Source organism: Pempheris klunzingeri, chromosome 22 (genome assembly GCF_042242105.1).
Source record: "Pempheris klunzingeri isolate RE-2024b chromosome 22, fPemKlu1.hap1, whole genome shotgun sequence".
In the NCBI taxonomy this organism is placed as follows: domain Eukaryota; kingdom Metazoa; phylum Chordata; class Actinopteri; order Acropomatiformes; family Pempheridae; genus Pempheris; species Pempheris klunzingeri.
This window is the reverse complement of record NC_092033.1, coordinates 17,799,449-17,940,681: the sequence shown is the minus strand read 5'-3', so window position 1 is coordinate 17,940,681 and position 141,233 is coordinate 17,799,449. Positions and strand designations below refer to the sequence as shown.

The 141,233-nt window shown below is 44.4% G+C and overlaps 10 protein-coding genes and 2 non-coding genes across 14 annotated transcripts in view; 4 read left to right on the top strand and 8 right to left on the bottom strand.

Moving 5' to 3' along the window:
• recql (RecQ helicase-like) overlaps window positions 1–9,889 on the bottom strand; it is an 11,183-nt gene extending 1,294 nt beyond the window's left edge. The window contains exons 1-13 of the mRNA XM_070853762.1: window positions 9,820–9,889; window positions 8,329–8,565; window positions 8,061–8,240; window positions 7,826–7,932; window positions 6,283–6,481; window positions 5,955–6,121; window positions 5,592–5,670; window positions 5,310–5,458; window positions 4,796–4,913; window positions 4,553–4,691; window positions 4,305–4,396; window positions 3,966–4,182; window positions 2,503–2,632 (exon numbers count right to left, since the gene is read on the bottom strand). Coding sequence (XP_070709863.1) covers window positions 2,503–2,632; window positions 3,966–4,182; window positions 4,305–4,396; window positions 4,553–4,691; window positions 4,796–4,913; window positions 5,310–5,458; window positions 5,592–5,670; window positions 5,955–6,121; window positions 6,283–6,481; window positions 7,826–7,932; window positions 8,061–8,240; window positions 8,329–8,565; window positions 9,820–9,844 — 1,839 coding nt within the window. The 5' untranslated portion in view covers window positions 9,845–9,889. The remainder of the gene's footprint in view (window positions 1–2,502; window positions 2,633–3,965; window positions 4,183–4,304; window positions 4,397–4,552; window positions 4,692–4,795; window positions 4,914–5,309; window positions 5,459–5,591; window positions 5,671–5,954; window positions 6,122–6,282; window positions 6,482–7,825; window positions 7,933–8,060; window positions 8,241–8,328; window positions 8,566–9,819) is intronic.
• Window positions 9,890–11,085: 1,196 nt separating this feature from the next.
• golt1ba (golgi transport 1Ba) lies at window positions 11,086–15,524 on the top strand. Its single transcript, XM_070853821.1, has 5 exons — window positions 11,086–11,242; window positions 11,943–12,034; window positions 12,298–12,476; window positions 12,897–12,978; window positions 14,728–15,524. The coding sequence occupies exons 1-5, from the start codon at window positions 11,218–11,220 to the stop codon at window positions 14,764–14,766; spliced, it is 417 nt and encodes a 138-aa protein (XP_070709922.1). The 5' UTR covers window positions 11,086–11,217; the 3' UTR covers window positions 14,767–15,524.
• Window positions 15,525–19,954: 4,430 nt separating this feature from the next.
• On the top strand, window positions 19,955–22,311 carry spx (spexin hormone). Its single transcript, XM_070854239.1, has 6 exons — window positions 19,955–19,960; window positions 20,364–20,447; window positions 20,571–20,628; window positions 21,116–21,178; window positions 21,342–21,428; window positions 22,247–22,311. Exons 1-6 carry the CDS (start codon window positions 19,955–19,957, stop codon window positions 22,309–22,311), a joined length of 363 nt encoding a protein of 120 aa, XP_070710340.1.
• An 880-nt stretch (window positions 22,312–23,191) lies between these two features.
• Window positions 23,192–41,137, bottom strand: gys2 (glycogen synthase 2). The gene is made up of 16 exons (XM_070853961.1): window positions 41,014–41,137; window positions 38,167–38,348; window positions 36,299–36,490; window positions 35,984–36,169; window positions 33,543–33,687; window positions 33,232–33,349; window positions 32,962–33,082; window positions 32,773–32,879; window positions 32,073–32,132; window positions 31,877–31,955; window positions 28,460–28,573; window positions 27,876–28,002; window positions 27,435–27,530; window positions 27,121–27,284; window positions 25,638–25,718; window positions 23,192–23,407 (listed from the first exon to the last, which is right to left on the bottom strand). The coding sequence occupies exons 1-16, from the start codon at window positions 41,135–41,137 to the stop codon at window positions 23,192–23,194; spliced, it is 2,112 nt and encodes a 703-aa protein (XP_070710062.1).
• A 1,683-nt stretch (window positions 41,138–42,820) lies between these two features.
• On the top strand, window positions 42,821–44,200 carry kiss2 (kisspeptin 2). The gene is made up of 2 exons (XM_070854050.1): window positions 42,821–42,917; window positions 43,947–44,200. The coding sequence occupies exons 1-2, from the start codon at window positions 42,821–42,823 to the stop codon at window positions 44,198–44,200; spliced, it is 351 nt and encodes a 116-aa protein (XP_070710151.1).
• Window positions 44,201–45,168: 968 nt separating this feature from the next.
• Window positions 45,169–58,178, bottom strand: ldhba (lactate dehydrogenase Ba). Its single transcript, XM_070853552.1, has 8 exons — window positions 58,160–58,178; window positions 53,314–53,450; window positions 52,166–52,283; window positions 51,889–52,062; window positions 51,626–51,799; window positions 49,814–49,931; window positions 46,178–46,301; window positions 45,169–46,032 (listed from the first exon to the last, which is right to left on the bottom strand). The coding sequence occupies exons 2-8, from the start codon at window positions 53,440–53,442 to the stop codon at window positions 45,865–45,867; spliced, it is 1,005 nt and encodes a 334-aa protein (XP_070709653.1). The 5' UTR covers window positions 53,443–53,450; window positions 58,160–58,178; the 3' UTR covers window positions 45,169–45,864.
• Window positions 58,179–69,528: 11,350 nt separating this feature from the next.
• slc25a3a (solute carrier family 25 member 3a) lies at window positions 69,529–76,776 on the bottom strand. 3 transcript variants are annotated; one of them, XM_070853647.1, is made up of 8 exons: window positions 76,706–76,776; window positions 75,999–76,170; window positions 74,806–74,930; window positions 72,664–72,843; window positions 71,709–71,890; window positions 71,063–71,235; window positions 70,532–70,642; window positions 69,529–70,026 (listed from the first exon to the last, which is right to left on the bottom strand). In XM_070853647.1, exons 2-8 carry the CDS (start codon window positions 76,138–76,140, stop codon window positions 69,866–69,868), a joined length of 1,074 nt encoding a protein of 357 aa, XP_070709748.1. In that variant the 5' UTR covers window positions 76,141–76,170; window positions 76,706–76,776; the 3' UTR covers window positions 69,529–69,865. The 3 variants fall into 3 exon arrangements, with proteins under 3 accessions (XP_070709748.1, XP_070709750.1, XP_070709749.1); XM_070853649.1 differs by lacking the exon at window positions 74,806–74,930 and adding an exon at window positions 73,431–73,555; XM_070853648.1 differs by having other exon boundaries at window positions 75,999–76,165; window positions 76,706–76,762.
• LOC139222289 (small nucleolar RNA SNORA53) lies at window positions 70,276–70,475 on the bottom strand. The gene has a single exon (XR_011585919.1). It is a non-coding gene; the product is annotated as a small nucleolar RNA SNORA53 (small nucleolar RNA).
• On the bottom strand, window positions 71,373–71,572 carry LOC139222287 (small nucleolar RNA SNORA53). The gene has a single exon (XR_011585918.1). It is a non-coding gene; the product is annotated as a small nucleolar RNA SNORA53 (small nucleolar RNA).
• Window positions 76,777–78,540: 1,764 nt separating the features above from the next.
• Window positions 78,541–96,130, bottom strand: tmpoa (thymopoietin a). Its single transcript, XM_070854171.1, has 6 exons — window positions 95,587–96,130; window positions 89,252–89,369; window positions 87,787–87,936; window positions 87,252–87,403; window positions 81,271–81,371; window positions 78,541–79,741 (listed from the first exon to the last, which is right to left on the bottom strand). Exons 1-6 carry the CDS (start codon window positions 95,827–95,829, stop codon window positions 79,339–79,341), a joined length of 1,167 nt encoding a protein of 388 aa, XP_070710272.1. The 5' UTR covers window positions 95,830–96,130; the 3' UTR covers window positions 78,541–79,338.
• A 578-nt stretch (window positions 96,131–96,708) lies between these two features.
• Window positions 96,709–105,313, bottom strand: strap (serine/threonine kinase receptor associated protein). Its single transcript, XM_070853631.1, has 9 exons — window positions 104,917–105,313; window positions 104,408–104,543; window positions 103,200–103,281; window positions 103,006–103,078; window positions 99,891–99,990; window positions 99,602–99,739; window positions 99,178–99,314; window positions 98,769–98,918; window positions 96,709–97,544 (listed from the first exon to the last, which is right to left on the bottom strand). The coding sequence occupies exons 1-9, from the start codon at window positions 105,026–105,028 to the stop codon at window positions 97,483–97,485; spliced, it is 990 nt and encodes a 329-aa protein (XP_070709732.1). The 5' UTR covers window positions 105,029–105,313; the 3' UTR covers window positions 96,709–97,482.
• A 3,371-nt stretch (window positions 105,314–108,684) lies between these two features.
• LOC139221699 (protein bicaudal D homolog 1-like) lies at window positions 108,685–139,815 on the top strand. The gene is made up of 11 exons (XM_070853620.1): window positions 108,685–108,918; window positions 127,660–127,872; window positions 128,211–128,366; window positions 128,554–128,858; window positions 129,973–130,147; window positions 132,600–133,115; window positions 133,208–133,386; window positions 136,066–136,447; window positions 136,867–137,061; window positions 137,930–138,081; window positions 138,774–139,815. Exons 1-11 carry the CDS (start codon window positions 108,685–108,687, stop codon window positions 139,813–139,815), a joined length of 3,549 nt encoding a protein of 1,182 aa, XP_070709721.1.
• The last annotated feature ends 1,418 nt before the right edge of the window (window positions 139,816–141,233 follow it).

Here is a 141,233-nt window from a genome sequence, read left to right as displayed (position 1 = left end):
TTTCCATAATGTTGCCAGATGTGTAAAAAACAACAACCTGAGCCTGTCTATGGCAAAAAAACAAAAAGCACTTTTAGTGGATGTAGTTTGATTGGGAGCAGTTGCCCCAAAGGATTATGTTGTAGCCACCCCAGCCCATTTTGCAGCTCCCAGTTGGACCTTTTGCAAAACTTTTTGTATCAATTCATCATTTCGACACCAAAATATGTGCAAGTCCCTCTGTCAGTATTATTTCAGCGAATTCAATGATGATCTATTCCATAAAAGTTCAAAAGTGCTTAACTGGTCTGACAACAGCCTAAACACACCAAATCCTTCTATTTACAAAGATATCAAAAGCAGCTGATCGTCCTTTATGACCTGCTGGAACCAGTTAATATCTAATATTTTAACCTGAGAAAAGACTATGGTTCAAAGATTTGCTTCAAACATTTTCAACTTGGGGCCCTGTTATTAGTATTTTCCATGTCCAAAGCTTTCAGTCACATCTCATGGTCTTCGTCATCATTCCCTACTTTGATCATGTGATGACAACTGAGCCAACTTCAATTTGCTGATGAAGACCATGAGAGGAAGTCCGGAAACAGAAAAAGGTAGTGAGTGGACATTGAGTTAGTTTGATTGTTTTGAGTGAATTTTCATTCATTTAAAAATGTACTGTCCAAAATTGAGCATTTTGAATACGATTCCTAAATAGCCAATTTAACAGACTGAGCATTTCAGTAGTAATTTATGCATCTCTGTTTGTACATGATGATACAACTACGGGTTCCCAAAAGAGCTCCTGTCACACTGTTTTCTTCATATTTGTGAGGCGTTCTGTGCCAGTGATGGCTGCTGACCCTTTAACCAGCAGTGCTAATCACAGTGACAACTAAGCAGAAAAGCTGAAAACACTAGAAACTAAAATTAGAGCAGCAGGGGAATGAACATCAACTACAACTATCTAATCTATGATTTATAATGTTAGGGTACTAGTGATCATTATCATTTGCTGAGTGGTAGTGGTGTGAAGATTATTTGTCGTTTAAGAGATTGTAAAATCTTGAATATATAAAGACCATCCTGTCATCACATTATCATAGGACATTCAGCTTCACTTCAGTTAGGACTTACCTCCATGAACTTTTACAAACAGTTAGACAATGTGTGAGAACATCTTAAAATGAGACGACGACAGACACATCAGCAACACAGTGGAAGAAGAAGACACTGGTTAGAGAGACTTCACAGAGAGAGAACAGAGACAACTGGAAGAAAAATCATCAACACAGGAGAGACAGAAAACAATGTTTAGAGGAGCACTAAGGAGCCCAACATCTACTGGAGTGACTTTATTTTTGCCCATTCTTTGTCACAGGCATAATGCTTTTACAGTATATGGCAACCAGTATGCCTAGCTGAACTGTTGTTGGTGTCAGCTGGCCTTCAGTTAACAGAGTCACACTGCATACTACTAGGAAAAGCAGTATGCTGTATGAGTTTGTCGCAGGGATGAACTAGGCCTTTATGAATACACCCATAGTGTTTGCTTTACAACTCCAGTATCAGTTGGACTCTATTTAAGTCACAAAGCTTTGCTAAAGAACTAACACTGAGAAAATTCAAATGTTGCTTATTAAAGAATAGCTTGCAGGCTATTAGCCCCCAGGGTACAAGCGGTCGAGTTACAGTCAGTTGGTGTTTTTTCAGTAGGTTTTAATTACATTTTACTGTATGTCATCGTTTTGTGCAGGTGAAGAGAGTTAGAGTTCATCAGTTACGAATAATGCGGCCGTTCGTGGCGCTGATTTTAGAACGGAGGATTATCTTTATCTTAATATGATGGAGTTCCATTCTCGCGGTGCACACAGCAGCTTCTGGTTCTGCCGCCGCACCAGGAGGTGACCACGGAACCGTCAGAGACTCAGTTCAGCACAATGATTCAGTAATGAGAAGCAACATGTGACACGTAGGAACTGTGGTCAGGCAGCGATCTCTCCCTTCTCTCCCTTCTCTCCCTTCTCTCCCTCCCCTCTGGAGTTATAGCACGCATAGACACGATACAAGCTGATACTCGTGCTTTATTTCCTGTTACGTTATGTAGGTATGAACACTCCTGGCAGCTTTTAGACAACCGATGCTAACTCTGTTCTAGCATGACAGAAGATAGCAAACTTTACATACAGACATATCCAGGCTGCGTTATTGATCTATAATCTAATTCTGATCATCATCCAGACGCCTGTCCAGTCCCCCACTGGATCTCCTCATACCACAACTCAGTGTCTCCTCTCTGAGCGTCATTCCTTCTAACCCTCATCTCATGGACGCTCCACAGGCTCAGAATTATACAGCTCACTGTAGTGAATATACGAGTATATTTTAATGAATTTTGGGGTCTTTAACCTGCAAGTTGCTCTTTAAAACTTTAACAGATGCTTTAACAGATACTACAGAAAAACATATTGCTACTTTGAAGGCAGTTTTTGTGATGCATCGCTGTGAGCAGCATTTACTCACTGAAGCAGATCCTGTCCCCATCGTCCTCATCTTCATGCTGAGCGTGTGAGTCTGGTTCTTCAGCAGAGGAGCTTTGCGGCCAGGCTTCATATAGTAGTAGGTGGTGTACGGAGTGAAGCTGAAATCCTCTCTGAAGTCGACAGACATTGAGGAATTACATATCTGTGTCAGACAGTTCGGTCCCAGAGCTCGGTTCTAAGGTCATCTGTGTGACCACCAACAAAAAAACCAATAAAGAGGAGAACATTTAAACGTGCCTCCTTGTTTCTTGTTTCAGACACAGGGTTTTAATCCTGAGCAGCCATGTCAACATCTTCCTGTTTAGTTAGATGCTGCCTTTCAACGCAAATGGCTGGAATGCCGAGGCTCAGGAACTATATCTTATGAAACGTAGCTGAAGAGCAAGATCAAACTGAGATGCATTTGTAAATGAACTAATGTTAGCTAATTTGAATAAAAAAATGTTCACACATGGCACATTGTAAGTGGCCGTGGTTAAAGTAGTATATCAAAGCTGAACCTTAGGCCCTCTCCCCCAAGCGTCCCCCATTACAACTATGAAAAACAAAACAAAGTATTATACCCCCGTGACGGCTGCATAGTGTATGATAATGATGACAAATTGTTGATTTTGGCCAAGCGTGTTATATTTATGTTGTGTTATGACAGAATAAAACGGAACATAATATTTAATATCTGACTGACAATCCCTAATGATTCTGTTGACAGCTCTGCACTGTAATGGTACTAATGGTAGCTTCGCAGACAGACACAACAGACTGCTGTGCAGCTCTGCAAAAGCTTTTAAGGTGAAAAGCTTAAAAACAGTGATCTGTATTTCAAGGTTTAACTGCAGAATTCCACCAACCTGCAAGCTGTCCAGCTAACTGTCTGTAACTGACATGAGGCATATCTTTATCTAGAGCAAAACCAACCACTCTTGGTGTTTTTGAAAAGCAACCGATAACTGTGGTTCTCTGGCTTCATGAATCACTGCTGCAGCTTGTCGGCCACTCGTCATGTTTTTCAATAATATCATACTGCTAATCTTTTAGTCACACTCCAATTGTTAGTGCTATAGTCACTGCTAGTACGCTGGTTGCTGTTTGTGTTGTCTCTCTCTCTGTCTCTCTCTCTCTCTCTGTCCAACCTCCACCCAACACAGACCCCTACAGAAGCCGCCCACATTGAGCCTGGGTCTGTTCCAGGTTTCTTCCCGTTAAAGGGGAGTTCTTCCTCCACTGTTTCCTAATATAATATCTGATGCTGCTCATGTGGGGATTCTTGAATCCTTAATGTTGAATTCCTGAATCGTTGGGTCTCTCTCTAATTAAAGAGTTTGGTCTAGACCTGCTCTTTATGGAAAGAGTCTGGAGATAACGCTGTTGTGAAAATAAATAAAGATTGTTTGAACGTAAAGATCCTAACAAAATGAATACAAACAACTGAACATGTTGAGTCACCTGATGTATCCCTGCAGCAGCAGTCTCACAACCACAGCTTCAGCCTGCAGCCGAGGCAGCGTGGTGGTCTCGATCATCTTCCTGCGCTTAGCTGGGCCTTTCCCCATCCACGCCTCCACCACCTTCAGGGGAGTAAGCTTCTCATCCAAGGACGCTGCCAACTCCAGGATCTGCAACACCTGCCTGGCATGCTGGGTAATGTCCACGGTGGTGAAGTCTGGAGAGGTACAGGTCAGATGATTGCCAACTCAAATTCAGAAAAGATGGCTCATCACATCCCTAAAGAATATTAGTTACACATTCAACCATGAATTTTATTAAAACATATCAAACACACACCTTTTGCATTGCGGCAAGTATCGCACATCTGGTTGCATCCTTCATCGTCCCACACCTCATCAAAATGAACAGCCATGAGAGAGCGCCGACACCTTCACACAGCAAACATAAGACTCAGCAGAGACTCAAGTCACAGTATGGAAATCATTATAGGCCACGGTCTCTGTGTGTGTGTGTGTGTGTGTGTGTGTGTGTGTGTGTGTGTGTGTGTGTGTGTGTGTGTGTGTGTGTGTGTGTGTGCGCACAACCTGTCAACATTCTGGCAGTAGTCGACCATCTGCTGCAGCTTCTGTTGACCAACATTCTCCATCACCACCATGGTGCTGATCCGGAAGATGTCGGAGAAGCCAAAGTAGACAATGCAGTCGGCTGGACGGTCGTCTCGACCTGGAGACGCAGACATTTTAACGACGTATCCGTATTATATCTGCATAAATACTAGAGCAGTACAAGCTGGTTTTGTGTCCTAATAGAGAAGAGACAGTGTGTACCTGCGCGGCCACTCTCTTGGTAGTAGTTCTCGATGGACTTGCTCATGGTGCGATGGATGACAAACCTGACGTCAGGCTTGTCAATGCCCATGCCAAACGCCACTGTGGCTACCACCACCTGGAGGGCGAAGCAATCGTGTACTGTAACGTGTTCAAATATGACACCAGAATGTGTGTTGTTGGTTTTTTTTCAGGTTGTTTCTTAAATACGATGCAGACACACATGTAGCCCTCATCATCCTTCTGGTTTTAGCTCCACTTTGTAGTTACTGCATGCCAGTCATACAGAAATCACACATTTCTGTGTCCAACTGAAATAGGTTTATTCATCTAATTACTAAATCATGAGAAAATTAATCAGTTCATTCATTAAGTAAAGCATAAATGCCAAACATTTGCCTGTTGCTTGTTCTGCTATTCATCATTGTGAACTGAATTTCTTTGGGTTTTGGACTGTTGCCCCCCCCCCCTGCAAATAAAAGAAAATACCAGCATGTGTGTCACACCTAAATACCTGGATTTTGTTGGAGGTCCATTTGCGGTGAACGCGCGACTTATCGTCAGGGTCCATGTTAGCGTGGTAGGGATAGGCCAGGATGTCACACTTCTGGAGCTCAGATGACACCGACTCTGCGTCCTTCTGAGAGAACACATACACGATCCCTGTGGCACATAAATCAGTACATATGGAATGTAACCGAGTACAGTTCAGATCATCTTCGGTTACATCTACAACTCACTTCTGAGCATGTTAGCCTTAATGTGATGCATTATGTTTCGTTTGTTTGTGTTGTACCTGACTGGTCCTTGTATCTGCTCTTGATCAGAGAGACGATATCACTTACTGATGCATCGTCAGAGTGTTTAATACGAACCTGAGAAACAAGCAGACCGTTAGTGTCACTGTAACATTTTCTGCTGAGGTGTATCGAGGTATTTACAGATTACAGCATTATTTATTCATAGTTTAAACATGTAGTATTTCATGTTTAGCAAACAGGTGTAAAGCAGTGCAGAAAGGTCAGACAGGTGTGTGAGCAGGAGTGTGGGAGCACGTGCTTTACAGAGAGACAATGTGTGTGTGTGTGTGTTTGTGTACATAGCAGGTGGCTGAAAGGTGTATGTATGTGAGAGAGAGTGCAGTCGCCATGGTTACCACCTCGTAATAGAGATTGGTTCTGTTGAAGGACGAGGTGAGTGTGACTGGCTGTGGCACACACAGAATCTTCTCGCAGTCCTTTAGGACGCTGCTGGTTGCTGTGGCGGTCAGCCCAAGCAGTGGGACTTTGGGGAACTGCCTCTTCAGGATTCCCAGCAGTTTATAATCTGCACAGGAATGGACGGACAGACACACAGACAGACAGACAGACAGACACACACACCTTTAGCAATTTTGAAGGCAAACCTAGAATTTGATCTGAACGGGTTAGTTCCACTATGTTGAACTACACTTCCGCCCCTCCATCCAAGCGAAGAGGAGCTCTCACCTGGTCTGAAGTCATGTCCCCACTGGCTGCAGCAGTGAACCTCATCCACAGCGATAAGACTCAGCAAGTTTGCGTTGTGGGCTTTCTCCAGACGAGACATGAGCAGCTTGCTCTTGGCAATCTTCTCTGGAGTCACATACACCAGCTTGAAAGGAGCCTTAGGATCCGTCATTCCAGCCATGACTGTCTTGGCATGCCCCTGAAAACCATTACACACCACAACGTGATTATAATGCACACAGATGTTTGATGGAAATATGTTTTAAAAAGCTGATGTTTGACATTTATTTTATTTTTTTAAATCAGCAGGAAAACGCTCAGTTCTGTTTCCCTTTATTTGCACCTGTTTCTCTCTAGTCGATACAACACAGATTTGTCAAATGACTCCGCTGTGATGGATTTAAGTAATCACGAACCCATCTGCTACATGTTTTTTTTTTTTTTTTGGGGGGGGGGGGGGGGGGGGGGGGGGGCATACTAGAGACAACCACTCACATTTCAATCTGTAAATAAGACAAAGCACATACAGTAGTCAAAAGCTTGGACACACCTTCTAATTCAACAGTTTTATTTTTGTTATTTTCTAGATTCTCTCAATCGGCTTCATGGGGTCGGCACCTGGAATGTAATTTTCACTTAACACACGTGTCTTGTTAAGAGTCAATTAGTGGGATTTCTTGCCTTCTTAATGTGTAATCTGCTGGTGACACTGTTGATGATTTATTCAAAACTCAAGGCAAACTTAACCAGCATGGCTACCGCAGTGTTCTGCAGCGGCATGCCATCCCACCTGGTCTGAGCTCAATGGGGACATCATTTGTTCTTCAACAGAACAATGAGCCCAAACACTCCTCCAGGCCGTGTGAGGACTATATCACCTATATCATCTGACCTAAACCCAATTAAGATGGTTGGGGATCAGTTGGACCGCAGAGTGAAGGAAAAGCAGTCAACAAGTGCTCAGCACCTCAGGGAACTCCTTCAAAAACCATCCAGGTGACCTCATGAAGCTGACTGAGAGAACACCAGAGTGTGAAATATTAGTCTAAAATGTAGGGAACAATAAAAATAAAGAAAAACCACTTAATGAGAAGGTGTGTCCAAACTTTGACTGGTACTGTACATGTGTGCAGGAAGCACAGACATAAACACACATGCAGAAACAGACAATAGACGCGCATTAACAAGCACAGTGGCCTGTTATATAAATGTAGTAATGCCTTATAATTACAGGCTTAGACTCACCTAGCAATCAACATTGAACAGGGAGCATTTCCTTAATGTATATATAAATGTAGGAAAATGTGTTTTAAATCCCTTCATGTTTTACACACACTATGCATCATTGTTTCCAACTGACAGTCAAGTGCAAAGACAAATCAGCATCATTCAGCTATCAAGATTTTGACAGGAACCCTGCACACCAGCAGCGAGACATCTCACCTATTCCTGCAGGTCTCATGGTGAGCACTTAGGGCACTCTTTGCGCAGCATACTATAGTTAGCAGCTTTGTCACTGAGGAATATGGCTGCTAGTTGTTACCTTGCTGCTGGATGCGTTCAGCATGGCTGCTGACACATCAATGGACGTCAGGTACATGATCTGGTCCTCCATCAGGGACACCAGGGGAGTGACCACCAATGTAAAACCTGATACACACACACACGTACATTGATGTGATTACAGTAGGACAGCTGAGTCAATACACATGCATGTACACACACAGAACTAACAGACTTAAATAACAAAGTGGACAGAGCTTTAGATGCAGCACTACCTTTGGAGCACACTGCAGGCAGCTGGTAGCAGAGGCTTTTTCCTCTTCCTGTAGGCATTACCAGGAACAGATCTTTGCCCGACATGGTCAGGTTGATGGCCCTCAGCTGCAGCGGTCTAAACTTGGAGAGATGGAACGAGTTCTTCAGGTGCTGCTCCACTTCTTTGGACCATGGAAAATCTATCAAACACCAAGAGATCGACACAGGTCAATACACAAACCTACCGACTCTAACCGTAGACCTGTGTTGTGTGTGTGTGTGCAGTACCTGTGCCGTCATAGTGCTGCATCTCCTGCTTGCTCATTACTGGATCAGGTCTAGATGACTTTGACAAAGACAAGGATGAGGAAGATGATGGCCGTGCAGCGTCGCAGGCCTCCTCCAGCTGCTGCAACAGAGCATTCTTGCGGGTAGTCAGCTCGGCTTGCTTCTGCAGGAGCTCTGTGATCTGCAGCTCCACCAGCTCCAGCTCTGCCTCCACCGAATCCAGCTCTGCCTGCACATCTGAACAAGGACACACCAGGAATTAAATTTAGCCATTTTTTTCAAGGGAAGTTGAGATCTAGAATTTGGGGAATTTGTTAACTGTGCATAATTCAATATAACTGTCATACCTTTTAATAGTGAACTTATAGGGGGGGGGGGTGCACATAAAAAAACTAGAGTGAAGATGAAGTATCAGATTCTGACACTGAGGAAGTCCATGGAGAAGATATGGATGCCTGAGCGGAAAGCTATGTTTGGCAGAATGAATATTCAATAAAATATTCATGTCAACTTATTTAATTAAGTTCAACTGAACTAAAGTGTTGATTTCTATTAGAAGGGTTTACAATTATGTCTGCAAATAATATGATAAAGGTTTTGTTTCCATCTGCATATGACATGGGAAATAAATACAGCCTGAGAAAACCCCAATATTTCTATTTTATCCCTGTTATTTCTTGTGAATTCCCAGAAGTTCCTATAAATTCCAGTGGAAAAATGTCCACAAGCCCTGCTTAAGACAGCATTAAACACTGTTACGTTTAGTCATGTACTTATAGTTTAAAAGTATCATTTAGTGTTAATTAAACTCAGGTATCTTACTGCTATTGACATTTTTAATACACTCAGCCCTTGCATGAAGTGTAAAATTAGGACGCAGGAACGGACAAGATGTGGTGTATATAGTGCAACATGTGCAGCAGACTGTCCACAGGGAGAAGGCTGGCAGGTCTCACACCTGAACAGGTGCTAATCCTCACACCTGCTCAGCTAATGATCTCACTCCTCCTCTTCGAACCTCCCAAATGTCCCTTTAGAGTGGCGTTACCCGCCATCGGTCCCTGTGAGACCAACCTCCTCTCATACAAAAACAACTGCAGGGTTACTACAGGGAGCCTAGTGACTGTTAATATCTCTGCTAGAAGGCCTTTAATAAGACCGGGTCTCATTTTTCATCTCATTTGCACTTTATTATCATTTCTCAACTCATTGACATCTGTGCAATAACCCATAACACACAATCCATAGTGTTTCCATCCCATTACTGTATTCTGTGTATATAAGGTTTCTTTTGTGTATATTGTGTTTATTTAATTTTCCATTTCCTTAACCGTGTGCTTTATGTCTGTCCTTTGACCTGCAGTAACAGTGAACCTTCCCCACTGAGGGATCAATAAAAAAAGTGTTATCTTATATCTTTATCTTTAATAAAACTGATGCAAAGTAAACGCCGCTTGCTTTTTGACCTGGAACAGGAAAGAACAGACCCACCACTAGTTCCATCACCACCATCCATATCTCTTTTGGTGAGAAAGGAACCTCAGGAGCCCTCAAAGCTGTGATTCCCTGTAAGACACAAAACACACTTAGTTTAGAAGCACTGTTGCCTTTTTATCCTTTAATTCACATTGAAGAAAGAACCCTGTAACCTGCTTCTGACTGGATCCCAGGGTGATAACAGATTAGAAGTTTTCTGAATGCACTTCTAATATTGGTGCTCATTCCGTGTACTTATTGCTTCTTTATGTGAGTAAGTTCTTGACTCGTGCATTGCTTTAAATTCGGCCATTTTATTTATTATAAATGAGTCTACAAAACTACTTGCCCAATATTAATTGCGGTTACAAACCCACCTCAAATGCCTCGTTTGTTCCATTAACACCAAGGCCACAGTGAACGCATCTTAAAGTAAGCTAACTTAGCTAAGTATGTATCATGGACCATGATGCACCAGCCGCCTCACACAGGGGCAGCGGGTGCACTTGTTAGCTTGCTAACGATTCCGAAAGTGATTTCTGGAGCATCTTGTTTTAAGTGGCATCCCACTCTCGTGTCAGTAACTTACCGTCTTCTGTACCGGAAACTTGTGAACTAACGTTGGAAAAGATTCTCTACGTGAAAAACGTCCCCTCTCTGCTGAGGGGCAAATAACCTGATACGTCTGGGACGAGAAAAAGCCTAAAATACGAATGTAACTCCGTCCAGGCGGCTTTCTCGTTCCTGAATCAACTTCACGGTTGCTATAGTAGACAGAGCGAAAAACAGTGTAGCGGGCGAGAGGTACTGATGCTACGTCCGCCCTGGGTACATCCTGTCAGGCTGCCTACTCACCCCGCCTCCTGCTGCGGAGTTGTGAAACCTCACCAACTATGGCTTTTTAATTAATTTCATGAATTAGACTTGTGTAGTTGATAAACCCCGGAAGCTTGGTTTAAAGCAAAAACGTGCTGTTGTCTCAGAACAACCTCAGCACTGCCTGGCAGAGAAAACCCCGGGCAAAATCAATTCCTCGACTACATGTGATGCATTCAAGACATATGTTCCACTAAACAGTAGGTGTGTGATACTATATATATATTATATATAAATATATTATATTACATTACATTACATTATATCATATCATATCATATTGCTGCCAGAAAAAGGCGAAATAGGTGTTCGCCCTTCGCAACTCTCAAGAACGATGCTGCCAAAGATGCTACGTTGAATGCCACACGGCGCTGTACCGGAACCTGACACGGCGAGAAGGTGTGTTTCCGGAAGACGTGGCTGTTGCTGTAGTGGCAGCTGTCATCTAAATTATTCTTAGAGGAGTATTTGACTAGCTACTGGGATATTTTCTCTATATTTCTTTTTTTTATCCTCGCCCTTTGTTTCGGCGACAAGATGATTTCGCTAACGGACTCCCAAAGTAAGGCCCCGTGTGTCTGTGACGTTTGGTCTCTCTGCCAAACCGGCTTCATCTGAGCTACAGCAGCTGGCTAACTAGCAGTTAGCATTCAGTGCTAGAAAAGTTAGCTTTATCCTTTCTCTCATGATGTGCCACAATCTGTGGCCCAAACAGCTAACAGCTAACCTTTACTGCTACTCGTGTGGCTCCTGGCAAGCCCTTGGCTTGAAAGTAACATGCATTCATGTTGTAATTCTGTTTCTGGGAAGCTTTTAATTGCTTCAAACAGAGTGAACGACGTGGGAACCACTACTTTCAGTTAAAGCTGACTTTTGTTTACTTCCTTCTTGCTTTATTCATTCATTGGATTAAAGACACTGTATGTACACCGCAGCCACTCAGTGGAGTTTGGATGTATTGAACGGTTGTGACTTGCTTCTGTCACCTGGATTTATCACACATTTGAAACATTTGGCCTTGAAACACCTGGTGAAACATCACATCACCACCTGTGTTCCTCTCTTTCACACAAAACCATGAAAATCTCACTAGATTGAAGTGATTTCAATGAGTTACACAGTCAGTAGCCAGTCAGTTAAAGGTACTGCTCCACTTTTGATCATAAGAGCCACGTGACAATCTCTCTCTCTCTCTCTCTCTCTCTCTCTCTCTCTCTCTCTCTCTCTCTCTCTGTGTGTGTGTGTGTGTGTGTGTCCTGCAGAGATTGGAATGGGATTGACAGGCTTTGGCGTGTTCTTCCTCTTCTTCGGGATGATCCTGTTCTTTGACAAAGCACTGTTGGCTATTGGAAACGTGAGTGTTTCTGCTACATTACACTGATGGTAGCTGTGATGCTGAGAACATACAGGCCAGAATGGCAAAAGTTTACAGGAGCAGTGTATGTGAAAATTTAATCTTTAGTCCTAATATTGTTGCCAGCGCCAACCATGTGATTGCACGCTGTAGCAGAAAAAGGGACTAAAACCAGTAGTTCAATCAAGAGAAAGGAAAAAGGTGTCTTTGGTCCTGCGGTTTCAAAGGACCAATCGTTACACAACGCTCTTGTTTCACCGTAGATCCTGTTTGTTGCCGGACTCGCCTTTGTAATCGGGTTGGAGAGGACCTTCCGCTTCTTCTTCCAGAAGCACAAGATAAAGGCGACCAGCTTCTTCCTGGGAGGTGTGTTTGTGGTGCTGATTGGCTGGCCCATCATCGGAGTTGTGCTGGAGATCTACGGCTTTTTCCTCTTGTTCAGGTAAAGTGAGCTGCAAAATGGACACGGCAGACAGAAGGCATTACGAAATGTTTAAGTCCATATGAAAAATGGGATGTTAGGGTGGGACAGTTTAACGGACCGTTTAAGGGCCTAAATCCTCAATGGATAACTCAGATATTTTTAAGCCAGGGCCTGATTTTTATATATTTGGGGTTGGATATGACTGATAGGTGCATTACGTTTTCGAATTAATCCAGTAGATCACCTCAGCTGGCAGCCACAAACAAGCTGCAATGGCTGCACACAGTCCATCATGGTACATTAATGAGAGCTTTTAAATGCTGATAACAATTTGTTTATGATTGTACGTGTTTAGATGTTATTATTTGACTAATTCCTCTCTCTCTCTTTGTCTCCTCCCCCCCCCCCAACGCCCTCTTCCACTCTCATCACATGCAGGGGTTTCTTCCCAGTTGTAGTAGGCTTTATCAGAAGAATACCTGTCCTCGGCTCCATCCTAAACCTGCCCTTCATCAGTGCAGTGAGTGTTACCCAAAGCTGCAGCAACCCTGCAGCTTTGCTTTGTTGACATGCAAGCATGGCTCTTTTTCTTGTTTACCAATCCCCCCCCCCCTCTTCAACCGTCACAACCACAGCAGAACCAAACTCCCCCCGATCGAGCGACAGCTCAGCTCCTGCACACTACAGATGCCTTAATATACGATGCTCTCAGTTTGCCTGGGTTAGACTCGGTGACTGCATGTAAAACTAGTCACAGATGATCAAAAGGTTCAAAATCTGAATGTAGACAGCAGGAATGTTGTGGAATTTCAACAACGAAAAAAAAAAAAAAGAGCTTCAGCAATACAATGATGCCACGGTCGTCCGGTCTTAAGACTTCTACGGAATGCCACTGTTAAATCCGGGAGTACAGGTCGGCAGATGCGCCGTTAGCTTTGTGGCTAATGTCTAATGCTCCTACCATGCTGTTGTGTGGGAAGCTTTGTTTTGAGGTGAATGTTTTCTCTGTCTGTTTTTTATTAAAGCCTTCGTAAGGCTCTGAGGACAATCAGCAGTCGTGGTCAGTCATTGACGATATTCCCTTGCATGCTAACATATTTAATATGCTTTACAATATCCAGATAACACATGTGTCATGATAGAAGGGAACGCATTTATTTCTGTTTAAGGAGCCGGTAGTCCCCTTTTTACAAATTTCTTTTTAACCTTCGATTATTTGACTTTAAAGGCACGCACTACAGGTAAATATGCTGATTTGTGAATTGGTCAATCTTGAGGCATTCTAATATTTTCATTCTATAACCTAACATAGAAAGTCAGAGTCAGTCCAAGTTATTCATTTAATAATACTTCCAACATCTTTGCATCCTTTAATGAGCTTTTGAGAATTTTCTGTATGGAAAGTTGTGCAGCAAAATGTATCTAAGCGTCCTCACACAACAGGGGGATGCTGGGAGGTCAGTGACATGGTGACCGCAAGCAGGAGTAGTTGGTGATTTTCTGTGGCTGGCAAAATAATTGGTAACGTGCTCGCTCGCTGGTGATAAGCTGTCACAATAGCTCACCAACAGTTTTAACAGGTAAACAGCGAATTCAGAGTCGAACTCTGCTCCTGTATATCCCCTCTGCCAGCAGATCCACTGATCACTGCTTTTCCATTCACACAAATTAGCTTCAGTCTGAAATTTCTATTGTTACTCTATTATTTACAGCGGCTGTTAATAGCCATTGACAAAGAGTGTAAACTAACCCTTTAAAACACAGATAAAACACACAATAAAGTAAAAAAAAACAACCTAAGTTATCCTTTTAAAGGCTTTGTTCGTTGTTTTATGTGATTTTTTTTTTTTTAAATTGAGACATCGCATGTTAAAATGGGACAATCTACTCTGCTCTGTGAGTCACGAACTCCACAATTAAAACTGATATCTGCACTCACTTTTATGTCATTAGAATTAGAGACAAACAGTCTTCGACTTGTGCACAACGTCGCAGTGGAAGACTGTCCAAATCATTTCCAAACGGTAACAGTAGTTCAACCAAAAGTAAGAAGCAATTGTGTTGGTCCTGTGGTGTGTTCCCTTAAGTCACGCATGCTCCCCATTCCAAACTGCTTCAGGATAGTGGGTAAACTTGTGCCGTTTGATCCACACTAACACTTTGCATCTCACTGGCAGCACACGGGTCTGCGTGCCGGATCGTGTTTTGCACACGAGAAGCTTAAAACCACCTGGATAACACTTAACACGGTTTCCTTCTTTCCTTTCAGTATGTGGATAAAGTGGGCGAGAGCAACACCATGGTATAACAGAGACTTTTTCTATCCAGAGAGGGCTGTTTGAGTACAGCAGGTTTTATAAAGCAACACGATGTCCCATCTGGCTGATTTAAGGCTGCTGAAGTTATATGTTGAACCCCCCCACCACCATCACCACCACCACCACCATCCAGCAGGCAAAGACTGCTTTCTGTCTGTCGGATCAACGCCACCAATCGAAGGCTCATCAGACCGTTGCACCACCAGTCTTTTTGTAAAGGGTGGAGTAACTAAGGTCACTACAATAAATATTTCAAATGCTATTGATCCCTTCGTCGCTGAGCGCATCTGGCATGAAAATGGAGGATGGAAGACTCCCTCGCAGCGCCGCCGACTCTGTCTACGTGGCTCTCTTACTCCATCGAACTGACAGACAGAACTGCCGACCCTCCACGCGGCTGAGAGGTGGACCGACAGCTTGCCATATTGTCACGTTTCTGTGCCTGTGCTTTAACTTTATTTGGACGAAAGCTTTTAAACGCGGCATTTTGTCTCTTTGCAGTTATTCTGTGACACTTCTTTTTGTCTTGCAGGTATTTGAAGACCAAGTGTTGCTGTTGTAATACTTTCCCTTTGTTATATGTCATTTCTGTTTACGGTTGGCTAATGAGTACTGCAGTATAAATTATTTTTAAAACGATCAGTGCTTCACTTCATGTATAATTAGGGGCTATGGGATTCTACTTGTTTTGTTACTATTATTTTTACTACTATTAAAACGCGGTCACTGCAGGAAGTGGCAGAATGGATGGTGACCAGCCCAGGTTGTGCTGAAAACTTGGTATTGACTTCTCACAAGTCTGGCTCCTCTGCTAACTAATTGGTACCAAGCTAGGTAACATGCACCATGTACCATCGCCCTCCCCGTCTCGTAGCTGTCTCCACACCATGTCTGGGTTGTAGAGCACGTTACCCTCCAGCACAACAGGCTGAGTATGAAAGTGGATGGTGCGATGTAGCTACGAGGCTATGATCGCTTCCCCTGGACTGTCCAGCTGTCCTTTTCCCCCAGAGGTCGGCACTGTCCGGACAGTGTGCTCCCGTGTTCAAGTTGACTAAATGTGCGAGGTTCACGCAGCTTTATTTTCACAGCAATTCAATCAAAATGATTTAATTTCTCTCGAACTTCAGCTGTATGGAATGCTGGTGTGACCAGGCCCACCGTGTTGTTTTCCAAAGCATATGATTTGTTTTTGGACTTCTATTTTCCAAGCTGCCACCGACCGGTCTTCACTTAATTTTAGTGGACAGCTAATTGGACTGATTAGCTGCTTGTAGCTCGTCTGTGACAGGAAACATTTAGGCATTCCTAGCTTATTTAATGGTCATTTTTTTTTGGTGAAAAAAAAGATGCATTTTAACATAATGAAACCATTTTCAAAACGTTCACTGTAACTGATGACTTTGTTCTCTGCAAGTTGATTTTCATAGTGTGCTGAAATGAACTGAAACCAGTGGCTGCCTGGAAGGCGGGAAGCTAATCTAAAAATGCATGGTATGATTTGGAAAATGGTTGGTGATATAAAGTGGACACAATTACTTTATAAATCATATTTCTGGTTTATTCAACTTGGGTCTTATTAAAGCCAAAACAATGAAAATTAGGCTCAAGTTGTTATAAAGGTATCCTATAATATACCAAAAGGTTAAAAAAAAAACTGGTGTAGTCCTTTTGAGAGCAGAAAAGTCTCACTTGAAGAACTCATAAGTTCTTTCAGTGGTTCAGAGCAGTCAGTTAAGTTAACAAAAAACTCAAGCTGACCTTTTCTATCTAATTGAGCTTGTGTTTTATCACAAGAGAATCCTTCTAGGGGCTAAAGTCCTCTCCTCATTCATTTGTTCATCCACCACAAGCCATCAAATCAATAAATGAATTCTTCAACTGGGGCTCTTTGTGTTCAGAGAATGCGCAAAACTGAAGTCAACCAATGAAATGACAATGTTTCCTTATGTGGCACTTTTGTAAATATACTATAGAAGTAGCTTTGTATCTGCCATCCATGCCCTGCTCATTTATTCCTGTCTTCTTATTGACTCTACCTGCACTGTAAATCAGAGTGGTCAACATCCGTACACCCAGTATATATTAATAATATTATTTTACAGCAACTGCAACTTAAACTGAAAAAGTAAAGAACAGATGTTAGCCTATGGATGACCGTGTTGATCATCCAAGACGGCCCATTCATCACTTTGGTGCAAGGCATCAATGGCCTGACAAAGAGAACCTCAATAAGAAAGTGTGAACGTATGCTGAATATAGCGTGCAAAGGGCTTCCTGAACGACACCATCATCAAAAGAGAGAATGATGGATAATGTTCAAACTATGTCGAGGCTTTCACATGTCACTCATCTGTTAGTTTAGCCCATTACCCTCCAGGTTACTGCTGTTTGGGAGAAAGTCAAGCACCATTACTTAAAAATATTTTTACTAGCGTGAAAGTATTGGTGTCAAAATGTACTTGGACAAAAGTAAAGAGAAAGTCAAGATCTACTCTGATTAAAAGTGACCACGTTTCATTTATAGATGGGGCGGGGGGTTTGATGATAAACTGATGATGCTACTGTTAAAAGAATACTTCTAGGCTACAAAATAAAGTGCATTTAACATCAACTCAACGACACACGTCGAGCAGTACGGAGCCCTCGTGTCCAAACAACAACAAATGATTTTTCTATAGGCAGCCTGTGTGTACCACTGATTATCAGTTGAAAACACACAGCCACCTTTCCCACAGCTGCTTTACTAGAACTGATCAGAAAAGAGATGACGCTCAAATAAACAAAAATGACCAACAATAAATTAAGAGAGCGACGGACATCATAGCAGGTGCATCAAGCATTACAGGCTACGGGACATTAAATACCTGATGCTTTAACAGCTGCATGAATCATCGCCAAGGTAACCAACAAAGAGAACAAGATGAACTCCACAGACTGCAGCCACAAACACACGTTAAAGCACAGAGAGCTGTAGAGTTTTAACACACTGGGTAGTACACACACACGAAAAGCTATGTTGCTCAGCAACACGGTGGTTGCTGATGTACAATGAGTTAGCTCCATCACAGTGCCTATAACCAGTCCACTGAGCCTCCCTGTCCACTCTGCCCTGCAGTGACCAGTCCACCCATCCTCTCCATCCCACTATAACCAGTCCACCCATCCTCTCCGTCCCACTATAACCAGTCCACCCATCCTCTCCGTCCCACTATAACCAGTCCACCCATCCTCTCTGTTCCACTATAACCAGTCCACCCATCCTCTCTGATCCTCTCCGTCCCACCGTAACCAGTCCACCCATCCTCTCTGATCCTCTCTGTCCCACTATTACCAATCCAGTGGACATCACAAATGAGCTGAATTTGAACACAGGGTGCTGCCAGAGAGTCACTGGCATAGAAATTAATGCTCTAATTAATAGCGAATAGGTTGAGGGTGGGTGAAATACCTGTAGTGATCCCACCACACCAGAGACAAGTGTGTCTCCCTGCTGACACATTTTACGCACGAGGCACAGCAGCATAACTTCCTTGATTATCTAATAGTCCAGACATGTAGACATCAGAGATTGGCAGGCATCAATATTGATTAGTGTAGATCAGTAGAGTAAAGCTGCAGATTAATCCTGCGCTCCATCACAGCTGTCTAAACATTTTGCTAGCAAGCTAAAAGTTAAATTCTTTTTCTGTCCTGTTATGTTCATAACTACAGTTTTTAGTTTTGCTGCTTAAATGTTCCATAATGTTTGCTACAGTGACATTACTTACACGCATACACATTCACAATTTCCAACAATATTGAAATTTGTGCTATTGACTTACAGATGCCTTGGCAAGAGGGTCAAAGTTCAAGGTGCAACGTTATGATAACGTAGTATGTGCCAATTAAAAATATGCCACTTTCAATGACTACTGCAGCCTCAAAATTATTCAACCCCTTCTTGACAAGTATCTTGAGTACTTAGTAGACCTGCTGCAAACATGATGCTTAGCCAGAGACCAGGTTCTGACAGCGTTCCTGAGGAATCTTAGCCCATTCCTCATGGACAATAACCTCCTGCTCTCTAATATTCTTGGGTTTGCTAGAATGGCTGCAACCACTTTCTTCAAATCCCACAAGAGATTTTCTATGGGATTCAAGTCAGATGTCTGTGACGGCCACTCTAGTATCTTCCAGGACTTTTTCTGAAGCCAAGCCTTGGTGGACTGGTGGAGGTATGCCAACCCAGTCTTATGGCAGTTCATGATATAGTCACGAAATTTTGATCGATGAATTCATGTCCGTGGATACGAATTTTCCTTTTTTTTTTCGTGCCCCAGAGCAAACCAATGTGTTTGAATGGGATTATCTTCTCGTGTCTATATCACAGTATATAGGTAGGACCTCTGTAGGACCTCTGTCTCAAGCACACCTGATGCAATTAGCTGCATCAGGTGAGCTTGAGACAACACCTGATTTGCTAATGAGTGCTCTTATGAGGGATTCTATTCAGGAGGTTGGTTATTAGTTGCGTTGAGCTATTTAAATTGCTCCTGTTTGAGTTCATTGAACACAACTGAAAGTTTGAAAATGTCATTTACGCAGGGGCGTTTCCAAATCGCATACTTTTCCCCGAGGACTCCTGTTGAAGCTGCCCTGGCCCTTGGTGATAGTGGTTCCATTCATTATTGGAAGTGTGGCCCTTTGATTCATAAAATTCTGCTCTCATCTATCCATGTTCTGCTCCAGCGAGCAAAGTGCAAACATATCAATATTCCCACAGAGGGGGAAATATTACTGCTCATATCGACAGTTGGAACATCACCCAGAGCCAAGCCACATTTAATAATAACGGCCTACAGCTCCAACATTTTGAAAAAGTACAAAAAGTGAAAGTGCTTGCTGTAGCTGTTTTAATTCAGAAATATTTCCAGTACTACGGCTCTCCGTGAAAAGGAGCAGAATTGATCTGTGACTTCGTTTATTCTCCCTCCTAACCGCCCCCGTTTCATCAAATTGGCGTTGACCTATAGCTGCTGGCGTCATGAAGAAGTGTGGAGAGGGGCCCTCCACCCCGCCCCCCATAGGATATAAATACAGGGAGGGGAGGGGGGGGGTCACCGCCAGAAATTACCTTGAAGCTTTTACTCTCTCACCCTCACTGCAGGATACCAGGCTCACGGGATCTCTGGCACCATGAAAGTAAGTACAATGCGCCGGTGGTTTTGCTGGACTGATTGTTTTTCCTTTTTCCAGAGTTGGTTCATCTGTTTCAAGAAGTGGTATCTAGACAATTCCCAACGTAAAGCTCGCCAGTTTTTAGGTACAGGGCCAATATTCTCGCATTTTACGCATCATCCAAGTGCTGATGGAAAGCGTTTTTTTTCCCAAACACAGTGCGCATCTACAGTTATATCCATAATATACTAATTATCACTCAACTTTAAAAGTTTCTCACGAATGTAGGGTTCGGTTAAATGATTCTTAATGCGCGCAGCCTGCGCGTAATGCGTTAATTACGCACCGCCAGTCTCAGAGCAGGATGCCGCTGTGTTAGAATTGTGATTTAAGACATTTGTTCCTTTTTTACCTTTATCTCCCGCAGGGTTTGAGGACCATCACATTAACTTATGTACTCACCCTTTTATTACTGGCGTCGTTCATCTCACAGTCGTGGAGCGCGCCGAAGGTAAAGCGGGTTTCTTTCATCGAAGAAAGGGAGCTGAATATTTGAAAATGCATATTTCTTATTCATAAAACTTATGCAGCTTTACGATGAAACACTATTCTGTTATTTGTTCCTTCATGACAGGGCTCTTTCCAACGGAGAAACTGGACCCCGCAGGCTATGCTTTACTTAAAGGGCACTCGTATGTATTTACCATGTCCCATGGCTGTATTGAGACCCAGAGCGTTCAGTGTTTGATAATTAAATACATTAAGATGTAAGTCATCATATGAATAAACAGAGACACAATATTTGATATAATCATCAGGATTTATCATGAAATTTGTGTAAAGTTTCATTTCTCATGTCTCAGGCTAAATCAGGAAGAGTTTATGTTGAGGTGACTTCTTGATGAAAAGTGACTGAAAAAACAATAAGAACTGTTGTAACTGAATAGGCACGTCTTTTATTGTGAAAAGAATCAAGTAAATTTGAATTATTTCACAGTGACATGGGAAAATTACATATTGTGATTATTCATTCCAATTATTATTTTCTTCCTGATGTCATATCTTTTGAAGAACTGAACTTCTTGGGTCTCCATATTGTTATATATATATATATGCAAAGATAAGTCCTTTTTTTATTACATTCCAAACAACTGAGCTCTCTTTGTGCTTTTTTCCCAGAGGGACGCAGGTTTATCTCAGAGGACCGAAAAGAAGGGGACGTCTATGACACATTGCACTTAGGTCAGAGCGTGCATGTGGTTTGAAGTACACTTGATTAATCTCCTTTATTTTAGGAGAATAAAATAATAAGAAAGTTTCCCCCGCAAACAGCATTGGAGCTGGAATCACCATTTGTCCATGAGGCAAGACAGATAATTTGTGTTTGGTGTTTCCTCCCTGTCAGAGACCCGCAGTCAGAACACGGAGAAGCTAAGCGTGGACCAGGCAGCTACCGTCCTGCTCAACTTCCTCCAGCAGGCCAGAGAGGGAGGTGAGCTGACGCACAGCAGCACAACCAGATATGCAGGTCAGGCTTCAAAGTAGGGGGAAGAAGTCTAGAAAGTGGCACATTATGATCCAAATGGCTATTGTTCTATTCATAATAACTGTAATTCAGTGTAATAGATATAAGAATATACTACTTGCAGTGACTTTAGTGGAGCTGGAGCTGTAAAAGTTGGGGGACAAAATTAGGATTTTATAAAGTGAGTGTAATGTGTCCTTCCATCATGGAAAGGACTCGCTTGGTCATATAACTATCACTATTTCTGCTGGACAGCTGCTACATAACTATTCTAAATGTTCATTGCAATGTTAATACAATACCAGTAGCTGCAGGTAATTTTTTGTGGCGTAATGATTTTAAACACAAAAACATCTTACTGTCTCTGAACACCTGCCTGAGAAAGCTTTTAGACATACACACTTTAAAGGATAGGAGGTATTTTTAAACCCGAGACCTATTTTTTTTTTTTATATTTTGGGTTCAAAATGACTACCAGTCAATATTTTTTGATGAAATTCAACTGGTATGATCTGGGGTGAAGGGTTAGAGTTAAGCAGCAAGTCTAATTTCAAGTAAAAGAGAGACAAATTATTCAGCCAAAACTACACAATAACAAGTGCTTATTTCTACAGGACAAAGAGCTCCAGAGAGAGATTTAAAGGTTACCCTCACTAACTTTTCCTCACAAACCTTTAAGGACTTAAAAGGAACTCCGATCATGTGCCCCTTCGCTCTGTCTTTGACTCAAGACTTTGCATCGTAATTCCATATTTTTTAATCTTCTTTTTCTCTCTCTAATCTAGCTGACGAAAACCCAGAGGAGGTCTATTTCCAGGAGCTGCCAGTGTGGAAGAGAGAATATTTCTGACGGTCTTTCATACATTTCTAAAGCTGCCAGATGACACCGTCTTTGTTTTAGAATGCGAGGTGTTCGCTTCACTGTGAAGGGGAAGAACAGCTGTTTTGTAAATATGAATTCTCTGACTTTGTTTGAAATGTGACGTTTTAATAAAAAGAGTTTGAATTCATAGCACTATTGGTCTGGGATTGTCTGAGTTTTCTAAATGTCTTTGGCGTGTTGTCAAGAGTATTTTATTTGTACTATTATGATGGCCAAAAGTAAGAGGACACCCCCTGTCCACATATAGTCACTATTGTTCTTGTGTTGATAAGTCATCAATAATGTAGTTTAACATAATAACATAACAATTGACACAGGCACATAAGATTAGAGCTTGTAAAACATTTTTTTTATTTCACTGTCAGATTATTTAGGCTGTTGGAATTAGTGGATTTCATTATAACATAGAACTGTGTGTCATCTGCATAGCAATCGAAGATATCATTCTTTAGCCTAATTGAAGAAGTATGTATATTGAAAACAACAATGGACCAAGAATGGAGGGAACACACACTGAGACAGAGCTTCGGAAAAGAAATCTGAATTTTGTGATGGACCTGGTTCAGGGTTAGTATCGAACCTTCAGGACTTTTATTCATTTGGTCTCAAATCCGCAAACTTTCAAGAAACTTTAAAACTCTTTTATTTCTATAGTGCAACCTTCTGGAGTAAAAGCAGAAGTATAGTAAGTAATGGCAGTAGAGATAGGTGGGTGATTTTATTGCAGCAGGAATGTGAGGCCCTTCTCTAGTGTATTTCAGGGAATATCATAGAGATGACTCCCTACACGTCCAGATGAGCTGTGACTCTAAGCCTGTGTACAATCTGCAGCTACTCAAGGTGAATTTCAGTTTCCTGACTCTCCTGGTTGCTTCTTCTTGCCCTCCGGCACAGCACCCAGCGCGAAGGGAGCCTTGATGTTCAGCCGATCCCTCTCAGCCTCCTCGTCTTCATCGTAGGGCTCGTCATCATCTTCCACATCACTGTGATGGGGGGTGGAGTGGACGGAGGCAGAGGGAGAGGGGGGCACTGAGTAGGGCCGAGGGTAACGGAAACCTTCAGTCTGTTGAGACAAAAAAACTCCAAGTTATCGCTGCTATATACACATATATATATATATATATATCATTCCCACAACTATGAGAGAACACGTAATGAACAAATAAGTGTTAAACAACCCAGAATATGTTTTAGATTTTAGAAAGTAGTTTCAAAGTACTAGTTGATGACAGCTTTACACACAACTCATTCCAAACCATCTCAGTTGGGTCTAGGTCAGGTGATTGTGGAGGCACTCGGTCAAATGGCCCTTACGAGGCCTGGAGGTGTGTTTGGGCAGTGGCCCCACAGAATGCTGTGGTAGCCATGCTGGTTAAGTGTCACTAGCAAAAGCCCCCACATCATCACACCTCCTCCTCCTCCTCCATGCTTCATGGTGGGAACCACACATGTAGAAAGCATCCTCTCACCTTTTCTGTGTCTCACAAAGATATGAGGGGGTGGAACCAAAAATCTCAGATTTGGACTCATCAGGCCAAAGTACAGATTTCCACTGGTCTAAAGTCCATTCTTTGTGTTTCTTGGCCAAAGTATTTCTCCTCTTCTTCTTGTTCTTCCTCAGTAGTGGCTTCCTTGCTGCATTTCGACCATGCCGCCCTGATTCCCACAGTCTGCTCTGAACAGCTGATGTTGAGATAAGTCTGCTACTTGAACTCTGTGAAGCACTTATGTGGCTCTAATCTGAGGAGCTGTTAGTTTGTGGTCTCTGAGGCTGGTAACTCTAATGAGCTTATCCTCATATCCTTATCCTTATCCTTTAACTCTTCCTGGGGGGTCCTCATGAGAGCCAGTTTCATCAGGGCGTTTGATGGTTTTCGTGACTGCACTTGAGGAAACAGTCAAAGTTCTTGAAATTTTCCAGACTGACTGACCTTCATGTCTTAAAGTAATGATGGACTGTGGTTTCTCTTTATGTAGTTGAGTGGTTCTTGCCATAATATGGATTAGAACAGTAGATGAATAGGGCTGTTTGCTGTATAGTTCTGTGTACCAACCCCAACCTGGCATGTTATTTGAAAACCATCCAGGTGACGACCTCATGAAGCTGACTGAGAGATATTGTGGTTTGTTTAAGTTGTCTACTACATAATTCTGCATGTTCCTTCATAGTTTTGATGTCTTCAATATTAATAACAACAAAATAAAGAAAAACCATTGAATGAGAATGTGTCTCCAAACTTTTGACTGGTACTGTGTTTGTGTGTGTATATTGTATATTGTATTGTATATTTCATTTTTCCTATTTTTTTCTCTTCTTGCATTTCATTCTATCCTTTACCATCTCTTTCTTGCCCTTGTGTTATTTTCCTCCAGTCCTTCCTTTAATTTTCTTTCTAATTAAAAATGTGCTTTAAATTAAACTTTGTATCAAACCTGAAAATTGTGCATCAGATATAGCACCAGACAGTCTGTGAATCAAAGAAGAAACGAGCAAAAGGAGAAAGGGGGAGTCTTAACACTACAGGGATCAGCATCAACACACTCTATGATGATGTCTTGTCATTTATCCAAATGTTAGGCTGTCAATTAAAGCCTCACAAATGTGGGTAAAATCCAACAGTAACCCGCTGTGTGTGTCAGTCAGTAGATGAGAGGTAATTTCATGTACATGCATGTGCAATTAGTGGAAGACTTTGTTCAAGGTTCTCAGACAGCATTTCACCGTAAGCCACCACAATATGATTTTCAGTTTGTAGCTCCATTGAGATTTTGACCAGCACGACCCAAAGGTGTGTAAAGTTGATGCAGACTGGAGCAAAGATTCTAAAAGGGGAGCTATTAAGTATAAATGTGTAAGAATCCAACTTTAAGGCCCTTGTATTTGGCACTATTAAACTGTACATTAGTTACTTTGGTTATTCAGTGTGGTAATAAATAGCTGCTATTTCTAACTCCAAATGGCCCACAGCCATGGACAGGTTATGAGACAATAATTCCATTGGACTCTTGGACATGGAAAAGGTCCCCGACTCCTCCTATAGGGATGCAAAACAGCCAGATTGAAAAGTCATTTTGTACCTATTTCTTTTTTCTCTTTGTGGTTGTTTTGCATCATTTAGCTGTTTTATTGCATCTCTTTGTAGATGTTTTGAGTCTCTTTTGCAGATGCAAATTTTCCATTTTCCATAATTGAAATCATAAATGACTCCTTGCTAAGCCTCGGTGGAGGTCTCATTCTCTAGTTCAATCACTCTTTTCCAAAGTAACTTATTTCCTTGTACAGTATTCCTCACCTTCAGAGGGGCCGTGGGGTCCGTCTTGAACTTGTCTGGGAAAGCTCTGCTGAGCGCGAGATGCCGGGCGTGTATGTAGAACTGCAAATCAAAGTCAGCAGAGATTTACAGTTGCACTCTAAATTATTCAACCTCTGTTGTAAATTAGGTGTAATGGGACAATTTACAAGAACAACTGAAACAGTTCAACACAACTAATATTACAGGTGGTTTCTCCAAATTCAGCACAATATGCCACTTTTAGTGACTACTGCAGCCTTCTTGAGAACCATCTTCAGTACTCAGCAGAGCACCCTTTGCTGTTATGACCTGCTGCAGACATGATGCTTAACCAGACACCAGGTTCTGACAGGAATCTTAACCCATTCCTCTTATATTCTTGGGTTTTTGTGCTGCAACCACCTTCTTCGAATCTCACCAGAGATTTTCTAGTCAGGTGACTGTGACGGCCACTCTGGTATCTTCCAGGACTTTTTCTGAAGCCAAACCTTGGTGGACTTTGAGGTATGTTGGAAGATCCAATAACACCCAAGCTTCAGCTTCCTCACAGACAGCCTGATGTTTTCTCCTCAGATTTCTTGATACTGATTGAATCCATGTTGCCCTCCAAACGCTGCAGGTTTCCAGAGCCAGAAGAAGCAAAGCAGCCCCAGAGCATCGCCACAGAACAGAAACCAAAACCTTCTGTGGCTTATTTATGTGGTTTTGACCATATTGGAGCTGACTTGTCTTGTGCTTTTGGGTCAGTAGTGGTCTATGTCTTCCTGTAGAAACTGAAACCTCAGTGCCTGCTGCCACCAAGTCTTGCTGCAGGTCTTTTGGAGTCACTCAAAGGTCGTCCGCTGCTGGCAGCTGTTGATAGCTTCCTAGTGCAGCCAGTGTTCCTGTAGCTTTGACCTTGTGAACTGTGCTTCCAACAATATCTGTAGGAACATTCTGTGCCTTTGCTATACTTTTGTATCCTTTTCCTTGTCTGTGCAGGCAATGATCTCCTCTCTTAACTTTTTGGACAATTCTATTGACCTTCCCATATTTCCCAGCATGTAACCTAATGTCTCTATGAACAAACCCCTAACCAGTCTGGGTATTTGATGTGTTTTATCTCAAGCACAACTAATGCAACTAATCAAGGACCTCATTAGCTGCATCAGGTGTACTTGAGACAACACCTGATTTGCAAATGAGTGCTCATATGAGGGATTCTATTCAAGTGTCACAAAGTCACAAAGTGTCATATTGTGTTGAATTTGGAGAAACAAATCTGTAATATTAGTTGTGTTACTTGTGAATTTGCAATGGGGGTTGAATAATTTTGAGTGCAACAGTAGATCAACACCTAAACAACATTAAATCAAACATGCAAGATTTTCCTCCTTTGTTTTCAGATTTTTTAAAATCTGTACCGTATGTGCAGACATGGATACAGTATTCTGTCTAACAGAAATGATGCTGTATTCTCTGATGTGGTGCAACAAAAACAGACCCGCCCCAGGTATCTCCAGTCCAGCAGGTCAGACAGTCTCTCAGTTCGGTTCCGCTGGATGATGCGCTGGCGGCGAGACTGCTGGCAGAAAGAGAACATGAACTGTGTCAGCTGGTTGCAGGACTCCTCGGCTGAGCGGAACCGCCGGTCCACGATGTAAATACCTGATGCCAATGAGGGACAAGAGACAGTACAGTACAGGAGACAGAGGATCAGTGTCAGCATGTAATCTGTTAAAACGAAGGGGAAATGAGATAGCTATGTAACAGATTATGTGTGTGTGTGTGTGTGTGTGTGTGTGTGTGTGTCCACACCATAGGCAGCAGGGTCTGAGACGTGCTCCTCCATGAAGCAGCCGAAACCTGACAGGTTGGTGGTCACACTGGGAATACCCATTACAGTACATTCACCTGGGGGGAAGCACAACGCAGCTCAGAAAAAGTACAGTTATCATGTTTATTGGTGTCAGGTAATAAAAAAACACCATGTAGCAGTCATTTTGAAGGAACTCATCTCAGACCACCAGTGGCTGTTAACAGCTGATTGCATTTTTAAATATGCAATTCGACCATCTACTGTGAAATGCAATTATGTGCTGTATGTAGAGATTAATGAAGTCTGGGTCAGTTTGCATTTAATGCCTTATTGTAAAAAGTGCACTGGATATACCGAATGTTGAAGAACTAATCCATCATTGTCTCGTGTGCATACGTCTCTTGTATATTACGGGTTAAAATGTGATGGTGAAAGGTTACCAGGCGTGTATCCCCATGGTTCATAGTAGGAGGGGAACACTCCGAGGTTGCATCCACGAACAAAGTCCTCATAGTCCATTGGCAGCAGAGGACTGGTGGAGGACAGGAACTCAGGGTGGAAGATAACCTTAGCAGGGGAGACATTTTTAAAGAGCTACAGAATAGAAACATGAGGTTCTTGGAAGTACATGTATTCATTCATTATCACTTGGGAATGTATTAACTGTACCAATCAGAATGCAATTTGTGAAATAGATATTTTACAAGCTTAAATTAGCTGTAAATATACCCGGTTCCCTGAGTCACCTTTCAGCTAAACACATTACCAAGCATTAGCTGTTAGCTTTCTTTTAGTACCAGACTACAATCAAATTGCCGATTTTGTACACAGTGTAGTTCATTGTTGGATTTCTATAGCATTTGGTGTAGATTTGCATTCCATAGAACTGAGGATTTAATCCCTGCTGCAGTTTCTAGTCATGCAAGTGGCAAAGTTGGTCTGTTGGCCACTCGGTCAGTCCACTGCTTTGGTCCTCCCAGCGACCGACTCCAGAAAAGAGCATGACGTTTATGGGCACGTTTACCTTGACGCGGTCATTTCTGGAGTTGAAGAGGCCGATGCGTCTGACGTTGGACAGGATGGGATCTGTTGAGTCGTCCAGCATGTTGTGAGTGGTCACTGGAGGGAGGCTGTGTCTCTGCATTTCAAATACCACATTTCCAGAGCGATTAGTCAGATTACATATGTGACAATCCAAATTAGATTAGTGTCATCATGACGTTGGTTTGAGGGGATGAGATCCTTATTACTTTTTTTTTTTTTTTAAAGATATCAGTTTTGACCATGGATTTTTACTTTGATGTTATTTTGCAGCAAATCAATTTCCCTTCCAGGATAATAATGTGAACCAATCAGTCATCAACATGCTGAAAGATTGAAACATGCTTCAGTCTACTGCAAACACAACCTGACAAGGAATATGTGTGTTTTCAGTGTGGTTCCACCTCAGTGTGACGCACCGATGTGTGTCTTTGTGGAGTGTTACTGTTTACACACACTATATGTCACACACATACAAACACACATGACTAAACAGCAGAGGGAGGAGAAATGACATAATGGGGAGTTTGATTGAATGGTCTGTGACTGGTAACCTTTCAGACTGTGATTCTGAGAAGTATTGACCAGTGCAGGCATTACCTAAACCTTGGCCTAATGATATCTGACTACTGTCTCACACCACCCCGCAGCACAAAACACACTTTATTTTACAGCTCCCATAGTTTCCTGTCATTTGCGCTAAAGGAACTGGAAATTCAGAGGATGGTTCCTGGAAAAGATTAAACTAAGCAAACAGTAATAATATGGAAAACAGAAACAGCTTTCAGTACACTTCCAATCAATCGCTATCATTTCTCAGCGAGAGCACAGCAGGTTTACTGAACTTGCAAAAATGCGACACGTGCACGAAAGCAGTGCTGAATTCAGATTAGGAAAGTTTTATGTAAATAAAAACAAATGGATAATGGATTACTTGGGTTTAAATAGAGAATTTCCTGTGGTAAACTGCTAATAAAATCAACACAAGTAGCTAAACTACAACTGATAAAGTTCTCATTTGTACCAAATTACACAGCAGACACAACCATGACATTACAAACAAAAAAAAACTAAAACTTTTTTGGAGAGAAAAGGTAAAGAAGTCATTTTTTTCCGATTAATTTTCAGAAATTCAATATTTAAACACTAAAGTAGGATTAAACATTGGCATGAGGCTGATTAAAATAACAACAGAACTAGCAGGCAGTTCAGTGGGCTGCACCACCAGTAACACTCCACCGGTGTTACGAATGGAAACTCGACCCAACCTTCAAAAGGGACCAGGCCCAAACAAAAAAACGATTGCTGTGTGAGCAAATGTCGTGACAATGTCCACTTTTGTTTCAAATCAGTTCAAATGACACATGACAATGAAACACATCTGAGGCACGATGGGTGTAGTGCAGGGACAGTAGTGAGTTAGAATAGGATTCAGTATTTGTAGTATGTACGGTATATACAGAGAATATGATGGTAGACAAGTCCGTCTGCTACTTCAGCACCACGGACAGCGCCACTGATCCATCAGTACAGAGCACAGCATTCTGGTCATTTTGTTAATACTCCAACACTTCTTTACACCGAGACAGCAGATCACTGAACACACTTTTACCTTTTAGACCTTTTACCTGAGATTCTGGTATTTCCGGGGGAATTCTTACCAAAATCTGTTCCTGTTTTTCAGAAGAAAAACCTGCAAGATCCCAGACTTTTCAGCTGCCTGGTGGCTGTGCATTCACATATACCAGAATATTGTATGCATGGAAGCAAAACACTTCCATACACTTCCTCGCGGCTGTTGGAGACATGAGTATGACCTTAAATCATCATTATTTAAACAATGTAACCGGATCAACTTCCCACTGCAGCGTTAATGACTCTCACTTTAAATTCTAAAACAATACTATATGATGATATAACTGTGTTTTATCACTTCAAAGACAATAATGCTTCACTAAAAATATTACGACATGATCTAATGTGAGAAAAAATGTATAGAATGTCATGATTAATAATGTGCTGTTCTGTTTTTAATATTAAACTTCATGTATGGTGAGAAATCCTGGGACGGGATTATTGGTATAGTCCCAGAAAGTAATCATTTCCCAATATAGACAACAACAACAGACATGTCTGTGGTGCACTATTCTTTGGTAGAATGTAGTCTCTATGTAAACTGTTCACAGTGAGGTCATTGGACAACCCAGGATATCCTGGGCACTGTTTGAGCGAGGGAATTACGCTATAGAATTCTTCCTTAATTCAGCAAATTAATATAATTTGGGTGATTTTAAGAGCAGAGCTGTGGAAGACTACAACCTACAGTGTGACGATTTTAGGAGAGACTCCTCTGCTGCTCCTCTCAACTTTGTGAGCGAGGCTGTAATTGAAAGGTGGGGGTGGAGGCGAAAATGGGGTCGGCGACACATGAAAAACGACGCGGAGAAATAATCTCAACGGCGTTTTTCCTCCAATCACCAGTCAGGAAGAGGCTCCGTTCCATCATTCTCCAAACGCTTGCAGTCAATACTACTCACACCCACCGGAGTATTGATGATGCCATAAATTCATTTAATTGAGAAAGACCTTTTTATAAGCGCTCTTGCTTGTAAATCCGTGCTCTAACATACATCACCTCAGCACAGCCTGTCTCACTGACCCATGGTCGGGGGTAGAGGAAGGCAATTAAATCACCCTCAGCTTGCTTACGTCCATTCATGCTTTTGGCTCCGGGGGAATCCCCCTCATGTGCTCTTATAATTCATCTGCAGCAGAGGCCATCGCTCATATTGATCGCTCCGGGAGAAATGCTTTATCCATTCATAAAAAACAGCAGTGAGGATATGAGAGTGTGCTGGTGATTTATCTTTTACAGCGTTTCCTGTTTTCCTCTCTGTTGGCTATTTTTACACTTGCCTACTGTATAATGATGGAGCATTTCTATCAGTGTACTTCCAGCTTTAAAGCCACAGGGAACGGTTCGAATTTTGCATTTAAAAATATAAAAGCAAGCTAAATATTCGCGTACCACAAGTGGTACCTGAGAGAACATGCGATACAAAGGGTGTGTGATCTTCTAAACCACAGAGATGTGTATTCTGTCAAGCAAATTCTAAAATACAGGCCTGGTTTGGTCCCATCAACGATTATCTCATCCTCTGTCTGGACAATTGATTGATGATTTAGATTTAGAATCAGCCCATTCATAGTACAAACTCATCTACAGAACCAGAAATGTGTGCTTGCGTGTGCTCAAATGACCAATCGTGCGTTGCTGGATGGCACTGCAGCGCATTAAAGGCAAAAGTTGAGCCAGGACTAAAGTCTAAGGATAAATACATGAAAACGATAGCAGTGGTTGCTTATTGTGGACAGGAGAGTGACACAGAGGCTCCAGTACCTGAGTGGCGTAGATGGCTCTCTTCATTATGGTGAAGTCGTCTCGGTCCAGAATGGAGTTCATGTCGGGGATCTGCCCTCTGAAGAAGCGGAGCAAACCATGAACATAGAACTCTGCGTAGAACTCTCCTTTCATAACAGATAGGTGTAAAATCCTCAAAGCTGTGGTTCCACTCACAGTGGATCCTTATACTTACTTTAACAGGGCATCATAGAGCTTTTTGCCAAACTTCTCCTTCACAGTGTGAGCTGTATCCCTGTGAAACACAAACTCATCAACTTCACCAGCATTGCTAAACCAAACCCAAACCCAAACACACGAAAAAAACAGAGGCAGGCATTTATTTTTGAGAGAGTTTGAGAGACCAATAGGGAGGCCACCAGTACGTAGTGGTGGCTACTACTGTGGCAGTGGCCATGTAAACCAGTGGGGGTTTGGTTAGGTTTGAGAACAAACACTACTTGGTTGAGGCTGAGGAAAGATCATGGACAGGGTTAAACCAGTGTTCAGTGGTCCACTTGGTCTTGCTCTTAAGGAGGTTGCCATGTTTGCATTTGCTTCTTAGAGACAACAGTCATTATATTTATGAACACAAGAGGTGGACCTGATTTCCCTGTCTGCCCCTGAGCAGATTTATTTGCTTGATCTTTGACCTTTGCTTACCTGAATAAGTAAACTGAACTTTTCTTGTTATATTGCTTGCCCTATAGCTTTTGGGCTCCAAGCATCCAAAAATTGAACTCCAAGTAGAGTTGCTCAGAGACCAGCAGATCAGATTGTGGTGGGACTCACCAGCGTCAAAGCACAGAGAGCTTCGCTGCCACAGACACTGCCCTGGTCAAATAAAGGTTAATAAACTACATCTGCTCACGTGAACCGCAGCAGGAACCACATACCAGAGCTGTTTGCGTACCGCCTGCCCCTTCAGCGACTCCACATTGAAGTTGTTGGTCTTTGCTGGCATGATGAAGAAAACTACCACTGTCACGTCGTTTCTGTGGAGCTGTGGATAGAGAGGGAGGACAGGATGAATGAGCGATGGATACAGCAGAGTGCTACCGAATGCAGAGGACTGAGAACCTCACCCGCAGTAGATAGTTGAGTCTGGACAGCGATTCGAGGAACAAATCAGCTCCCTTGTTGGAAAACTCATAGCGTCCAGCGATGAAGAAGTAGAGGGTTTTCTCTAGGTTGAAGTCCAGGTGACTTTGGAGAAGGGATAAGAATTACAACCAGATTTATCAAAGAGACCACCATCTCTAAGAATAATGAGAAAATTAACATTTGATAAGTTTGAGAAATAAAACATAACTACATGAGACGCATCAGAACTGCATTAATAAAAACCCACCCACCCATAGAAGTGTCCTCTGACAAACTCCTGGATGCGGACCTTGCTGGTGGAGTGCAGGTTCTGAAACTCGTGCATCGCTGAGAACTTTCTCACATTCAGGCCGTTTGGTGTCACCACATCTGTGCAACATCGATAAGAGAGAAGTGATGGACACTGATGGATGGACACCACTAGGAGAGGGTCAGCAAAAAGGTCTGGCTTCGTCTTCTGGGCACCATGCATGCTGACACTAACTGTCGTCTTCATCTGAACAAAGTGTGACACCTAAACTTTATGCAGTATCGGGGTGCAACAGTGTAAACCTTCCCCCACCTGGCTTCCTGTGCAGCATGTGGTTGGCTTCCACAGCGGTGATCTGGGAGACGGTGGTGAAGACATGAGCACAGTGGACTGCTGCTCTCTCCAGGCAGTAACGATGGTAGATCTGCCTCTCACCCGCCTCCTTATCGATGTCGAACTACAGCACACACACACACACACACACACACACACACACACACACACACACAGGGGACAAGTCAATACAGTGTGCAGGGCAATTATTTCAAGGATTCTCATTTGTACCCTTCCAGGTTAAATGTAGAATTAGTTAACAAAATTATATTCAACTATTGAAAGTATGAAAATAAAACGTAATTTCAGATTTTATAGACGCACACCATCCTTAAAACAAAACAGCATGGAAATATTCATGTGTTACAGCTTCACAGTGGCTTATTTACAGTTTTACAGTAGACTAAGTCTAAGTTTTATTCACAAAGACTTTGTGAATAAGAAATAGTTTTGTGAAAGCCTGACCTATATAAGGTCTGTCTGTACTTTTTGCTGATGCTCATTTCAGTTTAGTCACTCCTATAAACCTATTTCTAATGTAATGTAACACAATATAATATATATAATTGTCTCCATGTAGCTCAAGTTTATTCTAATTTCTTCTTACGGTTGCAGCACACAAAAAGTACGAGTTAGACTTGGCATGCTAATAGAATAGTTTACTTTGATTGTATTGATCGTGTTTATTTCTTGGAGTGAGCTCAGCTCTTTGTGCTCTGTGTCCTTCTTCTTGTCTGCCATCCTGGCTGCACAGTGTGTTACTATCAGCAGAGCTGAAAATGCATATTGATATGATTCCACTGGCAGAAGAGATGAAGTTCCTCTAGATTGGCTGAGGGTTACAAACACCTTGTCTGTCAATGATTCAGCCCGTGAATGGCCTTTAGCGCCACGCTGACCTTTAGGAAGTGAGCAGCGGAGAGCCAATTACAAGCATCACACTGACCCCTGCACACACACAACTCCACGTCACTAATGATGCATTGAGTGGCTGTAAAAGGCTGCGATTTTTGGCCTGAACCTTTGAATGTGAAAATGGATCTGATGGAACATGAGTGTGTGTGTGTGTGTGTGTGTGTTCATGAAGCTTTAAATGACCTTGCTCCAACATACAAGCGTATGCTTTCACTGTATGTTCCAGATAGATCAGGTCAAGGTCCTCCACTGCTTTTCTTTTCAACGCTCCTTATGTGTTCCAAAAAAGGACCAGTGAGAGCGCCTTCTGTTTGGATTCTGAAATGTAATCGTTGTAGTGTTTGCTACGTTGGAGCACTCTGCACTGCACGTGTGCATGAAAGGTGTTATATGAATAAAGTTGAGTTTGTAGTCTCTAGTTTCAGGGTTCATAATATGGTAAATGGTCTGTATTTGTAGAGCGCCTTTCTAGTTATTTCAGCTACTCAAAGCGCTTTTACATCACATCCTCATTCACCCATTCACACATCATTCATACAGGAGGGATCTAATTTGGAGGAGACTGTTCTTTCATACTCATTCACACAAGTTGGGGTTCAGTATCTTGCCCAAGGACACTTCGACATGTTGACCCATAGGAGCTGGGGATCGAACCCCCGACCTTCTGATTGAGGGACGACCCACTCTACCACTGAGCCACAATATGTGATGGTCATTTGTGGGAAGTCACATGGGCAGTGTGAGAAAACGTGTTTTGATTATAGATTAAGCAAGTGAATGAATCTTGTGGGGATTTGATGTGTTGTTTTCGTTCCGTGTGTCATGTGTCATGATCTCTTACATTTAGCTCTAAATACTAAAGTCATCTCTGAATAATAGTAATCTGGTAATAAACACTGTCACAGTCCCTGAAATCTGAAAATTGAAACCAATGATGACGACCCTTTGCGATCATTAAAACTGTGTGTTTGCTCGATGCTCCGCAAACACAACAAGCCCTGAGTTCTTAAAGCCAAGTTATTCTGCAGTCGGACAAATGAGAGAAAATAAAATATGAATCTAAACATCAGACAAATATCAGATCTCACTTAGTGTAGGGAGGCACTCAGTGGTAGGATATAAGACTTGTTATGTTGTTCAGGACTTAAAAACCCAATTGTGACATCCTCAGTTTTGACCGATTAGTCCAACTGTCAGATCAGATAGATGCCCCCACCTGACATCTACTCCCATATCCCAACTCTGGCTCCAGTAAAGATTACGACAAGAGCTTAATGCAAACTCCAGATTTTAAAATGTCCTCTCAGAAACCCATAGTCAGATCTGATTTAAAGCCACAGTGGCCTTTGGCTTCATGTATTTCCTTAAAAACCTGGAAATGAACCATTTCTTATGTGCTGAAAATGCTCCACTGTTTGATCTGCAGTGACCTGCTTTGTGTCACTGTTTGTTGCTTTCCGGTTTTCAGCGTTGACGGTGTGTGCACAACCCTTCTGACCACTCACCTTGTCCAGGTTGTTGTAAAAGTCCGCATTCCCAGCACAGAGGTATCGTCCCAGCAGGGTGGCGTGTGTAGTGAAGACTGTTGCCATGGGAATATTGCGGGAGCGACAGAACATAAGCCCCGGACCTGCCTGCCACTCGTGGAAGTGGCCGATGACGTTGGGCTTGTCTCCCAGCAGGTCTGTTAACTGGAAAGCCAAGTGGATGAGAGTTCAGGCGAGTTCACAGTGTGACTAACCTCGAGCTGCGTTTGCGCTTGTGCACTCTTGCGGCAGTGAGTGGCAGCAGGAGGGAAGAGGTGTTGAGCGGCAGCTGACCTCTTTGAAGAACCAGGCGATCAGGGAGCCCAGGATGAGCGCGTCGTTGGCCTCTCGGTCGTGGTAGGGCAGGCCGATGTTGCAGGTCTGCCACAGGTCCCCTTTCCAGCGGTCCAGGTTCCAGGCCGCAGAGCCGATGTCAAACAGGATCACATAGGGGCTGCCCTCGATCAACCAGCGGCCAAAATGAACCTGCATCATCAACATCGGTAAAGGAAGCCCACTGAGAGAGTGTCGGGGAACACTGGAGAGGTTCTGTGGTCGGCTGCTCACAGACACATACTAATCTGGCAAGTAATCGTAGGAGAACAATTAGAAGTTTGACTAAAGTCTAAGTCCTGCATTTAAAATTCTGCTCATCCTCATTTCTAACACCGTACTCCTGCTGTGTGAATTTTTAAAACCCAATCAGCCGTTATCACTGCTGCAGTATTGCATCAGATGAAACATTTAAGATTCAGCATAATATTAGACACATTTTTGCTAGAATTAAGCCTGACATGTATCACCTTAAAGAAAGAAGTATCTTGACTAGAACTGAGTTCATCATTATGTGGCTTCTTAAGTTCTCTTGAAACATGAGAGTGTTTTATCATGTGCCTAATTTGCATTTCAAATAAGTAGCTCAGAGTTGTGCCTGTTCAAATCTATAACACTGCTGTATTACCTGCAGACCAATCAGGTGCCCATAACACTAAGAATAATAATGATAATAATAATAATAATGATGTGTGTGTGTGTGTGTGTTGGCCATAAGGGACTTGTAGGCCTTTATTAATGAGTCTATTCTGCTGTATCATCAAGGTCTCTGGTACACAACCACCATCTAGTGATTAGTGGGTAGAACTGCAGTAGCCCCCTCAGTGGGAGGCTGCACAGCACACAGGTAACCTTCATATTACACACGTGCAAATATTTTTTGCAATATGTTAACAGATTAACGGATCATTTCAAATCTATAAATCCTCATAAAACACTAACTTGGTATATCCAGATATTGGATATATCAAAATATGGTGTATTAATGAGAGACTGGTGATTATCATCAGCAGCTAGAGCACTAGTAGTGTTTTTGCCTTAATGTTATCAGACATGAGACGTTTACAGCGGCGCTCGAAACGATTCAACCTCCTCTGCAAATAAGATGTACTGACAACGTCTGCAAACTTTCAGCTGAGTTCAATGAGCAACTCAAAGAAGAATTTAAATAGCTCAACAAAAAAAAAAAAGAGTCAGCGGTATGTCTGGAGGAGGAAGAACAAGGCAGAGGCCGGAAAGAGCATTTAATTAAGCTGTGATGCTTTGCATGTGAAAACATGTAATCACACCGATGAAGGCACAGTGTTGTGAGTGCCGGAGCAGCAGTGTGTTCTCTCCTCGGCCTGCCTCCTGCTCCACAAACACCTGTTGGTGAATAACAACCTGCTCTCTGTGCACATCACAGTCCCATCATTTCATTCATTCATCGTCTGCGTCTGTGTTCACTGATATTCCACATGTGAAGTCATTATTATTATTATTAATATTCTGAACACCAAATTATTTATCAGGCCAAAAGTTTCAGTTTTCATATGACTGAATGACAGCAACAATAAGTTATGTAGAAAGTGTTTCTAGCTGACAGACAGACTCTCTGACTTTAATTGTATCTATGATAATATTAATAATAATAATATATATGTGATAAAATAAATAATAAAAGTATGATGATGATAATAAAAGTTCAAACTATAACAGATAAGAAGAAAAAGTAACACGTCTGTGGGCCTTCTGCTTCTGTTCAGACATTCTCAATACACATTGTTGACGGGACGGTGAAGCAGAAAACAAAGAAAACATACTTGGCACACACACACACACACACACACCTGGCAGCCGTTGTGGATGAGGGCGTCCATGGCCTTCCTGATGGCCGGGTTAGGAGGCTCGCAGCTCTCCACCTGGGTCTTGAAGTTGTGTTCGGAGTAGGGCCCCATCATAAAGAAGTTCTCCCCCCACTCATCCACCGTGATTTTAGCTTTGGTCTGAATCACCGTGTAGATTCCTCCGACTGAAGAGCCGAACACAGAGAAAGAGAAAAGATGTCGTTCCTGCAGCATCACTGCCACTGATTAAAGGTCAAAGGTCAGGTATTTGGAATGCCAGTGTTTGTGAAACAGCCCTGGTTATGATGCTTAATGGACAGAACACATCCAAACACGTGGGACAGATTTCCCCAGCCCCTCACTTGGCAACAGGAAGACAAATATTGATATGAAAGGCCATCAGCACGCAGCGAGGCCGTAATGACGTCTAAAGGCAGTCGGAGAGCAGCTGTTGTGTAAGAGCTGAGGCAGCAGAGGGACCGAGGACCTCTGAACTGTTTGACAGCATGACAAGGAGCGACACTCGCAGCCCTCTACTCACAGAGTTCAGACTGTCTGCTCTCTGTGGAAAGGGCTCTACAGCAGCTATACCCACGGCACTGGATGTGCAGACATCTTAGGTGCGGGTGCTGCTGTCGAGCTGAAGTGAAATGTGTGAACAAATAGTCTCTTCCAACTTAGATTCCTCCTGAACAAATGATGTGTGAACGGGTGAATGAGGATGTGATGGAAAAGCTCTTTGAGTAGTCGAAATGACTAGAGAGGAGCTGTACACATATATATATGGTGGTAAATATACCATTTAGCATCGTTTGTTGCAACAAAATAACTACTTATTATTCCTGAGGGTTATTCTTATAGACTATCAGCTCAAAGATGTTCGTCAGTACTGTCAGCAGGGGCGTAGCACCAAATTCTGGGCCGTGTACACTCTCAATGTCAGTGGGCCCCATCCCAGTGGAGCCTATTACTATGACGACTAAAGATAAAGAGAAAAAATAATCTAAAAATAAAAAAATCCAATATTGATTTATAATGTGTCAAGTGTTGTGATGGTTTCTCTCTCTCTGTCTCTGTCTCTCTCTCTCACTACTCTCTCTCTCTCTCTCTGTCTCTCTCTACTCTCTCTCTCACGAACCAACATACCAACGTAAGTTAATTGGACTTTGCATAACAAGCAAACTCGGTTCACCTTTGGGAAAGAAAGCAGTCAACAGCTGCCACTGCCTCCCCTCATTCTGCCTTCTTTCTTTTCCTGTCCTCCTCTGATACCCCGACTTGTGCTCCTTGGGCAGCATCATGTCTAGCCCCCAGGTCATTCAGTCTGGGCTCACTGACGTCACACTTGTCGCCGGTCGCTGTCGGGCGGACTAAACCGTTTTGCGCCTCCAAGAGGGGGCCCCCAGAATGTCCAATATGTTGGGAGGACTTTGACATAAAGTTCATTCTCTCAGTTGATGTTATCAATATATTTGAAATAAATTATGACACCAGTTAATTGGAGGGCCCAATTCATTCGAAGTGTCAGTGTGAGGATCTGACACTGACGGTACTAAAAGAGGGGGTTTCTCTGGCTGGAGATGTGTGACTCCATAATGTGTCACTGCCAACTCCCTACCTAAGAGCAGGCAAGATCTTTGTCAAGCTGCCCTCAACTTCCAGCCTGTTGACTTGTGGATGCTCTGTATTTGTACAGCACATTTCTAGTGATTTCGACCACTCTAAGCACTTTTCCATCACATCCTCGTTCACACATCATTCATACAGGAGGGATCCCCCCCCCCACACACACACACACACACACACACACAGCCATGTGACTGGACTTGACCTTTATCTCTTTTGTCTCTGTTCGTATGTGTGACGTTGTTTCAGTTCATGTTTGCATTCGCTGCACTGTTTTTACTGTTATCATGTTCATAGACTGAACACCTGCCCTCACTGCACCTTATCATTTATGAAGTCATCATCACCAGAATGCCTCCGATTCCTTTTTGACCGCACACCAACACCAACAATATGCCGGGCAGTCATTTGTTTTTGGTTTTTATCTCCCTCTCATATTTCATTTGAAGAACATGAGCTTTTTCCCATCAAACAGAAGATTCCAATGGGCTAACCTGGGAATTCTTGCAGCTAAATCTAAATTTCAAAATAAAAGTTGATGTAGTCACTGGCATTGCCACATCTGCCTAGCCTGACAGCAGACATAATCCATGTTCACACAGTCACTATCAAAGGCGACAGCATATTTTCTCACCTCTCGTCCAGGAATTTATTCATCCAATTTGTTTGCCATCAAATTAACTTTCTATATTTAACTTTCTGCCTTTTTTTTTGACGTTATTTTGGCATCACGAAGCCTAAACAGCCAAAGTGACGTCTGATCCACTGTTCAACACTTATCTGCAGTTTAATGTTTAGCTCTTCAGAGGGAACAGAATCACTGGGTTTCAATGTTTGCTCTTCAAAAGGGGCAAAGAGGCATTTTGTGTTTTACACAAAGTAACACAGCTACTGCCAGACAGACGGACTTTAAAGTCCTACAGTCCTACTTTAAGCATAAGCAGACTTTTACTTTCAATTAAATGCACAGTACGGAAATATTTTACAGTTGTTGTTGCTGTCATGCAGAGAAGTCATGCAGCGTCCTTTCACTTCATTGTGGCTCTTTTTCATCCTCAATGAAGACGATCTTCAAAAGCTTGAAACGAGCCATTCTGTGTGTTTTAACTGTACAAAAAATACAACATTTACCATTTTTGCAGCACCTTGCAGGGACTTCTGTCGCTCAGCTCATACCTGACCTCGTGGGGAAACTCAAAAACATGATTCCACTTGTGATCGTACCTTTGTTGGTGACCTCCCAGGCCACCTCGAAGAGCAGCAGGTCCTCCACAGGCAGCTCGTCCTCCTCCCAGGCCGGCAGCAGCCCGCTCAGGGACGTAATGGACAGGGAACGTGACAGCGGCATCTTAAGGCGCCCGTGGGTGTGACAGACACCCCCTGGAAGGCTTGGGCTACTGTGGCGGTCTGAAGAGGCCGGCCTGCAGGTCCTGGTCTTAGCACAGGGACTGAAGATAAAAGGGACTGATGGGGGCAAAGAGCTTCAACCCCGCCTACTGAGGATGACCTCCAGCCAGTAGGAGGGGACGTTTACCTTCCACACACACACACACACACACACACACACACAGAATTGCGAAATGCAGATGAATGAAAATAGGTTTGCCCACTGGAAGAGGGGGGGGCGACAGAGAATGTCAGCATCAATACTGGAGTATTTTTACCTTTATTTGTTTAGTATCTACTTTATATTTACTGATCAAAGGTATAAATGAGCCAGTGTCAGCCTGGAATGTTCATTTTCATGTTAGTAGAGATTATGATATTATGATGATATTAGATATTATGATGATATTAGATATTATGTTGGTGCTTTTGTGTCATTTTGCTGTGTATGCTGCAGTCTTATGGAGTGCAACAATGTTCTCTGCATCAGACCTACAGGCCCGCAGCACAACCACTGAACTGAAGATAGGAAATAAAACTTCTGAATAATTCAATTCAATTCAATTCAATTTCTTTGTATAGCCCAATATCACAACAGTGTCTCATAGTGCTTTACAAAGTTCACTGAAATAAACAAGTGTAAGCGAACAAACAATCTAATAAAGAGTCCAGCAGTCGATGAGGCCAGTGGATCAGTCCGGTGGATCAGTCCGAGGCATCACCTGCCCTTTATGACCCTCCTTCTTCGGGAAGGAGAAACTCAAAAAACCCAGTGGGAAAAGAGAAACCTCCAGGAGCACCACAGTGAAGGAGAGAATAAGAAGTGAAAATGAGAGAAAGTGAAAACATAACTAGCAAATAAAAAAAATTGGAGAATATGGGGAGGGTGGGGGGGGTGGCATTTACTCAAACCTGGTCAACTATCACACTGGCTGTAGGTAACTACAGTATATTTGAATAAGTAAGTCAGGAAAGACAGATAAGGGTCAAAACCAGGAGATCACAGGCAAACAAATCCAAGGGAGGCAGGCAGCAATTCTAAAGTCCAAAAAACACGCCAAAGTTTCAAACACACAGATAACAGATTTCCAGATAAGGGCTGCAGGAGGGCAGTCCGGTGATGGGGAGAGGGGGGAGCGGTTGTGAAATTGACTCAGAGTTAATGAAAATGTGTAGAAGAGCTCATTCAGACACGTTGTTAAGCTCCTTTCATTCATGAATCCATCACATGGTGATGATCTGAACCCAGACGCACAGGAGGCTGTTTGGAGACGCGCACTGGTGAATCACTGCACGCGCGGAGCTCTGAGCCGCTTTAACTCCCATTATTACATCTCCAAACGTCCGGGACTTCACCGTCAACACATTATTTTGTACCAGATGAATGATCCCATTGTCAACATTTCCCAGAAGAGCCGGTGAATGATGCCTTTCAGCACCTCCACCGGCGGACAGCTCCGCAATTTACAGCGACGGAGACGCACGCAGCTGTGATTGGCTGGGAGCCGCAGGAGCACAAGGTCACCTGGTGGGGATATAAAACAGGTGAGACAGGGGAGAGTTAGTACCTGGTGAGGAGGGGACACACTCGCGCTTTAATCTGCACCTGGTGGACACACGGGGAGGACTGTAGCTCTGTGACAACATGAGAGTCGCGGCTCTGGTGCTGGTGTGCGGGCTGATAGTCGGTCCGGATGGGAGTCTGCCGGGGGTCGAGTCTGCGCAGAGGACACGTGCAACAGGTGGGACCCTAAATAAGACAAAAAAGGTTCAATTGAAATTTGATGAATACAGTTTTAGTAGACTTGCTTTTAAGTTCTTCCCTCCTAAGCTGCACCTCACAGGAGAGTATTGTAGTTGTTACAGTTATTTGACAGACAGGGCTGATTTCACACATGATCACCTGATGAAAGCGGATGTATTGTACTATAGAGGAGCAGGGATGTCAGAAATACAAAGGTCCAAAAGTCCAAACTAGTCATTTATATGCAGAGAACATATTTTGAAAGAATAAGATTCGATTGTGTTGAATTTAAAAGTTCCAGTGCTTGATGTAGTGTTTCCAAACCTGAATGTGAAGTGTTGAAACTGAAATGTATTGAATACTTAATGCCGTTTACACTTTAAGGCATCAGTAATCAAATGGTGTGGGATAATAATGATAATAATAGTAATAATGATGATGATGATGATGATAATAATAATAATCAGAATCAGAATCAGAATCAGAATTCCTTTAATAATCCCCAGGGGGAAATTGCTTTTTGTTACACACAGCTCCAAAAGAATAAGAATAAACTTCAAACACAAAAGTAATAATAATGATACAAATAATACCACTACTACTAATAATAATATATAACAACATGTACATTCAGAGTGAGGAGCTGTACTATATAATAATAATAATAATCTCTCTCCTCTCTGGTGGAACAGTTCCCGTACTGGATGAAGTTGGGCAGTGCCTTTGCCATGGTGACATGGTTGAAGACAATAATAATAATAATAATAATAATGATGATGATGATGATGATGATAATAAACTTTATTATTAGGGCTCATCTCTGTAGATCAGTTTTACTTTTATTCTGGGCTCCATACCTCTAAGGACACTGTGTCCATGTTCTCCACTGTGGGATCAAACTGGGTCACGTGTCAAATGATTTAAAATGACTGAATACAGTAAAACATTTCTGTTGTGAGTATTACACAGTAGGGGAGAAGGCTGAGAGATGACTTAAAGATGGGTGGGTGCCCCCCTCCCTCCACAGGCCCGCTGCTGTCTGCGCTCAGGAGGAGAGCCGCAGCAGAGTTCCTGGAGGAGCTCAGCCCGTGTTTCTCCCTGAGAGAGAACGAGGACCAGCGGCAGCTGCTGTGCAACGACCGCAGGAGCAACTTCAACTTCAACCCGTTCGGCCTCCGCTTCGGGAAGCGCTTGGTGTTCGGCAGGGCGGTGCAGAGGGCCCGGACGGACAAGTTCTCGCCCCGCTCTCTCTTCTCGCGAGAACTGGAGGTGCCCACCTGAGACGGGCGTCTCCTCCTGTGAGGACTCGTGTCCCGTTGGTGGGAAGTCAACACGTGACAAAGTGTCTTTCCGCGCGTCAGAGAGCCGCTTTGCTTCAGATGAAATCATGTTTCTGTGAATAAAACTTTTGTACCTACCCTCTGCTGTGGTTCTTCTTCTGAAGGGAGGAAATGACTGATGAATCTTTCACATCACCTAAAGGAGACAGAAACTACTGTGATGAAGGGAGACACGTGTTTGGGTCCACTGACGCCTGCAGTGGCTTTATCCAACCACCAGGCGGCGCTGCAGAGCCTTTTAGATGACACCTTCATGTAATTATTACTGGGAAACATTACATTCATATTTAACACTGATTAAACAGAAGTCAAACAGACAGTTAACAATAGTACTACAAAGTCATAAAACAGTACTAATGTATGAACATTAAACACATTAGGAATGTATTTATATATTCAAGTCTGTCGATCAGCCTTCATAAAGGGAAGCATTAGAAACTGTTGCTTTGTTTGTGTGAATTAGACCCATTTAGAGTATGATAATTACAGAGTAATGATTTAATGTCACATCGAAAACATAGAGTGGATCAACAGAAGGTCTGCTTCACTGCCTTCTTTATAAAGCCTGCTGGTGGAAGTTCAGTTTAGAAAAATATGGAGCTGCCTCATGTTTGCAATGTTTTATGATACATAAAAACTACAGTGATTCCAAAAAGTGCAACAAGCGTGATATTAAATAGATTTGATAGATTTAGATTTTATCGAATTCAAATGACAAAAATCTAAAACTTCCAACAATCCTTCTGCTCTCTCCAAACTGGAGTGCTTCTTTCTCGAGTTGGAAGCGCTTCTCCAACCAAAAAAAAAAAGAATAAATAAAGGATTCGTCTCCTCACTGACTGCATCGTGAAAAAGATGTGGTGCGATTTGAGTCGTGACAGAAAAATAACAACACTGGCACACAAGGAGCACCCTTCATGAAGTTCAGATTTATTAGGTTCCAACACACTTCACAAGACGAGGTCAGACCGTCATAACTGTTGTTCAAAAAAAACAAAACCAAACATGTTGAGCTGGATGTTTCCACTCTTCCCCTGATGAAGACAAAAATCCACTTCATACTCTCACAAAGTCACAATTTACTGCTGCTGTACTTTCATACACTTTCATGTGTTCCTCATGATTTCTAGGGTCTTTTTCTCGGCAATTCACCTGCAGGGAACTAAAATGAACAGCAAGTACCGTTAGCGGTGGAGGAGCACAGTGACACTTAGTGCTTTTTGGGGGTTGTTTGTGGTCCTGGTCCAAACACAAGAATCTGTAAGGAGTACAGCAACAGGGCAGTTTACATCTCCTAACACAAACACGGTTACACAGCAACTTCAGCCTACTAGCTGTTGGGGAGGGAAGGTGCTCGGTTTTTTTAAAGGAGCATACCAGTGTTTTTTGAGTGAGTTACAGGAAGTAGATGGCGACGTAATGCAGCACTGAAGTGAAAATCAAATCAGGACGTACAGGTGAAACTGAAATTCTCTCCGGCGCTATTCTGAAAAAAAACACTGGTGCGGTCCTTCAAAGTAAGAGCGAAGAGGGACGTTACAAAAGGAGCGTGTGCGTGTTGGCAGGCCTCTCTGCCTCGTGGCTGTGTATGGTGTGTGTGTGTGTTCAGATGTCCTTCAGGTCCTTCTGGATGCCCCACAGCGTGTCGGCGCTCTTCCTCAGCTGGCCCGCCTCGGCGTCTGTCAGGGTCATGTTGATCACGCTGCTCACGCCGGTATTGTTCAGCACACAGGGCAGAGACAGGAAGACCTCGTTGCCGATACCATACATGTCCTGAGGAAACACACACACACACGGATACGCAGAGTTAGCTGAGGATGCTCCAAGGAAACACACAAAGCTCAGAGAAAGAAAGCTATACCAGGGGACGCAGTGTTTATTTGCCAGTGTAGTGTGTGTGTGTGTGTGTGTGTCTGACCTTGACCATGGTGGAGACAGGATGGACGCGGCTCATGTTTTTGACGATGCTCTCGGTGAGGTCGGCCACGCTCAGGCCGATGGCCCAGTTGGTGTAGCCCTTCAGCTTGATCACCTCGTAGGCACTGAAACACAGAGCAGCCCTCCGGTGACATCCATGCAGCGTGTGTGAGCGCTGGAGCGAGGACGTCTTTAGAAAGTGAGGACATTTCGGACCTCACGACTTCAAATGAAATGTTTTAGAGAGAAGGGTTGGGTTAGGGGCTGGGGAATGCCTTATGTTAATGAGGGTCCTCTCAAATATAGTATGTGTGTGTGTGTGTGTGTCTTTCTACAAGTATGATCTTACAGGAAAATGTATTTATTAGTAACCACCTTGTATTGCCCTAGCAACCACAAGGGCACCATAACAACCACCTAGTGGCATAACATTTATATAAAGTCTATGATCTTACCATGACTCTAAAAATCTGACCCCCCCCCAGATTTCAAAAAAAGAACTTTCCATTTTTATAGATACCAAAGATGACCGTACCAACTCTGCTGTGTTCAGTGAACAACTCAGACAAGAACAGTTGAAATACTAAACTAACAACTAATATCACAAGTGGTTTCTCCAAATTCAACACAAAATGCCACTTTTAGTGACGACTGCAGTCTCTAAATTATTCAACTTCTTCTGGCACTGGAAAGCTGCAGCGTTTGGGGGTCAACGTGGATTCAATCATGTATCAGGAAATCTGAGGAGAAAACGTCAGGCCGTCTGAGGAAGCTGAAGCTTGATCGCCTCCAGCTCTTTAATATTCTTGGGTTTTTGTCAAATCCCACCAGAGATTTTCTACGGGATTCGAGTCAGGTGACTGTGAGGGCCACTCTGGGTTAACGTTCCTCAGGAACCCACCCCCAGCTCTACCACTGACAGTTAAACTATCACACAGAGAATCAAAGTTCATGACTCAATATCTGCTGTGGATGTCTCAAATGGTCTCAAATGGTCTCAAATGGTCTCAAATGGTCTCGTCTTGTGTTTCATGTCATTTAGCTGCTGTGATGGGACACCGTGAGGAATCTGAGGTCAAACTGGTGAAGGTTACAAACGACCTCCTTATGGCATCAGACAGAGGACTTCTCTCTGTCCTGGTCTTGTTAGACCTGAGTGCTGCTTTCGACACCATCGACCATCACATCCTGTTACAGAGACTGGAACAGTTCATTGGTATAAAAGGAACTGCATTAAGCTGGTTTAAGTCCTATTTATTAGATCGATTTCAGTTTGTACATATTAATAACGAATCCTCTGTCCACACTAAGGTTAGACATGGAGTTCCACAAGGCTCAGTGCTTGGACCAATACTCTTTATCTTATATATGCTTCCTCTTGGTAATATTATCAGGAAGCACTCCATTCATTTCCACTGTTATGCAGATGATACACAATTATATTTATCAATAAAGCCAGATGAACCCAATCAGTTGGCTAAACTTCAAATCTGCCTTAAGGACATAAAGTCCTGGATGAGCAGCAACTTTCTGCTGCTAAATTCAGATAAAACTGAAGTTATTTTGCTCGGCCCCAGACACCTCAGAGACAGCTTTTCCACTACCTTAACTGCTCTGGACGGCATTAATCTGGCCTCCAGCTCCACTGTGAGGAATCTGGGAGTCTTATTTGATCAAGATTTGTCCTTTAACTCCCACATTAAACAGATTTCTAGAACTGCCTTTTTCCATCTACGTAATATTGCCAAAATCAGGCCCATCATATCCACTGATGATGCAGAAAAATTGGTCTATGCATTTGTCACTTCTAGGTTGGACTATTGTAACTCCTTACTATCAGGCTGCCCCAATAAGTCGTTAAAGACTCTCCAGTTGGTCCAGAACGCTGCTGCTCGTGTTCTGACGAGAACTAAGAGAAGAGACCACATTTCTCCTACTGGCTTCTCTTCACTGGCTTCCAGTAAAATCTAGAATAGAGTTTAAAATCCTTCTCCTCACCTACAAGGCTCTTAAGGGTCAGGCCCCATCATATCTTAAAGAGCTTATAGTACCGTACTACCCCACTAGAGCACTGTGCTCCCAGAATGCAGGTCTACTGGTGGTTCCTAAAGTCTCCAAAAGTAGTGATGGAGCCAGAGCTTTCAGCTATCAGGCTCCTCTCCTGTGGAATCTCCTTCCAGTTTGGGTTCGGGGGGCAGACACCCTCTCTACATTTAAGAGTAGACTAAAAACCTTCCTTTTTGACAAAGCATATATTTAAGGGCTGGATCAGGCCTTAGACCAGCCCCTAGTTATGCTGCTATAGGTTCAGACTGCCGGGGGACTCCTATGGTGCACTGAGCTCCTCTATTCTCTCTCCTCCTCTTCCTCTCCATCGTTATGTCTCATGTCAGTCAAATGTCTGCCTCTAACTTGCTATCTTCCCCGGAGCGTTTCTGTGCTTTCTCATCTCTCAGGTTCCTGTGGATCCTGTGGATCCTGGTCCTGGCCCTGCTGATGTGGTTCTCTGGTTCCTGTGGGTCCTGGTCCCGGTCCCGCTGATGTGGTTCTCTGGTTCCTGTGGATCCTGGTCCTGGTTCTGCTGATGTGGTTCCCTGGTTCCTATGGATCCTGGTCCTGGCCCCGCTGATGTGGTTCTCCATCAGCCAATGGATGTGCGTCTGTCCAAGGCTCCAGCCTGTCCGTCCTTGGGAGCTGGATCTCTCCTTCACTGTGGTGCTCCTGGAGGTTTCTCTTTTCCCACTGGGTTTTTTGAGTTTTTCCTTCCCGAAGAAGGAGGGTCATAAAGGGCAGGTGATGCCTCGGACTGATCCATCGGACTGCTCCACTGGCCTCATCGACTGCTGGACTCTTTATTAGATTGTTTGTTCGCTTACACTTGTTTATTTCAGTGAACTTTGTAAAGCACTATGAGACACTCTGTTGTGATATTGGGCTATACAAATAAAATTGAACTGAATTGAATTGAATTGAAACTCTGGCTGTGATTAATGGAAATAACAGCAGGATCGTTTGAGGTCGACGAACATACACAGACTTGATTTGAGAAGAAAATGGAAGCACTGTGTCTTTTCTCTCTCTCTCTCTCACTCTCTCTCCCTCTCTCCCTCTCCCCCTCTCCCCCTCCCAAAGGTATGTTGGTTAATTAGTCATGAGGGGAAAGCTTGACCTCCAAGATAATGAACACAAATCCCTCACGTGAGGAGAGTGAAGAGTTTAACTACTGACGACTGAGCAAACTCCCTCTGCCGACGAAGGCAGCGAGGAATCGTCGGTTGCACTTACAGACAAACCAAAACATTCAAGGTCTGTTCTACAAGTAAGAAAAAAAAACATCACATTGGTATTTGACAAATTAACTTTGGTATAAATCCTAATAAGTCCTGTAGTAGAAACTCATTTACTTTGGAATAACATTTCACCTCTTTAGAAACCCTTCAGGACAGATTGTGCTGAGTCACAGATCCAAGTGAGACAGTCTAGTCCACTGGATGTTTAATTGAATGTCTAGCAGTTACTCAAAAGCTAGAACACCTCAATCTTTGTGTGATGGAAGTGAATAAAGATGGAGGTGTCTCATATTCGAGGTTTGTGAAGCTCATTCCTGACCATCCACACTCGCTCACATGAACCATACCTGTCCACTACAGCCTTGTGTGTGGCCTTCCACTGTTCCTTATCAGCATCGGTGCCGATGTCAGGATTCAGCTTCTGTAGGTTGACTCCAGCCACATTAGCGCCGCTCCACACCGGCACTGAAGTAAAAACACACACAAGCGGTTCGTGCTGCGTTAACTCGATGACGCCCTGCAGACTACATAGTCATTAGAGGATAACTCTGGTAGTTTTTAAACCTGGGGACTTGTTCTCTACATTTTTTTTGGGTGTGAAGTGACTGGTCGGTATAAAATGTTCTGGAATCGGTCCAGTAGATCACATCGTGCAACAGGCTGCAATAGCTGCAGTGTAACTACATCAGGCTCAGATCATCATATCACGCCACATGTATTGTCACACAGAATAATGCAGTGAAATCCAACCTCTGTATTAAACTCAAGACTGAGGAGCAGTGGCCTGCCACAAGCACAGCAACACAGGACCAGAGAGAATTTACCCAACATGCGTGTTTTGGTGTTGTGAGGAAACACATGTGAACAAAGGGAGAACATGTAAACCCAACACAGAGAGGCCCTATGGAAACACAAGAAAGGTAGGGGCTCTACTGCCGTGCTGAGAGGCCTCTCGGAGTTTTATCCTTAACGAGCTGTGGAGCTATAAATAGACAAAAGGGAGAAACTAAATCCTAAATGATCCAGATCTCAACACTGCCTAACTTTTTATGGAGCACATCTCAGGTATGCCTGATAAAAGGTTTGTCGAGCAGATGTCCTGATGGGCCTGCTGGTGGCGCTAGAGGTGCAGGCTAACATGAGCATACTTCTTAAACTACAGGACTACTGAACACTTCCCCCTGGAACACCTTTGACACTAAGCCTAATCTTAACCCTAACCTTAAGTTAAAACCCTTTCAACCACAGAAAAAACAAAGGGAAAAGGCAATGGGTCTCACTTTTCAGCCAACATCTCAATCGCGGTTTATCATAACCACTAAGTGTTATATAGTAAAGGATCGCCAGGCTCTGGGCTCTCAGGATGGTTATTGATTATGGAGCTTGTTGAACGCCATGTATGAACTGCCCTGTGTGTCTTTATTGTTTCCCTGCTCCAGCAACACTTGATTCAAACGAATGGGTCGTTATCTCGCTTCTGCAGAGCTTGAGGACGAGCTGATAGCAACACTCAGATCCTCCTCTACGAAACACGTGTGTCATATCAATAGTGATTACTTTGGTCTCTCTACAGTTCAAGTACCTTGATTCTTGCTTTTCCAAGTTTGTTCACACCCTTTGTTCAGCTGGCTTATCCTCAGAGAGTCTCCTCCTCCTTACCCATCACGTTTTCAATACAAGGTTTACTCATCAAGACTGTTTGAATGTTAACATTGTAAGGTATAGTCAAAATGATGGTCATCACCACAATTCAATATGTGGAATTATATTATAACAATATAAATATTGTTGGAGAGGTTCTGGACACAACCCCCAGAGAAGGTTCTGGCTGGACCCATTACACCATAGAACTGTTCTCTGATGGGTGCTTCTGGGTGGAACCTTTCACAAACAGTTCTAGGTATGCCCCTTTCATGTTGACTTGTGGGTAGAGCCCTCTTAAAGGGTTTCAGGAGGAATCTTTATAAATGGTTCTATCGGGAACAAAAAGGGTTCTCTTATGGGAACAAGCTTAAGAACCCAGTTGGCACCTTTATTTCTAAGCATGCACTGGACCAGTCACTGATTTTGCACCCAAACTGTGTAAAAACAGAGCTCCGATCTAAAAGCTGACTAATAAGTGAGGTCGTCCTCCAGGCCTGGTCCCTGTGTGTACCCACCACTGGTGTCTCCGTGCTCTCCCAGCACCCAGCCGTTGAAGGAGCTGGCGTGAATGCCAAGGCGCTCAGCCATGAGGTATCGGAAGCGGGCCGAGTCCAGGTTGGTGCCGCTGCCGATGACACGGTGCTTGGGCAGACCGCTCAGTTTCCAGGTCACATAGGTGAGCACGTCAACTGTGGAGGGTGTGTTACAACCAGGGGTTAATGGTGTGTACAAGAGCGCACACACCCAAAGATGATGACGTGTGTCTCAGCATATTCACCGGGGTTGGACACCACGATGAGTGTGCAGTTGGGGCTGTACTTGATGATCTGGGGGATGATGGACTTGAAGACGTTGACGTTCCTCTGCACCAGGTTGAGGCGGCTCTCTCCCTCCTGCTGGCGAACGCCGGCCGTCACCACAACCAGGCGGGAGTTGGCGGTCACGGCATAGTCTGGAGGAGGAAGAGGAGGGGAGGGGGGGGGGTCTGATGAGTCATGTCTGGGTGTGAGACCTCCTGCATGCAGTGCAGCTGTGTGTCAGCAGCAGGTCCTGACCTTTGTCAGCTACTATTTTGGAGGTCTTGAGGAAGAGGCTGCCGTGCTGCAGGTCCATCATCTCTCCTTTAAGACGGTCCTCCATCACGTCTACCAGAGCCAGCTCATCACACAGGTCCTGCCCAGAGGAGGGGAGGAGAGGTAGGGAGGTCATTTTGGAGGTGAGAAAGAAAGAGTTAGAATTTTACATTTCCACTGTAACGATAAATACTTTTCATTTTCACTTTGATGGTAATGACACATTTTCACGCATCTACTTATCAGTTTCATGCACACAGATATGACAAACTGGAATTTCAATTTGGCAAAATAATTTCAATTTAATATGGTAATTTCAATTTAGTATGGTGTTGAGCTCTACAGCTTGTGATTCAAATATATTACATATATCACATAATGAACTGTGTGTGCAATTTTGGTTTCATAATGCACAGTAAGTATTTCGTAAGTAAGTTTATCATTATACAAAATATTTTTTCTATTAAAAATAGATTCCTTATTTCTTTCATGTCATTTACTTCTTTATCTAATCAAATTATAAATCTAATGATGAGCCACCCTGGAAGATCCAAACAGTGTTATGGCAGAGTGTTTTGAGTTTTTGTCTTCATCTGAAACACTACTTGTTCTTGTTTAAGTGTCACCATCTTTACATTGATGTTTTCTTAGTTTGCTGTTTGTCAGGGTTAGGGCCGTTGAAACTGTTTACTTGTGCTCAACAGACTGGAGGAAACAGTACATAGTTTCAGGCTGCCCCCTCTGGCAGACCTCTGCTGGGTGATGGACGCCACTTGTGACTTTTCCGCAGGGATGTCAGCTCGACACCCCTGTTCATAACAAACAGGTCTTTCCTCCAGTAACAGGCTCAGTCACCATCGTGTTTAGTCGTTCAGCGATAGACAGTGAGGTAACAGACCTTTATTTAACCTTTGAGATCATAAATAAATAAAACACAGACACACAGAGATAAATGTATTGCGTGGTCATTCAGAGGTTAGCACTGCTGTGGTACACAAGGTCATACATGTGACTGTTGGATGCTGGTATGAGTAAATGAGTGGTATACATGTCATTTACACACAGCAGCTATTTTCTATTGCTCTCTTGTCAGAAACGCTCTGCGTGCTCGACATGTTGTGGTGACTCACCCGCAGCAGGATGCTGACGGCACAGGCCATGCCCACCTGGCCCACCCCAACCACTGTCACCTTGTTCCTGGGAGGCTCAGCAGGGCTGCTGGCCAGGGGGCTGATCAGCTTCTGCAGCACGGAGGACATGATTGAAACTGCAGGGGGGGGAGACACAGAGAGGACAGGTGGTGGTCAGGTCCCAGAGCACAGCCGCTCCGATGGGGCAGGAGAATGAAACCTCTGCTTTCACTTCGTCTAGTCATTCAGTGGCCCAGACAGCTCTAGGCTGTGTTCTTCATGCAACAAGCAGTCTGCAGACTGTACAACAGCAGCGTGTCTACGTGGTTTTACAGCTGCAGGGACGAGTCCATCGACAGAAAACTAATCAGCAACTACTTTAGTTTCATATTTGACCAACTGTTTAACCCTGGAGAACCCATGGGGTCAAATTTGGCCGCTGTTAATTGCTGCTACCCAAAGTGACTTCTTCTTCACTTCTGTGGCACTCTGGGTTTTTGAAGTTAAATTTGACAATTTTTTTTATGTTTGTTCACTTTGGGTAGCAGCAATTAACAGCGGCCAAATTTGACCCCATGGGTTCTCCAGGGTTACGCCATTTTCAAGCAAAAGTTCCAAACAAATGATTGTTCCCGGGTCTTAAATGTAAAAACGTGCTTCTTTTCTTGGTTTTGGATGAGCTCACCTTGGGCTTTAGATTACTGCGATGGACACCTGTCTAAAGGTTTTATAGAACAAACGATAAATCAGCAAAATTATCTGCAGATTAAAACCTGTTACATATAAAAATAACTGTTGGGTGTAAATAGTTTGGAGGTCAAAAGGTCACAGAGCGGTCTCTCACAGGGGTCACAATCAGCAAGGAAGCACTGGGCCAGTCAAACACCGTCTGCACCAACAGCTCATTTTACAGAGTGTCACACACACACATATCTCCACTGACAGCAACACAAGCAGAAAGAATAGGAGTGATTAAAAAAAGTAATCAAATAATGGATATAAAACCATCTATAGAATGCTTGAAAACTAGTGTTCAGAAATTCTAAAAACTCTGTGGGATATATTCAAATGTCGTTTTACCAAAAAAAAAAAAAAAAAAAATGGTCCAACACAAACTTTAAGAAAAGTTACATTTTCATTATTGAGTAGTTTTTACAACAGCATAAAATGAAGGAAAGCAAATATTCAGATCTGACAGGACGTGACCACCACTGGGCTATTAATGTTCGATCGCTGACTCAAAAAGCATCCCATAATCCAATCTGTCGTTGATCAATCTTCTTATTGATCTTCTTATGATACGGGAACCGCTCTAACTATAAGCAATGGCAAAATAAAGTCCACAGCCAACAGCATAACTTCACTAATCCTGACTGTGGGTTGCTTAACAACAGTTGTGAAAAGGTAGGAACGCGTCACAAACACTTACAGGAGCGGACGGGCATCAAGAAGCGGGACATCATGACAGCGTCGGAGAGCAGGAACCAAACCCCCAGAAAAACAACAGCTGGCTTGTGACTAAAACCCCAGTTTAAATAGTGAAGACTTATCAGAACGGTGGCAGCATCATGACCGTCTTATTATGAGCACAGCGTGGTTTTGAGCAACATGCTGATCTGTGCACACACGACGCTTTTGTGTCCGTTATCTTGGCCATTATCACACCTATCCCTATCTGTGACACTGCTTTAGAGCGCCGACTCTTATCGCAGGAATATAGGGCTCTTCGTAGATGGCCGGTGCTGCATGAGGCCCGATGAAGGCGCTTTTTGAGGTGGGGGTGGGAAGGCTGTGAATGTGAACTGGGACCTTTGCTTTGAGTCATTTGCATTTGTGGATTTTACATGAACATTTGGGGATTTCAAGCACACTTTTTTTTTAAAGTCGTCTTAATCGGGGTGGATGATTAACAGTGGAGATTATTTAGTGCAGGGGGGGGTGATAATATACGCAGCGTGTTGTTAGAGAGAAAGTTCAAGTGGTGGAAAGACAAGAAGAGAGGGGTCATGTTTATGTTCCATTTATATTTTTACTTTTGGGTTTGAAGTTTATTCTTATTCTTTTTGGAGCTGTGTGTAAAAAAAAAAAAAAAAGCAATTCCCCCCCTGGGGGTTATTAAAGGAATTCTGATTCTGATGTTATTAACTAGTTGCTGTGCACGTCCTGGAGGCAGTGCTGGGCTGTAATGAGGGCACCATGAACAGCAGGGACATGAGCAGCAGCTTTAAGGTCAGTCAGACTTGTAAACATGTGACTAAGTGGGACTGCAGAAGAAATCATGAAAACAACCTTGGAGCAGTAACAACAGAGCTCCTTTTTTTTTTTTTTGATGTGGGTAGTGGATTAGCAGCTGTCAATGGACTGAATGTATTTATGATGGGGAGGCAGACCATGTCCCAGGAGCAGTAACTGATAGTCTATCAGCTCTGGAAGTCCTATCTGGACCAAAGGTGCTGGACCAGATGGTCTGTGGACAGATAGAGAACGCCTTGTCCCAAGATACAGATGATTGAGTAAGGGTTCCAGTTTCTTTTTTTTTTTACACAACAATGCAACAAATGTGAGCCTGGAACAACAAGTTGTTCTGCTATAACGCGTCTCCGACAAGCAATGCATCGGTCTGGTCAAGTTCCACCAAGTAATCGCTTTTAAAGAAGTTCACAGCTCACCACCTTTAAACAGCATTTCTTGGATTTTTTAAATGCTTTGGAAATTATGGTAAAATTATTTCAATTAGTTTTAAAATGACATTTAAAATCATTGGTACATGCACTAATATTAAAAGAAATAACACAAAAACTATTTTGTTTACACATTAGGATTATCAGCGAGTTCTTAACAGGAGTTGAGGCTGTAAAGGAATGGTTTTATTTCTTATTTATTGCAAAATAACATCAATAAATTTAATGGGTTTTTTTGTACAACTTCAGTTTTGTGTCACAATTCTGACAAAAACTCCTGAGATCCTGAGCAGACTGATTACTGAAGGAAGTGTGTGTGTGTCCTTCTTCCCTTCCTCATCACCTCTCTTTTATTCTTTCCCGTCGAGAGGCTTGCATTCACACTTTACAGTGACGTGAAGAAAAAAAAACACACATGTATCTGGAAAGTCATTACAAAACCTGGAATATAATAATCATGTATAATTACACTTTCCCCTGTCTATAAATATGTGCCCTGACAGAAGCTGTGGTTTAGAGGATTTACAGCTTGGTGTCAGCAGTTTGTCCTTCAGTGTTAAACCTCCTCCCACACTGCTCTGGGTTCAATATCAACAGGACAACAGAGGTCAAGCAGACGAACAAGCACACAAGTCAATAAAGAGCAAAATGCTGATTTTATATCATATCAAATCAACGTTTAACATGGGGGGGGGGCATGTTTCTTACTCTGAGTCAGATGAAAAAATCCCTGACTTTTTTTTTTTTTTTTTCCTCATGACCTATAAATATAACTTGACATGGAAAAAAATCATCTTAAACACACTTTAGATCCTGGATCTCAGTCACGTTGAACCAGAAAGAAAAAGACTATAACATTATAAAAATTACTGGTTTGGTGAAGAAACTTTTTTTTTTTTTTTTTAAATAAGACAAAAACTAAACTCCCTGTTTTTCCACAGGAGTCTGATCATGTCCCTGCCTGAGTGTGTCTGGAGCAGACTTTTCCTAATTCCATGACATTCCAGAAACCCCATGACCTGCAGAGGATTTCCAGCTCGTGTCACAAGTTCACTTCAGTGTTAAAGTCCCTGTTCAGGCAGCACTGACCACCAAGGTTCACATCACCAGGACAGAGGAGGGATCACCAGGACAGAGGAGGGATCACCAGGACAGAGGAGGGATCACCAGAGGAAGATCACTCACAGGCATCACGCCTTAGATTTAACATGGGGGGGCACATAAAATGGGACACAGTGTCCAGCTAAAGCCAGGGCTTCCTCAGCTTCTCCATGTCTCTAACCTCAGAGTGAGCAGGACATCAGCTGGTGTCAAGGTCAAAGGGGGGAGGGGGGGCTGTGTGTGTGTGTGTGTGTCCATAAATAAAAGGGACAGTATGGAGCTGCCCAGCGACACAAAGCCCCCGTCCAGCCTCCTGAATGTTCCATACTATATGCTACATGCTACATATGAACCAGCCCCCCCCCCCCTCTTCCTCCCCTGTGACTGCACAATGGCTGCGTTATGTAAGAGCAGGCCGGAGCCCGACCTTCATGTGGGTGATGCTGAGCGGCTCGGTGGGCAGAGGTGAGCCCGGCTGACTGACTGTACCCCCCCACCACCACCACCCCTTCACCGGGGAAGCTCCGCATGCTCCCGCTGACAGGAACACGGAGCTCCTGACCGGGAGCCCGGAGGCGAAGAGGGGCCCGAGTTCACTGCGAGGTAACGGGGAAGCTGTTTCCGCCTCCAGCCGGTCCTCCATTCCACCAAGCACCTGAGGGCACGAGACAGCCAGGCCCGGTGTGACGGTGATGGGGGGGGGGCATACAGCAGAGAGAACCGTGACCGTGAACCTGTCTCAGCACAATTATCCTCCAACAGTCCTAATTCCGCTCCTAATGTGGAAACAGACCGTCCTGCTGACCCCCCCGGGCCCCCCAGCACCGAGACTGACGCAACAAAAAAAACACGAAACCTCCCTTTAACACTAATGAACCACCGAGAAGAGACGTTCACTTAAACTCGCTGTGAACTGAAAATGGTTTCCAGCGGTGGGGGGGGCATCCATTGCTGCCGGAGCGGCCGGCACGCAACACCGAAGGCTGCCTCTACCCCAGTCCGGAGGGGAACAGCCTCCCCCCACCCCCCCTCGAAGCCCGGCGAGCTAGCACGGTAGTACTCACGTTTTACTGCTGGTTCTAAGAAAGGCTCGGGTTCGGGATCCGGTCCGGCGTCCAGGCAGATGGAGAGCAGGGTAGTGTGGAGCAGAGCGGGCTGCAGCCAGGAGGAGGCGGAGGGGGGAGGGGTGCTGTGTGTGTGTGCGGGGGGGTGGCAGTGTTCACATGTGAGGAGGGGTGCGGTCACAGCAGGATGTCCGCGTGGCGTTTAATCCGCACACCTGTCTGCCCCCCCCCCACACTGATCACTGATCATCTCATGGAGAGGTGAGTGAAACAGCCGCTGTAATTAAAGGTGCTCCACAGAGTGTGGGGCTGCTGAGTTAAGAGCAGGTCTATTATTAAGCTCTCCAGTTTTCCCATGAGAGCTTCATAAGTCAGATGAATAAATCTATATGTGGTCTAACTACACTGCTCACAGAAAGTTAGGGATATTCAGCTTTCAGGTGAAATGTATGGAAAGTGTAAAAAGTGAATGCTACAGTGATATTATATCATGAAAGTAGGACATTTAAGTAGAAGCATGCACTGGTAGTTTTATTCATCTTAAACAGTTTATTGAAAGAAAATCTACCAACAGTGGTAGGTATACCACAACAAAACATGTTCAGTGTCTCAATAAATTGGGATGTGGCCAAAGGACGTCCACTCCTCTCCTTTCTGTGACTCTTCCAGTCTCTGTATCACTGTTCCAACCTCCTGATGACACTCTGTGACCCTCTAAGCTCAGTGAACACCTCCGTCTGAGGACTTCCTGTTTGGAAATGTATTGGTGGATTCATGGATCAAACCTGTTGTGAATGTTGCTGTTAAGCTTCTTGTTAGAGAACAGCAGCTGGTGCAGAAAGTACTGAGACACTGAACAGTTGGACATGTGCATTCAAAGGTTTAGAGAAGGTCACATTAAGTTCACCTGGAAAGGTTAGAATGCATTTTAGGTTCATCCTGAGATTTCACCTGAAAGCTGAATATCCCTAACTTTTAGTGAGTAGTGTATATAATAGAGAAAAGTCTGTCTGTCTGTCTCTAACACACACACACAGACATACTTTTAGAAACGTGGGAACAAAGGGATGACCCCCCTTTTGCCTGAGTAATCCCGTTTTTGCCCACAATCTGTCTTTGTACTTTAGTGCATTTCAAAAATGAGCATTTCTCAGTTGCTTCACTGAATGTTTGCCTGTTGGTGAAGTTTCTCCTCATTGTCACTGTTTGGCTAGAAGCTTTCTTGGGTAAAATCAGCATGAGCAACAGAGGCGGCTTCCTACACTGCAGGTCTGTTCACACCTTATCAGGGTGGACCCCCGCGCAGGCGGACTTTCGCCTGTTAATTGCACACTCGCAGTGTGTCAGTGTCAGAGTGGAGTGAAATGTTTATCTGGGCCCAGTGGTGCACTTTGTCCAGCCTGCAGAGACACAATGCAGTGTGACCTACATCTGTTCTTTTATTGCGCGATTAGATCAGGATTCATTTACCACTGTTGATGGGCCCAGGAAGGAGCTCGGCATGCTCGGTGTTCACTCAGCACGGTTAGAAGCTGGTTAGTCGAGTTAATACGTAGCTAAATATCCACCGAGCATCGTTTGTGCCTGTCGGCGACGTTTGGAGGTCGTTTCAGTTTGTCTGGGGTGTCTTGTGGGTTCAGCGGGGACTGGGTCACACAGAAAAAGAGGAAGTCTGCGAACAAAGATACCGCATTCAACTCTACCGCCCCCCCCTCCCCCCCTCCCTCTAATTTCCTTTAATCATTTGCTTCATTCAGTCACATTCTAAATAAATGTTTAACATAGTAGAAGCTAATCATTGGACGTTCATTCCATTTTACATCAGTGCACCACATGACAGCAAATGGTGGCCCATACACCCATGTGAACAGTCTGTTCTCTGCCCCCCCCCCGATTCTGCACATGTAAAACATGATGATGATGATGATGATGATGATGATGGCGGTGGTGATACAGGCTGGTACCCAATAGGAGGCTGCAGTCCTGCCTCTCTCGTCCTCCAATGGCATGAGAGGATGCTGATCCCTTGAAGGCGCCCCCTCAGCTGTGGTGTGGGCCTTTGTTTGTGTGTGTGTGTGAGAGAGAGAGAGAGAGAGAGAGGGCCAGAGAGGCTTTTGTGTGTGAAGACTGAGGAGAGTGATGGAGGGATTAGATTGGCCAGTGGAAGAAGGCGGGGCTAGCAGGGGTATTACACAACATAAAGCCCCCCCTACGAAGCAGCCTCACTCTCTCTCTCTTTATCTGCACGCCTCTCTCCGTCTGTTTATCTCTGACATGCCAACAGTCCTCAAATAGTCCTACAAGTTTGGTGAGCAAACAGACGGCCTCATCCTTGAGGCTGCTGTGTCGGAGTTAAGACAGAATAACAAGACACATTATGGCTTCCAGCTGGGACTGGTAGACACCACAGTGTTGTACAGTTGCACTCAAAATGATTGACTTGACTTAGACTTTTCTTTATTGATCCCCCATAGGGGGAAATTCAACATGTTACAGCAGCAACAAGTAATAGAAGAAAAAAAGAAAGAATATAGAAAACAACAGTAGAAAATAAGCAATAGTAAATAAATATATGTTGTAATGATAAATAAATATTTACACTATGGACATAAGTGTACAAGTATGGACAGGAATAAGAAATGAGTGGAATGATCCGACCTCTTTTGCAAATTAGATGTTTTGGCAAAATTCAAACACTCAGCTGTGTCCAATGAACAACTCAGACAAGAACAACTGAAATAGTTCAGTGCAACAAATACTACAGGTGGGCTCACTTTTAATGACGACTGCAGTCTCCAAATGATTCAACCCCCCCTTGAACAGAATCCCTCATAAGAGCACTCATTTGTAAATCAGGTGTTGTCTCAAGTTCACCTGATGCAGCTAATCAAGGGCCTCATTAGTTTCATCAGGTGTGTGTGAGATAGAATATACCCAGACTGGTCAGGGGTTTGGTTGCATGCTACAAATATTGGAAAGTCAGGAGAATTGTCCAAAATGTTAAGAAAGGAGATCATTGCCTGCACAAACAAGGAAAAGGATACAGAAAGACAGCAAAGGCACTGAATGTTCCTAAAGATCCTGTTGGAAGCACAGTTCACAAGTTCAAAGCTAAAGGAACACTGGCACCAGATTTCTGAGGAGGCAGGAGGCTGCAAAAGACCTGCAGCAAGACTTGGTGGCAGCAGACACTGAGGCTTCAGCTTCTACAGGAAGACATAGACCACTACTGACCAAAAAGCACAAGACAAGTCGGCTCTAATAAACGTGAAACCAGATAAATAAGCCACAGAAGGTTTGGGATTCTGTTCTGTGGAGCGATGAAACAAAACTGGATCAGCTGTATGTCTGGAGGAGGAAGAATGAGGCCTGCCCTGCCTACAGTGAAGCATGGTGGTACCTCGGTGATGCTCTGGGGCTGCTTTGCTTCTTCTGGCTCTGGAAACCTGCAGCGTTTGGAGGACAACATGGATTCAATCAGTATCAAGAAATCTGAGGAGAAAACATCATGCTGTCTGTGAGGAAGCTGAAGTTTGGGTGTTATTGGATCTTCCAACAAGACAATGATCCCAAACATACCTCAAAGTCCACCAAGGTTTGGCTTCAGAAAAAGTCCTGGAAGATACCAGAGTGGCCGTCAAAAAACCCAAGAACATCAGAGAGCTGGAGGCTGTTGGCCATGAGGAATGGGTTAAGATTCCTCAGGAATGCTGTCAGAACCTGGTGTCTGGTTAAGCATCGTGTCTGCAGCAGGTCATAACAGCAAAGGGTGCTCTGCTGAGTACTGAAGATGGTTCTCAAGAAGGAGTTGAATAATTATGAGACGGCAGTAGTCATTGAAAGACCGTCTGTACTATTAGTTGTGTTGAGCTATATTAATTGTTGTTTGAGTTGTTCATTGAACACAGCTGAGAGTTTGTAAATGTTGTCAGTACACCTCGTCTGCAATGAGGATTGAATCATTTTGAGTGCAGCTGTATAAAGAAAGAAAAGAGAACATGCAGGTCACGGATTTAGCCGAGAGAAAGGAAATGCAAACACGCAAAAGCAAAACGATATAAATATCGTTCCATCCAGTATGTACAGTTGTGCTCACATGTCATGTCATGTCACATCATCATCCAGCCTGCGTCATTTGCTTGATAACTAACTAGGTTTGATGAACGAGCAACTCGGATCATTTCAGAGACTAAACTTTTGCCCAACATCAGATTTTAGGTGTAAAGATAACAAGGCAAGTCCTGGCAAAGCCCTGCATCAAATCTAAAGGTATGTAGCACAGGTAAGAAGCTGTGGAGGGTTGGTCCGGAGAAATCTGTGCCGCTGCAAGGTCATTGGCTGCAGAGGGAGTTTGTTTTCTTACTGCAGGTGGTGACTTGTCTGGGCTGTGCTGGACAAAGCCGGAGCAGAGAGGGGCTCATGTGGTCGGCGTGTTGAGTCTGACTCCTGTGAGATCTGGCGCTCAACTTTCTTCGTTTCAAATTTGTTTCGTTTGGTTTTTTTCGTGCAAATAGCCGAAACAGCCGACCTTCCTCTGTGCGCGAGGTCGCCAACGGTGTGAATGACTGTGATAAGGAACACACGGTCACCTACGGGTCAGGGTTACATAATGAGAGGGGAGCTGTGCAGTTATTACTGTAAATATGGAGGTGAAATGAAGTGTGTGCTCCACTGTTTGTATTTACCCGCACTGTTGCAAGGTCAGTCCGCTGAGCTGCAGAGGACTCGTCAAAGCTTCTAACATACCGGGACACGTGCAGCTCCCAGGCAGCAGCAGTAGCCACCAATCACAGAGCGCGTTCCCAGCCTGGGAACAGTCCCGCCGCTGGTTAGTTAGGACGCACCAAGGGTGTGCTCACTTAGGTGGAACACAAAATGTCGTTTGGAGTTGATCAGCAAGTCAAACCTGCTAACTCGCTGGGGGGGGCCCAGGCCAAGATTACCTTGCAGGCCCCTGTTAACCCCCTTGTTGCTCTCACTTTCTGAGCAGCGTGTGCAGTGTTTTTATGGCCCCAGAGTCACTGCTGCTTCGTTCATCACATGTGCAACACATGAGCCCAATACTGACGCAGTGATGGTGTTAGAACTGGATGCATGGACACAGGGAACGCCCACGCAATAAAGGCCCTGTTAATAAACACAGATCCTCTGCAGCCCTTTTGCAGACAACACATCAAAATGATGTTTCACTGGGGTACACCCATTGCAAGACTTTAAATAATTTAAAGTCAGACACAGTCTTCCATATCCTTTGCCAGTTGGATGTGGAAAGGGGGGCGCTTGAAGTCCAGCAAGCAAAGCTGTGCTGGTGAGCTACTTTGAGCTGTAGAGACTAGATTATTATATGAACTAGATACCAGTCTGTTCCTGGTAACAGCCTCCGGTTATTATTAAATTATCACCTACACCTACTGTATTAGTAAAATGTAATAAAATGATGGTCTCAGACAAAAGCCAGCATGACTATGGTAACAGATGCACCCTGATGCAGGAATGCCCTGCAGTGAACTCAGGCAGGTCCTGTACTGTGAGTGTTATTAGACAACATGGAGAGGTTATCTGTAAGGGAAATGAAATTGGTAACATGAGGTAGCCTTGGTGCTAAATTGATATGAAATTGATATGAGCTTGAAGATAAGGGTGAGGGTTTGCGGTGAGCAGCTGAGTGCTTAGACTCAATAGGGATGGAAAGAGGTGCGTCCTTGAGCCTTGATCTGGGCCTGGAGAGATCGTGGGATACAATAACCTCATATCTGAACTCGTTACCAGACTATGTGTGAAGGCTTTAAGTGTTTGTTGATTGATTGAACAGGTTCCTGTTGATCCTGTGGATCCTGGTCCTGGCCCTGCTGATGTGGTTCTCTGGTTCCTGTGGGTCCTGGTCCTGGTCCCGGTCCCGCTGATGTGGTTCCCTGGTTCCTGTGGATCCTGGTCCTGGTTCTGCTGATGTGGTTCTCTGGTTCCTGTGGATCCTGGTCCTGGTCCCGCTGATGTGGTTCTCTGGTTCCTGTGGATCCTGGTCCTGGTTCCGCTGATGTGGTTCTCTGGTTCCTGTGGATCCTGGTCCTGCTTCTGCTGATGTGGTTCTCTGGTTCCTGTGGATCCTGGTCCTGGTTCTGCTGATGTGGTTCCCTGGTTCCTATGGATCCTGGTCCTGCTTCTGCTAATGTGGTTCTCTGGTTCCTGTGGATCCTGGTCCTGGCCCTGCTGATGTGGTTCTCTGGTTCCTGTGGGTCCTGGTCCCGGTCCCGCTGATGTGGTTCTCTGGTTCCTGTGGATCCTGGTCCTGGCCCTGCTGATGTGGTTCTCTGGTTCCTGTGGGTCCTGGTCCCAGTCCTGCTGATGTGGTTCTCTGGTTCCTGTGGATCCTGGTCCTGGTTCTGCTGATGTGGTTCTCTGGTTCCTGTGGATCCTGGTCCTGGTTCTGCTGATGTGGTTCCCTGGTTCCTATGGATCCTGGTCCTGGTCCCGCTGATGTGGTTCTCCACCAGCCAATGGATGTGCGTCTGTCCAAGGCTACAGCCTGTCCATCCTTGGGAGCTGGATCTCTCCTTCACTGTGGTGCTCCCGGAGGTTTCTCTTTTCCCACTGGGTTTTTTGAGTTTTTCCTTCCCGAAGAAGGAGGGTCATAAAGGGCAGGTGATGCCTCGGACTGATCCACCGGACTGATCCATTGGCCTCATCGACTGCTGGACTCTTTATTAGATTGTTTGTTCGCTTACACTTGTTTATTTCAGTGAACTTTGTAAAGCACTGTGAGACACTCTGTTGTGATATTGGGCTATACAGATAAAATTGAATTGAATTGAATTGATAATTACAGCAGTGGGGACACATTCATTCTGACTTTGAGGTTCCTGAGATGAGAAAGTTGAGAAAGAAGAGTTTGATAGGCTGAGACAGCAAAAGCAAACAGAAGGTCTCTCAGCTAAAGCGAGCTTTGATAACTCCTCAGAAATCAACAATGACTCACTGAATCACCACCACAACCTTTGAGGTTTGCCAAATGAACTGGAGGCAGAGTCGGAGTTTGTAGTGTGAGCGTGGAGAGAGAGAGAGGGAGAACTGAGCAGAGAGGTCAAAGCTCCTGTTGTGTAGGTATGAAGCTGGGAAAAAAAATATGAAAGACAAGCACTCATATGTCAGCCAATGGGGCGCCTACAGAGATGGGTGGGGTGGTGGTGGTGGGGGGGAATATGGTAATAAGGCTTCAGGCCAATCATTTCCCCAGACTGGAAGAGAGGCATGGGGAGTGTCCCAGTGTAGGGGAGGCACTGAAGTGTGAACAGAGGAGGCCTTGGTGCAGCAGTCATCTTGCTGTACGGACATGTTGTGGAAAAGGATTAAACTCACCATTGTTCATGTGGACAGTGGACCACATGTGGAACTATGTCCATTATGTCTGAACACAAGAGAATTCAAATATAGAGAGAACTAAAAATAAAGAGCTCTGGTTGAAAAGGGTCGGCAGGTCCTGGCTGCTGTACGCACGCCAGATGTGCCCTGAACGCACCACGCAGGCGTCCTTCAGCTGACCCCACTCAGCCCACAGTCCGGCTGACTCCTCCCCGCTTGCGGACACTTCCCAGGCCTGCTGTGGAGTGGATTCCACCCACTGCAAATTCCTCACAGCGAGCCGGGCCAGGCCAGGCCGGGCCCTCGGCTCATGTGACCAGAAACACCAGCTGCAGTTTCGTTGACCTCCAAAAAAACTCAACACAGGGGCTGGAAGGACAATAGCTAGGCTCATGCGGGTGAATGCGCCTGCACATGCGCTCTAACTGAGCCCCCCCCCCCCGGTCTCTGCAGACATCTCCAGGGGTTAAGATGGTGAAATCATGACAAGAACAAGAATAATGTGAATATCAAGCATAAATGAATAAAGTGTTCCTCTTCTTCTTATTATTATTATTATTATTGTAACATTTTTAAAATAGTAAAATCTATTTAAAAAAAATGAAAGGAAATGAATAAAAAACTTCAATATAAAGTAAATGTGTTTTTAAAGGAGACAGTGCATTAGCTCGGGGCCCCCACTGCCCCAGGTTGACTGCATATCAGTTGAATTTGGTAATGTGATAAATTTGTTAGGACATGTTGGCACTCACATCAGGCATGCAGAATTCAATGGGGGATGAAAAAGGGGGGGGGGGGCAGTTCCCAAAGCAGGCAGTGATTTAGTGTTTCCAGCCCGTTCATTTAGAAGTGTTGTGACTCTGGTCTCTCTGCACTGAGGTCTGACTGAATACTGACTCCTGAGTAAAGCAGGTCCGGTTCACTGTTCTAAATGAATGCACTGGCATCATTAAATGAGTAACCATAGCAACAAGGATGCAGCCTGAGCAGACTGACATGTCCTCCGACCACAGGAGAGCAACCGAACTGAGAGCTTCCCTCCTGGACCGTGGGGGGAGCAGGATAACGTCCTCACTAAAGGGGACTACTTTGATGCCGCTCCTCTCGGGGTGAAGCCTCATGAACCGATCAGACAAACATCTTTTATTTTGATCTTTATTAATGTCCATCAGCAGCCACAGAGCCGGAGCCGTGTCCTGTCTTTTCTCCCTCAGTCACTCTGTAATCAGCAGCTCTTTAATTCACATGGAGGTCAGAGCCGCTGCACATCTTGTTCTCTTCCTCTCTGCAGGGACGCGCTGGTACCGAAGAACCTGGCACTGACTCTGCCTTTCCACTACCTCAGAGGGGATGGATAGTGTCTGCGTGCAGCAAAAGCTTCCTTGGTAAATCAAAAAAAAAATCAATAACGGTGACCATCACAGCCTGAAAAACAGAGAAGAAGAAAAAAAAACATTCAGCCCCCGAAGCGAGCAAAAAGCAAAAAGCTGCGGGGGTTCATGGGGTGTCTCACTCTGCCTATCTGGGTTTGGCTCGGTATGATGGAAACATAGTTTCCCCCACTGATGGAGCCCACAGCTGTCTCCATCAGCACTCGAGGTGGAGCCCTGAAATAGACCACAGTCAGCGAGAGCAGCGCTAACAGGGAGGACAGACGGGCCTCCAGCCTGGTACGGACTCACAGGTGATCACTAAATGTGGAAATGAGTGCTGTGATGGGGGAGCAGAGAGCAGAGAGCAGAGAGAACCACAGAACTGTTTTATCTGTCACGGTGCTGATGTTTTATTCAGAGGGACATTTGTGATCTCGCAAACGGGGGAACGGAATAAATGGAATCCATCTCCTGTGACCCTCAGCGACCTTAACCTGTCAGCAAGCCGTGTTGGAAACACACACACACACACACACACACACACACACACACACACACACACACACACACACACACACACACACACACACACACACACACACACTCACACACTCATTTTCCCAACAGAAGGCAGCGCTATTGTCGCCAGTGAGCAAATTTTATGAGCAGACAAATAGATTCTAATGACAGCACAGATCATCTGCAGACCGAGTGTGTGTGTGTGTGTGTGACCCTGGCCCATTACATGATGCAGGTAAAATCTGCACGTGTGACACATTATGCCTCACACACACACACACACACACACACACACACACACATATTAGCTGCCTCTAACTGCTCTCTCACTAGCAGCATGAAGAGGAGGTGGTTTAATAGGACGCTGACTTGCAGGTACAGAGGATGCATGCAGATCCAAAACACCGAGTGGAACTCAGGGGGGGGGGGGGGGGGGGGGGGTTCCTTCACCTTTTCTGAAGTCTGACTCAAGCTTCTCCAGCACTCCACAGCTGTGGTAAATACTCCACAAGTATCTGATTTAACTCTCTCTGATGAGCTAGCTGTGTTCATGTTGATGCAATGAGAATTTCAGGAAGTTTCAGGCATTTTATTCTAAATCCAAGCTCTCATCTTTGTCAAAGTATGTTTTTCTTGTAATATTATCTTTCCTTTAAGGCTCTGCAGGCTGGCTGTCTACAGGGTGGAGACCACCCAACAGTCAACAGTGGGCTCAGCACTCCCTCTAGTGGTCTCTATGTGAATACTCAACGATGGAAACTAGTTCTGCCCCAGTCACTTATAACATTTGAGGCACTGACATTCAACAAAGTTTGGAAACTTTAGCCCTTACTTACAAAATGTGTGTACTTAATACCATAGCCGGACATTTCAGGTTCCTGTGGATCCTGTGGATCCTGGTCCTGGCCCTGGCCCTGCTGATGTGGTTCTCTGGTTCCTGTGGGTCCTGGTCCCGGTCCCACTGATGTGGTTCTCTGGTTCCTGTGGATCCTGGTCCTGGTTCTGCTGATGTGGTTCCCTGGTTCCTATGGATCCTGGTCCTGGTCCTGCTGATGTGGTTCTCCACCAGCCAATGGATGTGCGTCTGTCCAAGGCTCCAGCCTGTCCGTCCTTGGGAGCTGGATCTCTCCTTCACTGTGGTGCTCCCGGAGGTTTCTCTTTTCCCACTGGGTTTTTTGAGTTTTTCCTTCCCGAAGAAGGAGGGTCATAAAGGGCAGGTGATGCCTCGGACTGATCCATCGGACTGCTCCACTGGCCTCATCGACTGCTGGACTCTTTATTAGATTGTTTGTTCGCTTACACTTGTTTATTTCAGTGAACTTTGTAAAGCACTATGAGACACTGTTGTGATATTGGGCTATACAGATAAAATTGAATTGAATTGAATTGAATTTCTAAATGATTCTAACCTGGTTTTAGATTTGGAGGTACTTCACCAGTTTCATCAGTCACTAGAGCCTTGTATCCAGCTCAGATTGAGGAGTCAGCGTTGATACTGACAGTAGCTGCTTAGTGATGCAGCTAAAGGCCACACTGACTTGGGAAACCTGTGCTGCATCGCCTCCAAACCAAATACAGACCTTTGATAGATCAAAGGTTCCCTGTGACCTCTAATAGAGCCATGCAGCTGTTCCTGAGGAGAACCAGTTCTGATTGGAAGGGTTCTTCAATGAACCTTGGTGAGTAACACAGTAAGTCATCTTTACATTAGACAACCTCAGAAGTTTCACTCTGATCTGTGCTCCATAAGGAAACACACCACCAAAGGCTGCCTGGACTGGCAGAACAGGTGCTCATATCTTAACGCAGTGGCATGTTTCCAGATGACATGTTAAGAACTGTCAGCATCGTCTGTATTAGTGTGGTAACAAAGGCACAACAGTCTAGATCATTTAAATATACCGAATCTCATCTAACGTTAGCTGGGTCACAGCTCACTTCTGCATGCTGAGTTTATTTTGTTAAATAACTTTATAAGAGTTATAATATAGGAGTTATAACTCCTTTAATAACTCAATCATGATACAATTCATGTGCAGGACGAGGCTGCTGATCTGTTGAAACGATTCAAAGCCAACTGATGTGAAGTGCATGCAGGTTCAAAAGAAGACAGACAGCCAGTAGTATCCAGGGAATTTAATTCATTTCATAGAATTTTAAACCATTTTCTAATGACAGGAATTGATAAAACCAGACGAGTGTTTCTACAGAGGAATATTTTGTGCCGGCCTCTTGGTAAACCTAGAGTGCTTCCAGCTTGTCTCCTTGCTCTTTTTTTTGTTTTTAAATATACAGGAGTAGTAGCGGTCCTGCGCTCTGTGCAGAGCAGCAGGAGCCAAGGACATAAATATAGAAAACTGCTGTGTGCGCTTTGGAACTCTGCAAGGGTTCAGAGGTGTCGGCTGGAGGCTGCGGCTCAGTGGAGGGAGGGAGGGAGACGGTGGGGGGGATGGACACATCACTCTGTGAGACCGAGCTTCTTCTTAAGGGACTCTGGCATCTCAGGGGGAGGGGGGCGGGGCAGGCGGAAGTAGACCTTAACAGAGTCGTAGATGAACCACTGCAGGGCAGTCAGAGTACCGATCATGATGATACGGGCGACCAGACCCTTCCACACACCTGGGGGGGGAGACACACAGATTCAGAACACATTCCTGCCCTCATAGTCACCTAAGTGGGTCAGACCTGTTGCTGCACTGAGCCGGGACCAGGGGGGAGCCAGCATGACTGGTGTTAGTGTCAGTTATGAAGATGTGTCAACATTTAAGAGTAGGAAGAAAAACTCAATATGTAACATTCCACAGTGTTACTGTTAGTTCTGTTTTAGCAGCAATAAGAAGCTTCTTTAGCACATTCATTAGTCAGCTGCATGTCCGTCCCCCAGGCTCGCAGCACTGGGTGCTTCCTGTCTGTAGACAGGACTGCCAGTGTTGCGGTGGGCTGGGAGGACAGGTAGACTGTTCTCACACGCCAATGACTCAAGCACCTCCAACTGTACAGCCAGAAAGCTGCTGAGGAGCTCTGCTCAAAGAACAGCGCCCTCCAGAGGTGGATCTAAGGAGCGTGTTCAGAGGGTGACAACATGCTACCATTGATGTTACTGCGAGCTAGTGTTGGTACAGACCTCTGGGACCAAGTTTCTTGAGCACCTGGACAGCAGTGCTGCCCTTCTCCTTGTTCAGCACAGACACCACAGAGTCCGCAGGGTGGGACACGATGGCACAGAATACACCAGCTGCACACAGAGGGTAAACAGACCTCATCAGACAACTGGAATAACTTCACTGTACACACATGAATACAGTACAACAGAATGACACATTATAGTCACATGAAACTGATGATATTACTGCCAGTATTTAGCTACTTAAAGAAACACTCTAATTACTATATTGCTGAAAATGTTGAGTTATAATTGACTTAGTGCTGCTTCTTTAACTGGTTCGGTTTTCTAGCTCTAACAGGTTGTGTAGTGCTCTGCTGTTCACTGGTGGAAACAGCTTTTCCACTTCATACACTGTCAAGGCTTTTACTGTGTTCTTGGTTTTTTTTAAAAGTCTGTATTTGCTGGGCTGAGAAACGTTCTACTAAAGAAGGTAACACCGTTTTCAACCACCGGTCCCAAGTACTGTGCTGTTCAGGTGTTCTTACTCACCGATGTAACCGGCCGTAAAGGTAACCACCAGCTGCTCAGATTTGCTGCACTCACTGCGGGGCTTGGGAACAACAAACTTATAGAGCAACTCAACGGTGCGCTCGAAGCAGGCAAACTTCATCATGGTGTAGGGGATCTGCCTCATCCACAAGGGCACCACACCCTTATAGAAACTGGAGGGAAAGGAAGGAATGTGAACTCACAAAAACCATCAAACGTTGAAGATATCTACACATCAGTTCAACTACTTTCTTGTGCTGATGTACATCAAAATATATGGAACATTTCTCAGTGCAGTTACTATGTTAAGTGTGTCCGTCCCCCAGGCTCGCAGCACTGGGTGCTTCCTGTCTGTAGACAGGACTGCCAGTGTTGCGGTGGGCTGGGAGGACAGGTAGACTGTTCTCACACGCCAATGACTCAAGCACCTCCAACTGTACAGCCAGAAAGCTGCTGAGGAGCTCTGCTCAAAGAACAGCGCCCTCCAGAGGTGGATCTAAGGAGCGTGTTGTCATCAGAAATGGTTTATCAATTATTCACTCACTAATAAAACCATACCAAGTGTGAATAACCTTTTAGTCACTTACTGACAGTAACCGCTAACAAACCTGAATGCTGAGGAATGGTAAGAAAGTAGCACACTTACGCCCAGACCCCCTCCTCAGCGAACATCTTGGGAACACACTGCCTGAGGGTGTTGGCGTAGCCTGGCTGAGTCTGAATGCGAACCTTGACAGCCTCCATGGGAGCCAGAGCAATGTCGGCAAAGAACTCTGCGCTGGCTGACGCAGCCAGGTACAACGATGTCCTCCACAGATAGGAATTCTCCTGTTGGGTAAAAGCACACAAACGGTCAGACAGATTAGGTGGCAGAGATGCACAGTCTCCCCCCTGTCAAACTGTGCTAAAATTGTCACTCAAAAAACTACTTTTGGTACAATAAGGCTTCTAAATGATATGGCAATCTGACATAAATGATATAATAGCCGACAGCAGCCTTAATTTCCCACAACGATTTGAAGACCTCAACATCTGTATTAATGTAACAAGTGTACTTAGCATAACCATTCCACTCTTGATTAACTACCTCCATAGTTACCGACTGTCCAAAACACGTCTACCAGCTTCATTTAGGACACCAACTGTAATGTCGGCCTGTAAATGGTTGAAGTTGGAGCCCTTTATTTCTGTTGCTTCTTGCTGTTCAATTTATGTCAGTGAAGCAGCAATGAAAATGTACACGCGTTGTTTTGCCCCAAGCAGAAATAATCACACAGATAGTAACACCAAAGGTAGAAACAGGTTACAGATTGGAGATCACACAGAAGTGTCAGTGATCAGTACAAAGAAAAAACAAACATCCCTATTGTTGAAATCTGGTGAAACAGAATGTTATCCAACAGCTGTGCTGGTTGATGATAAATCCAAACTGTAACATAGACAGTGTATCTTAAATTAACGTTGCTCTACACTTTCTGATGAATATCTGAGAACACAGGTAACCAACACTAGATATGTCTGCCGCTGCACAAAGATGCCACATTCAAAAACAATGTTTTCAGCGTGTGAACAACATGAACAGCTGTTGTGTCTGGGCCCACCTCCCCCAGCAGGTCACTGTAGAAGATCTTGAACACTTCGTAGAAGCCAAACTTGCACAGTCCCTGCATGGAGTAGCCGATGAACGTAGGAGCCCAGCCCTTTGCCAGGCCTCTAACACCATCTTCCCTCACTGTCACTGCAAAGCCATTGCCAATGCTCTTGTATTTGTCTGGGTCCACCTGAAAGGGAGAAATAACAGTGTGAATAAGCTTCAACAAACCATTGGCAGCTCTCAGATCTGGTGTCCTAAGTAGATGAATACTCACTGGTATGGGCCAATACACGACTTGCAAATCTAGTATTTTTCTTGGGCATGTTGAAGTGCTTTCGGGGAATTGCATTTTCCCATTACTAACCAGGAAATACACTTGTCTTGAAGACGTTTTAAACTATGAGGCGTGCCTACAAAGTGTGGTCTTAGGGTGACTAACTATTCCTGCTGGTGATTTCAGTGTGGCATTTGTTTTCAAGCATTTGCTGCTGATGCAGTCCAAAACATAACAATCTAAGCCACTTATTAGAAAAATGTGAACCATTATATATTAGGCTACTAAAATTTAAATTTAGACAAACCATTTTTGAGAAGTAAGAAAAGTGAATAGGGTTTCTTCTTTAACACTTTGAAATCTGCCTATTCAGTATTTAGGAGTCATTTCCATTTTGTGTGCAACTACAATACTTATCATACATGAAGCCATGGGGCTGAGAGGATGGAAGAGCGACTGGTGCCGACTACTCATTGCTACTGTTCAGCTTCCATACAAACCTGCAAACGGCACTTGACAAGGTCGAGGGGCACCACTGCTGTGTGTGTGAGACCGCAGCTCAGGATACCCCCAAAGCCACACAGGGCATAGTACTTTGAGGAGCCAAAGTCGCAGCTGATATCCTCTGTGGTAGAAGGGAGGGGACAATACATGCAACATGCAAGGTCACATGCAACACAGAACAAGAATCACCAAACCAGAGCCACATAATGGACGAGTCGTCACTGCAAAAAGAAACTGCTTCACTTTTCATGGACAGTTTCCCCATGTCTAGACAGTTTTAATTCAGTGCCAGGACTCTGCCATTATAGGTTGCTCTGCCACGACATGCCACCATTTAATTAGGAACTCACACCAACGGTTGGTAAAAATCATTGTACAAATGTGATTTCACAATGAACTTTCAAGGACCACAGTGGTGTTTCACAACTTATTTAACTACTGCTTACCCTTTCCCAAAGCATACAAGTTTTCAGATGCTTGCTTAATGTTTTTAGCTTTCTTAACTTAAATGCAGCCAATTCATGTTAATTCATAAACTATGCAAATGAATTTACAGAGACTACAAGTAGCTAATCTTTGTTTTCAATAATGTAGTTGAAACAGTGGCTGCCTAGAAGGTAGAACTCAAACTGAGATCACACCCTGTGGTATGAGATGAATTTTTTCTGGCAGTCTGAGTGATTAACTGGTTAAAATGGTGCAAATCATCAATGTGGTCCTACAAATTTGTTGTCATTAATGAAAATAAAAAAACTTAAGAGTGAGGTGACAGATCACCAGAACTAAAGGCATGTTTAAATTCCATTTTACACTCCTACAACATAATTTCATTTACCATCATCACCATAATGACTTATCTTATCAAATGTGCTTTTGACTTTTCACTAGACAGTCTTACCTGGCAGTACAGGGATTATCAGTCAGTTATTGAACAATAGCTATCTGATAATGTCAGCATTTGTGTTGCACATCTCATCTATACTTTCAGACAATCCTGACAGACAGAAACATCTGATGGTGCTAATATAGCATAGTCAACATTCAGGACATTCCCTCAGGTCTGACTCTCCTGTCCTTCACCTACATGACCACCATACATACTCTGGTGTGGTGGGGGCGGCGAGGCGGGTAAAAATCATCTGATACATAGGAACACTGGTGCAGAATCATGCAGCCATGTTAGGATCACTCCAACACATTAGAATCATGGGAATCAATACACGGTGACATCACCACAACGGGGGTGACTCCATTCCTACCATGCAAATTGGTGCATTTTCAAAACGACAAAAAACACGGTTATGGGTGGATGAGGCATGACGGTATTGAGGGGGGGAAAAAAAACCAAGGCACCGAGTCACGGAGACACACCTGCAGTCTGCATTTGACCAAATCGAGGGGAACGACGGCTGTGTGTGTGGTGCCACAGCTAAGAATCCCACCAAAGCCACACAAGACGAGATACTTCTGAGAGCCGAACTCACAACTGTCTCCCTCTGAAGAAACACAGGGGTGACTTTAAGAACAGGGCATCTCTCAGCATGGAAAAGGAGAAAAAAAAACTTGGTCTCTGAATGTTTAACTGCCTCAGAAATCAAAGGACTAATTTTTCCATTCAAGTCTTGCACGTAAGCAATACAGCAGCTAAAACTAGCTTACCTGCAAGTGTTTATTCTGAAAACAAAGCCAGGTACACCTACAAAATTCGATCCACTCCCAAGCTTAGACTCAGCTGAACTGTATTACTACATTAGTGTCCCTTGCATGGGACAAATACTTATGAGTAGAAAGGCATTATGAAATGGGCACTTGGACTTCATTCCACAGGCAGGTGTTAACATATAAAAATGTCTGGTTATATAAAAATAAATAAAAACTGTTAATCAAGTGCCACGCGATTTCGACTTAATCTCAATAAGCTGAGGTGAAGAAATTCGAAATTTGTGGCTGAAGCCTGTCGGCCACTGAGGACAAACTGAGAACCATATGGATCTCAAGGGCAAAATTTGACACTGGACATTTAGCAGCATTACAGACGTCAAAGTCATCTTGGGTACCGTGTTTTACAACCTCTCAAGGCTTACAAGCCAGGACAATTTGTTCCTCACAACTTCGGAGCAGCTCATGCTGAGGGACGACGTGCATTTCTAGACCAGTTTGGTCTTGTGCAACTTAACTCCCGGCTATCCACCGAAACAGTCTCACTGAACGTAAAATCTACTATTTGAAAGAAAGTGCGACGAGGCGAACACAGTTTTGCTGCAGTGCGAATGTAAGATACCACTTTGCCCTTCCTTGTCCTCCACAGTCGGCGTGTAGGTTACACTGCCAAGGCCTAGCAGCGAACTGCCTCAACAACCACGTCCTTTGTCATTTATAATGACTACAGGCGTTTAAAAATGACTTTCAATCCGCACCCGTGCTGTTGTTCTTGATAATAAATCTTTCTATGGTGAATTCGGCAGTTAAGTTGGCCGCAACTGGGCTAATCTGGTCAGCTAAGCTAACATAGCTAATGCTAGCCCTTTAACGTCAGCCAGCACAGTGAAGTGCGCTTGGGTTACCATCTGCGGTGGCGGCTGCGGCCAGTCTGCGGGTCCTCTGTCCATGGTGGCTCTGTTGGGGTTCTTCCACTTTCTGGAGGCTGAACAGGGGAGCGGTGAAAGGGTTCGCCCGGGCCAGCTGCGTCAAAGAGGTCGGGTACATGATGGTGTCCTGCCTGCTGGCGGTGCTGCGCTACAATGAGCAACAAGTTAGCTTCGTGCTAGTGCGAGTTAACCGACAGTGTTGACCGGACACACGTCCCACCCCCACCGACTCAACGTGCACACACCGACAACTGAACTGCGGGATGCCATGTCACGTGCTGGTTAGCTTACTTTGACGTCTGGATGGCCGTGAACAGGGAATGATTCACGTTAGCTTACTAACGGAGACATAGCTAACACCAACCTAGCTATACGAACAGTCGGGTAAAGTCCATATAAGCTACTGGACACCAGTTAGTGGCAAAATCCCAAAGCTGTCTACCCACACATTCACGTAGCATTCCTCTTGTTCTTTTTTAGCTGCTGCAAAATGCTATGCTAGCCGACATGCTAAGCTAACGTGACCGCTCCAAGGTGGAAGGTCTCCTCTTACGAGGCCGAAACCTTAGAAGTCGGGTAAATAAAACATCTCAATGAACCACAGTTCTGCACAAATACTTCCTTCCTAAATGAGTGACGTAGTGAAGTATTTCACACTATTTTTTATGAAGAATTGCACTCACTCTTCTATTATCTTAAGATGGCGCCTCCGCTCGGCTACGACCGGCTTCTCGGAGAGGCCAAATGACCTCGCGGTAAATCAATTCGTCCTTTCGTGACGTCACTGTGGACCTTGGGCGGGTCTTTCCGCTTCTCCGTCCCGTAAGAGTAGGCTGCGGAGCTGCCAATCAACACCTCTGGTCCAATCACAAAATTGGTCTATGGCTAAATGAAGGCGGTGCTTGTAGGAACTTCAGAGGGCATTCTTGCCACTGAATCTAAACGCTCTCCCTCTCTGGGGCAACAATATGTGCTCCTGTTGCAGTCACAAACACAGAGGGATGTGCGTGTGACATAGAGTGACTCCTCATAGGAAAACGTGAGAGGAACACTAAGTGGATTACTGGTTGTAGCTGCTGCTATTCTTGTCCTCAGTAATGCTGCTGAGAGCGAAGCCCCCCCTGTGCAGATGATCACTGAATGACCTCACCTGGCCACACCTGAGGAATTACCTTAAGGGTGGTGCTTAACCATGGGTGGAGTGGTACTAGCTCCCTTCTTATTGCATTAGAAGTCACTGTTGTTGTCTGTGATGCAGAAACAAACAAACAAACAAACAAAAAAAAAGGCTGGAAACAAATTTCTGGAAAACTGAATATTTTATTTTCCAGATTTTGTTCCAAAATCTGGAAAATAAAATATTCAGTTTTCCTTTTCTGTCATGGTCTCCCTAAAGATTGGACTGGAATGCACACCTCCGTAGTGGCTGTGCGTGTATTAAAGTCTGTCACAAATAGTCGGTAACTTTAATTCTTTATGATGGCACACTGAATCATTTTTGGGAAGAGCTACCAACATTCAGACAGCTGGGAAAGAAAGCCAGATCTATTTTTTTTCGATGGCCACTGGGGCAGAAATGAGCTGCTAGAGCCCCAATTACACCACCCTCCTCCACCCTCCAGTACATTATGTACAGTATTCTTATGCTGGAATATTATCTGGTCCCAGGTTAATATAATTAAATGCAAACAGCACAGACTTTCTTTAGTAATGCATATTCCCAAACAAGGTTACACACAAACCTATCAACTTTTCTCGCAGCAGACATTTGCCATCGGTGTGATGGCTTACTGGGATACTAGAGTGGAACAGAGCCATTCTAATTTGTTCACACTGTACTTTTCCAGAGATGACACGTCCAAAATGTCTGTCCTTTCATGGGACACTTTACAGATCAGCCCTGAAGAGCAACCAAAGTCAGTCATCCATCGTTGTGTAACACACATTCAACACCCGTCTCAGCTCGGTTTAGCATGTGTTCCTGCCTGTCAGCCACCACGGTTTAGTGTTATTGCTCATAACAGACATGTTTGCCAACTAATGTTGGCTAATGATACAGTAGCAACCTTTTTTTAAGTTGTATAAATGACATTACTAAGCCATTTTGCTGACTTCGACTTCCTTACTGTAACTATATTTTAGCATTTAACTGATAGAATATCTAGAAACACTGCTAGACTGGCGTACTTCCTAGTATGCACTGTACTGTGTTTAGTTTAAAATGTCTACACTCACCTTTTTCCCCTAATTTGAACAGTTATGATTTTTTTCTCTTCACTTTTAAAACAATCACAGTTTCAGTGCATGTTGTGAGCTGCTCAACCAGGAAATTAACCTTTTTCAATCTCCGTTTGATATGTAGGGGTTTTGAAGCATAAAGACATCAAACGCACACACTTTAATTACTCCAATAAGAAGCTGACATTTCTGATTTTGTTTAAAAAGTGTATTGAAGTTTTGTTGCCTTGAAATCTTCTCATAACACACACACACAAATAAAATGCTCTTACAGGCACAGTAACAACATAATAGTTTATTGAGTGAATATTCAATATTTGTGACAGTGAATACATAATTAAGGAGAATACACAGGGACGTTCACTTTTATTAGAAGACAATATTAAGAAAATATTGGTATAGGTTTTTAAGAAGATTTCAAAGTTTTTGGATTATAAGAACAAGCCTCCCTGTCTCATTAACAAAGATGGTCGAGTAAAATACAAAAGAAAATTACAAGTTCAAATTGCATCTTCAAGGCTGTTAATGACTTGAACAGAGACAAACACTTAGGCAAAGTGTGACAATAAATCTTGACCAATACGGTTCATTCATTCAGTACAAACACTCTCTCTCTCTCTCACACACACACACACACACACACACCATGCAAGTATACTAAAGAAATGAGCACAAGCCGTTCACATGTTTCTATGACAGCCTCTGTGCTAGCTGGCCCGAGCTGCTGCGTGAGTCTGAGGGTTGATGAGTTGGCTGGCTTTGTCATAACCTCACTGACCGAGTCAAAAATGGCGCAAAAACAACATCAGCAGCAGAAGCAGTACTGTACTGCCGACGCGTACGATGGAGGTCCTTGAAGTGTTACTGAAACCGCTAAGTCACTTCTCTGAAGGAAGTCACTGACGACTGACTAATGAAGGGAAAAAAGAAAAGATGAAACACTGAGGGAAGACGTCAGAGGTAATTTCACAGCCCCTGAACATAATGGCTACAATGTAGATTCACACTTTTAAAAAAAAAAGAAAAAAAAGAAGAAGCAGACGGGCTTCTCTCCCTCTCCAGACACTTCCTGTGCGCTCTACGCGGCGCTGCCACTGGCTACTTCTGTGTCTGAGGCTGCAAAAGGGCCGATGGTGTTGGTCTCCATGGCTTGGTAAACCAAGAACAGGAAAGCAGCCACAACGAGCAGCAGGATCAGCTTTATCCACAGAGACATGCTGTGGCGCGCAGCTTTGGTCTGGCCTGCTGGGGCAGCGGCAGACAGAGGCTTGGAGGGAGCGTAGGAGGCGGAGGTAGAGGAGTTGGAGTAGGAAAGGGGCAGTCTGGTGACTCTGTTGACCGTGCGACTCTCTGTGTACGAGGAGGAGGAGCTGGTGGTCTTGATGGTTTTCGGAGAGATGAGGGAGTTTTCGTCATTCCACAGGTCACTGGACTTCAGCGGGCGGCCGGCGGCTCCTCTGATGGGCCGTCGACAGGTGGCCCTGCAAGAGACAATGAAAGAATGAGTCACACAGTCCTGTGGCTCTTCGGCTTTGCTTTTGACAAACTGGTGCTGCTGCCGCCATCGGTGGCACACTAGACACAAAAGCACAATGAGCACCGGTTGGAGGTGGGATGGACTGGACTGGATGTTGAGGCAAACTTCCAATCGTCTCTTTTCACAGTTTGAATCATCATTGCAGCTCAAAATGAACCAAATAAGAGGTTTTATTGGGGGTGCACACATCTAATGTAGTGGTATTAGCGCCAACATGGACATTAAGTGGGTGTTTGTGGTACTTTCAACAGTTTGTCCTACCAGTGACCTCGTGTTACCTCACAGGAAAAAGAATTTGGGAAAAACAGTGGACTGATTCAGAGCTGGCAGGGACCCTGAAAGGTGTGGGATTGGAGTGGGAAGACTGTGCATTCCTACACCCATGGGCACCTCGTTCTAGTTCTAGTTAAAAGTGGGGGTGCTTGATTAGTGACCAAGTTTTTGTTGTGTTTGTGACCTGATTCAACATTAAGTGCATTTCAGTTTCCAATCCACAATAAACCTGGACAGTAACTCTAAACCTTAAAAAAGTCACCCCAAAGAATAGGAGCTGAATCCTCATCTGACACACGCCGAGTGTAAAATATCGACATGGCATCTTTACGTAAATACGGGACATAAGCCTGTAAGTTCTGCTTTTGACCCAGACCTCATCTCATCTTTGTTGTCGCCCCAAGTCTTTCTAGCAGAAAGCCACAAAGGTAAACTCCTTCATGCTCCGACTTTGTTTGGACAGCAGTGGTGTGGCCGTCAGCTCTGACTGGGCCTGAACGCTCCTCTGTGAAGTGGCGGTGCTAGTTTAGCATCACGTCCTGCCTCAGTATTCCAGTCTGCTGGTGTGTGCATAGACTGTGTGCTTGTGTGCGACGTGTGTAAAAGGGCGAAGTTTATCTGAGACGACGGCTTCGGTGAGGACAGGAAATGTCCTATTTAACCCACTTACTACATATGACACGGTCAGATCGAACTCATTTTGATCCAAACTTACTAAAATGTTTAAAAATAAGAGTTTTCTGATCAAAAACACACGTTTTCTGATGAAGCCAGCTCATTAATGATGTTGACACAGCACGGGGGACAAAGGTGTCATCGGGGTCATCTTAGCTCTGGCTTCAGTATTACAAACTGAAAGTCTGGGTTACAAACTGGGGGAGGGAAGTGCAAGACTAAATTGCCCCTTTAATTGTTTGACTTTGACGCCAATCTTTTTAATCATTCCAGCTCGTGCATTTCTGCAGTGAACCGGTCTAAACTTTTTAAATTGCATTTGCATGGGAATTATATTTGAGAAACAAAAGGCGAGTGTGAACCCCTCCAGCTTCACAGACGGGAGGATTTTCTGCTGGAGCCGTTTTAAATTGAAAAACTACTGCTGGTTGAAGACATCATGTCAGGTTCTGGTAATTTGCAATGGGTGTTTGTGCTTTGCCCATTTTCAGAAGAGAATAAATGAAAGGAACACCGGTTACTTACGTGACTCCTGTAGGACTGTTTAAGTCGTTGGGGAAGAGCTCCTTCAGAATGTCCTTCTCCTCCACTTTCGTGGTTTGGTCGCTGGCTGCGATCTTCTCCACCTACAGACACCAAGCACAGAGAGAACACCAACACTTTGAATACGCCTCTGATAGCCTCTAATGTAAAAGCACCCAGCCCATAACCCCACTAAAATCACCTGCAGGTGAATGTCTGGCCCAGCAGAGGGCCCCCTGCCTGATATTAGACACCACTCACTGTGTGATCACCTCACATCCAACCACCATGTCTACCACTGGGCCAACTGAATGTAACGTGGGGAGCAGTGCTTGTCTCACCAGCACATCCTTGGGTGTGCAGCACAGTGTTTTCACAGGGCTGCGTGAGGTCAAGAAGCTGGGGATTTTCTGCTGCCTCCTATGCGGCGGGACATCCGGGGGGGCGCGCTCCTCCTGCTCACAGACAATGTGCGTGACTGTTTGTTAAACCGGTTCAGCTGCCACACAACTGTCGCTGCAGAGAGCCTCAACAGCTGCGCACAACTGGCCCATTGATCATTAATAACCCCCCCCCACTACAAAGTATAGATCGGGAGAGTCTCAACTCTTGGTGTTTCGCCGTTAAGACATGTGAGTGAAAGGGAGAGAGAGAGACAAGAGGGAGGTACAGCCACCACAGATGTTTGAGTAGAGCTGTACCCTTTCTGCAGGCTTAGGTCCAAACTGGTCTGACAGAGGCCAGTGGGACTGCGGGCTCTTAATGGGTGAGATGTTACACAGGGGGCTAAAGCTGGCTGGGTAGACTCTGGGGAGGTCGGTCGGAGAGAGGGAGGGCCTGGGTGGCTTGACGGCCGCTCGTGAGCTCTGTTTTGTGCAAGTGCTGGCCTGGAGAACACAGACTACATTAGATACACGTGTTCAGAAATAGATTTAACTGAAGAGAAAATGACAGAATGCGGCATTAGCCTTAATACCCCGGATATAAATACGTTCTAGGAAGTCTACGCACCATAGTTGCCGGTCTTAAGGGTTCAACACTCGGCTCAGGTTCCTGAGACACCAACAAATACACGAGATCAAAACATCTTCAAAGCTCTACAAAGTTCATACGCCCTAAAGTACGCCTGGTTGTGTGCCCATCAGTCAGGACAATATACTTTTTAAAACAAGACGATAGTCATGGAAACTATTCAGCTTCTCAAAAATCACAGCCTGTCCCGAGGGTAATGCCTCAGTCACCCATCTCATGATGGACAGACGGCATCTTAATTTTAATCAATGCAGCTGTCGACACTGGCCATGTAACATTCTGTCTCTGTTACAGATTCTCAGTACGATCACAGCCATACACCTTTATTGTGTTTAGGCTTATATATTATTATACATCGTTGTGCTTGTGTTGTATCCTGACCTGTGGGCAGACAAACCATCACGTTCACCAGAAAACGGTATTCAACATGGAGCGCTCATTCTCCGATCTGCTTCATCCAGTCAGACGGAGCTCGCAGCAAAGTGTTGGTGTCTGAACAACACAACAACACTGAGTGCACAGCAACACTGTGAGTGATCACATCCAGTGTGACTGACAAGAGGACAACACTGACCCACCCCCTCCCAGCTGTGATGAGATGCCTCAGGTTAAACACCACCCAAGTGTTTGTCTTCAAATCAGTGAGGTGTGAGCTGAACATAAATCACGTAGTCTTGTTCACCACCCTGCAATACACCATTCCTCACAGTTAACCCCCCGACCATGGATGCAATATAACTGAAAACCAAACCACTCCACTTTTTTTTTGGACTGAATTTGTAGGCAGGCTAAACTCTGTCCTTTTGTCTGGCTGCATACAGTGAATGTTGATATCACATGTGGGCTGCAGTTATCAGACAACTAGGGTGTAAATATACTATTCACCAAGCTGGTTTCACTTTCTTATAGCCTTGTATACTTAATCTTTGACTTTTGGACTGCTGGTCCAAACACATTAAATTGCAGTCCTACTTGAACACACTGATGCTAATTTAATTACCAGCACCCTGACCATGGATGGATAACTGAAAACCAAACCACTCCTCAGCCTCGCTTCCAGTTTTCCCCGGTGGTCACTCTTCAGTATTGGAACAACAAACCCACTGCAGCCCAAAAAGCACCTTCCCCATAGACCACCACTAGGTCAGTAAAACTGCTGACAGGACGCCTCCGGCCACAAACATGGTCAATTAATCTTTGTCAAACTTTTCTAAAGCCCGGTCTTTTTCACTGCAAATAGTTTGAGCCAATCGGCAAAGCATGATGGGATGAACACTACTGCACTAAACTAGGTGCTCTGGCTCACATAATACATCCATGGTACTGAATGACAGTGTGTGATGGTGTAGAGTGCGGTGTATCTGTACAAGCATGTGACTGCAAGTTCAACCACTACCCAAGAGCAATTCAACCGCAGTGGACGTGACTCTGTGCTAAATCTACTTAGGTTAAGACAGCTGGCGAACAGCCAAAAGCCTAACCTCTAGCAGGGCAGTGTTGAGCGGAGCGACTGGCTCATGCGGTGAATCCTTACTGGGTTTGGGAAGACGTAGCTGCATTTCTTCCTCTTGGAGCTACAGGTTTCAGAAACAAGTTGAGCAAGCAGACAATTTCTTTTAGGGTTCTAAGAGATCAAACGGCAGCAGACAATGACTGCGTGTTAGCCACAGGTTACCCCTCAGTATCTTAGAAAGGGACCGCATGCAACATTTTCTGAAAGAGATAATCTGACAATCACGTCTTTAAACTCTCCACATTTTCTGAGACGGAAAATAAATTGGCAAAAGCGTCAAACGTTCCCGATCTTCTGTGTGTCCAAGAAGCTAGTGAAACACAACCCACTTGTGATTGATAATGCACATATTTGCCCACCACCCTTAGGTACACTTTAAGACAAGATGATTAGAACAGCATATCCCTGAAGAGGAACATCTCTCCTCTTCAGCAGAAGCAACAGACCAGTGTCTCCATCCAGGTGTCAGTGAGTGAACAAACAGTGCCATCTAGTGGCCACAGCCCTCAGCTACCTGGGCAGGTCTGAGCGAGGTGGAGGGGGGTTCAGCTCGAGCTAGACTGTCCAGCCTGTGGTGAACCCTCTTGTTAGGCTGCAACCGGACCTGATCTGTCAATATAGGCCTGAGATCCTCAGGCACTATCTGCTGGGACATAAAAACCACAATATGAAAGGACAGAGTACAGAAAAGGGAGGTCAAGAGGGAGATGATCATAAAAAGAGAAGATAAAGAGACAGAATGAGGGGTGAATAAGTGAATTCCAAGTCTGCTTTCATACACCTCATAATTACACTAGCTTGCTCCAAATGGAAAACCCACATGGAATTTTTTCCAGTCAGTTTTTTTTTTGTACTGAATTTGTAGGCAGGCTAAACTCTGTCCTTTTGTCTTGCTGCATACAGTGAATGTTAATATCACATGTAGGCTGCAGTAATCAGACAACTAGGGTGTAAATATACCATTCACCAAGCTGGTTTCACTTCCTTATAGCCTTGTATACTTGATATCTTTGGACTGCTGGTCCAAACAGATTAAATTGCAGCCCTACTTGAACGCACTGATGCTAATTTAATCATAAAGCTGCTTGCAACACTACAGTATATTGTATTTTGATGTAGGACAGTCGCTGAAAGCAGATATAGCAGAAAGTTTGAAGATGCTGCATCTGAGCACACCCCCCCACCTTTGAAGCCAGGTGTAAAAGGTGCCCAAAGATTCTTGAGTCACTTAGAAAGTGATCAGTGACAGTCGGTGTGAAGTGAAGCCAGTTGATGTAATCAGTTACAGTGTTGATGCGTGGAGAATGGGTGGGGTGGGATGGGGGGGGGGGCAGCATTCACCGCTTTGTGGGACAACCTCCTGGATTTGCGCTTTACTTGCAGGACAGGCTCCTCATCGGTATCTTCTTCTTCCAGCAACTGGTCTCTCTACACACATGGTATGCACATACCAGCAGAGAGATGTGTTTGACTTAAAGCCATTTACGTTTGCTTTACCTTCAGTCCAGACATTCATACACATAACCTGTGTATTCATATACAGATACTGTGTGTCAGCCCTGCATTAAATGCTATTAACTAGTCTGAACTAACCTTTTAAAAACGCCAAAGTCACAAAATATCAAACTAACCAAACACGTCAGTGGTAGATGACTCTCGTGCTCTGCATGGGAAAATTACTTGCAAAACATACAAGCAGCTGTTTCTGGTTAAACAAAAAAGATCTTCCTCTTTAACAAAAAGACCAGTCCCTGTAAAAAGGGAACCCAAAAAGTTTGGGGTTTCCAATTCCCAAACTTTTGTACCTACTAGTCATTTAGGCTAGAGGTCAAACAACAGTGGATTTTTAAACAATAGTTTGGAGCAGGAAAAAAAACATAACCGAGTAGTTCCACCCCCCTGTAACTGTTCTGTAAATTCAATTATGAAATGGTTAAAAGGAACCATACTGTACTTTATTAACGGGCACAGACCAAAAAAGGCCAACTGAGCTTTTGAAGCAAACCTTAAATTAATTTAAATGGAAATAGAAAAAAAAATTGAAATGCAAACAGGAGTAGGAGTGGGGAATTTAACTGCCAGCCGCAGCAACGGTCACATGATTAACTCAAACCATTACTGTCACCTAATGAGATTACGTCAACGAAAACATTAGGACATGTCACGTACTGTTAACGTCACACGCCTGTCGTTCCTCAGGGTCTCAGCTCACCAGGTGCAGGTTAACAGCGTGAACAGCAGGAGGAGCTGCTCACTGCCACATTCAGGCTGCTGGATTACACCCCCCCCCCCTACACACACACACACACACACGGGGTTCCCAGAGCCTTTTCCCCAAACACAGAATCTGATAAGACTACTGCGAATACCACGGTTTCATGATTACAAAACCGAGTGTATGGAAATGTGGTGGAGGTGAGGAACAAACTAGGGGTTCAAGCACAGAACAGAAAAGTCAGTGTGCTCAGGAGTCTGCAGCATCCAACATGTGCATGACAGCAGCTAATCCAAGTCATGTGCTTTGAGTCGGACATGCGGCGGGCAGCACGGATACTCCGAACCTACAGGCTCACGCTGAGCTGGGCGTGACTCCGCTGCAATAAAATGAAAACACAGTGTATGATCAGCACCAGCTGTCTGGTGTCCCGTCCTTCCTGCTGCAGCACACACACTGCTCTTACAACTGCAGCTCGGCCTTGCAGACGGGGACGGCGGGGGAAAAAAAAAAAAAACTTGAAATACTGAGAAATAAAAAGGGGAAAATTAGCTTCAAGCTCCAAATCTGTGGAGCCTGCAGACGGTGGCGTTAAACAGGCTGTCCTGGTTGTTCTTTGTACTGACAGTGTGCAGTGTTGGAATGTGGTTAATGAAGTTGAAGCTGAGCAGGGTGATACTGCTGCTGAAGTCAGGGACCGGCTGAGTGCCGTCATAGCGCGTCTCTATTCCCTTCAGAACCAACTGTGGTATAATGTGCGTGTCACAATGGGGAGGAACCTGAGTGGGAAAACTGATTCTGTGAGTGTTGTTAATTAGAGATAATAATCATGGTGCCTGATGGTATTTGTGTTATTATTGTGCGCTCACAGTAACATAACAAGGTGTCTGAAAACACTCTCCTGCTTAGTTACAGTCCAGTTTTTCCTGACAAGAAATCTAATACTGAATATGTCAATATTCAGTATTATATTACATATCAAATATACAGTACGTGTTCCACATTTGGCTGAGGAGGTTCATTTTAAATCAAGTTGATAAATTAGGTTTCAGAGCAACAAAGTCAAAATCAGCAGGTTTGTGTGTCATCAACATTATTCCACAAAGAGAGTTGTCTTTACACTGGGAACATGAACATCTCTATCAGGCTGTCCCAAGTGGCCCCCATTCAAAAACGTCCGCAGGTAGAGCAAGGATTCCTTAGCGCTGAAAATCGGTGTCTTACCGTGTGGTGCTGGCTGCTGCGGGTGCGGGTGGTGACGGGCGTCTTCCCTCGGCTCCTCAGAGGTCTGTCCACCACTGGAGCTGGCTCTGGTTCTGGTTCTGGTTCAGGTTCAGGCTCGGGTTCTGCCAAAGGCTCTGGCTCTGCTGTCACTTCTAATGGAACACAGTACAGTCGCACACTGTTACACGAGGGGCATACAGCAGCATTTAACACATTTAAGCTCATGAAGAGTAAATTATTTCACATTACCGCCAATTGTTGCCAATATAAATGCAAATGTTACCGTGCAGCCTAAATAACATTCCACATACGATACACCAGTGTGGTAACACACGACATTTCCCCTTTGTGAGAAGATTACAGGGTGAGTGAGAGAACAACACGTCGCATGTTTTAATAAAGCACCTAGAAAGTGACTGCACACAGCAGATGGTTTAGGAAATGACAGATTTTCTGGACGTGCTGGTATATAAACCCTCAGTCTACCGTAGCCACGCACACAGAATCACTGGGAGTGGTGGAACGCTCTTCTTACCATCCTCCTTGTCACTGTACAGGTCGGACTCAGAGTTGCCGTTGTGGTTGACTTGGATCTCTGTGAGGACCACCTGTGGCAGCGGCAGCTGTGTAGGGCCGTTGTCCAGAAGCTTTTGCAGTTTCTTCTCATACAGTTTACGGGTGGAGGCTGGAAGGAACACCAGAGGGGAGAGATTCAATTCAACTTGCACAAGATAACTTGAATGTTGTGGGGGGGGGGGGGGGGGGGAGATCCTAAATAACTAGGAACCACCGCATGATATCACTAAGGCTTGTGAGGATTCACCCAGAGACTGAAGAGGCGTAATGTTGGTGAGCCCAGCCTTGTTTGTCTTACTGTTAGCAGGGTTTTTTTTGGATCTCGTAGTTCACAATCATTTCTGTCCAACCCCCACCCAACGGAGACCCCAGCAGTAGACCGCCCATCTCTGAGCCTGGTTCCGTTCGAGGCTTCTTCCTGTTAAAGGAGAGGTTTTCCTTTCCACTGTCGCCCAATCTAATATCTGATGCTGCTCATGTGGGGATTCTTGAATGCTTAACTTTGAATTCCTGAATCGGCTCTGCTCTGCATGGAAGGCATCTTGAGATAACACTCGGCAATTAGCAATATATAAAGTAAAGTACTCACAGGTGCCAGTGACAATCTGCCTCTGCCAATAAAAGATTTTCTTTGTCATTTGCTTTTCCGTCTCACCACATTCAAAACATGCCAGTCAGGTTTGCATATTCTAGTCTCAAAGAACAGCAGCAGTGGCAGCACAGCTCTGGAGGCTCACTACTGCTTGGCTTCAGTGGAAGTATGCACGCAACAAACTGATAACTGATCAAGCCCGAGGGGAAACACAGTGGCACACAGCAGGGCCTTTATTACTATATTACTACATTTCCAGAGTGCTTGAGGAGGAGTGATTTCAATATAGTATCAGTAGTATATTATTATGTGTTATTCAGTGTACAGAATAATTTGACTGTTTATTTGATCAAAATGTATAGTAGCTGTATTTGTGTGCATTCATAGCACTATAATAATCTGAACATCAACACATGTAGTACCATTAGGCATGAATCAAAACATTTGAAGTTGGTATGAATGAATTAGTGAATGCTCTCTACAACAGAAGTACTGTTTTCAGAGTGCCATGTATGACATGACTGTGAGATTTAGCGGCCAGCCTTTTGTTTGAGTCAACTGTTGGGAGACTTGGCCAATATCTGAATACCAGCTTTTGCTCATGAATGTATAAAGTGTACGACTTGCCATTTTAGATCAAATTACCACACATTCCAGAGTAATAGTTTCCAGAAGGGGCCAAAAATATTAGCGAACATGTCGAAGCCACTTGTGAATTCCACCACCTGCGTGGCACCATCACACCACATCCTTGTGTGTGTGAGAAGGTCGCTCGTGGATCACGTGCTCGGGGCAGACGTCACCTCAGTGTTCTGCTAAGGTGAGCACTTACCCACAACGGGCCCTATGTCCACTCCCTGCTTGAGCAGCTCGTCCTTCAGGGCCTCGTCGGTCAGCACGGTCACATCTAGCTCATCCGGCCGAACCTTGTCAGTTTTCCTGGTGGCTTTCTGTGGGAGGAGGAGGGGACAGCAAAGTTGGTAAGTGCGATAGTGAACTGTACTCTGTGGCAAAAACTCATCAGGGTCAGGTCTGGGACTGCCATGGATTTATTTTTGCCCTGGGGCAGTGTAATCAGCAAGTAACGACATCACAACAGTCAAACGACAGATAGCTCTTTTTCTGGGTGTGTGCCGTTTGTGCACTGCCTGCTAAGACAACAAGAAATAACTTTCTCTAAAAAAAGGTAAAGAAGTCAAAGGAAAGCTCCTGTACAGCACTTTGTCCTCTCTGGCTAGTTGGAATGATTCTACATTCAAGCACTGAAAGGGACAGGAAAAAGAGGAAAAGTCATTTTACACTCTAAAGCCCAAATGGACACTGTCCCACCCCTTCCTCCTCCAAGTTCATCTCCGAGCTCCCTCCAGTGAAGTTCGTGTTCTCTCCCAGAGGAAACTGTGTTTGCTGAGCATTCAGACTGTTACAGAAACCTGTTCACCAGGTTGGTAATTATGCTTCCAATGCACCTAACCTGAAGCATGTGAGGGGATCCAACAAGAACAAAGAAACACTCCACACCGTGTGGGATCTATATAGCAGATATTTAGCAACACACTGGACTCACGTCACACAAACATGTGACCTGGAAGAGATGCTTAAACTTAACAGTTTCCTTCAGTTTACTAGGATGAAGTGAAGCCAGAGGAAAAAAAAAAAAGAGAGGGAAAAGAGGCGGCACTTTCTGAGCTGATGCTGCAGGCATTTCGTGATAGTAAACAACCAGCCTACAGGAAATTACTCTGTGTTTGTAGTCAGCTGCCTCTGAAATGAAGCCCAGCGTCAGCTCACCCTGCCTCAGAGTAAAGAAAGCAAGCATGCATTAAATGTTCTGCTCACACATGTCGGGATCATACCAAGTCAAAGTGCTGTTATGAACAATGTGATTATTAAAAGACTGAACTGTAATAAGAACCATACAGAGGTCAGTGAACAGCGCCGCCGCTGGCTCTCCTGACTGCCCATGTTTGCTTTGGTTAGGGTCGAGTCCCTCACACAATCCAAAATGGAGACAGATATAGCTTGCAGTGGTAAGTGGACTAAAATGTGGACCGTATTCAGTGTCAGCGTACACGAATGAGGTAGGAGGAGGAGAGTACAGTGCAGAGCAGACTCAGACTAAAGAAGTGAAATGCCAGCCTTTCTAAAGTGACCCTCCAAACACATTCTGCCCGAAACACTCAACGCACCCTGTGACTATATGAAGTTGAAAAATGCCATGTTGTTTTGGAGTCACATCCAAGAGGGGCTTTGTGTGATTCCCAGAGGGGAAATAACCCACTGAGACGCTTTCCTCTGAGGAGGCTGAAGATTTGTACACGTTACGTTCAGCATGTAATCTACATACCCCACTCTATGTATAAATCATATGTATAAAAAGGCTGATTGACTGGCTGCCTTTTCATACACGTACATGTGAATGCGTTGCGACATGTTAGAAACCTGCTACATACTGCTCAGCTCGACACCTGCTGCAGCTAGTTCTCAGTAAAAGCTTTCACCCAGTCTCTAATCATAATGCAGCAACTTTTCAAGCGAGGCTTCAGCTACTTCCCACTGAAAATAGTTAGCGAGTGGAGCCAGGCAGTGCATGTTTGTGGAATGCACGTAGAAAATGGTGATTTTGTGACAATGAAAACCATATTACAGACCAGTAGAGACCCTCTGCTGGAGTGGGCCGACCAAGAGAAGCACATTCAAGGTCAGACGCCAGACCAAAACTACTTATTGTAATTCTTTTGCATGACCACAAAAGGATGCAGTGACCATGGGCAGCTTTAAAGCAAACATCTGGGTCTAAGGTGACTTGCTCAGCCAGCAACGAATCAACGGAAAATGTGAGGAATGTATGGCTTATACGCGCAACTACTGTGGTGAGGTGCTGCTACGCTTCACAGCATGTAACAAACGTGGGAGACGCACAGAGAGGTCGTCTGGCTCTCAGTGGGCCCTCGGCAGGGTTTTGTCTGGATGTTGGCCAGGCTGTTTCATAATGACAGAGGTCTGGGCCTGAGAGAGCGGGAGAAGAGGGGGAAGAGAAGAAGTCTGTGCTCCCTCCGTGCAAGCCACACCCAGGCCTTTAAAAAAGGCATAGCTGGATCCTGAGCTCACCGCTCGGCCCGACTCGAGCTCCGAGGAGGAAACTCACTACAAACGCCGTCAGACTTTCCTTTACTACTCCTCAAGCACAGCCTGGATGGAGTAGTATGAGGGCAAGACATGCCAAGACCTGTGGCTAAATGATGTAACTCACTGCTCGGCTGAGTAACAATGGACTGTGTGTGGTTAGCTGTACTCCGCTAAGGCTAACCACAAGTGTCTGCATCACTACTGTCACATACTCTAAATATTCTCACTAATTCTTTTCAATCTCACCAACACACAACGTTAAAAAGGAGAGACTTCAAGCACGAGAGACACGATGTATGGAAGCCTTTATGGTTCACTTTGAAAAGCCACTCTGGCTTCAGTTAACTATTTCAAAAATGCCAGGAATTAATTTTTGAGCGGTATTCCTACCTCCACCTCCACCCCCACTCCACCTGCAGCCTGTAATCACTCAGACATGTGAGCACCAGGTTTTCACGAGATAAACAACCATGTCCTTTCTGACTTTTTATTACACACACACACACACACACGCACGGCCACATTCACTAACACGCGCACACACACAGCAGCGGCAGTCTGAGTCAAGTTCTGTCAAATTCCTCTTCCTGAGGAAAGTATTTCCTCAGCGAAGAGGCAAAACCCATTGTGATAACACTAGCTGCTGTAAAACCTCGCCCTGGTCTGCCATTCAAACCTTACAGCTGCACGGCTACACAGAAGACACAGTCCTCTATCAGTGGAATCACTGTTTGTTAAGAATATCCTTTTTCATTGATAGATTAATTCTCTCCTCCGACAAGTGACAACATTGGACTTAACAATGGCTGAACCTGTGGCAAAGAGATTTTTCCATTTAATCATATTCTCGCAAAAAAAAAAAAAAAAAAAAAGAGCATCTGGAACATACTGCAAATGATGACACCCTATGAAAAACATCAGGGTTAAAGAGGTGTTATTTCACAAAGTGAATATCCACGGAGGGTGGCTAGTGCTTAGGCTGTCAAATTGACAAGAGAAGAAGTGGATTGTAGTGGTTAAAGAGTAATTCCACTATCTTTAAACCTGTGCCCTCTTTAAGATATCTTGATCTCTAAATGACTTGTGGGTACAAACGGTTTAGGAACTGGTCTGGTAGATCACCTCAGCCAGAAGCCGTGAAACTGGCTGCAACATAATCCTCGAGGGCACATGTGCCCGATCAAAGCACGCCCACTAAAAGTGCCTGTTTTTGTCACAGACGGGCTCAGATTGGCGTTCAAAGTGTCTCTCACTATAAAGGAAAGGATCCCTGTGGAGACAGACCTGCAGGATCCTTTTAAAAGGCCGTTTTGAGTTACTTTGTGGCTGAAAACTAACTCTTTAAAAACACCAAAGTCACACCAAGTCCCAGGCTCTGAACTTTGTAGACCTAAAGGTCTTTTAGACACCAAAATATGTACGGACAGGGCCCAGGTTAGGATTCATCTGGTGAGACTAACAATAAACAATATCCCCTCACCCTGCCAGCAGTTATTCATCATCTGAAAAGACATGAAAGATTAATCACCTTCACTGTCCACACCTCACAGCACACAGAGAGCTGCAGCTCACTACGCAGCTGCTGCTCTAAACAGTCAGGTGACCTTTTAACTGTTCAAATACTCTTCCAGTAGTTCACCGCCACCATCAAATAGTAGTTTAGCTTGAAGTGCACACCCCTACGCGGAACCTCTGAAGAGATCCTCACTTAATCGCGAATGGAAATCTTCACGCGGTGGAAGAAATAAAATAAAAAAAGTACAACAGCTGGTTTTCTAAACTACAAGCAGCAGTGAATGAATGACACAAACATGCACCCTGCCACCTCCAACATGTGGGACATGTCATTTCTCAATCACTACCTTTGTTTCGCTCAACCCTTCATCATGTACAGACCCCCCCCCAAACAAGCCTGGATCAGACATTGGCTCAAGTCCAGCTCAACAGAGCTACACTACACCTTCAGCCTCTACAGGGTGGTGTGACAGCATCTCCTGCTTCTAGAATGCAAGAATTAGGTCCCGTCTTCTGTTTATCTTCAGGATCATAGTTGCATGTAGAATTACTACTAGCACAGCATTAACTGGTACCAGACATGGCTGCTGCAGCTGTCTGCATACTGTAGAAGAAGAGGACAATATGCGTGCTTTGGAAGGGGGGGGGGGGGGCGCGCGCGACGTGATCAACAGATACCCCTTATGACATCACAAAGGGAGCCAAATCTAAACTGACTGTTTTCACACACATTTACTGAAAGATGTGTCATGAATACAAAAATAGAATCAAAAAGCATCTAAAGAAAACTGAAATTAAAACCAACTTCTACACAAGCTCGTAAAGGCGATCCACGCGGTGATTAAACGCCGCCATGTTATAGGAAAAAAACGGCATATTTAATTTGGTCTAGCTTCATCCCTCTGTTCTCTCCTCTGAAATGACTGATGCCATTTAATGCCCCGGAAAAATGCCAAACGTAATCCTGTTACAATTTGTTTTCCTTTGCATTTTCTTTTAAATGTTTACCCATTTTATAACTAAATCAGAACATGAAGTGAGCAAACGAGTCTCTAATAATCTGCAACGACCAACTGTCATCGCTTTTTGATGCGTTACTGAAATGTTATTAAAAACGTCTATAATAGGACCAGATCTTGTTTATGACAGTTTTTGTACACCTACCAACCAACACATTTCCTTTATCTGACCAAGTTCTCCACCGTTTGATACTTTCTGCTGAAATACCGAGCCCTAACCTCGGGGTTCTGGCCCACTCACTTCTAAAATTAGTTAGTTAGTGTTCTTAGCCACCACCTAATATATTCTTTATACAGTACAGCTGTACTAAACTCCTCTGTGCACAGGTCTGAAATGGTACAAGACAGTTACAAGCATGTACAACTGACAAGAGGGCAGCAGGCTTCACAGGGTTGTCCAGAGGGCAGGCCTGGCGCTGGCTGGAAGGGACAATCTTACTATCAACACAGAGGAATGCTGAGAAAGTGAGACCCAGGGCAAATCAACACACACACACACACACACACACACACACTCCAATACTTCAAAAACAACACACACCCATCAGCTTCCTTATCTGCACTTTAACGGTTTCTGTGTCTAGGCGTGATTTCGTTTTATGCGGGAACAGGTAGAGCGGCCGCCCAGAAAGCTCTCAACACACAGGCTGATTCAATTATCATGGCAGAGAGCAAATGATTAAACCGGCTGAGGGAGAGGGACCCCACCCGCCTCTGTAATCCACACACAGTGACTGATAACCTGTTTGGATCAGTTGTGTAGTTTTGTTGTCACTACAGTAGAGGCGCGCCCACCCTGCCACCCTGCCACCCTGCCCCCCCCCCAAATCCCAAACACACTGGAGCTGGAGTTATGTGGGGAACTTTTAATGGAGGGCAGTGAGAGCTGAATGTGGTCTGTGGGGCTGAAGTGATTCTGGTTTTGGCCACAGATGTGTTCACTTCTGTTTGAGGCTGGGAGGAGAACATCATGTGCCCCCCCCTGGGAGAAGTGATCGACGGTCCAATTTCAAAACAGTGCCCTTAAGGATAAAAATTAATAACCTCTGTGTTTCAACACCCCGATGTGGCACATGAAGGCAGGAAAGGGGCTTCTGGGGTGGTGGGGCCCCCGGGCAAGAACAGAGCTGTGGATGGATGGATAGACGCTCTGTGGGCAGATCACATCGTATTGTAACAATCACTCCTCTAATCACTGTGGCTTTAGTTTTCAGTAGTTTGACGCATGAGCGAACTCCTCGTGGTCACGTGTTTTTATTTTGGACCTTTCTAGTCTATTTCACAGACGGTTATCGGTTAATCAGTTAGAACTCGGTGGTTAGTAATATTGTGGGTGGCTGAACAAAGTAAATCTATGTATTGCAAACAATGTTACAACAAAGAGAGAGGAGGGGGGGGGGGTCACTTATTTAAGTTGCACAAACTCGGCCCGTCCCGCTTTGGGCTGCTCTTCACGGTTCTGCCGGTGAAGCTGGAATTAAAGCCGAAACGGAAAAACCGAACTCACCTTCCCGGAGGAGCGACTTCTGCTGGAGACGACGGGCGGCGGCAGCTCCTCGTCGCTGGAGAAGGCGTCCAGAGTGGTGGCCGTGACATGTTTGTGGTTCTGAGCGGTCAGGTTCTTCAGATACAGCTGCACGTACACGTCTTTGGTCGGGTTCCCGCTCGGAAGCTCCACGTTGTGCGCCAGCAGCTCGTTCTTCAGCTTGTCCTTAGTGAGCACAGACGGGTCGTCCAGGTACTCAGGCATGTCGGCGTGTGGATGGGGAGGACAGCTACCGTCGCCTGGGTCAGTTAGCTAGCTAACGTCGGGTAGGAGGGGGGGGTGGGAGAGCAAACGGAGAGGAGGTTTGAGCGGAACGGCTAACCAGCGCCTCTCGCTGGATTTAACTGGCGGAACAAGTAATGACTACGGGGGTAAGAAGTGTGTTTCAAAAGGAAAATGAAGGAAAAAAAAGACGACCAAAATGACTTCCCGTCGTTTGTTTCGGTTCCTTCTCCACGCAGAAGAATGGAGAAATGAAAGTGGTCCTTGGTGAGCCGCTGCCTGTTGGTGAAACCTGCGCCAGGCTGCAGCTGCTGCTGCTCACGGACGGCCGGAAGTGAGCGCCCGCACAAACTCTGGTACGGACCGATCCTATTGGCCAGATGCTGCGTGACGGAGCGTCCTCATTGGTGGATCAGACATGCAACTATTGAAAATAAAGCTGACGTCACGAGTTTGAGACGCCGTTCAATCGCCGCGTTCTGATCGATCAACCATAAATAACAGAACTTTATAATCAACCAAATGACATTTTCTGCAGTTAGATTAGTAGATACATCAGTACATTATATAACTAGTGACATTAGTAGATTCACAAATGTTTTTAGGTAAAAATATATAACTATTAAGACAATAAGTTCACAAAAAAGCAATGCGAGACTGCTCCTTATTTAGTGTTTTCACTTTCTATTCATTTCTGTTGACCCCTGGCATGTTTTGTATAGAGGACTAAAGCTTTTGCAGTTGTATCTGTTTCCTAACTGTTGAAATTGTATCCATTTGTATCATTATATTGTATTGGCAATGAGGGATATATGGAGACATGATGGCAGTATCACTTTAAATGCTTTTGCTGGGTGTTTAATATACAATAACCATCCTCTTATGGCCCAGGTAAGAACGTCATTAAAAACACCAAACCTAGTTTACTCTTGCCGCATTACTTACAAAAAAATCAGTAATGCATTTGTTTATTTCATCACTGGACACAAGTGAAGACAGATACCAAAATGAAAAAAACCCAGTGAAATTTCTTCCCTTTCCAATTTGTCACAAAACAATATTTTCTTTTATTTGGACACTTGACTTTATATACTCAACCAGTACAACAGCAGCAAATACTCAGTCTTTTTGAAGAAATAAAAGCGCCTTAACTAAAGCACAAACTGTGCAACAACCTATTATTATTTTTTGCAATTATGAACTGAAAACATAAGCCTTGGTCCAGCTCATGAAATACCTTAATGTTGAAACCAAAAGCTAATCTTAGCATTAGATGGTTTGTGGGGTTTGGGGGTTCAAGGCTTTAGGGAAGTTAAAATAAGTTTAAGCAGACAGACAGAACTGGTCTGATCAGAGAGAAAGCAGGCAGCGATGAGTCGACACTCACAGCTCTACTTCTTTACTCTGCAGCCCATACTGTGCATGTAACTGCATAAAATCAGTGTGTGTGTGTGTGTTAGTGTGTGATGGGTTGGTCTATGACAGACAGGGCAGTCATAATATCCACATCAGTTGCTGATGTATGGAGATCCTCTGGACTCTGCTCCTTGCTGGGGCCTGATAGAACACTGGAACACCCCTCTGTTCGTCTCCTTTTCTCTTCTCATTCCGTTTCCAAACAGCACTGCTTACTCCTCAGGCTTTGATCTCAGGGGCCGGGGTGTACAGCTGCTCGGAGTTCTCAGCCCCCAGGTCCTCTGGGTAATGCAAGACCAGAAAATGAGGAACAATTAGCAGAGTCATATCACTGAAACATGAATGGGATGAGTCATGATTTTCAAATATTCAAATCTTTGTTAAACTATCAAAAAAAAAGTTTTTAAATTAATGAATTAATCGTTTATACAACTATCGCTTTTAGTAGTTTTCCTTTGTTTTTACTGGCGCCTGGTAGTACGCCCATCGGGAGCAGCAGATTGATCCGGGATGCTGAGATGAAGCCAGGTCCATAGTCTCTGATTTTTGTTGCTATGGCACCCTGAGCACCACTTCATCCAGCTGACCCTCCAGCGACCGGACATTAGCTCGAAGCAGCCTTAGGTACCAGCTGGGTTAGTTTAGCTCTTATCCAGCTGTCTCTCCTCCCCTCCCTCTGTGGTGCTTGGTTCAGGTGGACAGAAGATGTCGTGGGCAGCGATCAACTTAACGTCTGCTTTGATCCAAACGCCTATGTCCGATGTGTAATTCTGCCACAGTAATACATGTTTGACAGTCAAAACAACAATGTAGGAGTTACGCCCCTGCACCTAGCGGCAGCGGTGGTGAATGTATTTGTGTGCGCATGTGCAGGAGGGTGGGGTAATCTTCCAATAGTTCACGATGACTATCGAACGGTACTTTGGCTTGAAATGCACATCCCTAGAACATACCACAAATCTACTGGCCCTCAAAACTACTGATACAGGAAACAAGCAAAGCAGCCTGAAATAGCTGCTAATGGCAGGATTCAGTCAATTTCCATGTTATTTTCTAGCCAGAGGTTTGTGAGCAGCAGGAGTATCCACATTCGGGCAGAGTTTAAATGCAATAACTTCAGGTATCCAGCAAGCAGATGTTCATACAGTACTACATGGTTGTCTTGTGTACATCTTCCACAGCTGTAATATCTTTTTAATGATACAATCTCAATCTTTGCCACCACGAAATGCAATCAGACATTGAGATCCTAACATCTTTGTATTCAAAGAGTAAAGGATGTCAGAGGTTTTCTCACTGACCTCCATATAGGCGTACTATTTCTGAAGCCAGTATTTTGTGCTAATTAGAAAAACCACATTTACAAACACTTTCACACCGGCTTTAGCATTTACCATTGTTGGTCTCCGTGTGCTGCTCCCTGCGCTGCGTCATATAGAGCCTGTTCTAGATCATAGGACTGTGACTAGCAGTGACTACATAAATGAGTGGCCAAAGATTGTTACCGGGAAGGACACACTTCCACAGGCCATAGGTTTTCCCCACAGCCGTCTGCCATAATCGGAGCGTGCCATCCTCCGAGCCACTGGCATACAGCTCTCCGTCCGGACTGAAGCGAACACAGTGCACTGGACCAAAGTGACCCTTATAGGACTCTGCAGACAGGAGGGGAAGCAACAGCATTAGATGTTTTATACTATATATTCTTTTGCTCTATTTTTTAACTTTGTATTATACTGTATTTGTATATGATCAGTCTCTGAATCAACATGTATTGTTCCTTAATTTGGCTCGTATACATTGTGTACAGAATGCATCTTTTTTTTTTTTTTTAAAAAGCTCACACTCCAAAAGGAGTAAAACGTTTCTAAAATGACCTAAAGGTGGAAGAAAAAGCATCTCTCTGCTCCTAACCTAGCTCTTCCTTGGTGCTGTAGTCAAATTTGTAGAGTTTGAAGTCTTCTCCCCCGGCAACAAAGAAGTCCTTCTCTGGGTGGAGGGAGGCTGAATTGATGGGAGCAGGGGCTTCTACTGTCTTGATCATGTCCAGGCTAGAACGTTAACAGAATCATTTTCAATCATACACTTCGGTTTAAGTGCTGCCGAGAAGCCAAAGTTCTACAGCATCACCATCTTTGTCAGTCCACACACAAAACCTCAGGCTCAAGTCGTAGAGTGGATGTGAAAAACAACACTTTATTGTGTGATTGTCAACCAAAACAGCATTGTTATGAAGTAATACAGCTATCAAAGATATGATTTGGAAAGAATTCCGTTCTATTTAAGTCACTGTGGACGGGTTTGTTTCCTGGATGTGTATAATGAGTGTGCAGTGTACCTCAGGGCATTGTAGAAAGCGATGGTCTTTCCATAAGTGATCACAAGAATCTCTCCATCCGCCACATACTCCATGCTGCTCACAGACGTGTCGAACTTCAGCGTCTTCACCTCCTCCATGGAGCTTCTGTCCCAAAGCCTGGAGACACACATACACACACACACTCTATGACTGTTTGACAGCTGAGAGCCTCTGTGACAGCACAGAACAGAATGATGAGTAAAGCTGGACACGTTTTAACTAAGGCACTGACACACACACACACACACACACGGCGTCCTTCACTGACCGTATGGTTTTGTCCTCGGCAGCTGAGAGGATCTGCTTGTCGTTGTTACACCATAAGGCTTTTTTTATGGCTGAGGTGTGACCTGCAATCTCCTGAGGTGCTTGAGGACACAAAGATGCAACAGCTGGTTACGTGTGCACACAAAAATTATACAGCACCAAATGATACATCAGGGGGCACCTCATAGTCTCAAGTACCAAAAAAAAAAAATACTTTCACACGCCCCCGTCTCCATGATGCGCCTTACTGTGTTTTTTACAGCTTGGGGAAAAGTTGTGTACACAAGGGAAGCACTCCTTGCATTGCAACAGACTGAACGCGGAGTCAAACACCCAACGCCAGCTGGGCTGAAGAAGCTGCACCGCAGGTGTAGAACCAGTGCCAAGCTAGCAGCTAGGAGAAGGAGATACAAGCCGGCTTTCCCATCGGTTATCATGAGAAATGCCAACTCTCTGTCCTACAAGCGTGACGAGCTACAGGCACTTGTGAAAATCCTGCAAGCGCACCGTGAGTGCAGTGTAATGCGTTTTGGTGAAAGCTGGGTGAATGATAGCATCCCTGACTCCTGTGTGGATCTACCCAGCTTCACGGTGGTATGAGCTGACAGAGACGCCAGAGCGAGTGGAGAGAACAAAGGTGGAGGACTGATTATGTTTGTGAACAACAGATCACTGTAGGGAGTAAGGAGAAGATCTGCTGTCAGGACTTTGAACTGTTGGCAGTCGGTCTCAGACCTCACTAGGTACTGAGGGAGTTCTCTCACATTGTCACCATTGTTGTTTACACTGACCCACAGGCCAGGCCTGGAGCTGTGTGTGCCGTCATCCATGTTGTGAGGATAAAGGTCTAGACCTGCTCTTTATGGAAAGCGTCTTGAGATAATGTTGTTTTGAATTGGCGCTATATAAATAAAGAAATCTAAAATGTATTCATTGTGATATTAGGAGATTTTAATCATGTCACCTCCCATCAGACTGGTTTTACACAGTATGCTGACTGTCCCACAGGGTAAAACAGGACACTTGTTCTGCTTTATGCAAATGCCAAGGAGGCATACACTGCTTCAGCCCTTCCAGCACTTGGCAGATCAGATCACAACCTGGTCTTTCTGAAATCTTCCAACAAACCCTGTTTACTGAGGCAGCCTGCAACCACCCACACAGTCAGGAAGTGGACACCAGAGGACAGAGAGTCTCTCTCAGGGCATCCTCTGAGTGCACGGACTGGGATGTACAGCTGGTGTCACAGGAAAACAACAATTACTAGGACACTGACTGCACTATGGACTACATTAACTTCTGTAGACATACCAGCAAAGACTGTACCTTTTTCCCCAAAAGTAAACCGTGGAACACCAGAGACACTAAGAAACTCTTTTTCAACCAGAAAAAAGAGGTCTTTAGGGATGGAAGCAAGGAGAAACACAAGGAAATGCAACAAGAGCTAAAGGAGTCTAAAGAGAAAGCTGCAGTACACCACTAGAGAGATGTGGAGGGGCATGAGGGTTATTACTGGCTATGAGCAGCAGAACAACAGTGGGTAATGAGGACAGGGCCCATGAGTTCTACAATAGGTTTGACACAGCGGCCAGTGTGTGCCCTGCCCATTCTGGCACAGCCTCACCCATCCCCTCCTCAGTGGTAGCTCCCCCCTCCACCGCCTTCATCGCAGCCCCAACACTGCAGCTGCATCTCCTGTCTCACCTGGGCCTCCCGGTCTCTAACAATAGATGAGGGGAGTGCTGAGCTCGAGAGGTTGTGTCCAGGAAAAGCAGCTGGGCCGGATGGTGTGTGTTGGAGACAGCTTAAGGTCTGAGGATCTGCAGCCTCAGCCTGCAGACCAGGAACATATGGGGGTGGAAGATGCTCTCCTCTACATGCTCCATCGGGCTGACTCTCACTTGGATGAGCCAAGTGGTTATGTGACGATTATGTTCTTTGACTTTTCGAGTGCTTTCAACACCATCAGACCTCACACGCTTAGAGACAAGCTAGAAGTTATGGGGGTGGGTGCCTCCTTCATTTCCTGGATCATGGATCACCTGACAGGACGTCCACAGTTCATCAGGTTGGGGAAATGTGTCTCTGGGATGGTGGTGAGCAGCACAGGGGCTCCACAGGGGGACTGTTCTGTCTTCATTCCTGTTCACCCTGCACACACACAGGACTTTATATATAACTCTGAGTCCTGCCACATCCAGCAATATTCTGACGACATGCTATTGTGGCGTGTGAGGAAGAGACAGGAAGGGGAGTAGGAAGGGGAGTACAGGGACCTGCTGAGAACATTTGGTGACTGGAGTGAGAAGAATGCCTCCTACTGAACACCTCCGAGACAAAGGAGAAGGTCATGGTCCAAGCCCCCACTTCACCCAGTCAACATTCCAGGAAAGGACACTGTAGCATTGCAATCCTACAAATACTGAGGTGTGCACCTGGACAATAAACTGGACCGGTCCCTGATCACAGATGCCCTCTACAGAAAGGGACAGAGCTGGCTAGCTTCCCTCAGGAGGCTCAGGTCCTCTGATGTCTGCAGTGACATGTTGCACAGGTTCTACCAGTCAGTGACGGCAAGTGTACCGTTTCATGCTGCAGACTGCTGGGGAGGGTTGAGAACACCGGGCAGCTGGACAAGCTGGTTAATAAGGCTGGCTCAGTACTGGGAAGGAGTTTTGATTCATTGGAAAAGGTGGTGGACAGACACGCACAAGCTGCAGGCCATCACGGACAATGTCAGCCGCCCTCTTCACCACATCCTGGCAGCACAGAGGAGCAGCCGCAGTGGACGGCTCCTCTCACTGCAGCTGAGGACTGAACGCTGCAGAGGGTCCATCAGGCTGCAGAACACCTCAGTCGAGGGCAGTGGCTCATGACCCACCCTCATTCTCTTTTTCCCTCCATCTTATTTTTTCTTATTTTTTTTACTGGCTTCACTGACTTTTATGTCAATTGACTGTGTGAGCTACTGGATACCTGAATTTCCCCTAGAAGATGAATTAATCTATCCATCCATCCGGTAGGGTGCAGTGGTTCACTTACCAAAGCACAATTCACTAAGAAACCCCAAAAGGGAAGCATGTTTTAAACCCCACTAAATTAACCAATCCTCTTACCTGCTTCGGGGTTGCTCAAATCGTAGATGCGCAGCAGCTTATCGTTTCCTCCAGTAAGCAGACAGTTGCTGTCCTGTGATGAGAGCCACAAGAAGTATATTAAGAGAGAGAGAGAGAGCAGCAGTTTTAGAAATATACCAGTTCATCACAGATTTATAAGCATGCTATTTCTTAAATCCAGACACTGCACTCACCTGAGTAAAGGTGACAGTCTTGACAATGTGTTTGTGCGCCAGTGTGAGGACCTCGTCTCCACTCACTGCATCCCACACCTTTCTGAAAAGCACAGATGTCATCTTTTAATAGACAATAGTTTATGTAGCAGCAGTGATATGAATGAATCAAGACCATTGTTCAGGGATTTTTAAAAGCTAATTGAGAAGACACATGGGTATTAAAGAGGGACTCTGTAAGGCCCAAAGATTATTGGCTAACCCACTAATCTTCTGGAACCCAGAGTCAGGACAAACATTCCCTCTTCTCAAATTCTTACTGGCCTGTTGCCATTTAGCTGAAGGACAAGGAGCGACCAGTTTGTTATCAATATCTAGAGGGAGCCCATCATCTTAAAACACGGTCTAGTATTGGCGACATCACATATAAACTGGGGTTTCTAAGGGTAATGACGCTAAGCTGAAAGGATCATTTGAATCTTTTGAAGTGGGGCTGTATGAAGTTCTTATCTATAGTCAGTGTATTGCAGTCAGCATGCCCCCAGTATGGAGAAGCAGGCTGGAATCTCAATGTGGATGCTAAACAATACACTGCTTTGGAAGGGGGCAGCAGCAAAACTATTATATTTCAGCCAGCTAAAAACAGTGTACCCCCGTATTTAGAGTTTTTAGACAGCCCTTTCTGACGGAAAATGAAGCTGTGCTCTCTCTTTCTCTCTTCTAAGCCAACAGTCTCCGCTGACAGAACAGAGCACAGGAGTTGCAGTTCTGCTGTTGCTTCAATAAACAAAGAGAGCCAAACTAACTATTTCAAAAATCCAGAGTCACACAATTACACATACAAACTAACTGATTAAGGCAGAGGCGACAGTCTAGCGATTCCCGTCTTCTGCTAGGTAAAACTCACTGTTTTTGTCAAAGGAGCCCCGTGGCTTTGAAGAGAAAGGGAGAGAGAGAGAAAACAGCTTCAGCTCACTCTTAGAAAGAGCCGTTTGATGGCAATGCAAAGCAGTGAACATATTCTCACTACTCCTGCAGGGGCTCCTGCCTGCTTCTCTAAACTGGGAACATGCTGAGAGCAGGCTCTTAACCTGCAGCTCACAACAACCTGCAGTTGCATGCATGTAAAGAGAGAAAGAGAGAGAGAGACATAGACAGACATATTCAGGATGACTGACTTATCACCATAGGCTGGTTTTTGTTGGCCCCTGACTGGGCTCTTCACTCACGCTGTGAAGTCAGCTGCAGCTGTGGCTGCCTTGGTGGCTTCTGTGTTCAGAGTGGCTCCCCAGACAGCGCCTTTGTGACCCAGAAACGTTCCTATCCAGTCCCCTGTGTCTCCCTGGCGCAACATGGGCTTGCCATCTGACAATAAAGAAAAAGCATAGTGCACAGAAGGGTTACATGTCAGCACAGTGTAGCGGCAGATCAGAACCTGTGGATGCTGCAGCAGTCAACAGGTGTGTCACAGGCTGCCTCACTCTGAGACCATGTGATTCTGCGTTGTGACAACTGACAGCAAATTTAAATCCGAGGGCTGAGGATAGTATTTCTGAATTTATGACTGGGCACCAGAAGCCTGTGGCAGTCAGATTCACTGTAATTACAGGTCCAACTGTGCGGACACAGGATGCAGCCATCAGCCGTCTTGGCACGACTTCAAGCTAACGTTAACCGTTGACACTACTGTGACTTTTTAAAAAACCTCATGTGCCTCAAAGCTGCCCACTGATCTCACCCTTGCAGGCGCTGATAAGGAAGTAGCCATAGGGAGTAATTCCACTGAAAGCCAGGTCCACCACGGGCCGGGTGTGACCGGAGCAGGTGAGCGGAGTCTGTCTCATCGCCATGGTCCTTCAGCCGGTCGGGAGACGGTTCGCACTGAGGGAGGAGCGCTAGCGGCTAGCTAGCTAGCTAGGCTAACGGGCTAAAACAATGACTAGACAAGCTAACTAGTACTTAGTTGAATAATTTGCGGTGGTCCTCAGTTGGCTGCTGGTTGGACTATAGCTTAAATGAGTGAGAATTAAATAGGTAAGTTTGTCCAAATTAACAGTGGGTCTCCCCCAGCGAAGGAATGGCTATCGTGCTAATAGCTACAACATTGCAACTAACTAGCAACGTGCAACGCGGAGTCACCACCGCAGAGACGATATAGCCGGTGTTCCGCTAGCCACAACAACCGTAATACTTCCGGTGTGATGTCTTTCATAATAAAAGTGCCAAACCTCAATTATTTGATCATGTCGATATTTGCTAGATAAATAAGACCTTATGACATAAACAATCACAAGAACAAATGAAGAAATTGATACATTATTAGCATCAAATTGTTGAATAATCCAGGCAAGGTTGCTATTCTATATTGTTTGAGGAACAGTTTATTACATCTCGTTTTTATTTGATGTCAGTTTACCAAACTTCATGTTAATTCTAGAAAAAGGCCTTCTCCTTCAAAGCCTCCTCATCACTGTGTTTATCTGTCAAACACATCAAGTAGGGCATAGTAAATATTTTCCAGCATGCTAGATACTAAAAAGCACATTTAGTTGGTAGGCATCAATATCTTCTCATTTTCTTTAATTCTTTAGTCTCTAAATTAATAACAAAATCTTTCTAATATTTTTGTAACCCTTGTTCGGATATCCAACAGTTACCTACTGTATTAGAGCGTATTTAATCACTTGTTGACATGATTAATCTACGGTTTGACTGAGAAAATCATATTCAATGCAACATGAATCATTAAAAATACTTTTCTTGGTTTTATTTTGAAGGCTGGAAAACGACTTCTTCTTCGTGTACTTCCTGCTAGGATCAGGCGTGCTGCTGCTCCCTGCAGGACACTCAGACTGATGACACACACTCCTCACACATACACGCGATAAGAAAGTTCATCCTCAAGCTCTATTTGTTTTTCTGCTCCTGTATTTCAGCTCAATGACCCGTCGGTCATTAGGCATCAGCCTAATTATGTCAGAACTGACATTATTTCCTTCAAAATATTCAGGGTATCATCATTCAGTTATCCTGTTGTAAAATACTGTTTCAAAACAAGATACGGTGAGAGACAAGATTACAAAAAGTTCATTTTAAACTAAGCCTGCATTATTTAATCACAATACATACATTACGCATTCATATTATTACCACTTCTTATGGTAATAATGTGGTGTGGTGGTCAGATCTGTGGTTGTATGTTCTCCTGGTGCTTGCTTGGGCTTCCTCCAGATGTTCCTCCACAGTCTAAAGACATGCAGGTGACTCTAAATTGGCCGTATAGGCGTCAGTGTGAGTGGTTCTCTGTCTCTGTGTGTTGGCCCTGTGACTGAGTGGCCCCCGCCTCTCACCCTGGGCTGGGATTGGCTCCAGCTCCCCCTTAAGATTAAGCGGTATAGATAGTGGATGGATGGTTAACGAGATAAATAGGCTAAAAAGAAACATGTCCAGAATAGCTGTGCTCCACATTCTCTCCTGAACGACAGTGTGGGTGCTGTCTGGGCAGTGTGTGAGTGTCTGTGTAAAAGTGTTACAACATAAATGAGCAGTGAATTCTCTCCTCATCATTTTGGAAGCCAAGATTGTACTTTTTACATCACTACATCGATTCGATCATTTTGGATTCATACTATTTAAAAAGAATATATAAGGAACTGATAAATTATAATGTATTATTGCGGATTGAGGCACCAAGCGGCACATTGTTATACAGTTTAGTTTATAATACAGTGTGCAGTTAGAATGAATTCCACTTAACTCAAGTCAGCTTTTACAGCTGCACCGTTAGAAATGCTTTGACAGTAGGGCACCACTTTTACTTGTCACTGTGTGTCTTTACACTGTGGAATCACTCATTTACTTTACTGACATACACTACTCACTAAAAGTTAGGGATATTCAGCTTTCAGGCGAAATTTCAGGATGAACCTAAAATGCATTCTAACCTTTCCAGGTGAACTTAATGTGACCTTCTCTAAACCTTTGAATGCACATGTCCAACTGTTCAGTGTCTCAGTACTTTCTGCACCAGCTGCTGTTCTCTAACAAGAAGCTTCACAGCAACATTCACAACAGGTTTGATCCATGAATCCACCAATACATTTCCTGCTTCAGTTAGAATTGGTATTTAAACAGTCCTCCTCATCCTGCTGTTCACATTCTGACATCATGAGACCAAGACGACACCTAACAGTTGATCAGCAGCACCTCAACACTGGAGGCTTCAAACAGGAAGTCCTCAGACGGAGGTGTTCACTGAGCTTAGAGGGTCACAGAGTGTCATCAGGAGGTTGGAACAGTGATACAGAGACTGGAAGAGTCACAGAAAGGAGAGGAGTGGACGTCCTTTGGCCACATCCCAATTTATTGAGACACTGAAATGTTTTGTTGTGGTATACCTACCACTGTTGGTAGATTTTCTTTCAATAAATTGTTTAAGATGAATAAAATTACCATTGCATGCTTCTACTTAAATGCCCTACTTTCATGATATAATATCACTGTAGCATTCACTTTTTACATTTTCCATACATTTCACCTGAAAGTCGAATATCCCTAACTTTTTGTGAGTAGTGTATCTGAGTATAGTCTAATTCCTCCACTAATAATAATACAGGAATATTATATTATCACTTTTCCTCCATATTACTAACTGGACTACTAACCTGTTTAAAGCGGCGGCTTAATCAATCACCACACAAGCAGGTTATTATAATCCTGTAATAATTATGACACCTTTCTGTTTTTTTTTTTTATGCTCACATGAATTCATAGTGATTCCAATGTATCAACACGTCCCTCACTTAGTAAAACAAAACCCCACATAAACATTCTCTAAGCAAAAAAAAGAATAGAATTAATATCCTGTACAAATATTGACCATTACAATCATGTCAAAAAAAAAAGAAAACTCTTGAAATGTTTTTTTTACTATAGAAAGTGAAGAGAAACGGATCACGAGTGATCAGTGTGATCTCCAGAGGGCGCACACAGCTCCTGTGTGTGTGTGTGTGTGTGTGTGTGTGTGTGTGTGTGTGTGTGTGTGTCATGGGGCAGAGCTCTTCTCACTGAAGATCCGGAGCATGGCAGCCTGCAGCAGGATGATGATGACACAGGCGGAGCGGGGAGTGTGCCTTGCTTCACGGCAGCGGGCAGAGATGGCGTCCCGGTGCCGGTGAATAAGCAGAAAAACAGAGCAGGGGGAGGAGGTGGTGGGAGAGGGGGGGGGGCGGGTTGGGATGGATGCGGGCAGCGGAAGATGAGAAGCTGCATCATTTAGGGCATCACATGGCAGGAGGCGACCATGAAGACGCTTTGAGGATATCCGCGGATGTCCGTCATTCTTTCCGACGTGAGCTTTGAGGCAGCGTCGTGAGTCCGCGGAGGCGAAGCGGCGGTGGGGGTTTGTTGTCTACCTCAGCTGTTTCTGCCCCCCCGGCGGGGCTCTCTGCTCGTCGGACGCAGGGAGGAGAGGGCAGAGGGAGGGAGGGAGGGAGAGAGAGGGGCGATGGCTGCCGGTGGAGCGGGATGCGGGGAAACGGTGGAGCAGTGCCGGGCCGAGGTGGAGCGCCTGACCCGGGAGCTGGCGGAGGCCAACCGCGAGAAGATCCGGGCGGCGGAGTGCGGGCTGGTGGTCCTGGAGGAGAACCAGAGCCTGAAGCAGCAGTACGCCGAGCTGGAGGCCGAGCAGGAGGTGCTGAGGCTGGAGCTGGAGCAGCTGCAGGAGGTGGGCTCAGCAGGGGTACGCCTCAAACACTTAGAGTTCGATTTAAGAGAGTTAATAAGGGCTGGCTGACATGCTGTCACCTCAGGCTGAACTAGGTGTGACATGCACATCCCTTGCTATTGTCCTGCTCTGCTCTGTGAGCTGCAGCTGTCTGTGCTGGTCAGGAAGAGACGGGCCCAGCTCAGGACCACAGGGCCAACACTGTCACTGTCTGTCTCTTACTGTGCTTTGGCATGCTTTGTTCTTTGGTATCCAGCTTTAGATGACATCCAAACATGTCTGACAGCTTCAGTGATTCAGGTGCTCCCAGAAACCAGCAGTGGATGAAGTCATGTGGATGAAAAGTGACTGTAACTTAAGTACAGCGCTTGTGACCAAGATACTAAGGACGACTAAGATACTAGAGATAGACTTTAGACTTTTTTTTTCTTTATTTGATTCCCCATAGGGGGAAATTCTCATGTTACAGCAGCAACAATAGAACAGGGAGAGTGAAAAGAAAAAATAGCAATAGCAAAATAACGACTAATGTTATGATTGTGAGATGCCAATGGAAACTTCTTTTCTTAAGCTTCCCTATAAGACAGATGAAGGGACTCTCCCCTTTGGTCACACACCATGTTGTGAAACAGCACCAGGCCAGAGGCAACTGGCTCTGCTCATTTTACACGTCTTTACACTAAAAAGCCATGTTTAAAAGTAACGTCAGTTCCTCCGAGCACACTGCCCAGTACTTTCTCAGTAGTCTGTCAGTAGGAGGAGGCAGACACGAGGTTTAATGTGTGTTGGTTCGATCATGAGACATTTGTTAAGTGACTCGATGTGAAAGAAATACAAAGACGGTAATATTCGTACGCCTTCAGTCAAACACTGACTTGTGCCCAACTTTTTTTTTACTTTTACTCTATGTTGTGTCTACATGGTGCATATTCCTAAATAGGTTAGTTTCTTCAAATTGCCACAGGCAGGGGGAGGTTGTCCTTCAGCATGGCAGTTAGTTTTGGAGGTATGTGAAATGTAGAGGTGCCTCTTGAGCTCCATGGCTAATCACCATGACCTTGTTTAAAGGAGCTTAGACTGAGTTTTCTGGTCACTTGAGGGCAGCGCAGCAGGCTGTAAACACAGCACTGATTTATTGTCACCTTATGAATGTTTTCTGACAAATATGTCAGACACAGACAAACAGAGCAAAATGTTTGGAGTGTGTCCACCTGATGAATGGAAGTCCAGTATTCACTTTCTTTTAGCTTTGCTTTTGGTCTCCTCCTGAAGGAAATATCTGGCTGGTTTGCGGCTAAATGACTTTATCAGGGTGCTGTTTGGTGCTCAGCAGGTGCTGTGCGGTGGGTTTATCGAGGCTTGTTCTCTGAAAACAGCTGTTTGTCTGATGGAACTGTCAACTCTTTCTACTCCACTTCCATCTTCAGTTTTGACATTGCCTCCACTATAACTTATTTCTGTTGGGGAAGGTCATTTGATTTTCACTAATCACTAGAGATCAACATATCCGCCAGAATCTAACGACATTTTAATTTGAAACTGATGCATAGCCATGTCAACGTACTGGTTTGGCCGGGGTTTTAAAAGTGGAGTTGTTATTGGCCAATGCTGTCTATGGAAAGTATATTGACAACCCTAGAGAACAGCATTAGTCCCGCCCCTGGGCACTGATTGGCTAATCATCACCCCAAACTGTGGATTCAAAGATCCGAAGTCAGGCAAGCCTGCCGCAGGAAACCAGGCTGATAATTCTAAAGAACCTGGTCTAAAGAATCAAAACAGTGAGCTGAAAGATGACACATCACAATCACATCACAACGAACAAGTCCTATTACCTTTCACACAGTCATCTGATCCACTGTCCATATAGAAATATTGATCGCTGCGGCTTTAAGCATGTTAAGCTGTTTTTTTTACATGTGGCCATGGCACAGTAGTAGAACAGGGGCCCTGGCTGATTGCTCCCTACAGTCTGTCCTTGGGCGAGACACTGAAGCCCAGATTGCTCCTGAAGCACTGTGTTGTGTGTGAGTGAATGGTTACCTTCCCTCCTGGACATTATTTTTGCAACAAACAGCAGCATCATAACCAACCGTCCTCGGCTAAACATGCACCACAGCCCAATATCTGACCATGCCGCTGTGTGATTCTGCATAGTGTTCCGTCGCACCTCTGGCCTCAGGAAGTGATTTATCACCAACGTCTGGTAAGCAGTCTCGGCCGCTCATTTTTCTGATCGATATGTCTCAGAGAACAGCATTTTCCGGTGTGCAGGCTAATATATGGCAACACTAATTCACTAGTTTGTTAGCTGTAATGCAGATGAATCAGGAAGCTGACTGTTACATTCTGAAGGTCAGCGTGTGTGTGTGTGTGTGTGTGTGAATGGCTTAGAGGAGGTAGGCAGCAGTACCACTTCATTTACTGTATATGATGTGTCAACAGTATGCTATTTTTAACTGTCATTTAAACAGTCAAGTCAACTATGGACACTGTACTATTGACAGCAGTGGTCTGTGGGAATCAATGGCATCCAGGGAAGTGAAGCTTCGACACGCTCAGTGTTGGAAACCTCCCAGTACAACCATAGCGCTGCTCTGTGGCAACTCAGATGGAGAAGCTGAAGGACCAGTGATTGACATACTGTAACTCTGGCCGTCATTTCTCTCAGCAGTCATGACACTGTACTCGAGTCAATCGCTAAGATCCAGGAATATGGCAACATCACTTTAACAAAGTCTAATGGGACCTAAAGGTTGAAGAAGTATCGGTAGTAGTAAGCGTTGTTGCATTCTCTTCTATCCATACCTCCACATGAAGTGGTTTAAACACTCTGGTTGAACAGTTGGGTCGATAATGACTGCAAGTAATGTTTTCATTGTTGAATAATCTGATTATTTTTCAGATGAATCAACTAATATTTTAGCCTGTAAAATGTGAGAAATGCCCATCGTGCTTCCTAAGAGCTCCAGGCGCTGAACAGCGGGAAACCCAAAGATAATACAACAACAACAACAACATTACATACATACAGTTAGCGAATCTGTAAATGTGAGCACGGTAACACTTTCTGTCAGGGATGTGCACCTCCATCACCGCGACTCCATTTCCTAAAGACACATATGAAGTTACTACCAATGCGATATGATATGATTCACCCTGTTGTGATGTGCGATTTAGTACAATTTGATTCAATTTACAACGTGATGCAAAAGAATACGTTACTGTACAATTCAACATGGTACCGAGAGTTTTATTGTACTACTTAGGCAAACATCCAGCCATTGGTGGTTAGAATGTTCTAACATAAATGATGCTTAAGTGTACCAACAAACCCCTCCAGGCTTACTCCTAGGGGAAATAATAAATTGAGACGTTCATCCTAAATTGTTTTCAGTCCACACCTTTTTTAAATCATGGACTTTTATAGCAATGCATCAGTGAATGTTACCATCCCTACTCTCTGTAATGCCAAATAAACAGATTGTAATGTATTATGATCTACTTATGGGACTATATGATTATAATTTAAAACAATTAAGATTTATAACCAAAATCATAACACATTATAAACTATTAAGTCGAGCACAATACCTATTAATCACAGAATTGCTTCATAATCATTTATGATTATTATTCTAAAGAATTATGAATATTTATGAGTACTGGAATTATACAATGATTTAAGAAGATCACACCACATCATAAGTATGTTTCTAATGCATCATTGACATGGGTGTCATAGAAAGTGTTGTGAAACTAGCTTTTAGGTTAATCAGGTTGTTCAGAAGCAGTTGTTTTGGTTTTCATTACCATTTGTAATAAACCATAAATAATCCTGTTATTCACGTCTACTTAACGGTCCGTCTCAGTTGACAGGGCAGTGGGCAGGATCATGGAGTTACTGTATTTAACTGCTTTTTTATTTTCCACAAGACTTTTAAGTCTCAATAGTACGTGTAACGTCCTCTAATGAGCGTCTTGGTTGCTGTAACATCATTCTGGACCATGCTTGGTTGCCACCTCAGCTTCACCAAAACTCCACTCCTCTGACAAAACCTCTTGTTCTGGCAGCCGCTGACTGTGTCTCTAACAGCAGGCTGTTGCTGCTTCACATTCATCACATCGCCACCTCTGCCTGAGATCACTTTGGTTTAATACAATGGGACATTTGGAAGCTAACGTAGTTTTTAGAAGATCCCCTTCAATCATTCTCACTTTCTATTAACTTTCTCCCGCGGGCTTCATCCATCTGCACTCACATTGTTTGCATTTAGCCTCCACTCTAGCCTCATTAACTTGATACCTCTCGTTTCATGTGATTCCAGCTCATTGGGCTGCTATCGACCCTCTCTCTCATGAGCTGTGCTGCTGATGTGAGAGGGCTAATGCCTCCCTTATCATCAGGTTTTTGCATATTGTTAGTTTCTCTATAAGACAAATGCCACTGAGACTTAGCTATCATACAACTGTATGTGAGCTGCGTGACGCTTTGGTGTGGCGAGCATCACTGTCTAAGAGACTCTACTGATTCCCCCACCTGTTGCGTCCGCTTGCATGCGGATTCATGCAAGTGTAAGACCATGGAGTGTCAATCTAAAGTTATAGAAATAGTCTGTAGCTCTCTGTGCATCTATTCTGTCATTATCTCCACCAGACCTAAGTCTGGAGGGGATCGTGCGTTTGGTCGTGTGTGTAAGACTCATAGACTGTACATAATAAGTGGATGCGGCCACCGTGATGTCGCCCATTGGTTTGTTGATTGCTACTTTGAAGCCTCGAGTTTGGCTTTGCGCGTGCCGCCATCTTGGTTTCATGGCACTTCGATTTTTTGAAGCCAGAAGTGAAGTTCATTCCAAGAAGACTGTTTTATTGAAGACTTTAAACTAGCAACTGAGACCATGAAGTTACAGGGAGGTGTTTACTGAGGTAATAAAACAAGTGAGAAGTAGGATGATTTTTTTTGTCCATATTGGACTTCCATATTGGACAATTGGCGTCACTTTTCAGCCCTCCACATGTGTGTGAGTGTCTGCGCATGTAAATGGTAAATGGTCTGTATTTGTAGAGCTCCTTTCTAGTTATTTCAACTACTCAAAGCGCTTTACATCACATCCTCATTCACCCATTCACACACCATTCATACAGGAGGGATCTAATTTGGAGGAGACTATTCTTTCATACTCATTCACACACTGAAGCTGCTTCAGGAGCAAGTTGGGGTTCAGTGTCTTGCCCAAGGACACTTCGACATGTTGACCCATAGGGGTCAGGGCATCGAACCCCCAACCTTCTGATTGAGGGACGACCCACTCTACCCGCTCCCCTGTGTGTGCATGTGTGTAAATGGTCTGTATTTGTCTAGTGGAGGAGACTATTCTTTCACACACTGAAGCTAGTTGGGGGGTTCAATGTCACTTCGACGTCTTCACAGGAGCCGGGGATCGAACCACCGACCTTCTGATTGAGGGATGACCCACCCTACGCCTGTGTGCATGTGTGTGCATGTGTCCGTCTTTCTGCTGGTAATCTTGAATAATGCTGGATTGATCAGCCCAATATGTTTTGCGCTGAAGGACCTCTGGTGGTTACAGTGATTCAGAGTTGTATGCTGTCATTGACTGCTGACTCCTCACTCGTCTTAACCGGCTCGGTTTGAAATCACAGGCTAAAGGCATTTGGCTTGGCTAACATCATGTTTACCTAGTCTGTTGGAGACCACATTAATCATGGCTGAAAAAATGACATCTAGTTATGAAGTGGATCATCTGCAGATTAATTCCATACCAGATAAATTATGATCCACTTAAGTTATGCACAATCCAACATGAATAAATCCTTGTTTCTTTAGTCTTCACCACCATCTTGACTGTAAGTGAGCTATTGTTAAAAGCTGCTGTGTCAAAGTCTGTTCCCCATCAGATAGTGTTTCTTGTAGTGGTGGCCCCTGCAGTTCAGATTAAGCTTAAATTAGGTTAAAGTTAGGTGTGGGAGAGATCATCTCTACTGAGTGCACTGTTCTAGTTCGCTTTGTGAAACTAGCGACGGTAGATTGTTTTGCTGTAGTCCAACTGCTGTAAATGAGGATCTTTCCGTGCAATCACTGCGTTGTCACAGAGAGTGACCTGTCTAGGGGTGTGCAGGGAGTAACATAAAACCAAAACAACAAGAAAAGGCTGCTGAAACACCGTTTGTAACAACATGAATTTACAATAAAATGATTAACAGACATGAACCAACTAAAATTGCAGATATTGAATCAAATACGTTGTCAGGATCTCCAGGGCCAAACTAATAATAATAATAATAACCTCACATTAACAAGAAAATCAGTAGCTCAGTTGGTCTAAGATAACTTCCTAAAGAGGAAAGTCAGTAACAGCCATATTGGAATATAATGCATTCATATGACAGTATATGAGGGCAGCATGGTGGTGTGGTGGTCAGCACTGTTGCCTCATAGCAAGAAGGTTCAAATCCCGGTTTGACCCCGGGGTCTTTCTGTGTGGAGTTTGCATGTTCTCCCCATGCTAGCGTGGGTTCTCTCCGGGTTCTCCGGCTTCCTCCCACAATCCAAAGACATGCACCTTAGGTTAATTGGTAACTCTAAATTGCCCGTAGGTGTGAGTGTGAGAGTGAGTGTTTGTCTGTCTGTCTGTATGCGGCCCTGCGATTGGCCGGCGACCAGTCCAGGGTGACCCCGCCTCTCGCCCAAAGTCAGCTGGGATTGGCTCCAGCTCCCCCGCGACCATGACGGATAAGCGGTATAGATAATGGATGGATGGATGACAGTATATGGTTGGGAGGGACCATATACTGTATAGAAGGTGTAGCATGTTGCGAGTGAAGATGTTTCTTCTCCAAAAAAATATTATGGCTTCAGGCTTATCTCACATAACGAACAAAAAAAAAACCCTAACCGTAACCCTAACAAAAAAGAAACATCAGCTATGTAACACATTTCCTGGACCAAGAATTTAAACAATGGCATCTGAAGTGGTGTGTGTGATACTGGCTGTGTTGTGTCCCACCTTGTGCCCCTGTTGGTCAACGTCACGGAATACATTGTGGAATTTGTCAGGGGACCCCCCCCCCCAAAAAAAAAGTCAGGCATGCTCATCTTTTTGTCTTTTAAAGATTATTTTTTTGGCCTTTATTAGAGATTATCAGGTCAGGTTAACTGGTGGTTGTGTGTCTCTGTGTGTCGGCCCTGTGATGGACTGGTGACCGGTCCAGGGCGTACCCCGCCTCTCACCCAATGTCAGCTGTGACTGGGATTTGTGTCACTTTATTGGCCATGTCTAGATATATATGACAGCTACAAAACGTTTTCAAAGAAGGTCATGTGCTTGCACTCTCAGCCTTCATGCCATTTAGTAGTTGTCATGTGCATTAGCTAATTGGGTGACACCGGCTGGCTGGTTTAATATAATATCTGTGGGCTTCACAGCAGGAGGAGGCCTCAGACACCAGTGGGTGTAAAGAGGTAGCCGCAGCTCGCTGCTAATTAGCTCAACAGGAGTCCATCACGCTGATTTGTACAGTGAGCGACATCTCCACTCTGTGCCAGATGAACTCAGCTTCAGTGTGTTAAAGAAATGTTTCCACCACAGCGCATTCCTAAGACTTAAACTGAAAAGTAATGAAAAAGCCCAGCGGTTTTATGTGAAACTGATTTTCCAAAGTTTATTGCAAATGGTGTTTTGCAGATACATATGATGATATGCATCAAAAACCTGTAAATTATTCGTTTAATTCGTTAAATGGTCTCTGGTCGCAGGGAGCGCTCACAGGTCTTCACAGGAAGGAAGACTGCAGCTCCACATCAAAGCAGCCACGGGAGGCGAGGATGCATTTGTGGATGTGACGAGTGGAGCGACGATAAAAAATGCAGGGAGTGCAGCCGTCGAGGCTAAAAACAGAACGGGACTGAGTGACCCCCCCCAGGGACGCTCTCTTACTCCTCTGTGACGTCAGGCAGCCAATGGAACGGCTCCCTTCTTGTGTTGTTGTTACCGAGCACACCCAAACAGCTTTCTGTCTCACTTACCGTCGGTCAGGATGTAGTGGCTTCATGGACCCTGCTCCTCCGTACATGCTGGGGAAGGAAAACCATGATGGCAGCAAAAAAAAAACTGGAATTCAGAGAAATCAACTTCATGTTGTTTTTTGTTTTTTTGATAATGTTGTATTGGGCCATGTTGATTTCCACCAGATATTTCTCCCTGTAGTGTGTGCATGTGGGTTGAGTCTGATAAAGCGCCACAGACAGACCCTGGATCTGTGCTCTCTGCTGGTTATGAATGTGCCACGTGCAGGAAGCACTTACGAGGACACTGTTTGTCTGAGAGGTGCATGTCTGCAAGTGTCCGGATGTTCGCACACACACACACACACACACACACACACACACACACACACACATATACAGAGCAGAGATGCTGGTGTGAATTATTCAGTGAGCAGGAGCTCATGATGATGATGATTCCTGAACACAGACCTTCATCTTTCAGTGTTTCACATATCTGAAGTTTGGCTTTTAAAGAAGAATTAAACAGGAAAGCCACCTGCCCACCAGCGGATTAGGGTTAGGACCAAATGCATGCATTTTGGATGCTATGGGGGGGGGGGGGTGAGCTAACCTTATCTTGCTGGTGGGCAGGTTTAAGAAGCTAGAATGAACTGAATTCAGTGTCTGAATTAGAGCCCTCAAAACTACAAGTGAGCAAAAACATTTTAGTTCACTGAAAAAAAAATAAAACCTGAAAAGAGAAAACTAACTGAAACGATATTTTAATAAAAACTGTACAGTGAATGTCTTTAGTGTTAGACTTGGTCAGTTTGGTCAAAGGTGTCAACACAAGAAGCATCATAACTGAGATCTGAACATCTACTGGGAGCTAAAAGCTTTGTGTTTGTATAGTGACATAAATTCTAATAAAAAAAACTAAAACTAATACTGAAATGAAGAAAAACGACACGAAGAACTAGATATTTTTCAACAATCAAAACTGAACTGGAAACTAAACTGAATTGAAAACAAAAATAAGAATAAAAACTAATGAAAAGTACAAAACTATTAGAACACCAGTGTGAAACATGGTCAGTCTGTATTCAGAAAGTCTAAGTCTGTGTGCCTTATCTACTGATGGAGATAACACTATTGACAAGTTGGGAACTCTGACTGTTCATTTAAAAGCGAGGTGGCTGGACGCGACGTGATGTTTTATGTGGCAGATGCCATTTTGATATTGGAGATCCACACAAAGTGCTTGTGCCTCTGATGGTGATGATGGTGATGATGTGGATGAGAAGGTGGAGTCATGGGTGTGGGCGGTGTAGAACAACGGAGGGATGATAAGATTGGCTGAAAGTAAAACAAAGGATCCGTGTCAAGGGTGTGGTGGTAATGCCTATGAAACGTAGTTCTCCCTCCGTGCTGTCCTCTATCTCTTCCCCTCCCCCCCTCTTCCCTCATGGTTTGCTCCCTCCCTCCCTCCCTCTCTCCCATGCAGGCTCTCTTGTTCTTTTCCCCTTTTCTAACTCCTGAAGTTAACAGAATGCGAAAAGGGAGGACAACCTGTGCACCTGTGGGAACAACACAGGAGGCCGAGTGAAAGAGGGGTGATGGAGTTAGAGGGAGAGATGGCTTTCTCATTTCTTTTGTCTTCCCACAACGATTACAACATCAATCGTTGTTGCAGGCGCACTCGCACGTTTATACACATGCGCCGATGTCCAACACGCCCGTTTGACCTCGGTCTCTCGGCTCCAGTCAGGTGAAACCTTAACGTTATGATAGATAGCAGTGCACATCCAACACCTTTGGGACGAACTTGAGCTCCACCTGAGAGCCAGACCTCAACAGTGAATTCCACTAATCCCTGCAGCCAGGTTAATAGAAGAGAAGATATCGCACAGATCAGCTCTTCCTCCGGTCCACGTCGATACTAGCTTCTGCAAAATGAATTATTGCATTATTATGTCCCTTTGTTTCTTGTCTTTGCTTCTCTCCTTGGAGCCCCCCATCTCCTCTCTGCTGCTGCCTTTGACTGGACGAGGACACTGTTTTCCCGCAGCTGCAGGGTTTATATTGATCCAAAGCGTCTTCGAGCTGTTCACGCAGAAAACAACTATTGAGAGAAGAGATAAAGAATCCTAACGAAGGCTCTAATTCACTTTATTTCCTTCGGGTGCTCACTGAGAGGTCACGTCACGCAGGCTTTACTTCTGTCATTTCTAAACTGAGGTGCCACATATCCCTCTAAATACATAAATAAATACATTTTGTTCAGTTATTACATTAGTGTCTGCACTAAAATGTAATTTGTGTGTTCATCCTTTAACTTTAGGTCACCAAAGTACAACTTTTCAAACGAAAGATATAAGAAAGTTGTTTTTCTCTGAAGCCGGTGGCGGAACTTTCCGCTTGTTTCTGACAGAAGTTGGAAAGGTCAGGGGACTGCCTGCTGTCTGTCTGCTGACTCCCTGCATGGAGGGAAAGACATTAAATGATCATTCACACCAGCCTCTCTGTTCTGTATGTGTGTGTGTGTGTGTGTGTGTGTGTGTGTGTAATGTGAATGTGTTGCATCTATTTCCGTATAATTGGCAGTGAACTGACCTTGATTCACAATACAGGCAGCCTGTCTGCATTTGCTCACCCAGCAGTGGTTGGACACACACACACACACACACGCACACACACACACACACACACACACACACACAGACAGAGTTAAGTGAAGCAGATATTTAGCATGTGGTGACCACTGGTCGGACCGGCCGTCGTGCTGGGAGGCTCACAGTGAGATGACACTGTTGTCTGAATCAAATCTCCAGTGGTTTGAAAACAGGAGCGTCACGTCTCCAATCAGACGCTTTTCTGATGCGCACATTCACATAAAAGCTGTTTTTAATGTGTCAAAACTGGAAAAAAAAAAAAGAGAGAGATCGATGCGAGCCACCTACTCCAGTCAAGAGGCGTGAGTCGGTATAATTGGAGGGCGGTTATGGAGCACGGGGAGAGTAACACGTTTCACAGAATGAGTAATAATGAACGGGGAGAGTAAGCTGGTCGAGAGTGGGCAACAAGGTATATTGAATTATTTATGTCTAACGAATTTAAATGCATTTTTGTCTATTAGCTAACTTTTAAGGTTCAGCGTATTCATTCGTATTTTCTTTGTTTAATCTCTGTTTAGCTCTTGCGTTGGTCTGTGCACTACAAGGAAGTTAAGTACGATAAATACCTTAACGTGAACGGAAGGTGTAGTTTCAGCGTCCTCTGTGTCCGAGCTCCATTATCTTCGAAACAGCTAATACCCTTCTGTCAGGAACACAGCACATCCACAGCCACGTGCAACGACATGACCGCCACACGTGCAGCAGGTCATTCTGTCTGTTATTTTGGTTAGATAAAATACGTGTTCACTTTTATATGTAGATTTTAGTTTAATAGTCTATTTTTATTGTCTATTTAATTGCTATTTTTAAGTCATGTGTTGTTTTTAATATCATCCCTTTGATTTTTATCTGTGAAGCACTTTGGGCTGTTGGAAAGGGCTATATAAATACATTTTGATTGATTGATTGATTGATTCTACTGTCTCAAAACATCATGCTTGTGCATAATATAGTCGTGAGGAGTCATAACGCTCTATAGCACCCAGCCACTGTGGCTAAGTTGTAGGGAGTTTGGTGATGCTGAGGACAACAGTTAGCAAGCTGGAGACGGACTAATCATTGGCTTTCCATCCAAACACATCCAGCAAAGACACCTCCGCCGCAAAACCTTCTGCTCGCCAGAAATAGGAATCACAGCTCTGTGAGGGGGATCTTGTGGCTCCATTCTGTTTCATCGATCATTCTTTTTTCTAGTTTTTAGGGTGTTGGTTCGGTCAATTTATCGTTGGGCTCGTTTTTTTTTTTTCCAGGGGCCAATAATAAACAAAAGAACGTGACACCAGTGTCGTCCTTCAGTAGCTTTTGAAGGGCACTTAACTTTCCTGCTTAGGTCATTTAAATTCACTCTGGATGAGAATATTAGATCAATGCCTTAAAAAAAGGATGGAAACTGTGCTCCGTTCGCTTTGCCAGGGACATATAATGTGATGTTTGCTTCAACGTCACATGCCTGAGAGAGTAAAAGTGGGAAAATGCGAAGGTGGAAGGAGATGGTGAGAGAACAGAACGAGATCATTGGAAGGATGTGGTTAGAAATAATCGACAAACCAGGCTGCCTTTGTTTGACTCTGGGTCAGACTGCATGTCCACGCTGACTCAAATTACACAGATTAGATTAAAATGAGGGACTGCATGATGCACCAGTCTGCCACAAATACTTGAGCAAACAAACAGCAAGTAAACACACAAGTAAGACATCTGCATGGCATTACTGCTTTAGATAAAAGAGTGAAATAGAAATGCTAAAATACGATTTTGCAAGAGCAGGTATCACTTTGCCCACGTGATGAATATTGCGTTATAAAAGCCAAACTCCCAGGCAGCCACAGCCGCTGCACCATAAACTGACTCTGATGTTTCTGCTGTTCCCACAGCCAGAGACAGTTTTATGGGAAAATCTTCAGTCCGGCTGCATTAGTATGCTGACAGAGCAGCCGACCGAAGACACAGGGGAGACCGACAGACAAATAAGAACGATGGAGAGAGACGTAGAAAGGGCGGGTGGGGAGTGAAAAAGATAACAGCTTAGGACAAATGAACTGGGTTTTTGTGGCTGTTGTTACGTATGTGACTGCACAGGAAGAATCCTTTTTACTACTACTGCTCCGTTGTGTCCTTTGAGGCCGGCGTGTCCTCAGAGTTCTGCTCCTCTGTCCCAGCCCTCCCTCTCTCTCTCTCTCTCTCTCTCTCTCTCTCTCTCTCTCTCTGTCCCTTTTGTCCTTGTCCCTTTCAGTCTGAGACGGGATGAAGTCAGAGTTGGCAGTAAGGCACTGTGTCAGCTAAGTAGGACAATGGCAGACTGGATATTTGCCAGTTTCAAACCTCCTACATATCACCTCCAACTTTTTATCAGCTGAGATAAATGTGCTCATTTTAGAGTGCTACAGGGGGGTTCCTAGACAAACCCTTGTACTGAACTACAACTGCGATGCACAGCACAGATGCCATTAAACACAAACTGTGACATCGTCCACGTGCAGTATCGTTGATGGGAAAGTCTCCAGCATTTTAATGTCTGAAAGATATCATTGTTTTATAATGATTCATCATTGTTTTATGATAATAGAAAGAGAAAAGAGAGTATTGGGGCCACAGGCCAGGTGCTTAGTCATGCTGGTGCAAATGAGAACACGTTCCATGTCAGGGTGTCCTCCTTAGATCAGACCACTGGACAGACTGGTTACTTTCTTAATCTTTTTTTTTTTGTTAGATAATGATAAGATGAAATCTCGTGTGAAATAGTTTTGACTGGACTGCCAAAAAAATATTGTCCAGATTGACTGAAATGCTCAATATAACCTGATAACTGAAAAAGGCTGAGTGTCAACAGTTTCTATTGACTAATTACTAAACCAGTGTAGTTTCTTTGACCAAGGTAAGACTAAATGCCACTGAAGTTAAACTAAAACCAGGATGAGGTTGATAAAAACTAAAAAAAACTAACAACATTTGACACTGGGCCCAGACTAAGAACAAAAAAAAACCCAAAGCTGACAAAAACTAGGCATGTCAGTTCATTTGGGGTATTTTAAATACAAAAGAATATTAGAATATGTAGCATGCAGGCACAATTTCAAGCAGCCATGTCCATGTGGGCTCTGAAGCTTTACCATAAGCCCTTCACAGCTGTACACAGCAAATATCAAGCTTTGGAATGACAATATTTACCATGCTCACCGTCTTAGTTTAGTGTTTAAGGGTTAAGATTAGAGATCGACAAATTAGTCGGATTCATTCTCTGAACTTTGAAGTTTCATGGCAGTCCATCCAACAGCTAGACCAGAGTGGTGGACAGACTGTTGAAGCGCTGGAGTCTATTTAGAGCATATAAAGGTGTAAAGATACTATATGTGTGCAGTTCCCTTGTTATTCTACCTCGGCTCCACACAGGATCCACCATCTTCTCTAACGTGTGTTTTCTTAAGGTCATGATAGGGACGATGCTCAACAGGCACAAACTTTCCTTTTCAGTTTATCTCAAACTACAATGTGTCTGAAGCTGAAGCTTCAAACAGCTCTGAATCTTAATCTGCTATCCAACAACAGTGCTGATTCACTCAAGCCTATAAACCACTGCCTTTTCCATCTGTAGACGGAGGCGGTGGCATTTTATGTGGATTCTTTTATCAAACTGGATTAAACTCAGAATATTCCATTATTATCAAAATAATATGGAACATTTTCATTGGGATCTGCTCATTTGATTTTACAGTCTATTTTCATTCTGTTATGGTTATTACCTAAGTACAGTATTCACTTTTTTTCATCATTAATCTCAAGATAATGGAAGTGGGGGTCGTGTTGCCAAATACTGACACTAGACACTGACCAGACAAGAATTACTATGTCTTAAGAATGAACCAGCACTGATTTGAAGGTTCAGCTGTTTGTAGGAAGTGCTGACTTATTGTGACTTGAGGTCAGATATTCTAACCGATGTAAGGGAGTCCAACTGGTGGTCCCTGTTAAGATGGTGAGTTAGTATGTCCAAGCCGTTGTCCCTTTTTAATTTTCCTTTTCAAATTGTTAGATTTTTTATTTTATTCTAACTGACTTAGATAAATCTTGCATGAATGGAAAACCAGGTTTGCACTGTTTGTGTAGCATTTCAATCTTCAAATTTGAATTTACTTTTGAAAATTAAATGTTTTTCCATTTTCATTTTAATATGTTCACATAAGGTCCATATGAGTTCATGTAAAATAACACAAACATAGGTGGAAAATTATAATGCAGTTGTGGAATGACATTTCCCAACTTTATTTATAGAACATTTTGAACATTTTAGACAGACAAAAATACAAGAAACAAAAATACAGAATAAATATGGATTGGCACATCTGACTGTCACCCCTATTCCCCCCACCCACTGTCAGGCCAGACACTTCGAACACAAAGAGAGAATAAATAAATAAATAAATAAATAAATGAAGATTTATACGTTTGTGGAATGACATTTTCAAGTGTACATCATCATTTTAATGAAGTCCCCTATTGGCTAAATCAATGTATATATATATATATATATACACATTATAGTAGAAAAAAAATATATATATAAATCAATGTAAGTGTAAGAAAGCAGTAAACCAACTCCTCAACCTTCAAACCCCTCAGGATACTGTGTGATATCATGAAGGCATAGAGCCAATCTCCAGTGTTTATTAGCTGTTGACCCAATCCCCGTTGCTGGATTCTTCCATCCTCTCTCTCACACTGATGTATGGCGGTTGAATGTGCACGTCGGTCGTATTTCTCTCTGATGACATGCCGCCGCCTGGGACTGTTTTTGTGTGTTTTAAATGGGCGTCATTATGGTGCCATGTGTTGACATGTACATATTGTTGTTCTGCGTGTGCTCTATCAAAGTAAAAGCTTGTGAGGCAGAGCCATGGCCATGAACAGATGGTTGCACTGCACATGGCGTACATATCCAGTGACCCCTCTCCAGTGTTTACAGATGGAGTTCATGGGTAAAATCAATATTTTGTCCCTGATATGTTCCACTACGGCCTGCTGTGGTTTAAAATGTTTCCAGATGGATGCTGATGGTGCCTTTAGGTGGTGTCTGTTTACCAGCACACTGTAATTCTTAATGGCTGACAAGTAATGGCTGAGATGTTTGTAAGTTGCACTGCTATGAAAGGCAACCGAGTTTCATCCTCTCATTGCCTGCAATGTTATTGTGCCCCTTGCTGTGCTGTTTGAAACTGCACAGCCTCCATGCTCAAACAACTAAAGCCATGATGTGGTTAGTTTTGAATTATTATTATTATTACAGTAGTCCAAAGACATGTAGGTTAGGTTAACTGGTGACTCTAAATAGGTTTGAGTGTGTGTGTGAATGACTGTCTGTGGCCACTTGATGAACACAAGTCCAATAGTCTCTTTTTGCTCTGTTTTTGGTCTCCAGCAACTCCCGTGAGAGACATCTCTCTTTTAGCTGCTAAATGTTCTATTATATTCACCAGCTTAGGGGCAATTTCTCAAACTAGGTGAGAGAAGGGCATCATCCCAGATGCACCCTTGGTTGCCTTCCACAATGACACCCCACACAAGCTAAAACCAGCAATTGTTACACTTGTTGTCATTGCTGACACTTTTCATCTGTTGCATGTCAAGCACATCATGCAGATGACTTGTTATGTCAGAAGCACAAACAAAAGTGCCTTTTAAATTCAGTATTAAAACAGAAAAACTGACAATTTTAACCTCATCTCATTAGAATAAGCTACATTTCTATGCAACAACAAAGGAAACTTAATGCCTCCTAAATTATGTTGCCAACACAATATTGATATAGCACATACCCTCAGAAGGTTTATAGCAACGATTTTTAGTCGTTTTTCACGCATTACCTGTGCATAAGAAGTTTGAGGAAAGTGAGACATGGTTATATGTGAACAAATAATAATAATCAGGTTTCCGGCACATGGCTTCACACCAATTCTCCACGTCCAGACCTGTCAAACTTCTTCCTGAACGCTCGTCTAGAAAATTCCTAGTATGGATATGAGCCTAATTTGTAGGAGACTACATCATGTTTGTAGGTGTAAAAGTCCCACAGTCTCATTGGTTTTGTTTTCAGTGGAGGCTCATTAATCTCAGTCCAGTTAACACAGTCCAACATGTGTGCAGTTTTAAATGCATCACTAGCTCTGGGAGGTTTTCAGGTCCCAGCTGATTGTGTTGAACTGTACTTACACTCTGCTCCTTGGGGAAAATGTACTTTGTGCATTTTGCCTATATGTAAAGCGAATGCTGCAGTCATGCCTACAAGCAAAATGACACATTAACTGGACTTTTCGGGGAGGATTTAAAGGAGAGAGAGAGAGAGAGAGAGGTAGAGCGAGAGAAAGAGAGAGTGTGTTAGTTTCCTACATATTCTTTACTTATCTCTTTCCACACTTGAAGTTTAGCCTGGTGTGGGCCCTACTATTGATTGATTTGAAAACCAATGACTCTTGAAGTCAGAAGAATGTTTGGTTGCATGTTAGAAATATGGGTAAAAACTTAAGAGATCACTGAAGTTTCAGCTTCTACAGTAAGGTGCATGCTAAACGCTGAAGGCCTCCATGCTCGAACTCGAAAGACCTACACCACTACTGACCCAAAAGCACAAGACAAGTCTGCTCCAGCATGCTTGAAACGATAAAGAATAAACCAAAGAAGTTTTGGGAATCTGTTTTGTGGTGCAATCAAACAAAATTGGAGCTTTTCATGTCTGTGGATCAGCAGTATGTCTGGAGGAGGAAGAATGAGGCAGACACTGAAAAGAGCATTGGTGCCTACAGTGAACCAGTGATGTTCAGATGATGCTCTGGGGCTGCTTTGCTTCTTCTGGCACTGGAAACCTGCAGCGTTTGGAAGGCAAGGTGGATTCAATCAGTATCAAGAAATCTGAGGAGAAAACATCAGGCTGTCTGTGAGGAAGCTGAAGTTTGGGCATCATTGGACCTTCCAACAGGACAATGATCCCAAACATACCTCAAAGTCCACCAAGGTTTGGCTTCAGAAAAAGTCCTGGAAGATACCAGAGTGGCCGTCACAGTCATCTGACTAGAATCCTATAGAAAATATCTGGTGGGATGTGAAGAAAGCAGTTGCAGCCATTCTAGCAAACCCAAGAACATCAGAGAGCTGGAGGCTGTTGTCCATGAGGAATGGGTTAAGATTCTCTATGCAGTCTTTGCATCATGTTTGCAGCAGGTCATAACAGCAAAGGGTGCTCTGCTGAGTATTAAAGATGGTTCTCAAGAAAGGGGTTGAATAATTTTGAGACTGCAGTAGTCATTAAAAGTGGCATATTGTGTTGAATTTGTAGAAACCACTTGTAATATTAGTTGTGTTGAACGATTTCATTTGCTCAGTTTGAGTTCTTCATTGAACGCAGCTGAAAATTTGTGAAATTTGCCAACACACCTAATTTGAACAAACTAATTTATTGCATGCAAACTAGTTGTAACTAGTTGCTTCATTATATACCTGGAGTGATCCTCCCATATTAGAAACATTGAGCGCACCTCCCCTTTAAGAGAGCCATGGTGCGCATTTACGTACCAAGCACAACATATAATCAGGATCTAATGCATCTCTAGTCTTTCAAGTACACAGGACACAATAAAGAAATCGTGGAAAGCTGATTGACATAATGTAAGAGGCAATAAAGCCTACAGGGAGGGCAGAATGTCCACGCCAGTCCAGGTCTCTAAATTGGAGAAAATAACATCCTGGTGGGTGGGGGGGGTGGATGATTTATGCATACATAATCTATGCATCACCACTTGCCATCATTCTTAATTATTTATGGAACCATGCCTCTTGCTAGCCACACTGTGAAGCTAGCACCATGGCCCGCCATTGGACAGTCTGAAGAGGCGCAATGCATTTTGGGGCGGTTGAGTACGTTCACTGAGCTCATATACCCGCATACATAGATATTCTTGCTAATCTAAGGAGTATTGACCCCACATGCACAGAGAGTGAATGACAGGTGAGTTATAGAGAGCAGGTGTGGATCATCAGTGAGTGGAAATGACTCTTCCTTTCCCCCCCTGCTCTATATTCCAGGCGTTTGGCCAGGCCTACTCCACCCAGCGTAAGGTGGCAGAAGATGGGGAGACCAATGAGGAGACACTCTTGCAGGAGTCTGCCTCCAAAGAGGCCTACTATATGGGCCGCCTCCTGGAGCTCCAGGCGGAGCTGAAGCACAGTCGGGCCACCGCCTCCAGTGCTCAGGCTGACAATGAACACCTGAGCTCACTGCTGCAGGAGCTGAGGGAGGTACAGTACATGTTTAGGTGTTGGGGATATCTTATCTTTTCATATACAAGACACAGCTGTGTGCTCGTTTAAAGAAAAACAACAGTTTTTCCCCTTAGAATTGTAATATATCAGGCCGACAGTTTGCTGATTGTGATTTTGTGGACATCTTCCCACAGGCAGATAACAAGAATATGTACACTGTATATATAACTTGCCAGAACAAGGGAGTTTTCATGGGAAACAAGAGGTTCTCAAAGTTTTACCTGACATATGGTTCCATCTTCACCCTCTTTCAACAGTGTTGTCATGTAAAAGGTAGTCTCTTTCATGCTGATCCAGCGCTGTTACTGTCTCAGCAGAGTAATGAGATGTTGGAGCTGCAGCGCAGCCGGATGCGAGAGGAGATCAGGGAGTACAAGTTCCGAGAGTCGCGGCTACTCCAGGACTACACCGAGCTTGAGGAGGAGAACATCTCTCTGCAGAAACTGGTGTCCACACTTAAACAGAATCAGGTGCAGATTACATGTCATTACATTATTACATATATATTAAGTATATATGTTAAGTATATTAAGAATTTATTAAAAGCCAAAGATGTACACATGACTTTGTTTAACACAGGGCTCCTTTCATGGTATATACACAGTGACTTCAAATATAGTTTCCCACCCCTTATCTGTTGCTCCACCCCTGGTTTAGGTGGAGTATGAAGGCCTGAAGCATGAGATCAAGGTCCTGGAGGAGGAGACGGAGCTCCTCAACAGCCAGCTGCAGGACGCGCTACGTTTGAAGGACATCTCGGACGCCCAGCTGGAGGAGGCACTGGAGTCTCTGAAGAGCGAGCGCGAGCAGAAGAACCACCTGCGCAGGGAGCTGGTCCACCACCTCAGCATGTGCGATGTGGCCTACACTGGCAGTGCCCACCTGACGCTCACCTCCGCCCCACCCAGTGGCAACGCCACCCCAACATCTCTGCTCTCCCCAAACGCAGAGGAGCCAACAAGGTGGGTAGTGCAAACAAGACACTTATGTGGAAATGAAACACATTTATATTACTGGTACTAATTTGCTTTGCTGAATTATGTTTCAAAGGACAAGTAACAGCAGCCTGGATACCGTAATGTTACTTTAACAGGAGCATTTGTAGGGGACTATTTTCAGCAGTGTATTAATCCACATTTCGTGCTTTACAGAGTTAAGGCAGCAGGACGGTGTACGTGGGATTGAGTGTAAATAAACTATAGCGTGTGTGATGTTTTTAGTAGATTTTGGGCAACAATGGAGGCAGCAAGAAAAACATAGCATAACACCACACTTCTCTTTATCCTGCACTGCCAAAACAGAACTATGACAAACTTTCACCATGCTTCAGTTGCCAGGAGAAGATGAAATACATGCACTTTGCAGATGCATTCCACAGAAACATTTTGTTGTGGCAGTTAACATTGCATGCATTACGTTTCCTACGAAACACATTTGCTTCGGTTGCAGTTGAACACAACTTAGATGAGATTGGTTTGAAATCATTAATCATTAATATATCTATAAAGGTGCATTAGGAATGGACTGAATTTTCACGTTCATTGTTTGGGACGTCCTCCTGTAATATTCAAAAACCACATTATTTTTCTCATACTGCTCTCTTCGCCCTCTTAGGGAACTCTTACTGTTTTGCAGCACCTGTGAGGACATTTCTGGCACAACTTCATCCAAAATAAAGAAAATCTGCTGGTTCTTCCATAGATGGTCGGAGGAATGCTGCATGAACAGCATCATTGGCTTGTTTTTTGCTTGTAACTTTGGCATCCTATTATCAGAGCTAGTATTAGCGATACAGCAGCAAGCGTTCTAATCTAAGCAGAGCATTTTCACACAGAGAGATGGAGCAGGAGAAAAAAGGTTTGAGGGTCTTTAGTCACCCATATTTATGTTAGAAAGACATTAAAAAGTACATTTTGCATGACACGTCCCCTTTGACACAAACCATTTATACATTGGCTGCCATCAGGTGGACACACACACACATGCACTGGGGAAGCTGGTTATTGTGCTGTTTATGAATAGCTCTAACCCTAACCCTGTATTTTAAAGACGCCGTACTCTGTTCTCATCTGTTAGGTGTAACGGGCACCTCCAGGGTGGGACTGGAGCAGCAACACCTGCAGGGTCAGTGTCCAGAGCAAATGGGGAGTACAGAGGGCCGGGTAGGAAAGCTGAGGGGGCGGCAACGTCGGACCTCTTTAGTGAGATGAATCTGACTGAGATCCAGAAGCTCAAGCAGCAACTGATTATGGTGAGTCTGCTCTGTTTTATCAAACTGTGTGAGCTAGAGGATAGGAATGACTGATTCAATTCATTAGTTGTTCCTCTGGGGAGCAGGAGAACAACATCATTGGTCGGTGGCCGTCAAACGTTTCTGTGTGACGATTACAACAACTGATCGTGTGATTGTTATCTTATCTGTTACTGACGTTTGGTTTGGGTCAAGTCTGTGTGTGAAGTACAGAGCTGGAGCTTCGATGTGATTAGTGAGGATGATCATAATAATAGCAAACTATTTATTTAGCTTATCTTTAAAAATACGCTACAAGGGAAACACAAAAATGAAAACAAATCTGCACCACCATCAAATATAATATATCCAGGAAATATAATAGAATACCTAAAAAATACAATTACAGATCAGTGCAATAAGTCTGTAAGTTTAACACCCTCTAAAGCTCAGTTAAACACATAGCACACAGACATGAGATACTGATCTTCGCATGTCAGTCTCAGAAGGAATAAAAGTAAGTATATTTCCAGAAATGTTGAACTGTTCCAGTTTTATTCTTTATTTTCCGCTGTCTGCCAGGTCCAGCAGCAGCCTCCTCTTAAAACAGCAGAGGCTTTTGAATAATTTACTGTAAACCCACGCTGACATACAGTATCCCCACTGCGTAAACCTCTCTGTCTCCTCCTCTCACACACTCCATTCTTCTCGTCGCACATCTTTCTCTCTTACATTCCCAAACTCTTGAGGCGTTTCTCAAATCACGCTAAATCAAAACCTCGAATCGGATCACCTCAACGCGCCCATCTGTGTATGTATGTGTGTTTACTTCAGATCCTGTAGGTGTAATTCCATCCATTTCTGTTCCCTGCAGCCTCTCTGATAGGCTGGGCTGCAGGATGAGCTTATTTATATATCAGCTGAGCTGGCACACTACACTATCGACCACTAGATGGGTGGGTTTCATTGCTGCTCCTGCTGCTGTCTAGGCTGCTTTTTAAATATTAATGCGTCCACTTTTGTGCTACAATGTAGGTTCTTTATACCTGATGAGATTTGTAGTACAGTTGCACTCAAAATGATTCAACCACCATTGAACATTAGGTGCACTGGCAAAATGTACAAACTTTCAGCTGTGTTCAATGAACAAAAATAGTTCAACACAACCAACATTACGAGCCAAATTCAACGTGCTCGTATTCATCATATTTGATTAGATATTTGTTCAGTCTTGTGCATTTGCGTCCTTGTGCCAGGACCTGTAGAGCACAAGATACAAACAGATTGGGGACCCACTCCGCTAATGGTTGAAAAAAACCATAAATCTCCAAAGGACTCCTTTAACCCTTCAGAGTCTAGGACCGCCACACGGCGTCAAAGTCACATGTCGCACGTTTGAAAACGTAAAGCTGTGACACAAGCACGCAGGTGCTCAATTCAAAGACTGTTGGAAAGCGGACACTTCAAACTTTTTACAAGTGTTTGAATTTTGTCGATCGGCCTATTAAGACTAAATTTATGAAGAGCCGAAATCGCGCACTACAGCTCTTCTATGAGTTAGAAGATGCTGAATCTGGGGAAGAACATTCTGATTCTGAGGAAGACTCCTTTCAGAGGATGAAGTGGATGCTGCGCGTGAAGACGAACAAGAGGAGGTGTCCACGCAGACCCCCGCTCCTCCAAAGATCCAACTAGTTCCTACTGGGATTTTGTGTTTCTTTTGCACTTTTACATACAGTGTGTCCATATATTCTGTCAAAATAAAGAAATACTTGTAGAATCACATAGGTGAGGTTGTGCCGAAAAGAAAGACACAAAGAAAGGCCGTTTTACCCCAGACTCTGAAGGGTTAATTGCACCTCTTCCTTATCTCTCCTGTTCTGGCGTATTTGTCTTTTACCCGAAAGGAGATCTCTCTTATGACATGTCTTGAGAACTTGTCAGTGTCAGCAGCCGTGGTTGGATTGAAACTGACTTTGATGTCGACTGTCCAACGAACCTGCAGGCTGCATCATTGTCATGGTTGTCCAGATTAAAGGTCTTTTCATCCTTATGGCTGATTTCTCTCTCACTGGCTGTTGTGGGCTCACCCGCTTATTATCAAACAGGTTTCAAGTGATTGAAGCAGACCCAATGAGTCTTGCAGCAGGTTAGGAGGGTTCCAGTTCATCTATAAACTGCTAGTTGATACAGACCCAGCCCCAGGACCAGGACTAGATTGCTCCATTTGCTTTTCGTGACAGAAGGCAGAAGTTTGCACTGACTTCCCAACTGACTGTCAATAATCTGCCTTTGCAAAGACAACCTTCAGAATGTGATTTGGACCTTTTTCTGTCTGTTTAGTGAGGTATGCCAATGTAAGACCAAGTCTAAATTTGATGTATTAAATGCTATGAGCTTGTAAAAAGGGTTTTCTAGGATCATATCATTTAAGCGGTGCTTTTTCCCCCAATCTTGCTGCTGCCCTCTGCAGGTGGAACGTGAGAAAGTGGCACTGATGAGCAGCCTGCAGGAGTCCCAGACTCAGCTCCAGCACACCCAGGGGGCCCTGAGTGAGCAGCATGAGAAGGTTCTCCGCCTCAGCCAGAAAGTTGTCGTCCTCCGGCGCCTGCATCGAAGGGCACATCTCAACCAGGAAGCCCATGCTGGTGCCATCTCTCAGCTCAAACACGAGGCCCTGATGGAGCTGGACAGGGACGAGGAAGAGGCTGACGAGGAAGGAAGAAGTGAGGATGACAAGAATGAGACACTGAACAAACGACAGGTATTTTCATACCAGACGCCGGGTCTGGAGATCCTGCAGTGCAAGTACCGTGTGGCTGTGACGGAGGTGGTGGAACTCAAGGCGGAGGTAAAAGCCCTCCATGACAGACTGGCCCAGTGTGTCGAGGGAGCAGCGGAGGAGAAGCCAAAGCGAAACGGTCAGCTCCAGAAGCTGGAGAGGCAAGTCGCCTCGTTGGAGAAGAGCTGCCGGGAGGGACGGGAGAAGGTAACCTCGTTACATGGGCTGTATCTGTTTGAATAGAATGACAGACAGTTACAGAGATAAAGACCTATCTTTCCTCTCTCCACTTCTCTCAGATTTCTAGCCTGGAGTCAGAGTTGCAGGCAGCTCACTCGGCAGCCAGTGAGAATCAGGGGGCGTTGAACACGGCTCAGGATGAATTGGTGACGCTGAGCGAGGAGCTCGCCCAGCTGTACCATCACGTTTGTCTGTGCAACAATGAGACGCCCAACCGCGTCATGCTGGACTACTACAGGTCTGACCCTTGTTTAATTAGTAGGATACGGAGGGTGAAAAAGTTGAGCAACAGATTTACAGATTATGACCAGAAAAAACCCTTTTTCTGAGCCACGTTTGAAATAATGTAGTTTAGGTTGTGTCATAGCGACATGCTAAACAAAAAATGGCTGCAAAAGCTCAAAAAAAGAGGGTGGATGTTAAGAGGTTAAAGGGAGGGCTGCTTGAGGACTAAAGGCATACATTTATTATATATATTTAGAATTTCCTGTCGTTATATCGTTTACATATTAACATTTAGCATACATTCAGAGCACCTGGCCCTCCAGAATGATGTAGTTATCATACATTTTTCCAGGAACTTTTGATTCTCAGTCTGTCATTTAGCCTGTTATGTATGCCATTACTTCTGAGGAGTCATCCTGAAACGGGATACTGATCTTAACCAGCTCCTCCATGAACAGGACAGGATATGCACCGGTCCTCCTCGCTCTTCCATCTGACACTTGATTGTAGTCTCCTTCCCAGAACTGTGGTATAAGCATGCCATTTGTAATATTAGTTGTGTTCCAAGGAAGCTCAATGATGTCCTGAACATTTCTCAACTTTAATGATTTTAAATTGATTTTGAATGCTGATGAAACAAAACTCAGCGAAAGAAAAACAGCATTCAGTGCCTTTGCTGTCTTTTTGTATCCTTTTCCTTGTTTGTGCAGGCAATGATCTCCTCTCTTCACTTTTTGGACAATTGTCTTGACTTTCTTGATATTAAGCACGGGGCTCAGAGACCGGGTGGACCCAAATCCACGAAGCGAGACAGGTTCTATCAGATGTCAAACTCTTTAATACAAACAAAACTTACATGGACACGATACTTACTAAATACTACTACTACATGGCATGGCAATCTATGGCTTGGTTTACAAAAAAACACAAGTGACCTATGATGCTCGGACAGGACAAGACAATCGGGCACAAGACAAAGGGAGACGCAGACTATATATATACACACACAAGGTAATGGGGAACAGGTGGAGACAATCAGGGCGGGGCAGACAATCACCAAGGCGGGAAAACACACAAGGGCAGGAAGTCAATAGCCTGAAACGAGAGGAGAGTTTAGTTTTCAAAATAAAACAGGAAGTGAGAGACGAGACAAAACACAAGTGAACAAAACCAACTTAACAGACACGACGAGACATGACACTTGAGCTATTTCAATCGTTCTTGTTTGAGTTGTTCGTTGAACACAGCAGAAAGTTTGACCATTTTGCCAAGACACCTCATTTGCAATGGGGGTTGAATCATTTCGAGGACACCTGTATACATGCATTCATCTTTGCATTCGTCTGCCACGAAGCACTGAGGTTCATTAGAAAGCTTTACAAAATTCAGTGCTTATTGTAGGCAAGGATCGGCTGCCCTCCATTGCCCACATTGACATTTCTTAACCAGAAAAATGCTGGAAATGACTCTGTCCTCTCTGAGACATATTTGCAGGACTTAGTCTTGCTATCTGTCCCCAACATCCTCCTTGAAGTGGGAAAAGAGCCTCTAGGTATGCTGCCCCTGTGGCTTGGGTCAGGCTCTGCAGGAGCTGGTCACTTCGGTGTTTTCAAAAGTAGATTGAGGAGATTGGAGGAAGTTACAACAGCCTGTAGATGCTCTGACCAAGCTATTTGCCGCTGTGTGAGCAAGGACACGATGTCTATTTCGTACACTCATGCTGTGATTTGAAATCTTGTGTGTCACTGATATATGTTGCATGTCTAAAACTCTGCTTGACGTGCTGCTGCCTGTCTTGGCCTGGGCAGTCATGTAAGGGAGAGTTTTAATGTCAAAGAGGCTTTTCCTGGTTAAAGACAATCCTCTCCCACTCCTGTCTTCGTCTTTGCTATCACACAGCCTACCATTGTCCAGCTTTGCGGAGAACTACCTCTACCTACTAACTAACTATCTTGCCACAGCTCTAAGTAGCCGTCTCAGTTAAATTCCATGTCCCCAGCTTGCCAGAGTGGTGGGACTGGACACTAGACGTTCCCTCTTCACCCCCAATACATTTTTGGGCTCACCAGACACCAATGGCCAAAGCCAGTAGCCGTGCCTGCAAAGGTCCCCAGCTTCAGTTTGCAACCATCTGATGCCTACACGTGTGAGCTGTGACTCCATATGGCAACAAGTCTCATATTGTTTGTCTAATCAGGCAACTGGTGAGCACCCCCCCACGGCCCGTGGTTATATGGTCACGGTTTGACGTTAAAGCTGATTCATGGGCATGATGCATGCTATTGTAACTGGAGTGTGCACTCTCCCCATGTAGAGGGTGTTTGCAGTGAGCAGTTTTTGCCTTCTCCCCCCACCACCACCACCAACACAATGGACGAACTGGAGAGGCTATGTTTTTTGCGGTGTTAATTGTCTGAATCTGGCCCTTATCTGGAAACTTTTATAGGATCGGTTTGCTTTGAGAGTCTGTTTTAGGAGTTATGGGGAAAGCAGATGACAAATGTGTTTGCAGGCTACCAGGAGCAGGCAGAACTGCTGCCAGTGTGGTGAATGAGTATGTAGTATGTTTCAACAGGAGAGCTAGGCTCACACTTCAGAGTCGTCCACTCTCGAATATCTGCTGCAGATATTCACCAACGCGCTAAAAGTTCTTCAGTTTAAAAAAAGCAAAGTCACTCTGTTTTTCTTCTAGACAAGGCAGAGGACTCAGGGGCATCAGTGCCAGTCTTAAAGCCATGTCTTCGGACAACAGCAAAGTTCTCCTCACACCACGCCTAGCCAGGAGGCTGGCCGCCGCCGCCGCTTCGACAACCTCAACTCCCGGTGAGTCGCGGAGCCCCTCGGAGTCTCCTTCCAAGGAGCCCTTATCTGGGCGGGAGGAGAGAGAGGAGAAGGAGGGGGACAGGGAACCGTCTGAGCAAAGCCTGCCGCCCTGCACCCCTCCGACCCGCTCACCCAGCATCAGTGCCTCTTCATCATCTTCTTCGTCGTCGTCGCCTGCCCTGGAGCCAGTCGCCGAGCTGCGCAGGGAGCCCATGAACATCTACAACCTCAACGCCATCATCAGAGACCAGGTAGAACCCGGATCTCTTTGGAATTCCTTTGAACTTCCTTTCTTTCCCCTCCTCTCTTCAGCTTTTCCGTTCACGCACTCATTTCTCAATTGAATCCCCGTCAACAGAAAACCCTCTCTCTCTTTCCTCTCCTCTCTGCTCTCCCTCTAATCTCTTCCCTACGATATGAAGACTTTAGAAAACTGCTCTGGGCTCTCATCTCTCCCCGCCTCTCTTTCCTCACAGATGAAATCCCTCCTTTTGGCCAAATTCCTCATCGTTTCTCTTCTCTATTTTCAATTCATTGATAACTTTCTCTCTCCTCTCACTTATTCCCCTCAAGCAGAATTAAGCAGACCTCTTGTATCCTTTTATCTCGTCTAGTCCTCACCTCCTACCTCCTCCGCCTCTCTCTCCTCCTCCTCCTCCTCCTCCCCCAGGTGAAGCACCTCCAGCGGGCAGTAGACAGATCTCTCCAACTATCCAGACAGAGAGCTGCAGCCAGGGAACTGGCCCCTCTCCTGGACAAGGACAAAGAGAGCTGTTTGGAGGAGATCCTGAAGCTCAAGTCTTTGCTCAGCACCAAGAGAGAGCAGATAGCCACCCTCAGACTGGTGCTCAAGGCCAACAAGCAGGTGAGACGCGTGAGGCGTTGGTGTGCGCGAGTGCAGCTGAGCGACGCTGACGGGTATCTTGGTGTCTTGGATCATGTCATGCAAATGATGCGGCAAGCAAGTACACCAAATAACTGTATTACAAAAGTATCTCACATGCAGAAATAAATATGGATGCTCTTTTATTGCAGCTGACTTGATGTAATGTGATATTTTGCTCCAAGATTAGATTCCCTCCAAATGATGGATACGAGCTAAAACATTGGGGCTTTTTCTGATGCATCCACCACCCAAACTGAGGATTTGCAGACATTTTAATAGCCAATGGCTTTATTCAAAAAGGACAACCTACGATATGTTTATCTGTTTACAGACTCTATTATCAATTCCTTATCCAGTTAAGCCTCGTCCTCAACATATTGTGTTATGAGACACAAAAATAATAACTCAAACCAGCGTCAAGTGCTGGGTTTGACAATACATTTAGGAAACGAATCCAGCTGCTGGCCTAGGCTCCCCTGAAAAACCAACATGGTCGACTGAAGAACTGACCTGTCTGTGCCAAACCTTTTCCCCATTGCTGTATAGTTTTCATTGGCTGTTTTATAAACGGCTTTTCCATAAAGAATGCGTGCATCAGAGATTCAGTGCAGTGGCTGCAGCTGAAATGACTCACTGATAGAATGTCTACTGTAGAAACAGAACTCTGATATGGAATTAGAATGATAGAACTATACTGTGGACAATGACTCAGTCTGCACCGGTCTTATACATAACTTCACATATGTAATACTGAAGAGCTGTTGTCGTAAGCAGATGTTGCACATTTAAGAATCTGTGTGTGTGTGTGTGTGTGTGTGTGTGTGTGTGTGTGTGTGTGCTCACCCAGACGGCAGAGGGGGCCCTGGCCAACCTGAAGAGTAAGTATGAGGCGGAGAAGTCTATGGTGACTGACACCATGATGAAGCTGAGGAACGAGCTGAAGGCGCTGAAGGAGGACGCTGCCACTTTCTCCTCTCTGCGGGCCATGTTTGCCACCAGGTCAGAGACCACTACTCGTTTTAGCCTGCAGAGATTAAGCCACAGAGCAGCTCCCCTTAGCAGTTACATTCAAGCCAACGTCTCATACCAGTTCTTTCGTTTCTATGTGTTTGAATGGCATTTTCTCTCAATCCAACAATCAACAGATGTTTTAGGAAATAATCTTATTTGCTCTTACAGCTGAGAGTTAGGTGAGAAGAATAATAGCAGTCCTGTGTCTGCAGGTTTAAATATAAAAAGCTACAGAAAGACTGGAAATGGAAGCGGCTACGCTATCTCTGTCTGAAGGTGGCAAAATCTGCCTAAAAGCACTGTAGGGATGCTTTTCTGTGGTCGTAGCAATGAAGAGAGGAGTCCAATTCAAGAAGTTTCTGTAGGTGTACGAGGTCGGAGTCTAACATCACAGGCATAGATGAGACTAAGGAATACAGAGCAAAGCTACCACATCTTGTTCGAATGTATAAAAACTTCAAACTGTGAGAGCAACACGTGTTTTAAGGGGCTCTGGGAAGTTTCTGTGCTAACAGATTTGAGAACAGTATCATCCAACTTGAAAGCGAAATGTCAAACTATGAACTAAGGTAACGATATTGGATTCACCTTGCTTGTGGTGGTTTTCACATTTCTACCTGCTCCGTCTTTAATGCTCTTTTATTTTGTCTTTCCTTCAACCCCCTGGTTGCGCTTGTCAGGTGCGACGAGTATGTGACCCAGCTGGACGAAATGCAAAGGCAGCTGGCTGCTGCCGAGGATGAGAAGAAGACCTTGAACTCCCTCCTGCGGATGGCCATCCAGCAGAAACTGGCCCTCACTCAGCGCCTGGAGGATTTGGCCTTTGATCAAGAGCAAACACACCGCACCCGCGGGAGCAGGCTTGCCCGCAGGAAGACCAGCACCCCCAAAGTAAGTCCCCCGGCCTCGGCTTCGGCCTCCAAGCTAGAGCAAGGCTCCACATCAGCTTTGGCCCCTTTCAGCCTCCCCCCCTCTGGCCTTACTAGTCTTACGTCAGTCCTTCCTGAGGATCCCGCTGCGCCCCTTAGCCCATCCTTGGTCAGTGCAGCTGCTGCAGCTCTGGCCTCAGATCTCACTTCCCCTGTATCACCTATACCCCCCCGCAGTCCGTCATCATCCGCGGTCCCCTCACTGACTGGCCCGGCAGCGCCAGAGAGCCCCCCATCTCTGGAGGCCCCGTCCTCTCCCTCTGCACAGACCCCGCCCTCAACCCCTCTGAGGCTGGCTCACTCCCAGTGGACCCTGGGGGTGCGAACGTTTGTGGTCGACTCCCACAGTTTCAGTGTCAACATCTCGTCCCCTGCTCTGCCCCGTAGCTCGGCCCTCTCCAGGCACTACACCCCAGACTCTCACACACCTCCCCAATCCACTACGGCCACGAGGCCCACCCAGCCAGGAAGTGCCCCCGCCTCTCCCTATCGGTCCCCTATTGTGGGGCTCAGGCGCTCCACGTGGAGTCCCTCGCCCCGAACTCGGCCCTTCTCCGGCCTGTCGCGCTCTTCTGTCCTCCACACTCCTTCTTCATCCTCCCCTTACTCTTCCTCTTCCTCTTACTCCCCTTCTTCCTCCCACAATTATTCCTCCACCCACCACAGCTCCTCTCCAGCTTTCACCCCCTCCAGCTCCTACCTGTCATCTGGCACCTCCGCCTCCTACAGCCACTCCAGCCACTACACGCCCCTCTACCCCAGATACTACAGCTCTTACCGGCCACGGCACTGACTCCCTACTGTAAGTCCTTTACTAGAAGCCGTTAGAAGGCTTTTCCACCGGGCTCCTTAATGACACTAAAACTGCAACTCCCATCATCCTTCTCTTTTTGTCACCTGAGAGAGTGGGGGCTCACAGAGAGGAGGACAGAGTGGTTTCCTATTTCCCAGTTCCTGTTTTCCTGTGCCTAAGCTTTGGCCAATGGGTTCTGAATGTTCAGTGACTTTGCTCAGGGATTTGACATAAGGAGCACAAGCGGCCCCGCCTTCCTTTTATTGTGAGGCTGCTGATTGGTCCACAGGACGACGTTAACAGAGACTTTTTTTGTGAGAGTTTTTAGCATTTGGGTTCTTCAAGTTGAGACCACGCATGCATGAAATGACACAGAAGACATTCAGACATTGATTGGACACTCGGCGGACACTTTCACTGGTTTGAATGAGGGCCATGATACACTAAATACATCCTCTAAATTCAATGTAATATCCACTGTTCTAAATGGTAATGAGTCTCATATACTGTATACTGAAACACTGTAAACCACATGTCTTTTAGCTCGTACATTCTTCTTTGGTGATGAGGTACTTGGATGCGGAAGGGTTCAGTATGATTCAAACAAACGAGTGTGTCACCTGAACGCGTCTGATTCGGATGGCGACAGTCCCAGGGAGTAAGAAATGCGTTATCCTAGATAGATGGGGGTACTTGTAGTTGTGTGACAAATCAAAAAAAGAGAGACCTGGCCCGTCACTGCGCAATTCTCAATTTTGGAAAGCTAAAAAGAAAAAAGTTGACCTTCCAACAAGAACTATGTTTGAAGCATACTGACTCCTTTGGTGTTTCAGCTTTGATATTCTATAATCTGTCTCTCACATGCACACTTGTAACGAGGACTAGTCATTAGTACGCGCCGCTTCTGTCACGGTGGCTGACGCTTTCCGTAAGGAATCTATTAGTTCACCTCAATGACTACACACCTCTTGTTGTCATCAACTTAATGTTTAGCAATTTTTGTCCATCTCCAGCGCCACCCGGTGGTTCGCTCTTATATAGCCATGTACACAGCAATGCATGCTCCTTGTGAAAATTGATGTGCTGCGCGGTGCAGGCTGTATGGATGGCTGTCATAGGGAAGAAGTCGTGAGAGGGAGGGAGGAAGGGAGGGGGAGAGCACTCAAACATCAACTGAATCCTGTAGTATAGTCATTGTGCGAGGAAGAAACAGAACTTGGAGTTGGCTCTTGGATGTGTCTCAATAGTGTGAATCTCCTTTCTCCTCATTTCTTATTCGATCCTGTCGCTAAAGTGAACTGCTAAATTAACTAATGAATTCCAAAAAAAAAAAGCCCCAACAAAGTCCTCCAGCGTGTCACCCAGTAGTTACAGAAGGGTGGTCGGAGTGGTGGAGGGAGGTTTTTTGCCTTTGAGCA

Coding starts and splice junctions, on each gene's coding strand:
- ldhba (XM_070853552.1), bottom strand. CDS start 53,442: ATGTCCTCCGTGCTGCAGAAGCTGATCAGCCCCCTGGCCAGCAGCCCT. Junction 52,284..53,313: donor CCGTCAGCATCCTGCTGCGG/GTGAGTCACCAC, acceptor TCCTCTGGGCAG/GACCTGTGTGATGAGCTGGC. Junction 51,800..51,888: donor CATCGTGGTGTCCAACCCCG/GTGAATATGCTG, acceptor CACCCTCCACAG/TTGACGTGCTCACCTATGTG.
- strap (XM_070853631.1), bottom strand. CDS start 105,028: ATGGCGATGAGACAGACTCCGCTCACCTGCTCCGGTCACACCCGGCCC. Junction 103,079..103,199: donor AGACTGTCACCTTTACTCAG/GTGAGTGCAGTG, acceptor CTCTCATCACAG/GACAGCAACTGTCTGCTTAC. Junction 99,315..99,601: donor GCTTTCTACAATGCCCTGAG/GTACACTGCACA, acceptor TTAACGTTCTAG/CCTGGACATGATCAAGACAG.
- gys2 (XM_070853961.1), bottom strand. CDS start 41,137: ATGCCGCTGTCACGTTCCCTGTCCATTACGTCCCTGAGCGGGCTGCTG. Junction 33,350..33,542: donor CATGCTGCACAGGAAGCCAG/GTGGGGGAAGGT, acceptor GATGTTGCACAG/ATGTGGTGACACCAAACGGC. Junction 28,574..31,876: donor GAGCCATCTACGCCACTCAG/GTACTGGAGCCT, acceptor TTTGAAATGCAG/AGACACAGCCTCCCTCCAGT.
- slc25a3a (XM_070853647.1), bottom strand. CDS start 76,140: ATGTACCCGACCTCTTTGACGCAGCTGGCCCGGGCGAACCCTTTCACC. Junction 72,844..74,805: donor TGGTCAAATGCAGACTGCAG/GTGTGTCTCCGT, acceptor TCTCCCTTTCAG/GTGGACCCAGACAAATACAA. Junction 70,643..71,062: donor CTTTACGGCCGGTTACATCG/GTGAGTAAGAAC, acceptor CTCTGTGTGCAG/CTGGTGTATTCTGTGCCATC.
- spx (XM_070854239.1), top strand. Junction 20,448..20,570: donor AGTCGTGGAGCGCGCCGAAG/GTAAAGCGGGTT, acceptor CCTTCATGACAG/GGCTCTTTCCAACGGAGAAA. Junction 21,179..21,341: donor CTATGACACATTGCACTTAG/GTCAGAGCGTGC, acceptor CCTCCCTGTCAG/AGACCCGCAGTCAGAACACG.
- tmpoa (XM_070854171.1), bottom strand. CDS start 95,829: ATGCCTGAGTACCTGGACGACCCGTCTGTGCTCACTAAGGACAAGCTG. Junction 89,370..95,586: donor GAAGTCGCTCCTCCGGGAAG/GTGAGTTCGGTT, acceptor CTCCTCCCACAG/AAAGCCACCAGGAAAACTGA. Junction 81,372..87,251: donor GCAGCAGCCAGCACCACACG/GTAAGACACCGA, acceptor TGGTGTCTGTAG/GTGGAGAAGATCGCAGCCAG.
- golt1ba (XM_070853821.1), top strand. CDS start 11,218: ATGATTTCGCTAACGGACTCCCAAA. Junction 12,477..12,896: donor GGCTTTTTCCTCTTGTTCAG/GTAAAGTGAGCT, acceptor CATCACATGCAG/GGGTTTCTTCCCAGTTGTAG. Junction 12,979..14,727: donor ACCTGCCCTTCATCAGTGCA/GTGAGTGTTACC, acceptor CTTTCCTTTCAG/TATGTGGATAAAGTGGGCGA.
- kiss2 (XM_070854050.1), top strand. CDS start 42,821: ATGAGAGTCGCGGCTCTGGTGCTGGTGTGCGGGCTGATAGTCGGTCCG. Junction 42,918..43,946: donor GCAGAGGACACGTGCAACAG/GTGGGACCCTAA, acceptor CTCCCTCCACAG/GCCCGCTGCTGTCTGCGCTC.
- LOC139221699 (XM_070853620.1), top strand. CDS start 108,685: ATGGCTGCCGGTGGAGCGGGATGCGGGGAAACGGTGGAGCAGTGCCGG. Junction 127,873..128,210: donor TGCTGCAGGAGCTGAGGGAG/GTACAGTACATG, acceptor TTACTGTCTCAG/CAGAGTAATGAGATGTTGGA. Junction 133,387..136,065: donor GTCATGCTGGACTACTACAG/GTCTGACCCTTG, acceptor TTTTTCTTCTAG/ACAAGGCAGAGGACTCAGGG.